General features: G+C 41.9%; 1 protein-coding gene across 5 annotated transcripts; it reads left to right on the forward strand.

Moving 5' to 3' along the window:
* The first annotated feature begins 32,311 nt into the window (after positions 1-32,311).
* On the forward strand, positions 32,312-97,889 carry St6gal2 (ST6 beta-galactoside alpha-2,6-sialyltransferase 2). Of its 5 annotated transcripts, none has more exons than XM_075980256.1 (6): positions 32,312-32,429; positions 65,782-66,768; positions 73,910-74,007; positions 77,782-77,883; positions 79,351-79,525; positions 93,249-97,889. In XM_075980256.1, exons 2-6 carry the CDS (start codon positions 65,844-65,846, stop codon positions 93,518-93,520), a joined length of 1,572 nt encoding a protein of 523 aa, XP_075836371.1. In that variant the 5' UTR covers positions 32,312-32,429; positions 65,782-65,843; the 3' UTR covers positions 93,521-97,889. The 5 variants fall into 5 exon arrangements, with proteins under 5 accessions (XP_075836371.1, XP_075836375.1, XP_075836372.1 ...); XM_075980260.1 differs by having other exon boundaries at positions 79,351-79,529; positions 93,249-93,487; XM_075980257.1 differs by lacking the exon at positions 32,312-32,429 and adding an exon at positions 32,693-32,826.
* Positions 97,890-144,179: the final 46,290 nt, after the last annotated feature.

The following is a 144,179-nucleotide window of genomic DNA, read 5'->3' on the forward strand; positions in this document are numbered from 1 at the left end:
AAGCTTTAGAAAGCAGGCTTCGGTTACTTCAGGTGCTTTCGTCACAAGCTGTCTCTTAAAAACGTTGTAGAATTTGACTCTAGTTTCCTGTCATCAAAGTGTCTCTGCATTTTAATCAGAATGTTAATATAATTTATATTGAAATCAATTAGTCATGAGTTTGGTGTTGAACTAAATATTTTCCCTATTTTCTGCTGTCCACACCTGTGTTTTGTTACTCTGCCCATTTTCCTTACTTCCTTCCAATGTTTTTTGTGTCCTTTGTCATTGAAAAAGAAACTACCTTAACTTATATTCAATCAAGGAAGCTGTTCAAAAGTAATACTGAAGGGCACAGAGATGATCTGGGACATCACAATGCATTTGCTTAAGGGCATCGTTTTTCCTGAGAGCATGGGCATTAACTGAAAGGGCATGGGGAGTCACAGGCAATGCCTATGTCTTGGCATGCTACCTTGTATATAGATTGCAGCTCAGGAGCAGTGTAAGAACTGCCTTTTGTGGAGGTTATTAATGAGCCTTTAGTGCTGCAGAAATATTCAGGTTTGTGTTCCAGGCACATATAGAATAGGGTGTAAACATATTGCTCACTTCGATCATAAAACAAGAATGGGGAATTGTTAAGGGTCACTTCTGAAAGAAGCCAGGGCCTGGACAAGGCTTTGAAATGTAGGACTCTGTCCACTCCATCTCAGTGGTCACACAAGCTGTTAAAGGCAGTCTGTCACCCAGGATCTTAGAGTCACTACTGAGCATTCTGTTGGCTGTATGACAAATAAACCAGTATAAGAAATGAACTGTGTTGTGGGAAGCCCCTGACACCTGGAAATGCTTGTTACCACAGCATGGCATGATTCATTCTGTATGACAGACCAAACAAATTTATCAGCTGAAATAAACACAGAATCTCAGTATCTTCTTAACTGTGGTTGGGTTTCATTTTTGCTGACATTCACTTTATAGTTTATGCTTTTATCCTTAATTTTATTGAACTGACTTCAGAAATTATCATTTTGATGGGCAGAATCAGGCATTTTTAATTTACCCTTGTTATCTTTTTACTCCTATTTTATAATTACAATGTTTTCAGTATTAAATCTAAAATTGTCAAATCTTAGAAAAACACGAACAAATCTATCAAAAGGGAAGTTACGGAAAATGTTATTTAAACATGTAAAATATTCTTTACATATTTTTACATTTCCTAAAATGTAAGAAGCTTACTAAGATGTTTTGTTGATGAGAGCACATAAATACTGACTTAATTAAAGGGTAGAAATTGGAATCCATCTTTTCTGTATTTTTATGTATGATCCGTAAATGATGGAAGAGAAACCCATCCTGTACCAGACATAACATCTGTCAAGTTTCTAACACGTCCCAAAGTCAATGAAAATAACTTGCCTAGAATCATAAGACTATGAACTTCCTTCACCACTTCAACATTTACATATGAAAAATTAATTTACTTGACATTTGTTCTCTGCCAGGTATCAAGGATGCTACGGCAAGCTTAAATTCTTGATCCGCATGCTTTCTTAGACAGTATTAGACAATAATATTGTATAGTAGAAAGCACGGGATGGGGTAGCTTTAGCAATCTAGAACATTCAGTATCTTCAATTATGCATTTCTACTCCATACCATCCGCACCTCAGTTCACAGATGCTCTTACTTCTTCTCAGTCCATTCACACCCTTCCTTCCAACAGCTGAGTGTCTTTCTCTTCTTCTTATACCTCCACTCACCATCATGGCTTCTAGTTTGTCATAATTTTTCTTTCCATAAGATGACTCCTTCCTTTAGGCTCCTAGTCTACTTCTTGAGATTTCTGAAAGTATCTTACTTCAGAGCCCAGTTCCAGCTCCTTTCCATATTTCTTGTCTGAAATTAACCTTGATTCTTCCTACCAGAGCTTGGCAAAACCTAATTAAGAATCAGGTAGCCACCAAACTTGCATGAGTTGTAGGCTGGGACCACTGCCTTCAAATTAATACAGGAATAGGGATATGTCTCTTGAAGAAGCAGTAGACATGGTTCTATTGCTGTGACAAGATATCATGATTATGGCAACTTTTAAGAAGAAAAACATTTAATTGAGACTTGTTTACAGTTCAGAGGTTTAGTCCATTATTACCATGACAAGAAGCATGGTAGCCTGCAGGCAAACATGGTGCTGGAGAAGAAGCTGAGAGAAGTCAAGAGAAGCCTCCTGACCCACAGGCATCAGGAGATTGTGTTCCACACTAGGCATAGCTTGAGCATATATTACTTCAAAACCAACCTTCACAGTGACACACTTCTTCCAACAAGGCCACACCTCCTAATAGTGCTACTCCCTATGGACCAAGTATTCACTGGGGAAGGGGACATTCCTATCCAAACCAACACAGTTCCTGATCTTCTGTCCAACCAGACTTACACGAAGAAAACACATAATCAGAGCTACTTAGAACTGCAAGTTTTCATCTACATATGAAATTCAAAATAAAAGCGAAAGATCTTTAAGGCAGACTAAACTAAAACAAATTTAGATGAAAAACTAAATTTAGAGATTAGTGCAATACGGTGTGAAGGCAGGACAACTTTCTTCCAATAGAGAAATAAGGGGGGGGGTCTGATAAGTTACTCAGTGTCTTTTAAACATAAAACACAAGGTTAGACAATCTCTTTTATGAAAACAAACATCAGAAAGCCACAAAGTGATCTATTCTTACCGTATTTATAAAGTTCATATTGCTATAGCAACTACTGCCTTCACAATCCAGCTTTCAAAACATTTGATCAAGATACCATTAAGCAGTAAATCTGCAGAGAAATACAGAAACCTGAGAAAATGAGGATCAATTCTAGTCTACCCGCTGCTTCCTCCACGGAGCTACTGCAGAGCCTGGCAGCACATCCAGAACCCTTTCTCCTGTCCACACTGACCTTCAGACCATGAACTCCATGACCTTGAACTCCATACTTGCAAGTAGATAATGGACGTCTGTTGACCCATGGCTAATGTCCACCGTAGCATTCATGTCCACTCCCTCCAGCAGAGGTTGACTTCCTGATAACAGTGTGCATCTCCTGAGCACTTTGCCTACTCACGGTGGCAGCAACACAGTTTCAGAACCATTACCGCTGGCTTCAGAGAGAACCACTGTTACTTATCCAGTGTGTCTGTGATTTTTATATCACAGCGCTCCCCAGAGTGGATTATGTTCGCTCAGTTTTTTATCTGTGTCCACCATTAACAGGCAAGTTCTAGAATGATGGTGGGTTTTCAGGAAGGAGAGGAGTTGGGTTTCCAGTTTTGTTTCCACTGTACCTAAGCAAAGCTGCTTGTATTAAAGTTTTATTTTGTTTTGCTTTTTATCCATTGGTGTTTAGCTTGTTTAGTTTTCCAGAGAAAAAACTGTGAAAGACCCTCGACGAGGACCTTTTGTCGGGAGGAGACCTCCCCAATGCCAAGAAACAGGCCGGATGCAAATTGCAAGAGGTTTATTGAGTAGACACAGGTACCTGCAGGCGGCAAGATCTCTCGGAAGACTTGCGCACCTGCCAACTGGAGGGCGGGCTTTTTATAGGGAAGAGCAAAAAGCAAGTTTACAGAAGCAAAAGCGTGGTTTTCGGAATGAGGCGGGGGGCATGAATGGTTTCCTGTCTCAGCATGGATATCTGGCAACAGTCATCCTGCTCCTATCTTATAGATATCCTGTTTTGCAGTCAACCTACTTTGTTGATGTCCTATCTTATTGATATCCTGCCTTGCAGTCTTCCTATCTCATAGACATCCTGCTCTCTCAGGCACATGGGATGTTCTTATGAAAGCAAACAGGACGTTCCCCCGGGAGCATGCTAGCTGAGGGTTTTGAGGAGGGGGTCTGTAGGGTCTTTCAGCTGTACGTGAATCTGCAATGATCTGGCCTCGGTGGAAACAGGGACAATTTCCTATAGAGATTGAGGGTTAATGTCAGGCTGCAAAACAGGGATCTAGGTGACTGTTACTCCCTCTACTCTAGTCAGGTAAAACAGCCCCAGACAATAGCAAACGTGCAGATGAGGCTGGACTGTGTTGTACTCTCAGAGGGCGGACTGGCTGTGGCCTGCAGCCATCACATACTTACCTAGAAGTCAACATTTCTGAGATAGAGAAATTAGCAACATTTAACGAAACCAAGTCTAAGCAGCACCTCGTGACAGCCAGGGTCTAGCCTCCTAATGATTCTCAACCCTTGTGCGATTCCTTGCTTCACAGAGGAAGAGAATTACAGATTGGAGTGAAAAGCTATGGAAGGCGGAGGTGAATGTGGATGAGAGCTCTCAGGTGTAGAAGGAAAGGAAACTTCCTCCAGGCTCACAAAGACAAAGAACACTGATTGCCAAGAGTGACGAGCAAGAGCCGTTCAGGAAGCCAGAAACTGAGGATTAAGCACCTGTTTCTAAAGGTAAGTTAGTGAGCTGCCTGAGGGTACTGGTGCCCGTGAGGAGCCCAGAACTGCTCTGCTTCCGGACTTACATATTTTGTAGATCTTGGGTCCTCAGAAAGGTTCAATGTCACAGGATGTGAGTACATTTCACAACAATGACCCACAACAATCAAGTCAACTTAGGATTTGTCAAAAATGAAAAGTTTGATTTTTCTTCTAGCCCTTGGAATTTGTCGCTGAAAGATCATCTGCTTTAGTTAAACTGCGTGGATCGAGTTGAGCCATGGCTTGGGAATTTTATCCATTGTCCAAGCAGAGTGCAATGTAGTTTACATTTTTTTTTAGAGATTAGATTAAAACTGCTCTATATCAGAAAGTGGGAAATACAGCTTTCCCCAAGTCATCAGCTATTTTTATTTAAACACTTTTGAATGGTGTTTTAAATTCTGCTTTTCATGTTCTCACTAACAACAGATTGTATTTTAAATGTGACACTGGTCTACAACATTCATGCAATTTATGAAGCTCTCCACTGGGCTAACTTTGGAGGTCAATTTCTACCCTAACCCAGAGAATCTACCAAACTAAAACATGAATATCTTTTTCAAACACACAGACACATGCGAACACACACATACACGTACATGTGTACACGCACATGCATGCAAACACACATATACACCGTATATGTGTGCACACATACGTATACACACATGCGCACAAACACACATATGTGCACACACACACACACAAGCATACATGCACGTACAACCCGCACCTCCATGAGGATTCTTCCCTGCCTTCTCCTTCCTCAGAAGCACATGCATCCTGTACTGGGGGCATTGTAACTACTTTCTGCTGCTTCAGAGGTTTCCTGACCCCGAAACCTTCCCTGGAAACTTTAGGAAACTCTTACTATACAGGGTCTTATTCCTTTATTTTTTTTCCTGAGCTTTGTTTGTTGTTGTTGTTGCTGCTGCAGCAGCTGTTATTAGTTTGTTTTTGTTTTTTTTTTTTCTAAGTCCAATCTCTCTTGTTTTAATAGCAATTTACCATTTGGACTATTCTGAAGCCTCTCCAGCCAGACTACACAAGTGGCATTCTTATAACACTCACCCACACAGTCCATATGTCATATTCTGGGTAGACAAGATGTTAAATAAAGCTTTAATGGATGCAGCAAGACTACATCCAGCCAGAAATCGTGATGTATGAGTTAACTGTTTAACCATAACTTTGCCTCACTCTGTCAAGAAAAGGAAAAATGAAAGAATTGGCCCTTTGGGTTTTCCTCCACTTTTTTCCCTTTCACCATTGTGGATACAGGTTCAAAATCTCAACTATGTTACCCCATTTTTGTCTTTTACTTATTCAGTTTAGCCATTTACTTGTCTCTTTGTTTGGGTCTCCTTTTATAACTGCACCTCATACCTTAACGTAATAAAAGCAAGTCTGGAATGAAGCTAAGACACATGAAACTCCACTGAGTGGAGAAGATGCCCTAGCCCTGTGACTCCGAGGAAGTAATCATGCCATGATGAATACAGTGGTTTGTTTCATAGACGAAGGATGGGACTTTATTCTGTACCACAAAGAAAAACTATGGAAAAAATATTTTAGTTCTTTAACTCCCAGAATATTTCCTAATCACTCTCAGTGCTTACAAAAGTAACAATGGGCACTCATCCTGTCAAATAATGCCAAGCATCTGGTAAAAACCAGAAAAGTAGCCAGTCAGTTCACCTGCCTCTGAAATGCGTGCAGCGAGAAGCCCAGATCTTTGCAAGCATCAGACCCAGCCCTGTGATGTTCTTCCAGGCTTCAGTTCTTAGAAAGCTATCGTGTGTGCAGAAAAATCACAGCCTCTTATGGTTTGAGTGACACAAAGATAGAGGGAAATTGCAAAGTGTAGATGTTCTGGGTCTGGCACGCCACTGGGCAGAGAAAATGGGGAGTAGAGAGCTTTTTCTGCAAGGCACCATTCCTACAAGTAGAGTTAGGTGTGCTGCCAAGTGGGGAGGGGGCACTCTGGGTCAAGGGCCCTATCACTTCATATGCATTGCTTTCTTGAATATTCAAAACACTACCAAAATGTGGTTTATTTGGGTATTGTTAACACAACTAATGTTACCATTACAGTAGCTATGACTTCTAGAACAATGGCTATAAATCGCCACAAGTACTTTTCCTTTAGCCACTTGCTCCTGATAATTACCTGTGTATTAATACTTGTTGTACTTTGAGTAAGAAATACCCTTCACAGGTATCCAGATGGTGGTGCCAGTTTGAGAAATTCTGGAAACTCTAGGAAGAGATTCTTTAATACAGAAAGTGGGTCAGTGTGTGTCTCTTTGAAGGTTAACCTCCTCCCTTTCTCTCTTCTCCGTGGCTGTGCTGAAGAGAAGACTCCTCTCCCTCATGTTCTTGATGTCATATATACCGTCATAATGCATGGGGCCAACTAGTCATGGGTTGAGCCAGAAGAACCCTCTTCCTCATGCTTCTGACATTCTAAGTCCTGTCCTCATCATGGGGCTGACCAAGCGTGGATAGAGCTGGGATTATGTCCTATACATCCACTCTGTCAGCTGTTTTGCCATAGAGACACAAAATAACTACTATTGTCCTGTTTTGGAGATAGGAAGAGTCGTGAACCCTCCGATGGCAGACTCTGAGTACAAAGTGTTCCTGAAGAGTGTTCTCTGAATGTCCTTGGGGCTACCCTTCACGGGATGCTATCTGTATAAGGACACACTGTCAAGTATTTTGCCTGGATCACAGTTCTGCCTTGCATTATCTATGTATTCTTCTAATGGAATTCAAAGGAGTTAATTAATTTTCACGCAGTCCAACAGTGCTCCGTGGAGAAGACTGATTCCATGCTATAAGACTGAAGGTCTGAGTTAAATGCTGCAGCAGACACGATCTGCATGCATAGCATCATCTGGGGTAGGTGCCAGGGGTGTCCAAGTGAATCAGCAGGCTCTGGATCACAGAATCCGTGAGGGTTTCTTGGAGAAGACACATATAAATAGAAAAGGATGCCTAAGGAAGCCGTTTTAATTAAATAGGTTAGATGATTCAGAAAGTCCCTCAGAGAGGATCTGGTACATCACCTACTACGTGACAGGTGAGCAGGCAGGTGATATTTCAACCCCCAAAGATGAGGCACCCTTTCCAAGACTGAGACTATGATATTCTGTTTAGAGTAACACCTATCCAAGGATGTCACAGTGACTTTGCAAGAGAATTCATTCACAGGAAAACAATGTCTCATCATAGAGCAAATGATTTGTATGAGCTTACATCATTTCACGCTCTGGTGGGTACCATCTTCCTTCACCAGCTTTCCAGCTAAGCCACCCTTAATGTCGACTGAACTCTCACACTCACTAGGCACGAACTGATTGAAGTCAGACGCTTCTTTTAAGCTGAGCTTCTTCTAAGTCCTTTCCTTTTCTCTTTTAAATCGTATGCATGGAGTCATCTGTCTCTGTGAGAAGAAAGAAGTCAGAGGTCAGTTTGCAAGAGTCTTTCTAGCACATTAGTCTTGGGATTGAATTCAGGTTGTGAGGTTTGGTGGCAAGTGCCTTAACCTGCTGATCCTTAACCTTGTGAGCGGTCTCATCAGCTCTGTAATTCTTTTCCTTTTGTGTCCCTCTAGGTACCGTTGGATTGACAGCTCAGAGACACATATCCATGTCCCTCAACCTCTGCAGCCTCAGCATGTGGCAGCCAGGAAGCATGTGGCTTTTTGCAGCCCTTGGAAGCTAAATCTGCTCTCAATCCTGTAACTAGCTAATGGGAGTCAGGAGTGGGATTTCATTCCCTTGCTTTCTCCACTAGCTTCTTTTCAACACAACACAAAACTAAGTACAGGTGGCTTACTTAGCCTGGTGGCCTATGGGCACACAGATAACATGTCAATGAACTAGGACCAGATTAATGTTTTCTGAGTCCAGATTTTATGCTTTCCTTTACAGTAAATCAACTAACAAACTTTGCAATAAACAAACAAGCAAAAATAAAGCCATCTACCAAAATGACACTTATGAAGAAAATAACATTTAGTCCTGTTGGAAGAAATAGGGTACTCAGCCAGGTGGTGGTGGCACACATCTTTAATCCCAGTACTCGGGAGGCAGAGATAGGTGGATCTCTGTGAGTTTGAGTCCAGCCTGAAAGTTCCAGGACAGGCTCCAAAACTACAGAGAAACCCTGTCTCAAAAAGCCAAAGAGAAAAGAAAAAGAAAGAAAAAAAGAAAGAAGGCACAATCAGTGGCCTCAGTTCTTGCTCTGAGAACCTCCAGATGAGGGAAATTAAGGGGTTATAACTTTATTGGACAGCTGCCCCTGAAAGCAAAGGGGGGGGGGTCCAAGCCCACTCAAACATCTCCAGTTGGGAGTTAGATATAGTTAGTCTTCTCCTTGAGCTAGCCAAACTCTCCTCTTTCCCAAAATCTTTATAGGGGAAACTTCAAGTTTTATCATTAATTGAAAGTAAGTTTTCAAAAACCTAGACTATGTGGGCAGTGAAATTATCTTGTTACGACGTGCCATGGTGACTCAAGACAATTTGTATTTGTCCCAAAACTATAGACTAAAAAACTCTAAGAGTGAGTCTTACTGTTAACTGTGCAATTTAGTTAATAAGACTGGTCCATATTTGTTTATCAAATGTAATAAATGTGCTGTGCTAATGTACAAGGTCAATAACAGGAGACTCCCAGAAGGGAAAAGGAACATGAAGCATATTTGTACTTTTTGCTCAACGATTCTGTAGAACTGAAACTGCTGTGAAGGATAAAGTCTACGGATTGAAATTGATTAGAAAGGGAAACAAAGATAACAACAAATCTCCAGCTTGCAGTCTCCTTGCTACCAGGATGCCACGCCTCACCATCTAGAACTGGAGGCTTTAATGTCTTCTCGGATGTAATGTCCCCTCCTCCCATGTGTCTCTGTCCCATTATCTCTACCCAAACTTTATCACTGTCGAACAAAAAAAGCATTCTTTCAACTTAAAGGCGCTATAGTCCGCAGAGCTCACATTTCTGTCTACCCACACCATCTTATACTCGCATTTTAACTGCCTGCATCTGTCATCACAGTTTAATGTATTCAGGGACAGAAATGAAGATAAACTTCACATTCCACTAAGAAAGCTAAAATGTCTCTGTTCCAGTGGCTCTAGGAAGATAAAGTATCAAAGAATAGCCAGTTAGAAGCAGGCCCTTGTAAGGGTGTCTCCCTGTATCTCATCAGCCAGAGCTTGTTGTCTTTTAAGTCCTAGCCATTGCTCTTCGCGTTCTTTCCATGGCTTCTACATATCCACAAACCTTTAATGTGATAGCCCTGCATCCTTTCAGCTGTGTTCTCTCACTCCTTTTTCTTCTCATTCTGTTATTAGCAATGCTCATGAAATTGAAAATGGCACGGAAAAATCAACAAACGACAGGGATATTTGAAACAGTTTCTCACTGTGTAGCTCCGGCTTCCTCAAATTTGAAGTGTTCCCAGCTCAACCTCCTTCGTGCTCATATTACAAGCATGTACCACCATGCTAGGTTCAACTCAGATATTTTAAGTGTTATCAGGGTGTTCTCCAATATTTATCCTCTGATATCTTGCTACAAAGTCTTTCTTCAAGCAGAAGATCTGATTTTATATGTTGAGTGAAAACTGCCATTTATTATGCTGCCCCATCCTTTTCGGATTTACACAAAGTGAAAATGACTTTCGAGTGTTTATAACGCCCTCAGGGGCTCACAATGCACACCAATCTGAGAGCTCCAATTCATCTGGCCTCCTTCAATGGGGGATGGGTGGTTTCGTTAGCTCACCATCATGACTGAGCAAGGAGGCTACAGCAAAAGAAAGAATGTTAATTAGAACCATCAAACCTGAAAAAAAAAACCATCTTCTTATCCCACCTGCAAATAAAAGTCAGGATCATGTGGGGGAGGTAAGACCCAGAGCCGCCCCATCCAGCTAACTGTTCTGACACTTGACATCTGAGTCTTCAGCGTGTGATTATCCTGCCTCTAACTCACCTGCTAAAGCCTGAGAAGCACCAGCAATTACAGACAAGCTGAATCAGAGGCTTTGCTGTGTGGCTTAAACAATAAATGGGTTGATTATGCCACATAATGAGCAATCCATGAGCCAGGCAGTTGGGAAGAGTGCTAACAACTTTTCCAAGAACCCTCTTCCTGCCTGTTTTTGCTATGTGGTTAGTTTTTAACCTCAAGCTTATCAACCCATGACTTCAAGAAGAAAAGAGCAAGTTTTCAGCACCCCATCTTCACACGGTAGCATCATCCGAGACCCAGGGATATGATCCTTTTTTGTACTTATTTCTTATTGATTTATGATTATTGTGTGTATATGCACATGTGTGTGTGCATGCATGTGGGCATGCCACTGTGTGTGTGTGTGTGTTTACACATCTGTGTGCAGGAACATGTGCACCATGGGTGTATGTGAAGATCAAAAGGCAACTTGCAGGCACTGGGTCCCTTCTTTTGTCATAGGGATTTTGGAAATCCCAGATCACCATGCCGGGGCAGCAAGTGGCCATCCACCAAGCCATCTTTGCCATACTAACATGCGTAAAGTTGCCTGGTAACAAAATCAGTGTCTCATAAATGACAACTATTCACTCCATCATTAATGTGTCTGTGTGTGTGTATTCATATGTACCATTTTTTAGGGATAGAGGAGATCTTTTTAGAAGCCATGTTTTGGCCTCTAAATATACATCACCCCTACTTCTACCCATCAACAGTTTATTCTATTCAGATGTTTGGCACATACTTAAAATCGGGCTTTTCATTTTCTTGTTGCTGTTTTAGCGTTTCTTTGAATATTTTGGATAGCAATCTTATCTTTTCACATCTTCACAGCGTCCTTCACAGAGCTAGGTCTTTGTTTTAAAAAATAACAATTCAACCTGTTTTACTTTATTTTTTCTTATGGATCATGCTTTTGCTATGGTGGCTCAAGGTATCACTTAACTCAAGGCCATCTGGATTTCCTTATGTTACATTTTTATCTTATGCCTTTGAATTGTACGGTTACAGTCATCCCTCAATCTCTTACCAGAGATTATCATAGAAATAAACAAAAGCATATTTGAATTCCTATAAAAAAAATCTCTGGAGGTTAAGAACAGAGTTGCCATAATCTGATTCAACTATTGCTTTTCGAAATTCTTCCAACATTTAAATTATTTGTTTTGTTAGGATTTCTTAAAGAAACAGAAATTAAAAAGACAAACATATGAGATAATTTGTTATAAGTAATTGCTGCACAAGATCAAAGAGACAGGAGAGTACAAAATATCCGGCACCTTAGAAACAGAAAAGAATGACTTGTTTCCCACCTGAAGGATGGGAAACTCACTCTGGTTCGGGGATCCCTGTCTTTTTGTTCTATGTAGTCCTTCAGTGATTTATGAGGCTGACTAACATTACACCAGGCACTATGCTTTTCCTACAGCCTCGGATTTTAGCATTAGTTCCAGGCAAGCAAAGTCTACATTGACAGCATTCTTTCTCCATCACAGGTCTACCCCGTCAGCATGGCATCCATTTACATGCGCTTATATAAAATCTCCACATAAAGACACAATGAGACCTTACTTCAGTCTATACTGACAATAACCAAGGGTGCCCTGAATCCTTTTCCACGGACACAATGAAGAGTCCTTAGACAATGTGTCCTAGTTCAGCACCTGTGACTCCGACGGAAAGATCTAGCCTGGGAGAAGAGTAAAGGTGCAGAGCTCTGTAGGAATGCTTGTGGGAGCCACCAGCAAACTCCTTCCTAACAGTCATTATGAAAGGTATGTCTTCTGGATCCTCTCAGGGGATGAGCTGTGGCAATCCATAACGTTCCAGTTTCAGCCTTTGAAGACCTCCTCCATACAGTCAAGACAGACGTGGTTAATTCCAGGTGGTCACTTGGGGTCATCTTATATCCATATATCAGCCAACTGACCTAATAAACTATTATGGCCCTTAATAATTTCCTATGTCTCTCAATACTGCATGCAGTTTTATGATCAGTGAGCTCCTCTAATAAAGTTCACCCATGCTGTGGGAACTTCTTCAGCCAATAGCCTTTGAGATGCTGGACCACCACTTTGGGCATGGTCTTGGGGGTACTATAAAAAGAGATGTAGAAACATGTGCTATCTTTCTTGGTGTCTGAATTTGGTTCATGTTCCCCACTCATGATGTTGATCTGTGAGTCTACTCCTAAACAAAAAGGTATTTATTATTCTCCATTCTGAGCTAGTGTGGGACTACTTTATCATGATCTTTTACACACCTGATCTGATGTTGCATTGCCCCTACTATTAGGTCATACTTTTGCTACCATTCCCTGTGTAGTTCAGGCTTCTGTCTTTATCAGTCAGAAAACAAGAATGGTTTATTAGGACTGTAGCTGATACCATGATTCCATTTTTTTTTTCTTAGCCATAGAGAGCGACTTGGATTTTAAGTAATGAGATAGAATCATGAAATGAGAAGTATCAAGCCTGTCTTGCATGGTAAATGCCTGAGGAGAGGTTATCATAGTTTGTTAGGGGCTCAATACCACAGGGCTTGGAAGGCAGGTATCCTGTAAGGGATATGTTGCAGTCTCTGGAGCAGAGTTGCTACTTCTGAACATGGGAGGCTCTTTCCTTCTGGGTGAGACTTCATCAGTCAAAGAATGCTCTTCTGAACTTAGGAGTTCAGTATTCTTCCCACATCCCATCAGAGTTTGCCCACGCATCTCCATCTCAATTTATATAATATCATCTGCTGGTTTCTCAGTCAATGTAACTTTACTTCCATCACACACACACAGACACACACACGCAGAGACACACACCCCCACACCCACTGAAGCTGACTGTTCATGGCCTGTTGTAATTCACAAATCTGCATCTGCTTCTCAGGAACATCAACTCTGTGGTTTTTAGAGATGCTCGTGTCCTCAGAACGCGTGTCACCATTTAGATGGTGTTACAGCTGGGAAGCTGAATCCCCAAACTTACCCTTCTCTAGCTTCATTCTGTCCAGCAGTCGCAGAAACAGTCACCCCAATTTATTATGTGTATTCGTTTTCCAAATATGTTTGAAAATATCACAAAGGTGGTCACCCATTCCTTGTTTTTCATGGAGTAATTAGAAATATTCAGTGTAGATATCTTGTGTCTCTCCCTTGGCAGATACACTATGGACCATCAGGGCTGTCCTTGACACTGAAAATAGAGTCATTGGCATGATGTAATCTAAACAAACTATAAAGCCAGCTCCCAAACAGATTTAGAAGATTCACAGCTAAAATACCCTTCTTCTAGAGCCATTCTTTCTGCCAAAATGTTATGAGTCAAGGATCTTCAGAGAAAGAGAGCCTGTACAGCACACACACATATACAATTATACACACATCAGTATGTGTGTATAATATATCTTTGTATAATATACATATTATACACACACCTTCCTGCCTTTTTCTTTAACTATGTAATATAAAATACATTTCTATAATATGTATGACATACACAACCACACAGACACATATATATATATATACATTTATGCACACACACACATGCATACACCAAAAGAGTACATCATCTCTACTCCACAGATTAGAAGAGAATTGCTTTTCTCCTTGGTTTTACTGTTCATTAACATCTTCTATCCTCTTTTATATGAGGCTAATTAACATTTCAATTTACAGTAAGTAAAATAAATGCAACTAAAAGTTAATTCCACAGCTATATTAACCACATTCTATGAGCTCAGTAGCCACCTAGGATGAGTACCTAATATGTCAACTGACAGAGAGAATTCCTGCTCTACAGAAAGCCCTGGTTCATGCCATATGGGGAATAACAAACTCAGTGAGTTCCAGTACCTCCACGCCAGAGAATGAAGACGTGGAGATCATTAAGGCACAATTCTGACCTTCCATAAATTTCTATGCAGTTGAAGGGCACGGAAATGGATAATTATACTAGAAAGTGACACTGACAATCATAGCACACTCATTATGCAAATATTAAAAGAAAACAATTGTTCTGTGCTGTGTTAAGATGGCAATGGGAACCAGGCCTGTGTACACGCAGAACAATGTGCCACTGAACTACCTCCCTGCCTCTCCTTTTTTGTTTTTGTCACCTTTCCCTTAAAGCATTTGTGACCCATTTACTCCAGAAATATTAAAATAATACTTCCATATTATTTCAAGGATAGAGTTTTTATAAGCATAAGGACCACAGGGCACTGGGGATAAATGGTGTGCCTTTGAAAGTCATAAATTGCCCCATGGTTGCTTCCTATAAATTGTGAACCCATACTCTATAGTAGGTTCAGGAAGTCTCAAATTAATCTTCAGGAATTGAGAAGTATGAATTCTGATCACAGCTTCCCTCCTGACTGGTCCTGATTTGGAAGAACAAGGAGGTTTGGCCCTTGCTTGTAAAATTTACTAAACACAGACATTTACAACCGAAATCTCAATTCTTAGTCCCCCAAGAAGACTAGAACACTACATAAACACCAGCAGAATAGGTGAGCTACCCGTGCAGTCAGAGACCTACCTGGAAGCTGTGAAAAAATAAACACACGCGATTTTTAGGATTTCAATCACTGAAAAGCCCTCCTGATACTTTCTATGTTTTTTGTCTTATTATTTTTATGTGTCTTCATATCCTTTACTTATATTTCTTCAATCCCCACGTGCCTTACCTTGGTAAGAAGTATTTTTGTTGAGGCCAGTCCCTGACAATTATTATAGAACAGTTTGGCATGCTTGGCATTGGAGCAGGACAGCCTAGGGAGGGCCTATGGAGGTGATGGATACAAAAGTTCCTTGTCTATCTGTCTAGACAAGTCATGAAACACAGATTCCACAAGCAGATCATATTGATTTCAACAGTGAGGCATCAACTAAGGAAACACTGTTCTGCTGTGGGATAATGTTCTTGTACCTTGGAAAGATTTGTCACTTGTATTGGTTTAGTAAAACGCTGATTGGCCATTAGCCAGGCAGGAAGTATAGGTATGGTGACCAAACTAGGAGAATTATGGGAAGAGGAAAGGCTCAGTCTGCAGTTACCACCCAGATGCAGAGGAAGCAAGGTGAAAATGCTGCACTGAGAAAAGGTACCAAGCCACATGGCTAAACATCGACAAGAATTACAGTTTAATTTAAGATGTGAGAGCTAGTTAGTAATAAGCCTGAGTTAATAGGCCAAACAGTCTATAATTAATATAAGCCTCTGTGTGTTTCTTTGGGGGGACTGAATGGCTGGGGGACAACATGGGACAGAAACTTCCATCCATATTGTTCTTCCCTCTTGCTGGGGCTGTGGACCCAGAGCCTACATCTGGAATGGTAACAAAGAGATATTTCCTAAATTACATAGTTTTTTCCTTGTGCATTCCAAGCTCTCTTGCTCTATGTCAAGACTCCCTGAAAACGGAGGTTCAGATGAGATATGTGGTTTTAGAGGGCTCCTTAGCCACAGCATCTTTCTGATTGGTCTGATTAGAGCTGGGTTGGGGTTGGATATGTCGAGACCCTCTGATCTCTGCAGCAGAACTGACTCTAGCTTGTAAAGATCTGTCTCCTGCCTTTGCAAGATGCTGTAACATTTAGATGAATATGGAAGCTTGTCTTCTTTAAGACAAATTCTGGAAAGGAGAAACAGAAATAAAGTAGGAAAAGTCATTTCCTCTTCTGATAGAGTCTTAGTTGTACTAGTGTTCGGATTTTTGGAAATATAGCTTTAAGGATAAATGATGCTAAAGCAGATTTAATTGTGGTCCCTAAGATTTATGTCTATATCCTCATCTCTGCAACCTAAGGAATTGACCTCATTTGGGGCAAGAATGTCTGCTGATGTAAGGACCTTAGGATAAATCATCCTCAGCAGGTAAACACATGAGAAGTCTGTCTATATGAAGCATGTGGAAGAAAGTCACAGACACAGAGGAGAAATGTAAAGATGAAGGCCAAGAGAAGAGAGACCCAATACAATTCTAAGCAATACCTAGAACTGCCCGGTCCTAAGAGACAAGCAAGGATTCTCCCTTAGAGTCTCAGGGATGACAGTCTTACCAACATGCCTTGGGTCCTTGTTCTTTAAAACTGAAGAAAAATAAACTTCTAGTGGTTAAAACTATCAAATCTGCTGTAATTTGCTGTAGTAGCTATAACAAACAAACTCAAATACTATGTTAAACATGATCATTTCCTTTGAATTCAAAACCTGGGTCCCAGGATGTAAGTACCAAGCATCAGTTTCCTCTCTATGCATAGATAGGTATCAATTTTGTTTTAACATTGAAAGAATATTGGACAAAATGTCTGGTGTTTATCCAAAAATAATTTTCTTTCAAGCTAATCCAGATTTTGGGGGCAGTCCTGGCCTAGATTCACAGACTTTGAATTCTTGTTCTTAAGTTAAAAGCAATGCCATTTTTGACTGCCACAAGAGGTAACCGAGAGGGGATAAAAAGGAGTAAAGGGGAGTCTTTCTCTTCAAATGAGTTTTAGACTTTTATGTAGGTTGGATGTTTCTAACCATGGGAATATTTTGACATTTGACACCTGGACCATTTAAAAGGACTTTTCCTGTCTGGTTCTATATTCTCACTTTTTAAGCCAAGACAAAACATACAGGAAGGGTGAAATTGCTATTATCTTTCAGGAAATAGGAGACACAGTCTTCTCCATGCATTTAAATTGGCTTCTCCATATTTTTACACGTTTGTAATAAGGAGCAGAAATGATACCTCTCTGTTACAATCATCATAAGGTCCCAAACAAGAAAAGCGCTTTTCGTGACCACGGATAAAATTACACAATTCTACTTGTGACTCATTCTTACAATGCCCTAGTATGGTAGTTAAAAACATTACTTCTGAACTCTTGATAGCTGGAGACCTGGTGTCAAACAGGTTTCCTTCAAAACAGCCAAAACCTCTGGGAGGAGACCTCTGCTCCACAGATGCGCATATCAGGAGTCCAGGTCCTAAGCGTTAACCCACACATGCTCCTCACCTGCTAACCAAATTTTCAGGCTCCACTTCTCCTGAATTGAACACAGAAGTGAATGGGTAGCAGAAGATCTGTAGGTGGGAACAGCTGCAGAACACCTGTGACACGGGTGACATTCCCTTCCCAGCCTGTAATATGTAGTAGCCTCTCTTGGGGTCTTAGTCTCCTGTATTCTCATTTCTCTCTTAGAGTTCACCTCAGCCCGGGGTAGTAACACCATATTTGCTAGGATACCAGCATGGATTTGCCAAAGACATTTTAAAGGGCTGGAACGTACGGTTTCTGGAGAACACACAGTGATGTTCTTAATGACAATGAGAGTATGAGAAAGGTTGATGGATGTCTTACTTAGGCTTTTTATTGCCAGGGTCGTGGCAACTCATTTGAAGAGAAACATTTCATTAGGATGGCTCATTTATAGGTTCACTTGTTTAGTCCATTATCATCATGGCAGGGAGAGTGGTGGCATGTAGGCAGACACGGTGCTGGAGACATGGCTGAGAGTCAAGCAGGCAACAGGAAGTGGACTGAGACATTGGGCAAAATCCTGAGCATAAAAAACTTCAAAGTTGGTCCCCCACAATGATGCATTTCCTCCAACAAAGCCATACCCACTCCAACAAAGCCACAGCTCTTAATAGTGCCCTTCCTATAAGATTTTGGGGGCCAAATACATTCAAACTACCACAGTGGGCATGCTCATCAAGACACAAGGAAGACACGCATTTCTCTGAAAGTGTGTCTTACAAAATTTGGAGAAGACAGACCCATAGTGGAGGGCAGGCCGACTCTAACCAAAAGAGGCACATTTTCACCTCTTTTATTCTGGACATCAAAATGTGGCCATAAAGCATTTAGGTGCTTTCTAGGTGGCACCTTGGCTAGTGACAATGCTGCTGCTTTGGGTATTGTTTGCGACTCCCTCAGGCTTGCCATTGGCACACACCTGGCTTAACCACAAATGTCATTATTTTATCTCTGTGCCTGGGGGCATTTTCTGGTCATTGCAGTTTTCTCAGCCAGCCCTGGGAACCCCTTGAACAGTAACCAAGAGGAACTAAAGCATAAATAGCACAAATTCTTCAAAATCGCAGCTAGTCTAGGTTAGCCACCGCTTCACAATACTCTCCTGCAGAAAGTACTTGGAGCCTTCCTATCACCTGTACCTTCTTGGTGATTTTTGTGATCAACTCCAAATAAACACATACTTGTCTCACAGTCTGCTTCTGTGGAAGCCAAACTAAGCACAGTTACTTGTGACCAGAGACTCTCGGCTTAAATGCCTTCTTTGTGTATCCAAAGGCTTATCCTGTCAGAGAGTTAGCTCATCTTTTCTAAAAAGGATCAGACGCGATACACATACGGTTCAGATCCATATTTTCTGTCTTGGTTTATGATGTAATTGTTAATCTAAAAATATTTCTAGGTCAACCATTTTTAACACAGAAACAAGAGTGTTCCAGGGTGCCAAAGTGGAATCAGTAGAAGCCTGGAGCTGCATAGAAATGCGCATACTCAAGGAGAAATAATGGGTGCTTCTGCCTTCTCCCTAAATATCAATAGAGCCAGATGGAGAATGTATGTTTTCACCAGTCCCCTCCATATCAGCAAGATAATGTCAATAAAGTCACATCAAAACACTGGATTTTCTGTAAGATCTTTAATCATCTACTCAGAATGCTAAGGGGTGTGTGTGTGTTGTTGTCATTGTTGTTGTTTGTTTTAGCCTTGTCATACAAAACACAAACCCTTTTATAAACTAAAGGAGAAAGGATACCAGTACCAAGATCATCCGATAGCAGGCTTGCCTGACAGTCTTTCTAAGAGGACTTGACTGGGGGATGGAGAGATGGCTTGTTTTTTTTTTAAAGTACTTGCCACAAAAGTATGAGAACTCAAGTTGTACCCCATGTTCTTGCCATAGTGGCACACACCACACTGGTAATAGCAGCCCTGAAGATGCAGAGACAGGATCATGCTGACCATGTACTCTAGCCAATCAGCAAGACCAAGTTCAGTAACAGACCATGTCTTAAAAAAAATAAGGTGAAGATATAGATGTATAAAGAAAAAGAGAAATCCCAATGTTAGCTTCTGTTCTCTATGAGTACATGCATATAACAAATTATAGACCTTCTGCATGTACACACACAAAAGAATATATTCTATATATACATATATACAAATATACACACATTCATATATATATAGGTGTGTATGTATAGAATAGGAGCAATCCAATGTTAGCTTATGTCCTCTACAAGTACATTATATATATATATATATATATATGTATATGTATACATATACATATATATATAACAAATTGTACACCTTTGTGCATGTGCACATGCAAACACACACACACAATCCCCCACTAACCAAAACCAAAAATATTAAATAGAAATTTTTAAGCAACATACCTAAGTGAAAACAAGAGATGATATAAAGCAATCATAAAATTGAGAAAGTTGGAACTAAATGAATATAACATCTACTCAAAATGAAAGAGTCAATGAAAAGATCAACTGTCGAAAGTAGAGAAATAAAGAAATAAGCATTTACTTAACCAAAGGTTACTGATCTTTGTGTATTAATTTTGAATCCTACTACCTTAGAGAACTACCAACTAAGAAGTTTCCTGGAGGATTTTTTGAGAATTTTTATGCATAAAATCATATCATCACCAAGTAAAAATACCTTGCCTTCTTCTCTTTCTATTTGTATCCCTTGATCTTCTTCAGCTGTCTTATTTCTCTAGCTGAGATTTTAAGAAATTTATTAAATAAGTATGTAGAGAGTAAATGACCTTGCTTTGTTCCTAATTTTAGCTGGAACTGCTTTGAGTTTCTTCCCATCTAAATGGAAAAAGGTTTCCACTTCTGACCAAGAAGATATCTGCAATTCACACACACACACTTTCAAAGGAAAAATCTTTTTATTTCAGTGAAACTTCACTGGATATATTAGCCACACTTCAGGGTAGGTCCCCTTTCCAACAATAGATGGCCAAAAAAAAAAAGTGAATTCAATGGTATTTTGTAGATTTTTTTCTTATTGTTTTGTTCAGTAATTTTTGTGTCTTACTGATCTTTTCTTTTTATAGTATGTCTTTCAGTTTTGTGTTTTTATGGAGTTTATTTTCTTTTTGTGACTTTGTGAATATGTATGATTTCCTTGTGTTGTGGGTTTTGTTTGTTGTTATAGGGTTGTTTCTGTTTTCTTTTGTTTTGTTTTGTTTTTTGCCTGTTTTCTAATGAGAGAGAGAAAGAAGAAGGGGTATGGCATTGAGTGGGTATGTAGGTTGAAAGAATGTGGGAGGATTTGGGAGAGGGAAAAGTATGATCAAAATATGTTGTATAAAAATACATTTTTCTAGTAGGAAAAAAACTAATTTGAAATTAAGAGTCCTTTAACATGTTTCTTAAATATCAAAATATGTTCAAATATTCACATAACTGAAATTATAATTATATATTTTATGTATATTTATAATTATATTCTATCATATATTTTATAGGCTATAATTATAATTTTCTTTTAAATGAAAGCTTTTAACTACTAAAATTAAAAAAATACCTATTTTTCAGATAATCCAGTTTGTGTCAAGTTGCCAAAAACTAGTCAGGACAGGGACTCATTTAAAGTACTTAAATTTTATTCCTAAAGTAAAAGAGAGTTTCTGAGAGAAGAGTAAAGATTGACAAACTGGTGTGTTTATATGTTGCAGAAACTCCTTCAGCCTATAGCCTTTAAGATATGGGCCCACTTTGGGCGAGTTCTTATAACATTTATATAAGATGTAGTTGTAACTATGCATAGAAACACCTAACTACATCATGTTTCTGCAATATTATTTTTAGGAGACCAATCTGGTCATCATAAAGATTGGAAGAAAAATTAATGGTAAAGAGATAGATATAAAGTTATTTCTATGTAAGATAAAAATCCCTTGCAAAATGTAGGAGAAGGCCAGTGTTTTGTTTTTGTTTTGTTTTGTTTTGCTTTGTTTTGTTTTTTTAAGTCGTGTGAATTTAGGACTTGAAAAATACAACGGGTATTAGGGAGGAAGGATTATGCCTGTCCTTTGGATCTTCGTTTCCCAGTATACCTTGGTGGAAACAATGTAGTCAGCCAAGCTCCCATGATTTACCTCTAGGATCCTTCTCACACATGTACACTAAGAAAGAAAACTTAAACCCCAGTTGCTACCCTGATCCAGTTAAAGGGATCACTCTTTAGCTGTGCCTTTGTTAAACGCTGCTTATGTCCATGCCTGCCTCCCTGTTCTGTTCAAAGGCAACCATGCAGAGCACTAATGGACTCTTAGAGTGTGCTAAGGGCCCAAACTTGTCACTTCCAGGCTCTAGTCAGATCTCCTTTTTCCATTCAAGCCTCTCGAAATCACATGCATTGCTTCTGCTAAACATACCCGGCACTATTTCTAAGATGAATACACAGAGTAACAGCTAGAGCACACCTCCCCTCAGGACTATGACCCTGTCCAATTAAAGAATTTCTCAGTGTCAGGGCAAAGACTTTGATCCCAGTTAAAACTCAACGGAATTCTAAGGGTCGCAGCAGGCACATGTCCATGTGGCTCGGGGAGAGATCACTGGACAGTCTAGACAAGTGGATATCATCCTAGGGAATCTTGGCTGGTGCCCTCCTGATGGGTCTTCTAGAGAACAAGTTCTCACTGAGAGGACCTTCCCTCTGTGTTATTGGTTACATAAAACATTACTGCAGAGACAACCAAGGAAGAAAGGCAAATTTGAACAGCCGAGTCAGTTTAAGCAAGCCACTCTGTGTCTGACTGGAAAGTTGAGAACCAGTGCTCTGGTGGGGGGGGGTCTTCTGCTGCCCATTTGAGAAGATGCAGCTCAGGCCAACACCATTGCACTGTGCCTTCTGTAAATATGGTCCTACGTGGGGAATTTTTAAACAGCAAGTCATGGATGTGTCATTCTCTCATTGTTTCTCGGTGATGCAATAAGTAGGAGCCTTCTTCACAATCCATGTAAATGAGAAAATAAAATAGGAGCTCAAATTGCTAGCCTTGTCAGAACAAATTATCCTGTGTGTTTAATCAATGTTGCCGCCATAAGCTACAGTTGAGCCAAAAGACTCAAAGAGATTAAATCTGTCCCAGACACATGATAATGGGTATTAGTACCCTTCATGCAAGTCACTCAAAAATTTAAATATTACCCCAGGTGTGCCGTATAGATACCACTTCCACTGGTGCTGCCTGTTGGCTCGTTTCTGTTTTGTTTTGAGATAGGCGCTCACTCTAGAGCCCCAGCTCCCCTGCTATCTGTGAAAATTGCTCTATCTTAGCTAGGATTACAGGAGTAAGCCACACTGGGATTTATTTATAAAGTTTGAAATGTTCGGAAGAAAGGCATAACTTTCTGAGCTATGCTGTTCCATATGTAATTTAGCATCAGTCTCAATCACGAAGGAGCAGTCCCGGGAAGATGCATTGATTTTTAAGTCATTACCCGAGACCTGGAACTGTGCAAAGAAGATGGTGAGCTAGAGGAGAAACGTATCAGGCAACTTAGCACTTCTCTTTCCAAAATCTGTAGGGCTTTTTTTTTTAATTGGTCCAAAGTTTCCACTTCGTGTTCATGCCTCTGAAGTCTTAAATTAGTGCCATTATTATCCATTAGTTTCTATAATGAAGGCTATTTTGTATCATTTCTCTCTGTGACTGAACAAAATTCAAATTGCTGTAGGATTTAGACTTCTGAAATGGCATGGTGTTTTCAGTTCCACGGTAATCAGGTGCCAGAATGGACCACTTCAACTCAGAATGATTAGTGTTTAGTGAGGGGTGGCGGAGAAATTGCTGGACTAATCAAGGGGAAATTAACCAGCAGTCAAGGTGGGTTTTAATTAATTACAACGCTTGCTCGCTGAATAAATGCCTTGAGAAAATAATCAAAGGAGCGGCACATATAGGGTGCTTATTCCCTTAAGATAATGTTTCAAAGGGAAATGTCTCCATTGGTCTTCAGACCATGCCCAGACGGTCCCAAGATGTATTTCTGTTATTTTTTTTTATTAGCATCCTCTCTGTTGTGTGGAAAAACACAAAAACCATCAGACAAAAACAACAAAAGTCTAGATTTTAGAGGGGATTGCCACATGCAGGAAAGTAAACGACCACCCTGGGTGTGTTGTCGAGGCTTAAAACTGACAGACAGGTGGAAGAGTTTCAGAGTGGAGGCAATGGGGGCTGATGACAGCCTGGTGGCCTGGAAGCTGTAGGGTGATGTCTAGAAGTGAGTGTCCTGTGTAACTCCTAAGGAGCATGTGTCTGCCTGTTTCTTACAAGGATTCAATGAAAGGGAATGAAAGCAAGTCCAGGGATGCCCTTTCTGTGACTCCAGATGTTACCCCTGAATAGGCTACAGAACTGACCACTGGCAAGCAATGGCTGGAACGGGTTAGTGATGGAACCTACCCTGTTCTATATAGTAAATCCCAGCACACATCCCTCCCACCTGCTCACTGGATTTTGGTATCTGCAATCTGGGCTTTCTCCCATCCTTCTAAGAACAGTGTCTCTTTATTGACGGTAACAATATTCTGCACTGGAGTGGGTGTTTTGACATCAACATCTTATTAAAAACTCTGAACCGCCCTAAGAAATGATGTTATTATTCTTACTTTACAAATGGGGAAATTGCTTCAGAGTTAAATGTCTTGTCTAGTTACTTGAACTATGTGAACCATGGAAACTCACATTTTATCCTGAGGTCTTTCAGAAAAAAAAAATTCCCCCAAGCATGTTGTGAATAGAGTAGAAAAAAACTTTTTATCTCCCCTAGGGAATAATACAAGCTACACCAAATGAAAGAAGAAACAATGTAGACAAAGAGGAAACAATGTATTGGAAGAAGAAAAAATGTGTCGAAAGAAGAAACAATGTATCAAAAGAAGGGTGGTGATGGACACCTTTAATCCCAGCACTCTGGAGGCTGAGATAGGTGGATCTCTGTGAGTTGGAGGCCAACCTGGTCTGCAGAGCGAGTTCCAGGACAGCCAGAGCTGTTTCATAGAGAAACCCTGTCTCAGTTTGGATGCTTATCTTACTAGAACTGGATGGAGGTGGGGGTTCCTTGGACTTTCCACAGGGCAGGGAACCCTGATTGCTCTTCGGGCTGTGGAGGGAGGGGGACTTGATTGGGGGAGGGGGAGGGAAATGGGAGGCTGTGGCGGGGAAGAGACAGAAATCTTTAATAAATAAATAAATTTTAAAAAAAAGAAAACAGAAAGTTGGTGACGATGTAATTGAATGAGGGGGCCATGTTATAACCTCACTAAGCAGCAGAACTTGCCAACCTTGTTCACGTGATTCCACCTCCTAAATGCTGGAATTAAAGGCATGCACCACCACCAAAAAAAAAAATCAAAGAAATAAAAATAATTTAAAAAAATTAGAGAGAGTGGACTGAAGAAGAAGCAACCTCAAAGTTAGCCCACATAAACTACCATTTCCCTGGGAACTGCACTTCACCGTGGTGAAAAGGGACAGAGGTTCTAGTCATCGAGTAAGCAAGTTAACATTACCCACTGTTGGGAGAAATATGAACAACAGCCTTCTCAATGTGCTGAGAGGAAAATGATTCTCTGGAGTGTTTCTGGCCCCAAAGTCTACTCTGTAGGCAAACAGGCTCAAACTGGGAATCGCTTAGAAAATGGTTTGAATTTTTTAAATATTCCAAGATCAGGTAAAACAGGTACACTGAGGAAAAGTCCCACATGAGAGGGAATAAAGAGACAGGAAATCGAGACATGAGAAGGTCTCCAGGGATGAATGCTTGAGAGATGGATGCTCTAATGACCTTGTCTGAACATTGTTTATCTAGTACTGGATTATCATGCTGAGCTTCATAGATATGGACAATTATTGCATATTTCTGTCTATTTATGGTGAGTGTGGTGGGGGGAGGAACTCTATCCTTAAGAACTACTAAAGAGTCTTTGGGGCAAAGGATCTTGATGCATACAGTTTATTTCCAACTGGACCAAGGAAAACTCTAAATAGAGAGGAGGTCTAAGTATGACAAACCACATGTATGGAGGCATCAATATTTCAGGAAATCTGGGTTACATTTTTCTATTAACATAATTTTATACGGGTAAAAAATAGCTTGCTAAATAACTACAGGAGTTAGCATTTTAAAAGCCCTGCAGCTTTAATAAACAGGGACCATTATTACTGTCATGCAATTAAGAAGTGACATGGCCATCTCTCTTTGGCCCTGGAGCCTGTACTTGTCCCTCATCTTTCACATCCTCACTTCATCTTTCAAACTGTTCAAAATCCAGTGAGATAATTCATGGGAAGGTATATATGAAGTATGAAATGCCAAGCCTTTGTGAGTGATGGGGAGCTCATGAGTGATCTCAGCTATTTCTGCTAAATGATTAGATGACCTTCATCCAGACCATGGAGTGGGTTGTCAAAGCTCAGAAAGTAGAACTGAGGGGTCAAGGACAGAGGCAAGTCATGTCTTCCAGTTTTCAGCTCTATCTTCTGGCCTTGGAACTGCAGAAGAGTTTAGCCTCTTTCTTTCTGACATGTTTCTCCATGCCTGTTTGGCGATGCTCCCTTACGCTGAGTTGTGACTCCACAGCTCTGCCGGTGGCTCGCTTCTGCAAGGTGAGAGCTGACTGGATGCTGGCAAGCCTAAAGGCCACCAGTAGCATCTGTGCATCATCATTCCCACAGCTGATGTTGCAGATGGCATCTCTCTTATGTCTGATGCCAAACTTATTTTCCTTCCCATCTGAAATACAGAAGGGAAGGTGGGGAGGGAGCCTCAGGTAGCCTAAGGACTTGGTACACCAAAATAGAGCCTCTAAGACTGTTTCTTCATAATGGGGATCTCTATTTGCTTAGCAATATTTCTAATACTTTTAAATTTTATTTATTTTTTGAAATTAAAATATGATTACAGTCTTTTCCCCTTCCCTTTTTTCCCTCCAACATTTCTTATATACCTACCCCTTTTCTCTCTGAGATTCATGACCTTATATCTTTTTTATTGTTCTTACTCACACATATGTGCATATGTATATGTATGAGTGTTTAAAAAATAACAAGAGCCGGGTGGTGGTGGGGCACACCTTTAATCCCAGCACTTGGGAGCCAGGGGCAGGCGGATCTCTGTGAGTTTGAGGCCAGCCTGGTCTACAGAGCGAGTGCCAGGACAGGATCCAACGCTACGGAGAAAGTTCTGTCTCAAAAAACCAAAAAAGTCCGGTTTTATCCCCTGCTTTTTCAGACCCGGGCCAGCTGGCCTTAGTGGGTTCCCCATAGAACATCCCCATTGTCTCAGTGTGTGGGTGCACCCCTCGCGGTCCTGAGTTCCTTGCTCGTGCTCTCTCTCCTTCTGCTCCTGATTTGGACCTTGACATTTCAGTCCGGTGCTCCAATGTGGGTCTCTGTCTCTGTCTCTTTTCATCGCCTGATGAAGGTTAATATTCAGGAGGATGCCTATATGTTTGTCTTTGGATTCACCTTCTTATTTAGCTTCTCTAGGATCACTAATTATAGGCTCAATGTCCTTTATTTGTGGCTAGAAACCAAATGTAAGTGAGTACATCCCATGTTCCTCTTTTTGGGTCTGGCTTACCTCACTCAGGATAGTGTTTTCTATTTCCATCCATTTGTATGCAAAGTTCAAGAAGTCCTTGTTTTTTACTGCTGAGTAGCTCTAATATGAAAAAGCAGAGGATAAAACCGGACTTGCTGAACATAGCAGAAAATGAGGACTACTGAGAACTCAAGAACAATGGCAATGGGTTTTTGATCCTACTGCACGTACTGGCTTTGTGGAAGCCCAGGCAGTTTGGATGCTCACCTTACTAGACCTGGATGGAGATGGGTGGTCCTTGGACTTCCCACAGGTCAGGGAACCCTGATTGCTCTTCGAGCTGATGAGGGAGGGGGAGGGAAATGGGAGGCGGTGGCAGGGAGGACGCAGAAATATTTAATAAATAAATAAATTAAATAAAAAAAGGAAAAGATCAAGAAAAAAAAAGAAAAACCAAAAAAAAACAAAAACCAAGAGCAAGCTCCAAAACTACAGAGAAACCCTGTCTTGAAAAATAAAAAAAATTAATAACAATGTATGTAAAAGCACACATTTTTTGGCTGTATTCCTAAATAGATAGCTACAACCTGCTCAGTTTATACAGTGTTGCATGTGTTTGTGTTTGTGTGTGTGTGTGTGTGTGTGCGCGCGCGTGCGTGTGCATGTGTGTGTGATTTCATGGTTGACCACTTGTTACTGAATAATCAATCTGGACATTCTCCCTTGGGAAAGCCTGTTCCTCCTGATATCAGCATTCCTTAGTTGCCTGTCATTCTTTGTCTAGATTGGAGACTACATGAGATTTTACCATTTCATGTTCACATGTGTACTGGTGGTTCTTTAGGTAGCCACGCTGGTAAGACTTCATGGGTATAGCTTCTCTAATATTTCTGAGAGAGACAGTCTTACAGCAAACTTCCTGTGCCTCTAGATCTCACAATCTTTCTGCCCACCTCTTCTGCAATGATTCTGAGTCTGAGGTACAAGAACTGTATTGTAGATGTATCTGTTGAGGTTGGGTACCCTATGGTCTCTTTTTCTCTACATATTTATATGATGCCGTTTTCTAAAATGGTGTTTTTCTTTGATGAAGGCTGAGTCCTATATTTATCTGTTAGTATAAGGATAAGTATTTAGAGTGTAATTAAAGGGATTGCGGTGATTTAGTAAAGTGACAATTGTAGGCTACTTCCAAGATTCATAATATCATTGCTTCTGGCAGTTGGCTAGATTTCCAGTACTAGGTGTGATTTCAGTCTAAGTGGTCTTAATTTTTCTTTTCGTTTTCTCCTTCCTTCCTTCATTCATTCATTCTTTTCTTCCTCTTCTTCCTCCTCCTCCTCTTCTCCTTTTCTTCCTCCTCCTCCTCCTCCTTCTTCTTCTTTCTTCTTCTTCTTCTTCCACACTGAGCAAAGACATTGCAAAAGGTACTAGAAGATGAAAAGGCCTTGCATGCTCATGGATTGGTAGAATTAATATCATGAAAATGGCCGCCTTACCAAAAGCAATCTACTGATTCAGTAGAAGCCCAATCAAAATCCCAATGCAATTCTTCACAGAAATTGGAGACATTGTCTTAAATTTCAAGCAAAAGACAAGAGACCATGAATAGGCAAACGATCTGAAACAATAAGAAGCTGCTGGAGGCATTATCATTCCAGATTCCAAGTTATACTACAGAGCTCCAGTAATACAAACAGCATCGTAGTGGCATAGAAACAGACTCATTGGTCAATGAGTAGGAATTAAAGGCTCATATCTAAGCCCAAACTCACACAGCCACTTGGTTTTAAACAAAGAGTTCAACAATGCATACTGGAGGAAAGGCAGCACCTTCCACAAATGGTACCAGTCAAGCAAAATGGCTATCTGTAGAAGAATAAAACAAGAACCTACTCTCACAAATCTCAACCTCACGGGGTATCAGTACCAGACACACTGCATCTGATAAGGAAGAAATAGGAAAACTACTTGAACTCACTAGCACAGGAAAGGACTTTCTCAACAGGACTCGATAGTGTAAGTATTAACATCAGTAACTGAGAAATGGAACCAAACAGAACTGAAATGCTTCTGTCCAGCAAAGAATAGCATTTTCCTAGAGAAGCAGCATCCTAACAAAGAGGAAAAAGTTGTTACCAACTATGCAATTTACAAACACTATCCGGAACATATAAAGAACTGTAAAACTGAAAAATCAAGAAAGCAAAGAACCTAATCAAAAATTGGACAGAGAACAAAGCTGGGCTTTCTCAAAAGATGAAATACAAATGACTGAGAAATAGTTTCTTTTTTAAGTGTTCAATGTGTTTAGCCATGAGATAATTGCAAATAAAAACTACGTTTGATTTCATCTTATTCCATTCAGAATGACTAAGGTTAAAAAAAATGATAAGATGCTGGTGTGGATATAAACAGCCTAGATATCCATCCAAGCGGTGAATGGATCATTAAATGTGGAACATTTACACAATGGACTATTACTCAGCTGTTAAGAAAAAAGAAGTTATGAATTCAAAAGGTAGTGGATGGAGCTCACACAATCATCCTGCGTGAGGAAATATAGACATAAAAAATCTGAATTGTGGATGCTAGCTTTAAATCTTTAGATATATATACTTCATTTGAAATATCCATAGAGGTCAGAGAATTAGTAAAGGGTCTTGGGATTTAGGGGAAAATATTGAAGGAAAAGAAGAAAGAACATGTTGCTATAAGAAAAGGAATCAGAATAAAGGAACAGGAAGGGTTAAATGGGGTGGGAGATGGGAGGATAGTGGAGAGAAGGGAATGGGGGAGGGATAATTAACCCTAAGAACCTCATGAAAACCCATCACTGCAAAGTCCTCCTGTAATTTAAACACACACTTATCTAAAAAAGAGCTTGAAGAGAGTGACCCTATAATGGGGCCACAATTCCCCTCCTAGACTCCACCAACTAATAAGGAAAAACTCCAACGCCAAGAATGGGTTTCCTCTTTAGGAGTTCTTGCTTACTTAGTGAAGTCCCATAGACCCTTAATGTTACAGTTTGTTTTCCCCTCCACTGCTCTTGGTTCCAGTCCAGAACTTGATGCTAAGCCCCTATTGATGAAGACACCACCTACCTGAATCACAAAACATGTACAAATCAAGCCGGTACTGAACTGTGCTTCAAGAGCATAGCAGGAGTACCGGGCAAGTGGGGGTTAGGACAAAGATAATGGAGGAACCCTGAATTTAACAGAGAACAGAGATGCAAGTTAGTATAAACATATACAGTAAGTTGATTTTAAAATAATTCCAGGCTGAAACTGGAATATTATAGAATCAGCAGAGTTCTGCAGTTGACCAAAAAAAAAAAAAAAGTCTTCTCCTGTTTGGGGTTCCTTTGAGCAGAGCAACATGTGAAAATATTTCATTCATTCACCATTACCCTCCGACTGAAGCCAGCATCAACATACAGCCTTCTTCATACAGACTGCCTTTATGAATTGCTTGGGAAGCTACAGGTTTTCGGATATGCCCCCATCATTTTCAACGAACCATCAATAATAAACTAAACCCACTTCAATTTCTACAACAGAAACTTGCATATTTATTGCAAGCTGGGTAGTTTGTCTACAGGCACAAAGTTCCTTGTTTTCTGGGCAGCATATTTAGCATTTTGTTTTGTTTTTTAAAAAGGTAGTCACAGAGCCTCAACTTTGGCAGCATTTCTGTGAAAACAGCAACATAGATGTGGGTAAAACCTAATGGCAGTCTGAAAGGAATATGATAAGTTTTTTTTTAATTTTGCACCAAAACATTTTAATAATGCTACTATCATTTTTTATTACTTGAATTGACTTGCTGTTGGCTTTAAGCACTAGCACATAATACACATCTTGATGGTACTTCCATGTGTCCCCATTACATAGAAGACAGCTTAGAGCCACAGTTTACATCACCCTGGTGTCCCGAAGAGTCCATTGTGGCGACTAGTGGGGGAGGATCAGAGCACAAAATTAGCTACATCATATGATCATATGTATTTCATTTGTATAAGATGCGGTTATTTATCTGAGTGACACATCGTCCCTTCAGGCAGTTCCTAGAAATTCTATACGTCAGGAAAAGTTAATAACTGCGGAAACCCAAGTAAACATCTCCCCACTACACTTGATCCCACACAGTGCGTTTTACCCTGGGGGTTTTAGTTCAATTGCTGTGATTTTTTTTTTGTCTGTAAACTTTTGGATTGAGTTTTGCTCATCGGTCGTGGTGTCTACTCCCAAACACATGGTTGGCACTAAAGAAATCGACGAGAGAAACTTTAAAACAATTCATTCAGTGGGGGAAAAAAAAAATGTCTCCAAAATGCTCATCCCTGCAAGGACCCAGAGTTTGGGAGCATGGGATTGATCTGACTGACCTCAGTCCAGCCATGGACAATCAGCAATGAGTCTTGTTCTCCCAGGACCCCTTGCACTTGCCCTTTTCTAACTCTGCGAGAGAACTCACAGGGAAACACCCACAACCAAGGGGGCCAAAGTTCACAGAAATATGTTTACCCGCAACCCGGGACAGCTGTGGCTGGCTTTGGAGACGAGGAGGGCCTCAGTGACAAATGGACATTCCGCACGTGAGCAGACCGACACACCCGGTCTGCGGCTCCCGCAGCCCAGCTCTAGGTCACCCCTGCGCCCCATGGGCAGTCCCGAGAGTCTGAGAGGCGAGAACTTGGCCACCCCTCCAAGAGTTGGACCGGCTTGTGTTGGTGGACAAGTGGGGAGCTCTGAATGAAAGGCGACCGGTTCCCAATTCCGTCCTGCACAGCAGGGTGCCTCTCTGTAGAGGCAAGAGTGAAAAGGCAGGCGGCTTGAGCCGGCCTGAGACTGAACAAAGGGAGCCAGCGGCCCAAAGGATGCTATGCTCCCCGTGCCCCACCCAGCGGGCCAGGGCGCTGCCTCGCGTGCAGGTAGCCGGTTTTTCGCTCTGCAGAAAGCTGTGTTCGAGGCCAGCACACAAAGACTCACTTCCTTGGGGCCAGCCTCCCAGACTGCCCTGCCCACTCGTGGCCAGTAGCATTCCTGCGGTCACCACCTGGACCCTTGCGCCCCCGGGTGCCAGGTACTGGGGAGCAGAGGCCGTGCGGGGAGCCCTCGGAGCCGCTTGCCTGGTGGAGGCGGTGGCTGGGATTAGCACGCCTTTTTAGGCAGCCGCGCCGCCCCACACAGCAGAGTCTGCAATCGCTGTGCGAGAGGCAGGCTCTGCGTCGCTGGAGCGTCCCCGCCTGCTCGGGCCGGGCAAGCTGCTGGCTGGGGTTGCGCGCGGGAGGCCGAGCAACTTCCCGGCGCCCAGCCGCTAGGTGAGCCCAGACAGAAGACCGGAACCGGGAGGGCTGGGGTGCAAGGGGCTCCGGGGCGGGACAGCCTCCGATCGCGGGCCCACGGGGCCATCAGCAACCGTGCCACAGCAGCGCGGGTTGGAACAATGAGGCGCGCGGCGCGGGGCTGAGCTCAGCCACGCATTGGCTGGGAGGCCGAGCTGTGGCGGGCGGCGACGCGATCGCGCGCTGCCGGATAGGGGACCACGCCAGCACGGGGTCGCCTGAGCCCCCAGCGAGGCCGCGCTTCCCTGGGCGTCCCTGTGAGTGTGGGAGCGCGTTGTGCGCGCGCCCGCCAGTCCGCCCGCGTGGCTGCCGGGGAATAAAATGTGACACGCACGAGTCTGACTTCGGCGCAGAGCACAGGCGTGGGGACAAGGTGAGTGAGTAGCTCACGAGTGTGCAGGATCTGCGACCCGCCAGTGTCCTGTTGAAATCTTGCTGGTGCGCTGAGCTACTACTCAGAGTTAGATGAGCTCAGCTACCAGAAGCCAGCGCTGTGCGGGGAGAACAGGGCACTCCGAAGAGGGTGAGCAAAAGAAGGCTTGCGCTTTGGGGACAGGTGGACACAGTCCACTCTGGACATCTGAAATTGTGCATTGGTTTGATTTGATGTGATTTGGCTGTGAAAGAAAGTGGAGACTTTTATCAAATTCCCTGACATCTTCTTACAAATTAGTGCACTTACAGCTTAGAGAGCATCCTGATTTTTTTTTCTTCTTCTTCTGTGTGGCTATAATGTTTAGGTGCAGAGGGATCTTCGGGAGCCCCCTCCCCCGCCAAAGTCAGTGTTAATTCCTTGTGCTCTTAGCTGGCGAAAACTCCGTGTTTGGGTTGTTTTACTTCCCACCATGTAGGGAGGTTATGTGATGAATTCTTCTTAAGAAGAAATGTGACATCTGTCTCCTTTGGACCTGATAGCACTGGTGCTGTGGGACCAGTGAAGGTAAACGCATGGTTCGACGCAAATGAGGCTTTCCAAAGAGAGCTGAATAGTGTGTTTGGAAAAGCTGTGCTTTCCAGGAATTTAAATGAGACTTTTGTGATTGCCTTTCAGCGTCTCCCCCTGTGTTTCTTGGGGCAGAACTTCCGAAGCAGTGTGGGAATCCAAAAGCACTGTGGGGTGAGAAGCTATGTGTACATGGATTTTGGTAAACTTTAGGGGAGACGGTGGGAGGTGGGTCCTGCTGAAAATTTGATGGTCGTATTTGGTAGAAATCATTGTCGTTTGGATTACTGAGCATTCTGTGGTCCTCCGGCAGACTGCCTTTCTGGGTGAGGAGACTCCTAGGGTGACTTAAATACTGCACTTTCTGCACACAAAAAGAAAAAAGAACAAGCAGAAGTTAGCTTTTCAATCTTTATTTTTCATGAAAGTTACTTTAAGTTATAGTTGACTTAAAATTTCTGATCAGTACTTTTACCATTTTGAAATACAGTGTATGTCTCGGGGAGAATTTTAGTAGCAGAGTGTTGGGGTGGTAAATTTGGGGTAACTTCCTTTCAAAGGAAAAGCAACGTGTGGCCATTTAGCTACTTTTTCCATTACTATTTTTCTGGAACTGCCAACCAATTTTCTCCCCTATTTTGTTCTAATATCAGAAAAACTGTCAGCAGTGGTAGTTGGATATTGCAACTGAAAAAAGAAAATAAAAATAATAGATGATTGGGTTCTGAATTTTACAAGTTTGGGGTGGGGAAGGGCTCATACATGCAGAAGTTCTAGATATGCTTCGCAGGGCCAATAGAAATTGGAGCAGGCTGCATCCCTTTTTGCTCATTCAAATTGATGCTTCCTTGGTTTTGAACTAAATCTTCTTAGAGATTTTGGCATGGGTCCTCTCCTGACAGAGCTACGAGCTCCATGGTTTAGGATGCTGGAGGTGTGCACAATTTAGAATTAAGGTAAGGATGAAGACACACACCTGGAGGACCTGGGCAGAGAGACTTTAATATCTGGAAATGTGTGAATGATGGATTCTGCAGAAAGGGACAGTCATCTGTGCTTGGTTCTGACTATGAAAACTAAGAGGGGATGGATGTGAGTTTCTGAGTGCAGCCGAGGCAGCTGCCAGGACAGATCAGATAGAGTCCTGGTTGCTGAGGTAGCTTATACATATGTCCTTGGATCTAGGGCTCCTCCTCTTCTTCCTCCTCCTCCACCCTCTTCTTGATCCTCCTTCTTCTGAGATGATTTTCTTCCTGAGCAGATCTCTTGCTTATATATGCTAACGGAACTCTTATCCTCTAGTGCAGAATGTATCTACTTATTTCTTTATAAGCCATGGCACACTAGGCCCGGAGTAGCCCCTGCTTAGATAAATATGTCTCAGAGCAACTTGCAGACATTTATCCCTTGGGAAATTCTTAATTAATCTGCAACTCTGCTGCCTGGTTTCTGATACTCTGAATAAAAATATCTTGTGCATCGTAATAGGATGCCTTGTCTTAAACATGGATTTCTCTTTAAGCATGCTATATTATGGTACTCCCTATCTCTTCCTCCTTTGGAGTATTCTGGAGTACGACCTTAAATTTTAATTGCTTAAATTAATGTTTTATTCAACTTGCTCAAATGTATAAGCAAAACAGAGTTCTTTTGGTGTTAAGTTTTAATTGTTTTAAGCCCTAAAACTGGAAACTCATGCTTTACCAAAGATGAGAATCACGTAAGTATAAAAGAAACAGTTGCATGGAATCGGGCACTGATTTTGGAATCAGACGAGAGCAGGTGCCCATTTACACAGACATTTTCACTGTTTTTAGCACTAACTATTGCTATCAGTGCCAAGGACTAAATGGGCTATGGATGATAACCAGCTACTCTTAGCAAATTAACATACCTTCAGTTTCATAAAACTGTTGTTCCTTTTTTTGGAAAGCCCATCATGTCCCCCTTTTGAGAGATTTGTTTATCACGTTAAGTGTAGAAACTACAGCGTGGGGGGATGGATTTATTAGGTCTCTTATCAAATCTGAAGTTTATTATGATCTGAAATGCCCAGAACCCCCTGAGTGGCTAGGGAACAGCTGCAGTGTGGAATATGTGCCTGGAACTTACTCAGTGTGCATGTGGCATACATTAAAAGAGGCACTAGACTGTCCTTGGAGCTTGCGGGGCTCAAGATCTGGTCCAGCACTGCCAAGGACCCTAGCCTGGCCACAGGATAAAAGCTGGGTCTCAGCAGTGTCAGCCATCATGTGCATTCCACAGCCCCCCAAAACCAAGGGCTTCCTGGTGTGCAAGGATGGGGGGCAGAGGGTGGCTTTGTGATAGGAAATGACACCTGAGGCGTGTCCCCCCACTCTTGAGCATGCTGTCTCTACACATCTGTGCTAAGCCTGTCCTGCCTCCTGCTGTCTCCTCTGTTCCTCCTTAGGAAAGGAAAGAATCCCAAATTCAAGGTAAGATTTGGTTCTAGAGAGATGGAAGAGTCTGCTGAAGACTGGGTTTACAATTCTTGCAATGGGATTTCCTGAAAAAGAAACTGATCAAGAAGTCTGGTGGTTGTGACTTATTCTGGGGGAAGTCTCCCTGCACCAGAGTTCAGTTCCCAGGGCTGGTAAGGAAAAACAGGGACCAAATCTACTCCAAGCTGACTTCTGGTTCTGGATTCTTAAGATCAATAATTTAATGTTCTGATGTACTTAAAATTGATTTGCCCTGCTGTCCCTGGAGAAGGTAGCAATTCAAAGAATAATAATAGCAACTGATTTGCAGGTACTGTGCACCACACCCTGCCATTTGCTTTGCATAGATTATTTGAGTACACTTTAGCCATAAGCCTAGGAAGTATTATTACCCTATTTTAACAGTGAGAACACTGAGTCTCAGAGAAGTGAAATGTCCTGGCAAAGCTGGGGCGTTTGCCTAGAGCTGATGTTGTTGGGCTGAACTCTGCTCTACAGAGAAGCATCACCTTGTCTGGCCAGAGATTGCTGAGACCGACCATAAGCTACCACCTCCTCCAGTGCTTGAGCTGCTGGGTGGGGCAGATACACCAGTGTGAAGGGGAAGGCAGGAGCCCTCAGAGACCCTGCAAGAAGAAAGAAATTTTTGAGCATTTTTAAATGGACTATGGCATTTTAAGAACCCAGACAAGCAGGATTAGAATGAAACCCTGCCTTACATGAAGGTCACCACGTTGAGCGGAAATTTCAAAGAAAGATTTGGGCTGAGATTGGAGAAAAGGGTGCTGCTGCTTTGACTTATTTAGAAGTATATTGGTGAAAGCTCAGAGGGTTCACCATGTGCAGAAGCTGCCATCTTGATGATTGGCCTCTGCTTTCCTCAACTTCATTGTTCACACATTGAGTTCCTTTCAGTGCTGCTTCTAGTCTGAGCCCGCGAGCAAAATACTTTATTAAATTTCAAACAATTGGTTTTGCCTAATTGAATTATACAGATTTTTTGAAGTCAAGATTCTTGCTGTGGTTTCTAAAATGACTTGACTTTAAATTAAACTCTGAAAAGGTGAACCTCTTAGGCAACCCGATTACTTTATTGTTTAGGGATAAAGCTGAGAAGCAACTTCCTTGAAAGCAAGGTAGTTAGGATGATTTTTATGAATGACAGTATATGGCTGGAGGTGAAAACTTAGTTAGCATGGGATTTGCTCATGTTGCTTCTCTCAAGTGAAAAATCAATCTGTAATGTGTGATTAAATGAATGAATTCATTTTTGCTATTGAGGAGGGAGCCAACTATGTAAACTACGTTTTAAATTTCAAAAATCTTATTAGCTTTGCCATGTGAAGCTGGGCATGATGATAAACACTTGAAATTCCAAGCCAACCTGGGCTACCTAACGTCCTACTGGGGAAAGGGTGGAAAAGAAGAAAGAGAAAAGTTTTTATATGAGAAAAAGTGGACTGCCTTTAAATAGACATATATTTTCACACACACACACACGCACACAGGAAAACATGAGGAATAAGTTCTTGATTCCTATCTTAAACTGACAATTAGGAGCCAGGCGGTGGTGGCGCACGCCTTTAATTTCAGCACTTGGGAGGCAGAGGCAGGCAGATCTCTGTGAGTTTGAGGCCAGCCTGGTCTACAAGAGCTAGTTCCAGGACAGTAACCAAAAGCTACGGAGAAACCCTGTCTCGAAAATCAAAAAAAAAAAAAAACCTCTGACAATTAGGAATGAGAACTGAATCAGGGTATTTGGCCTGGGATTTTACCATGGTTAAACAACTAATCAGGACTAAAATGCAGCCCTTCTTGCTGAGAAAATATTCTTTTTCTGGTATAAATTATCTCAGACCTTACATGTGGCTTATGGGAACTTACCCAAATGGGAAGGGTTTAGAGAACCTTCAATTTCTTATCAGTAGAACCTATGTGGAAGCAAATGTATTAATTTATGTTTCTGTGTATTTGTGGGGCACATGTCTGTAGTATCCTTAACAGCCATCAGCATCTTTGGTGGTTTTTCCAACTGCTCTTGGCTGAAGAGACTAACTCTGAAGAGGCCCTGGGCAGGGCACCCAGTGGAGTGTCCTCAGACTGAAGACGTGACCACTGTCCCTTAGAAGCAATTTCCCCAGGTGACAGACTGAGCCACTTGTTTCAGATCAATGTGAAGTTGGGAAAACAATGTAGGTGACTCAGCCTCTCTGCCAGGGAATACAATGCTGTTTGAAGTCATCCTGAATTGATGTCTTTTATCTCCCTGTAGCTGATAGCAGGTTAAAGAATTTAAAACACTAAGCCCAAGGCTTTTGTTCTTAATATACTATACTTCCCAATTCTCAAAGGAATTTTTTTTGAGTATAATTTGTGAGTAAATGGCACGCGGGTCAGGGTTAACGTTTTTTAAAACTCTGTCTATCTGTAATACGAATGTGATTATTTGTGGGTATATAATTTCCATTCCTCAAAGGGAACCCCCACTTGACTCATGTATAATTAACAGTTGTTCTGCTTTCGTTTAGAAAATAAGTAGAGAGGAGATTTGAACTCATTGAGTCATTTGCCCAGCCTAATAAGGTTGGCCCTCTGCATCCATGGATCCTACACAAACAATTTGGACCAACTGCAGTCAGTGTGGAATCACTTCATAAAACTGCATCTATTCTGAACGTATCTGGGCTTCTTGGCATCATTTATAAATGACTCGCAATAACACAACATGCATCTTCTGGAGTGAGTGGCCGTGTGTAGTGTCTGTGCATGTGTTGCCCTTTGATATGTGGCACCTGGGTACCCGGGTGGTCTTAAATCAGTGGTTCTCAACCTTCCTAATGCTGTTACCTTTAATACAGTTCCTCATGCTGTAGTGACCCCAGCCATAAAACTATTCTCATTGCTGCTTCCTAACTGTAGTTTTGCTACTGCTATGAACTGTAATAATGTAAATACCTGTGTTTCCTGATGGTCTTAGGTGACCCCTGCAAAAGGGCCATTTGACCCCAAAGAAGTCATGATCCACATGTTGAGAACAACTGTCTGAGAGCAGATCCTGCAGTTCCTACATCATAATAACAGTAGCGATGCCTTTAAAGAAACTATTTTATTAATCATTTGAGGTGAGGGAGTTTCAAACACTCAGTCGTATGGAGAGCAGATACCCACTTGGAGTCCTGTAAACAACGTGACCTATGTGCTTCATTCTACTCTTTGAACCCTGGAGTTAAAACATACGACACTATATTAAAATTACACCCTAGCAATACATCGTCTGATAGAAGAGAAGCTTTAGTACACATTACATAATATTCCTCTCTTCGAGCAGTTAAAACAAACCTCCCCCAAGGTGTTTGTGCTGTTTCTAGATGGTGTGCTTAACCCAGCTGTTATGTAGAACTGATTGCGCTTAACTGTTGTATTGGTGAGCGGTGTGCCTGTTGTGTTAGCAAGATTGACATATTTTATTCCAAATCTCCATGTATAGATTCAGTCGAACTGAATAGAGTCAGTTCGACTGAATCTACATGGTACTTAGCATGATAGATGCTGAATAGGGCATGATATTGAAACTTATAAAAGAGTCACCCTCTGAGTGATTTGCACAGTGTTCCAGGAAATAACCCACGTGGTGCCCGAGAAGTAACCCTTAGGTGCTGGCTCTGTGGATGCTGCAAAGGACAGCCAGGTCCTGTGCCAAGTGCCAGGTTTCTGCTTCATCCAGACAGCAAGCTCTCTTTGAGAAGCCATTGGTAAGAGGGGTCTTCCTTGCCAAGCTAGATGGCATACCTATAGTGATTAATTTGCTTCTTCAGGTCCACATTCCCCATGAATCCAGGTCTTCTTCCCTCCCAAATAGCAATTTAAATTGTATATAGGATAAGAGGTGGGTATGCATCAATACTTCAGGAAACTCATGCACATTTTTAGTTATTTGCTTAAAATTTTTTAGTATTGCAAGTACATAAGGTTTGGCAGTTTCAGTAAAGCATTTAAACACACCTTTTGTAGGACCCAAGACCTTGGTCGGTATGTAGTGCTCACAGCCTTTCTATAACAGGCATAATATTTGCAAAAATCTACATACATTATCCATGTGTCCTTTAAATCATTTCAGATGACATGCACATAATAAAGATAGTTATAATGCATATATTAAGGCAAACAAGAAAACCTATTGTGTTCAATATATCTGCAGCCTTTGGTGGGGGAGAGTAAGGGATCTTTTTTATGCACAGTTTCTCGCATATGCAGATCTAGAGACGTTGGCTCAAAAGGGCCCTAGAGTCCTTGGCCCAAGAGGGCGCGTTGCACTGTCTGGCTTTTCTCAGAGCTATAAAGTATCGCTACATTAGGAAAAATTAAATATTTTTCCAGTGCCACCTGTGCCGGAATTATAAATACACCATTTTGTGACTGTTCACGAGCAGGATATGTTTGTAGAAAACATAGAGAAACAGATGCTGTCAGGTCATCAAGCCTTCTTTTGTCCTCTCTCTATCACTGTCCCCAATGTCTCTGATGGGTTTCTATTCCTGATTACATTAGATTTAATCAAAACTAACTTATTTTCTTATAGAATTAAAGTAAAGTAGGAATAGAAGTATTTGGTTGAACATTTCTGAAGTTGTTCGTCATGGAAACTTTTGTACAGAGAGCTAACCACTCTAGAATTGTTTCTGCCGCAAGAGCTTAGTTTTGTCATTGGGTCAACACCCTAGGATTTTCCTTTTTGTTGACTGCAGACATGTCTCAGAAGTAATTTTTAGAGAATTCTAAAAGCTACCCTGTTGTGTTTCAAATCATGAAGACAAAGTGCAGAGCAAAAACACAGTCCATGAAATGTTTACTTCCAACTGAATTTATGTCATATGAATTGTAAATTTGGGGTAATTTAATATTGGCAAATGGATATCGATACGTAGATAGTTATAAGGGCGATTTTGCACAACCTAGATTTCTTAGGAAATATGGTAGAAAAAGTAGCGCAGCTGGAGGAGTCAAGTGGGACCAATTCTTTGGCACTATTACCTTCTTAAAGAGGTGTGCCTTACAATGTGGAAATAAGGAGAGATTTTGAAACTCTGGTCTAGACAGTTCCATGATATTACCTACCTTGTACTAGAATGTGAGGAGCAAGAGAGACCTTTCTACTTTTCGGAAAAGGAAAAGGCAGTTTTCTCCCAAAGGTAGAAAGACGCCTGGAAATTTTGTAGCAAGGGAAAGATGGAATGTGTGACTGGAGAGATGGCTCAGTGGCAGAGAACACTTGCTGCCCTCGCAGTTTCCCTGAGTTTGGTTACTAGCACCAATACTGTAAGTAAGGCCCCCAGCCACCTGTAACTCCAGCCCCAGAAAACCCAGTGTACTCTTGTGGCCTCTTTAGGCATTTGCACACATGTAGTGCGCATGTAAACACTTAGGCACACACATGCACATGAAGAAAAATAGAAAATTGTGAAAACACAGAAAGCAAATGTAATTTAGGCGGTAAGAATAACAGGCAGACTGTTTAATAAAGGTGAGGGTACTTAGATTATGTTGTATGAGCTCGGTATTCTCCTAAAGCCCAAGCTGGCTCACATCCAAAGCCAGCTGCAGGTGCTGATGTTGAGCCAGACCCAAGGCAGAAAACCCTGCATGCAGGGAGGCTCTGTGGCCACCTCCTGAGGAGGATGCTGTGTCTGCTACTTGCTTCCAGCAACTTTAGCTTCACCACAGCATGCCCTGGGCAAGAACTATTTGGGGCCTACAGAATAAGTGGTTTTGCCCCCTGTGTTAGCCAAGCCCCTTTCCTATTCTAGACAGTGGCTTTTAAGGTTTCGGGAGGGTGACTGTCTCAGGGTCTCATATCCTTTAAGGAAAACATCAAACATAAATGCTCCCCTATTTACAAATTATGAATCTATGCTGCTTCTCATTCTCTCCAATCTTTTAAGAATGCTTGTCCATCTATTTTTTATTTCTGCATGCTTATAGGGCACACTGGGGTTATGCTGATACACGTATGCATTTAAACATTTATCTCTTTTGTTTGCTTAGTGTCCCCTCCCCCCCCCCCCCCCGTTTTACATCTGTCTATATTCTGTTCTGGCCGAATTACCTTATCATGTGACTTCCTGTCTTCCTTAGATATCCCAGCTGTTTTCCATGACATGTAAGTTCAGACCTCTGATCTTGAGTATCAGTGTAAAGTGATTCAGGATTGGGTCAGTTCATGGTCTCATTCTGGTTTCAGGCTATTTTCTCTACTTTTTAATTCTCAATAACCCTGGTCATTTCATATTTCCTCTCCCTAATCCCAACACCCAGCAGTTTTTCCCAACACACACACACACACACACACACACAGAGAGAGAGAGAGAGAGAGAGAGAGAGAGAGAGAGAGAGAGAGAGGTGCAAAGAGAATGAGAGAGAGAGAGAGTTAGAGAGAGGGTTAGTTTATCGTTTTTCTGTTGATACATTTACCACTTACAAGTGCTTCCGCCCCCCCTCCCTTTCTTGGCCAGAAGTAAGAATCTGTGTCCCAGCTACATAGCCCATGGTGTACATGATACTCAACTCAATAGGTGCTTCATGAACGCTGCTTGAATGAGTAGTTCTAAGAATCATACGACACTGAAATAAGGGCTCCTAAAATGCGAGGTCTAAAAATGGAAGGGACTCGGCAATATACATTGCTCCTCTTATTTCAAGTCAAATCTCCATGGATGTTGTTCCCCACTTAAACAGAGTAAAAGCGATGGGCCCAAGACCAGATGGATCCTTTTGAATATCGGTTATCTTGTGCTTGGAGTTTCTGTTAATCATTTTGGAGAGCCACGTTCATTGGCAATGTTGTGAAATCAGCATTAAACCATTCAACCTTAAAATTTTTGTGACAATTGAGAACCTCAAAGAGAAACCTGAAATGCGCATTCATTTCTGTAATTGTTACAAATAAGGTTGAACAGCTTTGTTTCTTTCTTCAGCAGCCCATTCAGAACTGAAGGACAGGAGAAACCGGCAAATAATTAGGACATAAATTGGGTAGGGATCTGTCTGTGGAGGATTTATGAAGGCACATCGTCGGGGATTCATAAATGCTGTATTAAATCCTAACAATTAGGATGGCACACAGTACCAACACCTGGCAAAGATAATAAGGCAGCATTAGTGCAAATGGGCTCAGCAGTGTTTTGTTAGTAGGCTGCGTGTTTAATTCTTCCTGCCCAAGTACCATCCACGAAGAGGTATTAGAATATGGGAATATTGCTTTCAGATTCCTGAAGGATTATATACGTGCAGGACCTTGACCCTGAGTTCAGTCTAACCCCAACTACAGGTCAGAAATCTGACACATCTTTAGCCTACAGCCTGTGGATGTGCTGTGATGTCCCCTCACACACACACACACACACACACACAGAGAGAGAGAGAGAGAGAGAGATCCAAATGCACAGCTCTGATCTTATTCTGCCAATGCTTCCTGCTGGAGCCAGTTATGGTGATGAGAGTCTAAGTCAAGGGTCAGTGTATACCAGCACCGGTCACTGGACACCACCATGGCCCATCAGAGTCTGTCAGGAGCTCTCTGTGTATCTTCAGCGTATCTTCCTGGACTCCCACATCTGTGAGTCCTAAGCGCTCTACCTTCCCTTCCCTCGGATCTGTGTAGTTTTATTTTGGCTTTTGAAATCTTGCTGTCTCCCTAAAGGTTAAGTTGAAACTGGGAGCTTGCCTGAGGCATGTGACTTAATTAAAAGGGTTATGTCATTCCCTCTCGGGCAACAGCAGATGTTTACCAGTGCTGGAAGTTGGAGACACTGAATGATTGTGAGTGGAAAATGGTGTGTTTACTAAATCACACAGGTGGAAACGGAAACAAAGAAGAGTGTGCCTGGAGCATTTATATAAATTGGTCCACGGTCCATTGATGATGGGCTAGATGCTGGACCATTACGAGGGACTAGGACTTGCTAGGAGTAAAGAGGAGACCTGAAGTGGACTCATCACGCTGTGGAAATCATTTTACTGGCATTCATAATCACTTTAAGTGAGTGTTAATGGCTTTGTGTGGGTTAGCTATTAACCGTTATCCTGCAGGCTGTCGCAGCCTGGCACTGCTGCTGCCTGATGGCCCCATCAGCACCTAAGCTGTGCCCTGTCTTCACAGCACAGCGCAGCACAGATTCAACTGGTCTTGAATTCACACACCAAGAAAATGATGTTTTTAAATTAAGAAAGCCAGGTCTACGATGAGGCGCCTAGGTGGGTCTCAGAGCATCTGTGTGTTGCTGTTGTTCACAGTAATATGCAAAATGCGAAAGTCTGGGAAAATCATTTCATGTTTTGTAATAATCGTAGATCTCTGCATACCCCAAGCCCTCTTCATTTTCCTTCTGAGTCATGCTAGGCCTGCTTAGCGGGCCTGCATCGCCAGCTGGTTTCTGTGTACTTTTAATTATGTTGTTGTCCTTAACAAGGATTCGGTAATAAGATGTGGTTAGAAAAGTCTTCTGCTTTTCTTCTGGAATACTGATGCCAGCCAAGGAAGATCCATTCTGCACTGAAACCAACTCATCAGTCAGAAAACATTGCTGGAAAATTCATGAGCGTGGACACTGACAGTGCCTTCAAAAGGATGCTGGGCATGGGCAGAGGAGGATACTGGCCTTGGCATCTCTCTCTACCGACAGACTGGTGGACGCTGTGCCCGCCTATTTGCTGGATTTTCTCTTTTTACATTTTCACACTGCCTTATAATCCCTGGCCAGTGAAAATGAATATAGTGCGGGGGTTTCCTAGAAAATTGGCAAAATAGGTTGATTAGCGAGAAGTCTTGCCATTGTTTGTGCTCACGATTGTCTGTGGTAATTGGAAATTTCAGCATTTTGGGTTCTGTTAGTAAATTTGCTATTAACCATTTATTTCACACACCGCAATAATGACTTTTGTTTGTTTGAGGGAATGGCATAAAAGCCTTTTCTTTGGAAGCTTAGGGTGACATGTACTATGGAAGTTAATATCAGTGTTTGTCTGTCTGTCTGTCTGTCTGTCTGTCTCTCTCTCTCTCTCTCTCTCTCTCTCTCTCTCTGTGTGTGTGTGTGTGTGTGTGTGTGTGTGTGTGTGTGTGCGCGCGTGTGTATGTATGTATATCTGTGCCCTCCTCCATCTGTTTCCTCACACTTCTACCCAGAGTAATGTCTGTACAGAAGAGCCCTGAGCAAAGTGTAGGGACTCCCAGGTGACGGCTGTGTAGAGTTGGCCTGGTCCCTCTTGCCACTGGACTGGAGAGGGGCTCCCAGTAGCCACAGCAGTTAATTGTGCCTTTTTAGTCACATCAGGTATAGTGGAATGGCACTCCCATAGTGGCTGTCCTTGTTACATTCTTCACAAATGACTTGCCTGTCCCAGCTCTGAGGTTAGGAGCCTCTGGGCCAAGGTGGTCTGTTCCATCCTCCTCCCAGCCCGGAAGAGACCCTTACCTGAGCAGGTGTGATGGAGCACATCAGAAGCCCCTACACTCTTTCAACTTAGTACCAACTTATAGAAAGTAATGCACTCCAATAAGTAAAGTACTTAGTGCGTAGCTTGGTTTGTGTTTGGAGTTTTTCTTCTTTAAATCATCTGCTGATTCATACTCTCCAGACATACGCGATGCCTTTGGGCGTCACTTGGGAGCAGGGAAGCCCATCTGAAGGTTGGAAAATTCCTCGTTCAGAACAGAGATAACAGGCTGACTGGGTGAATGGTGTTTCCTTAGACTGGGTTTCCCCCAGAAGTCTGCAGTCACTTTTCCCGGTCCCCTGGAATGTCATGCTGGCCTACTGTCTTTCTCCCGTTCTTCCAGCAGCTCTGCAGTGATGACGGCATGCTCCAGGAAGCATGGTCAGCAAGGTTATTGTTGCTCTGGGACCTGCACATAGATATGTAGTTTATTATGGCCAGTTCTAAAAATTTATGACCTATGAAAAGTTTATTTTTCAGAGTGTAGCCAAGGTCAGAGTGAGGCTTTTCATCAGAAACCGCTGTCACTGAGTTCTACCACCTGTCAGAACGTTTGGCAAGCTGTAGAGGGCAGCCAGGGAAGGGACCCAGGCTCTACTCACCAAGCTCAGGCTCAAACCCTAGAGGAAAATTGAGAATCGCTCTTCCCCACCACCATCCATTTTGTTGTTGTTGCTCCTCTCCCCCCACCCCACCTTCGTCTTTTAAAATAAAGAAAACAAAACAAACAAAATAAAGAATTAAGTACATCTTAAGCTTCAGGTTCTACCTCTCTACTAAAGGCTCTTTCGTGACAAGCAGTATTTTGAAGGGCTATCCAGAAGACTTGCACAGGACTCAAGGTCAGTATCCTTGCTCCCATTCAGAACACAGCAAGCTAGTCAAAGGAGGTGGAGTTGACTGCTATCTAGCCCGTATAACTTTAGCAGCCTGGGATAAGCCACGTGGCATTTTTGTTTCACATTAACTTTTTGGATAATGCCTTGTTCTGAGAAGGGACGTTTGGTTGATGTCACTTAAAAGCCAGATGGCGGTTTGGGGGGAGAAAGAGCAGTAGAGCTTTGGGGTGGAAATCCTCGGTCTTGCTCCCTCCAGCTCATGGTTTTAATCCTTTACCTCCAGAGCACATCTGGTCCTCCCTGGAAAGAGTCCTTTGAAACTCAATGCCTCTCAGCAGCCAAGGGCATTTTCCCTGCCCCTCTTTCCTGTTTGTACAGTGCTCTAAACCATCAGACCTGCCAGGAGCTACAGCCTCTTGTCAGAGTAGTCATTAAATATGAGATGAGCCAGAGAGAGGCTTGTAGGCTATGCAACACTTGTTGTCTTTTTGTTTTCATTAAGGATATGAGAGGTGACTTTGCCCTACCTTTTACTGAAGTTTTAGTTGGGTTGATGTGTCTCCTCCACAACAGTTAGGTGTATTTAGCGTGCAGCGAGTGGATGGCAGAAGCTCCATTGAAAGATGCTCAGAAAAGACGGGTGGGTGAAGGGAATGAGTCATCAGTCTCCAGGACTCCATCTCCAGCTCCGCTGCTGACCTTGGAGCAAAGGTGGAAGTTTTGGACCCTGAGGAGCCGTTTACTGGAAACTGGGTAGATGTGTGCCAGTGCAGGGTAACTTTAGAGTCAGCCTGCTTGGGACTTCATGCTGCTATTTACAAAGCTGACTGTGGGATGCTGATCAGAATTAAAACGAAGTTTTGTTTGTTTGTTTGTTGTTGTTGTTGTTGTTGTTAAAAGCAGGAAATACGTGCTCTGAAGGGAAGGTAGGACTCCATGCTTGTGCTGTACTCTTTAGTCGGGAGAAGAGTGGGAGGAGGGGGAGGGAAATGGGAGGCTGGGAGGAGGTGGAAATTTGTTTTTTTCTTTCTTTATTGTCCTTTTATCAATAAAAAAAAAAAAAGAAACCCGAAAGGACAGGAGGGGTTCTATCATTGGGACTTTTTGGAGTGCAACTGTTTTGTTTTGCTTTGGAAGCAGCACGTGGTTCCAGCAGATAGGCTGACCTCTTTGACAGGTGAATTCCTCTCTTGCCTTAAGGCAGCCTGTTCACCTTGTGTTCTTGCTCAGGCTTGTTGAGCTCCGTGCATTTGTGACTGATCTAGTCCTGTGCTTGAGGGATATCAAGGATGCTGTTGTGCAAATAGGGGCAATGCATGTTGGGTACAGAGTTGACGTGTTACTAGTGTCTGTTCTGCTCGTTTAATCGGCTGCTTCTACTTAACAAACTTTTCAGACAGTAGCGGAAAGGCATTAGCTAGTGTGAGCCTTCCAAGCCTGACTACCTGCCCTGAAGACATCTCATGTATTTTCAGACAATGTTATTTCTTCTTACTATATCTAATATCTACAGCAATGGACTTTTGCAGGTCTCTCCTGTGTTCTGCTTGGTGACATCACATGGCTAGTTTAAAATTATTTATCTGAAGGGGAATAAACACCTACGGACACAGGCTAACAGCCAGGTGTCTTTCCCCGCTCTGCTTCTAGGAGAGTCAGCTGTAAAACATTAGCAAACTGCAGAGTCGCAATCACAAATCCCTTTTGGAAGAGTCATTCCATGCTGTGGCTACTGTGGCTGTTCTTCCAGAAGCCATTAGAGAAGGCAAAAAGGAAAAGGAGAATGGGGTGGTCATTCCCTGAGCAACAATAGCTGGTGAGACATTAATGGCCTTTTATCTGAAATCTGATTAACATCCTCTTCCAGATGAGACTACCCTAGTCTTGCAGTTGGAGAAGCTTCTCTGGGGCTTCTTAATCTTCCCAAGTTGATAAACTTAATAAACAAAAAAGATAAAACAAAACCCAGCTTAGAAATGTTCCTAAATCCAGGTATTTGTGACTCAGCTGCTGATTATCCTTGCCTTAGTCAATGGGAGTAAGAATGTATTGGGTTTCGTTGTGTGTAGTGTGGTACTGGAGATGGAACCCAGGGTCGTACATGTAATAGGCAAGTGATTAATCCCTAATCTATAGCCTCACCACAGGGGTGGAGCTGCTTGTGAGGTGCTGTGTGTGGAGGAAGGCGTCTAAGAAGGCCAGGAAAGGCCTTAAGAAAACTGAGCTTGCAACAAGCCAGGACATATGTGCCCGGGATCCTGTGTGGTCTCCAAAGTTGAAATAAGAGGCTGTTTTGGTAGAGGTTGTAGGAGGTAGAGTTGGCAGATTATGGTCAGACAGATATCTAAGGGTAATTTTCTAATTCCAATCAGTTTGTTGAATATTGTGTTAGAAACTTCCCAAGAGTGCCAAACCACCGAAGCACACCTGGAATGCATCTTCTTCTGGATTTCACACATATGCTCCAGTGTGAAGATTTCCTAAGACAGCTCCTGGGCCATGGTCCAGTGAGTCATGGATCGAACCCGGGATGGTGCATTTTGAACACACCTTCTTCGAGATTTCAAAGGATCAGCAGGCACCGAACATTGGGAACTGCTGTTTTACAGCTTCTTGGGTATCCACAAGGAAAGAAAAGACACACCCTCGATTGCCGTGATCTTCCCAGCTCCTTTTCACTTTATAACCAGTCTATATGGATCTCCACAGTTGCCATGAGAGATTGCAAGCAGTTAGTTATTCTTAATCTACAGTTGAGGGAACTCATCTTCAGAGGGCACAAGCTAACGAAGCAGCACCAGGTCTCCCCATTAGCTGTTGTCAGACCCAGACTTCTGGGTATTTTGCCAATGTGCTTTTCTTGGGTGCACACAGTCTCACGGTAGCTCCTGCCAGCATGCTGTGAGGCTGTCACTTCATGGTGGCCTGCTTCAGTACCCGTCTCAGAACCATGGTGCTTTCAGCTGTGGGGAGGATGCCCTGTGCTTGCCAAATAATTGTGAGTTCCTTTGGAATAATCCCTCAAGATTCACAGTGAGCAATCTCACTTTTGAGATTCCTTGGTCTCAGTTCACACAGCAACCGATCCTAAGCCACAGTTACAAACTTTGCAACATTCCCACCCACAGGATCTACATTATATGAGAGGGAACCCTTTGAAGTTAGAGCACCGGGGGACAGCCATAACCATTTGAGTTTGTGTAAAATACACACTAAGGTTGCTGCCCCGTCCTGAATATAACTAGTGACACATTCCTTAGAGCATATCTTTGCCAATAAGTGACATATGTGTGTGCCCTGGATCAGAATCCATGATCCCATCAATCAATACCATTGGATGATGAGCTCATTCACCAGCTGTAAGTACATCTCTCTCTTTTCATTGCATGGTGCCAGAATAAAACTGAGAACAAGACAATGAACGTGACGCCAGGTACCTGTGCATCCTATCTTCATCCAGCTAGCTGAGTGACCCTGTGTAACTTGCTCCATTTGTCTACTTCTTTTAGAAGGAAACGTTGAAGTTTTTGTAAGGTATGCTCCAGAGACTATAACTCCACTGATAGCATGGTCTTCGGTCTAGGACAAAATATTTGCATGTAAGTCACAGACTCATGGTTCTGCCCTTGTGTTCATTTATTTGGGGCCTGAGACAATGGCAATGGATTTTGCCTATCAAATTCTTTGGATTTAAATAGCTCAGTGATTTGGTTGGCTCAATACTTGGCCACATTGCTTGTTTGCATGGCTGTCTGTGTCTGGGGGAACCTGCTCCACATCTTGCTTCAGATTTGTTCCTGGGTTAGCAAGAGGCTTCCATTCATCTCACTGTGTTTCTCCATTGATTCTACTTTAGATCTGATACTTTATCTCATTGAAGAACTGGGACTCAAACTTTTGTTCTGACAAGAGAGTCAACCACGCTGGCAAGTACTTGCTATAGTAAAAACCCACAGTAGCCATACATGACGTAATTTGAGCATTACATTCTGAAAGAATCAGAACATTTTAGGGAGTATATTTTTTTCTTTGGAAGGAAAGCAGTAACCTTACATTGTTCAGAAATGAGTTGTAGATACAGATTTTTTCCACCTCATCTGACATCTTAAGTGAAATTTGACTGATGAATTCACTGTTTCTTTGATAGACATCATAAACATTTTTCCTTTTTCAAAAAGCAATCTAGGGAGTGTGTATTTTTAGTGTGGTTAAGGCTGTGTTAAATTGGTGTAAAATAGTTGCCGCAAACATTTGTAGAGGAAATGAAAAAAAAAAGCTTTTATTCAAATAGTGCCAAGAGCCGAAATAAAATGAACAAAGACAAACTGGGATGAAAGGCAACATGTAAAAAACGGGGCTGCTTTAAGGGCGCACGGCAGTGGCTTTAGTACTTCATTTAAGCTGTGTGTCACATACGGAATAATCTCTAGCAGTTTTATATCTGAATATAAGTGACTTACAAGGGATATTTGTTGAGTGAAAAAATAATTTCTGCTGCAAGAAAAAAAATGTAGTTTACTCGACATGGATGTTAGTTTCAGATACAATAATTGCATGTCATTTATATACTTACCCAGGAGCATGACATATCGACATCAGCTCTTTCACTCATTTACGGAAGGCTTTCATGTCATAAAGACATCATTGCTGCTTATCTTCACTAATTCTGGGACCGTCGAAGACTATTCTCTTTCATTTGTCTGAAGTGATTGGGCCAAGTCATGCTTCAGATTTCAGATGACTTTGATTTGAAATTTTTTAAAATGTGAGTAATGAGGTGTCTTGGGGAAGGGACCGATGTTTAAGCATGGAATTGTTTTATGTCATGTGTGTACCTTCTAGACAGAATGAAGGCAATTTCACTTCAGATTTCAAGTGTGCTTTCATTTTGTGTAAAGCCACACACAGGAGTCAAAAATGGAGTTTTCTATTTGTGGCCCAGTGTTGGCCCTCAAAGGTTCAACTCTTGGAGCATTTTGAATTTTAGATACATAATCATGTATCTATAGATGGGCTTTCACCTCAAGGGGCCGGTGGGCAATTTCTGTTTAAGCTGTGGCAGTCTTATTACTTTCTCTTCTTTTCTAGTTCTATATATCATAAGTTAGACTTCTAGAAGTCAGCGCTACATTGTTTCAAAGGAGTTTTAACAACATCAATTGTGGGGAAGAGTCTTTACTGAGCTTCAGGTGGGACCCTGCAGTCTGCTGTGTTCGGTATGCTCTCAAGTGGCATAGCAGCCTTGACATTACCAAAAGCTGGCAGTATTCATCACAGAAGTCAGCATAGCCAATTCACTGTGTTTATGGGATTGGTAAGAGGTGGCTGGATCCTTCTAAAGGGCATGTTTAAAAAGCTAGAACTTTCCCAAATTATAGTGCACATTGGCCAGGCTCTTAGCTGCTTTAGCTTTTCATTGTTGAGGTTCTTCCACTTGAAATGCATTCGAGAATCTTCACTCCTCGTGATCCATTCCTTCCCAGGTTAAATAGTTCAGTCTCCCTCAGGCCTTCCTAGGATACTCACTTAGAATTATTATGTCTCCAAATCTCACCTAAAACCTCTTTCCTTTTCAACCTCCTTGTTGTAGGCACTAAGGATGTGTGCTTCACAAGAGAGTCTACAGCCCACTAGAAAGGCCAGCGACACACATAAGTTTCTGGTCAATGTCAAACATCGAAACAAAGCCACCTAACCTGGGCAGAGAGGACACAGGAAAATTAGGAAAGCATTTCCAATTCAGTAAAACCAAAAGGAAGCTAGAGCAATCTGGAGAAGAATCGGTTAGGCAGAGGAAAGGGGCTATGCAAACACCACGTGGCAACATGAGTAGAGCGTGTTCAAGAAGTATTTTATGGGTGAGGGTTATAGGACCTCAATGATTGCCAACACCTGCAGGTGCTCAAGACCCTTACATAAAATGGTGTGGCATCTATAAAGTTTATCTGTACACACTCTTCTCTACTTTAATTATCTCTGAATGATTTATAGTACCAAATACAATATAGGTTCCAGATAAATACTTGCTGTACTCTATTGATTAGGGGGAAATGACAAGAAGAAAAAGGGGGGGCTTGTATGCGCTCAGTACCAACACAATTATTTTCCTAAATTATTTTCGATCTGCAGTTGACTTTTTTTTGTTATAAATCCTAAAGCCCTGGCTATAAAGAGCCAGTTGTATTTATCTTTTCAGCATTGTAAAATAGGTGCTTGGATGTCTGAGAAGGAAGAAATGAACAAAGCAGTAGGTGGGTGTGTAATGGACATCTGGGCTCATATGTACTCTTTCACACTTACACACAAACACCTGGGGCAAACGGGACCAGAGTGCAGGAAAGGAAAGACCTGGCCCACCACCACGGGCTTCTCCATCCACAGTAGTGCTGACTCTTATCCAGAGGCCCCTTAAACCAATGTCATCAAGGTTTCTGTAAGGACAGAACAACTTCAGAGTTCAAAAGTTAAAACTTACTGTGAAATGTTTTGAAAGTCCAACTTTACATACTAAATACTCAACTTTACTTTATATTTCATTCCAAAATATTTGGGCATATGTTCTAGAATGTAAAATCAATGTTCCTGTGTTCTCTACCTGAAAAGATGTGGCTGACTTATCCCATGACTTTTATGGATAGAGTCTTATTAGGGACCATGTGTTAGCGCCTTCACAACTTGACAATTCTTCTAATAGGTTTTTTAAAAAAAATAATTTATTTTTTCTATGTGCATTAGTGCTTTGCCTGCATTTACGTCTATGTGAGGGTGTTGGTTATCCTGGAGCTGAGTTACAGACAATTGTGAGCTGCCATGTAGGTGCTGGGAGTTGAATCTGGGTCCTCTGAAAGAGCAGTCAGTGCTCTTAACCACTGAGCCATCTCTCCAGTCCCATCCCCCAAACCAAATTTCAGTAGTGCTAATCCCACCTCACCACACCCTTTTTAAGGAAGCATACAAAAAACCACCGTCTCTACTGACATTTTTACCTGGCTGTGATTTCCACTGGGACTTTCTTAAACACATACAAGAATCATGTTTACCTTTAAACACACTTTGTGAGACAAAAAATTGACTAGGATCATTGTGACGTACTCACCAAATCTACGTTTTGACAGTGACCCATATAATAAAAAGTGGATGAATTGGTAGAATTGTCCTAATTTAAATCTTTTTCCCCAATACATCTTTTTCTTTTGGCTGTTTAGCAGCACTGTGACGCAGACCTCACCCTTTCTCTGATAAGCTGTGTCATGCAGCCTTTTTTCCTGCATATCTTGACCAGCCCATATGAACAACAGTTTGGGCTACACAGCCTTTGACAGAGTCTCACACCAGGATCATGGGTTCGCAATGGACTGAGGACACCCTTTATTCAGGAAGAACTGATGGTGGAGGAAGGAAAAACTGGAGCACCAGGAAAAGGCTCCATTATCCCTGGAAGTTGGAAGTCAAGATAGTGCTGCTACATAGCAGAGCCGTCAATTTTATATTCTTGGTGTTTGTGTAAGAACCAGGGATACTTCTCTTTCTGTAAAGAATAACGTAGGGGGTTGCTGGGAAGTTCACTGAGTCTTTAGATAGCTTCTGGTAAGATAGTCATTTTCACAATATTGATTCTTCCAATCCACACAGGAGGCCCTTTCATTTTCTAGTGTCTTTCTCGATTTCTTTCTTTATCTGGGTTTTCATCGGAGAGCTCATAACTTTGTTGGCGAGGTTTATCCCAAGTCCCTTTCTGGAATCTGTTGTGAATATGATTGCTCCTCAATGTCATTCTCAGTATGTTAAACTTTGGTGTGTAGGGAGGTTGCTGATTTTACATGCTCATTTTGTAGCTTGTTACTTTGATGAAAGTGTCTATCAGCTGTAAGAGTCTGGATAAGTCTTCATAGTATCTTGTATAGGGAATTGTATCACCCACAATTAAGGGGCCTTGACTTCTTTTTGCTTTATTGGTATCCCTTTCATACCCCTCTAGTCTTATTGCTTGAGGACTAACTATATTGGAATAGGCATCGAGTGACTATTGCCTTGTTCCTGATTGTAGTAGAAATGCTTTGGGTTTTTCCTCACTTTGTGTAATTTTGGCTGTACGTTTTTCAAATAAAAACTTCACTTTGTTAAGATATATCCTTTTTCTCCCTGGTCTCTTTGCTCTTTTGTCATAAAGAGATGCTGGATTTTGTCGAAAGAATAGTTTGATGTATTGAGAAGATCATATAATTTCTGCCCTTAAGCCCATTTGTATTATGTATTACATTTATTGATTTCCATATGGCTTAGTTTCTATCCTTATTGCAATGATAAAATAACTTAATAAGACAACCTAAAAGAGAAAGGATTTCTTTTAGCTCCCAGTTTGAGCTACTGTTCATTATGTCATGGAAAAAGAGGGCAGCAGGAAGTTGAAGCACCTGGGCACATTGCATCCACAGGAAGGCTGCCTGTCTCTCTCTCCCCAATGATGAGATTACATGTCAAAATGATGAATGCCCATGATCAACTCACTCTTTCCACTACCTTTCATGATTCCACTCTCAGGGAATGGCCTTCTCTGCAGTTAAAATGGGCCTTCCCGCATCAATGATCATAGTCAAGATAATCTTCTGCAAGCATGACCAGAAACTAAATAACCCCTTAGGGATGTGTGTGGAAGTCTGTGTCCCAGGTGCCTTGACAGTTCACAGCTAGAATTACAATGTGTATTGAACCATCCTTGTATCTCTGCAATGAAGCCAGGTTGGCCATGGTAAAGGAGCTTTCTCATATGTTCTTAAATTAGTGAACTATTTTATTGTTTGTGCATCTATGTTCATAAGAAAGATTTGTCTATTGTGCATGTGTGTGTATATTTACAATGTCTATTTTTGGGTATGTAGGACAACCTTGAATGGTATTTCTCAGGAGTCATCCACTTTGCTCTTTACAATAGGACTTCTCAACTGTCCTAGATTTTGCTGTCTTTCTCTGCCTCCCCACTGATGGGATTACAAAAGCACACCAAAATGCCTAGTTTTTTTACTTTAGGTTCAAACATCTTAATTCGTGTCCTCTCAAGCATAAGTACTTTATTGATTGACCTATTTTCCCAGCCCCTAATTTTCTTCATGTGTCATGTGTTGTATATTTTATCTTTATCAGCTTTGGGTATCATGGAAATACTGGCTTCATAGAAAGAGTTTTGTAGCAGTCTTTCTTTAAAAGAAATGTTTCATTGAGTGGCTTGAGATAGAGTGAGGTTACTTCCTTCCGCGATTCTGTTGGAATTCAACAGTGAATTCATCTGGTCTTGGGCTTCTTTTAGTTGAGAGATGTTTTATCATTGCTCTAATCCTGTTGCTTATTATAAATTTATTTAAATTGTTTATCTCATCTTGGCTTAATTATGGTATATCTTAAGAGTCTAGAGTATATCCACTTCTTTCAGACTTTCCAATTTAATATTTTTGTGGTACGTGGTTTTGCTTAAAATTTTTAGCCTCTATATTATGCATATGGCTGCTTTGCCTGCCTGTATGTCTGTACCACATTTGTGGCTGGTGTCCACTGAAGGCCAGAAGAAGGCATCAGATCCCCTGGAACTGGAGTTACTCAATGACTGTGAGCCATCATGGGTTCTTGGAATTGAACATAGACTCATAAAGAGCAGTCAGCTCTCTTAACTGCTGAGCTATCTCTCCAGCACACCCCATAAATATTTTTAAGGATGTTGCATTGATTTAATTAGTATTAGTAGTGGTGTGCCCCTTTGAAACTTTAATTGCTTTTAGTCTTATCTCTTGTTCTTTCATTCAGTCTGGCCAAGGATTTGCTTTTTTTTTAAAAAAATAGCTATGTTTATGCTTTGTATTTTGTTGTTGCTGCAATTGTAATTGTTTGCATTTTGCTTCAATACATTCTGCCCTAAACTATATTTATTTCTGTATACTGCTTAAGATCTGACTTGTTTTTCTGAGACCCAATGTGCATCATTTTTGTATTTATTTGAGACCTCACTGGATTTTAGTGTAGGTACTTGAGCAGTAAGCTCTCATTTTAGGATTGCTCTCACTACAGTACATAGGTTTCTCCAGTGTTTCAATAATCTTTATATCATTCTTGAAGTTAATTTTTCTTGATTTATTCAATGGTCTGTTCTTCATTCAACAGTATGCTGCTAAATCTCCTTGAGTTTGTATATGCTCTGTAGTTTATCTTGCTGTTGATAGCTAGCATTCCATTGTGGTCAGGTAAAATACAACTTTCTTGTCTTTACTAAGGCTTGCTTTGTGTCACATTATAAGAGCAATTTCAGAAGAATTCTGAAGGCTGCTGGGAAGAATTGTGTTCTGTACTGTTTGTGTGTGTCTAACAGACTGTGGATGTCTGTTAGATCCATTTGTTGGCATTTAACTTAAATGTTTCTCATTTATTTTTTCCTCAGAATGACCTATCAATTACTCAGATTATAGTATCAAAGTCACTGCAACTTTTTATTTGTAATCTTTGCTATTTTACTATCCCTCATTTGCGTCACTATTGCTCCAGCATGGCTTCATCCTTCCTGTAGCCTCATCGATGTGCTCATCTTCCTCTTCAGTCTGATAGAATCTTTGCAGCGTCTTCTATGGAGATGGCTTGACTGTCATTAATTCTTTTAGCCTATTCTTATTGTGGGAAGCCTTTTTTTTCTTCTCCCATTATGATGGCTAATTTCACTAGGTATACTATACATATAAGTCCTTCTGGGTTTTAAAGTTTCTTTAGAGAGACCAGCTATTATTCTGATGTGGTTGCCTTTATATGCCACTTTTTGCTCTCTTGTAGATTTAAATATGTTTTCTTTGCTTTTTATATTAATCTCTTAACTATACATTTTATGGTCTTATCTGCTTATCTTTCTAAATGCCTCCTGTACTTAGGTGGGTATCTTTCCATATACTTTGGCAATTTTCTGCTATGGGTTTTTTGAAAATATTTTCCCTGTCTTTGCCATGAAGTCCCGCTCCTTTTTCTTTGTTCATGATGCATAGATATGGTCTTTCCATCATATCCCTTAGATCTTCAATGTTCTTTTTATATGTTTTAATTACTTTACATTTATCATTGGTTAAATGTTCCAATTACTTTTCTGTTTTTTAAGGCTTGATATTTGGAACACCTTCTGAATTATTCTATTTTTCAGGGACATTTTTATTTGACATATTGAAGTTTTCATTTCTAGTATTTCAAGTTGTTTTTTTTTTCATTCTTTGAACCTCTTTATTAAATTTCACTTTCCTGTCCTGTATTGAATTCCTTATTTCCAATGTTTGTGTTGGGATTCACTCTGGAGTTTATTTTTGTTCTGTTAGGATTTCTTTGAAAATATCTATAATAATTCCTTTGTATCCTTTGTCTGGGGTTTCATTTTATTCACTCAGATTAAATTGTTAATTTGGAGAGGTATTGTATTGAGTTAGTTTATCATATTTCTGTGGTTTGCATTGGGACTTATGCATCTGGGGGCTATTTATTTATTTATTTTAATTGAAGACACCCCTATTCTTTTGATGCATATATTCACAATGTTCAAGATGGACCAGGAATAGGATTCAATTGTCATTTCCTACTGTAGACAGATGTTCAGGGTACAAGGTTAACACCCAAAACTCCTGTGAGAGTAAAATAATAATGTCTTAAATCTTTTTTCAAAGGGTAGAGCCACTTTGGAAATGTAGCAATCATCAAACAACTAACAGTATCTCCTTAAACATCAAATCTCCTTAAATGTTTTCTGAAATTGTTTAAGGGAGGAGTTATGTTGTATGACTTTATTGTGTTTCTTGGGATTTTGCATTGGGACTTAAGCATTAAGAAAATTCAAGAGCAATAGGACTGAATACACTGGTGTGTTACCACAGTGGAGTAACTGTGTTCAACAATAACTTCCTATTCACTTTGTGAAGAACAAACTAGAAGAAGGGAGCTAAACATTCCAAGGAAAGAAATGATAAAAGGGATAAAAATGGGAATTACCATACTCTGATGTATACACACTGTGCTGAAATATCATCCTGTACCCCGTAAGTATATATAATTATTATCTAAAGATTCAAAAAGAGGTGGTGAAAGTAAAAAAAATATATAACTCTGGGGCTCGGATTCTCTTCATTTTCTATACAAAGATGAAACTTAAAGTGCAGAAACTCACCCAAGTTCATGTGGGGGTAAGAGCTGTGGAATTAAACCTGTTCCACGGTGAGCCCTCTGCTCTTCATTTCCCTAAAAAATTATTACATTTTTCATGTGTTTAAATCAGGATATACATGTGTGTGTCTCTTTTCAACTGATAACATTGTCTCATCGAAGTTTTGACTAAATCTGGAATCTAGTGTAAAATACGCATTTTCTGTTTCATATTACTCTCTTAGCAGGAAGTCTTACCTAAAGGGCTTTAGAAATAAATACAAGAAAGTAATAGCAATTGGTGGTATTTCTGTCTTGATTTTTACAATTATTATGGTTGTTGCTATTATTTAAGATTATTATATACTTTACGTGTGAGAAAGCAGACACTAATAAAGAAGTTTATGAATTCAAATTTAATTATGGTAATATTTTCTATTCCGGGTCTTTAAATGCTTTTCCATGGTACACTCCTCCTCTTACTTATTAAAGTCTCTTTGCTCCCCTTAGAGGTGTTTAGTCGATGGATCTCTATGATGTGTTTTACTCTGTTACATAAATGGCCACTCTGTGTGTCTGCTTTACCAGCCTCTGACATCCTCCAGGTCATATTTGATATTTACTCATGGAGACAGCACTAATATGTTTAGTTTGTCTTCTATTTTTACTCTTCATGTAGGTCTTTACCCACAAACCCTCTTTCAGAGGGAGGAGCAAATGTCACGTGGAGCCTCTGAAATCTGCTCCAAGTTCCCTGAAGCCCCCTTTCTTCTTTGGTTCTTCAAAGGGGCCTCATTTTCTGGCCTTAAGGGACATGGGTCTTTGACTCTGCAGAATTCTTCCCGTTCCTGCTTTTACTATGAAGTAGGTTGTTCAAGGACAAAGCGCCATGTGACACATACCCACTCTTACCTTCAGCCTAATGAATATGTATTGAATGATAGCAGAATGAACTATAAGAAGCTGATTAGCACAGTGAATCCATTAGCAGATACTTATCAGTCCTTGCAGGGCAGGTTTACGTTCATGACTGAAGCAGCACGGATAGGGCTTTATTTAGGGAGGATTTATTCTGGACTTATTAGTTGTAGTCAACTTAGGTCACTTAAGGAGAGGGGTGATGCCTAATGGTAAACGCTCAAATGAACACAAGGGACCCAGTGTCCAAAACAATAGATACCAAACTTCTTAGGCCACTCTTTCTGTTTGTACAAACTATGGAATCTACATTTAAAAAATAGGAACTGAGCTCTGTTAGAGGGAGGCCCCTTGTTAGTTCCTGGCTGCTCGGCCCCTAAATAACCACACAGAAACTATATTATTTAAATCACTGTTTGGCCCATTAGCTTTAGCTTCTTATTGGCTAACTCTTACATATTAATTTTACCCATCTCCATTCATCTGCGTATTGCCACGAGGTCATGACCTACCAGCAAGGTTTTAGCACGTCTGTCTCTGGCGGCAGCTCCATGGCTTTTCCTTGACTCTGTTTCCTTTCTCCCAGCATTCAGTTTAGTTTTCCCCACCTATCTCTGTTCCCCTATAGCTCTGCTTTAGGCCCAAAGCAGTTCCTTTATTAACCAATGATATTCACAGCATACAGAGGGGAATCCCACATCAGGGCTCCCAGTGTGGACCAGACTCTGTGCTGAGCATGTCACTTTATTCATTCACTTTATAAGGCATGTACCACAGTCTAACCATTTAACAACCTAACCATAAGCAACCTACTACATACTATGACCTAGCAATTCAATAGCTTCATAGTATGATCTTATAGACAGAGAACAGCCTAATCATTCAATGATATTACCATAGAGTAGCCTAGACATACAAAAGACCTAACCATTTAACAACATTCAACAGCCTAACCATATAGCAACCTACTACATACTATAGCCTAGCCATTCAATAGCTTAATGGAATGACCTTATAGACAGAGACTAGCCTAACCATTCAATGATATAACCAAATAACAGCCTAGATATGCAAAATACCTAACCATATAACATCTTAACCATATGTTTTCCTGGTAACCATAAGTTTTCCTGGAGCTGCCTAGACCCTTTGCATAGGCTGAGAAGCACACACTGACACAATCATCCTCTTAAACAGCTAGGAACCTCTGGGGGGGGGGCAATTACAAGGCAAAGAATTTCCTCCATTTGCTATATTTTACTATTCCCAATCATTTATTTGAAAGAGAAGGTGAAGAAGGTCCCATAAGCCTCCCACTTCTTCTCTGAGTGTTAAAAACTGAGTAAGATGTTGCTGCCACCTATAGGAGGCTTGCAGTCATCTCCACTGTAGCTTGTTCCCATATCTGATGATTAACCATTGCCTTGGCACCTTCATACATCACTGCCTAACCCAATCACCATCAGAGATGTTTTCTCTGGCAGCTGATGCAGAGAACCACAGCCAAATACTAGGCACAGAGAGAGCCCAAATTGGAGCTCTCCATTGGGACCCTCCCCTTGGAGCTTAGAGAACCCTGAGGAAGAGGGGAAAGGAAGAATGGTAGGAGCCAGAGGGGTCTAGGGCACCAAGAGAATGTGGTCTACAGAATCAGCTAAGCCGGGCTCAGAGACTGAAGCAGCAATTATGGAGCCTGCATGGTTCTGCCTCAAGTTCTTGACATATATGGTTGTTAGATTGGTGGATTTTGTTGTGTGGAATTCCTAAGAGTGGAAGTGGGGGCGCCTCTGACTCTTTTGCCTTCTCTTAAGACCCCTTTCCTCCTGCTGGGTTGTCTCGCCCAGCCTTTATATAACGGTTTATGCCTAGTTCAACTGATACCTTAGGAAGCCTGCTCTTTTCTGAAGGGAAAAGAGGAATGGATCTAGGTGTAGGAATGGATCTGGAGGAGTGAATGGAGGGGAAAAGGTGGTTGGGATGTGTTGAAAATAAAAAGGGAGGAACAAAAATAAAGGAGGGAAAGAGGGAGGAGGAAGGAAACACGCAAGCCAACTCACACCTTTGCCAAGGGGGTCCATTCCCCTTTCCCCTTCCTGACATAAGAAGGCCTGTATTTCCACATCCATCTGGACACAAACCATGACCAGACCCTGTCGCAGGAAAGAGACCTATCACTCTATCAAGGGGGACTGCCCTTCCCAAGACAAAGATTTGATGTTCTCCTTAGAAAGGGGCTAGTGTCCCATCACCAAAAAGCTCCCCTGACTTTCCCTTCTTTTCTTCTGAACATTGGCCTAAAATTGGGCTGAGATTCTTAGCCTTCTGTACTTAGCTATGTACAGACTTTCTTATGTTTACAAAGTGAAGAAAAGAAAGGGGGCATTTATAAAGAGGCCCATGAGGTTAGGAGGTGATAGATTTCCCGCCAGAGAACTGTTCCTTCCTCTCGTGTGTGACATCTTCTCAGATGTCACAAGAGCTAATTTTAAAGAAAAACATTGCGATGATCATTAAAATGCAGGTGTCTCTCCATAGCTCACAAGTTAAATCTTTATTATTTCAGTGTTAGATAAATAGTTAGATTGGAAATTGGTGCCCACAACTCCTTTGTACAAATAAAAAATGCAAGTGGTTCTGAGACTCACAGAAAACCTGGCCATTGGGGTCACAGCAAACATATCAAAGCATATTAAATACCACCACCATCAACAACAAACTTGAACCCCCAAAACTGATGATAAACCTTGTCAACCTCAGGGCTGTAGAGCGACATCCTTAAAGAGGCCTAGGATTAAACTTTTTGCTCTTGTGCAAAATAGGAACTTAGCTGGTTGACATCATGCCGTACTGTACCATTTGAAGAAGTGTTTACATTTCATAATGTAATCTGACAACGTGTGATAAATTGTGCCTTTGAGAAACTATCATTTCTTTCAGAACACTTTGAAGGAGAATTTCAACATTCCTCTGTATAATTATGATTATCGCTAAGACAACTGGGCTCTTTGGTTGGGTGGGGGAATCCATATCTAAGCTGAGGAAACCCACAAACCTTTCTAGATAAGCAAGAAAATTAGAATAATTTCAGGGATGGATAGGTTCCCTATGAAAAAATACAGAATTTATCTGGAGGTTTGTCTAGACAAGAAACTGAAGTAGAAGAAAGGGTGGGTATAGGACAGAGGTAGAGCCAATAACAGAGAAGGTCCTCTAGGAACCAAATCCTTCCTGCTGCTACGTAATAACTGAGAGTGTCTGTGGAAGGGAGAGGAAGCCACACTGGTCCAGGATGCTGACAATCTTGCCACAGCTGTTCTCAGGGGGAAAGTGGCAGGGACTTGACAGCCCCAGTCACTTAACCCTCATTGACAATATACACATGAAGGTCTGATTAGGGAGCACTTTCCCCTGGCATCTGGGGGCAGATGATTTGCCTGATGGGGCCTCTTATCCGTCTCTGGTGGCATTTATATCACACCAGCTAATGATGACATATAGCAGTGAGGGTAACAGGTAACTCTGCTTAAGTGATGTCATTATAATATTTCAGATGTACTGTAATAGGGAAAGGCTGCTTTCTATTGCATAATAAAAGCCTCCATTTCACATGGAAGAGGGTTGTATGCTTTAACCTTGATGCCTCTTGCCTTTATGTCCTAGATCTATTAGAAACATGCACTACCGAGAATAAGCAGAAGGAATTCTGTGTATTTAGCTAGCCAAGAATCTGCCGCTGTTTTGAGATTTAATCATTTTGGAGAGCGGTCTCTTAATTAACAACAGCAGGCTTGCCACCACCAAAGTTGCAGTGAAGGTTTTTGGATTATTAAAAGTTGAAGCCTGCTCACGAGTGGAGGCAGCTAATCTCCTCCTCCTCTCTGTAATTACTGTGTCAGGAAGCACGTGCATCTCACCTGATGGAGAATTGCTGTTCCTTGCCTTGAGATTCTTTCATTTTGTGCAGCTCTGAGGATCTTCAGTTTCTCCTGCCTAGCACACGGGGCAGGAAAGAACAAACGGCCACGGGGCCTTGGGTACCCGGCAGGACCTTCTCTTCCAAGTGTCCCCAGACATCTTCTCATTATTTTCCCTCCCTACTGTGCCAGCCATCATTTCCCTTGGCAGAAAAGGCTTCCCATCTCTCTTTCAAGGAAAACGGCATTTTTGTATTATGATGCAGCTAGTCTGTAATCTTGGGAATCATACTGTCTAATTCAGCAGCTTCACCTTTGTATTTGACTTCCCCGCAGCTTCCTGCAGCCACTAAACTATAAAGCAACATGAATTCATGTAGTATGGGGGCCATGGCCCCTGCGGCCAGAGGTTTCTGTCTCCTTTCCAACAGCTCAAAGCTGATTTTCTTATTTTATACCCCCGACTCTGCACACACCTCATCTTTATCTGTAGGTTATAAAAACATTCTTACGGGCTAACGCTGCAATGATGTTATTATCTTTCTCATGTTACCCAACCAAATGCTGCTGCTCAGAGTGGCGAAACCATTCCCAGTCAGAGTCAGGAAGGCAGGCTTTCAATTTCACACCTTCAGCCGTGGGATGAGGTGAACGCTGGAGGACTCCTCTCCTCTTTGTCGTAGGATCCTTTCTGAAACTCTACTTCAAATTTTCAAATATCCTGTGTTAGGACTATGCTCATTATACTAATGAAGTGAGTCACGGGTCCTACAAACCTTTAGGGTGGGGACTTCAGAAAGGCTAACAATGTGAAATTTCTGGGTGGGAACTTGGCGTTAGCCTCTAGCAAAAAAAGGAAAGCTGTGGACTGAGTTTAGTCTCAAGACTGCCAGGCATAATCATATAACACAACCTCCATAAAATGCTGGCACTGAGGTTTAGCAGAGCTCTCTGACTGGTAAAGATTTGATATATCAGGAGTGTTTCATGTATCCACCACCTTGTGGGCATTGTGTATATAAAACTAAAATAATTAACTATGCCATTTTGCTTGGGTTTGTTGACCATTCTAGAAAATTATCAAACCTAATGAGCATTGTGGGGACGATAGCTGAACCATCAGAGGTGTGGCCAGTTGACTCCACCTGCAGCTGGCCTCCAAAGTGAGGGAAGTCTTCTGGATATGAACGCCAACTTATAGAGTAAGCACCAACTCCAGGTAGCAAGTGATGGAATGACATTTCAATGCCCACAGTTTTAATGGAAATAGAATAACTATTGCTAAGCGTAATGTTCTGATTTCCACTGGATCCTTAAAATACTAGAAAAAGCTCCTAGACCTTTTTGTTTGACATTATAACTTGAAGCAGGGATGGACTGTGTCCTGAATAGACAGGTTAGTCAGGTAACATAGAAGATGGTGCTCAAATCATGGCCCCAGACAGCACTGTAGGAGACTATCCATTATCACTTCCTAGTGAGATGTGTGAACCCATAAGGAGTAAGCACTTAGAAGTTTTGACAGTAATTGTCATGGCCGTCACATTCTGCTACACAAGAAAACACCAAAGTAGAGCAGCGAGTGGCAATTTGGGCAATAATGATCCTTTCCCACAGGTAGACAACAAGCTATATTTAGAAAATATAACTTTCCTTGGTATGGTTTCAAAGTTTAGCAAGGCCTAAAATCAAGATGGGTTTGTACACAACATTGCTTTCTATAACATGTTTTTGAGCATGTTGTTTACATCTCTGGACCTGTTTCTACTTTTCAAAAATTTAAGTATATAGTACTTTATCTGTATGTATGTTTTCATGCCAGAAGAGGGCATCAGAACCCACTGTAGATGGTTGTGGGCCACCCTGTGGTTGCCTTGAACTCAGGATCTCTGGAAAAGCAGCCAGTGCTCTTAACCCCTGAGTCGTGTCTCCAGCCCCCCACTTCTAATTCTTGGAAATGGATATAACAGTTCTTTCTGTCTTATTCAAAACTGAAAATATCTAAGGAGATAATCCAGGGCCTGGAGCACAGCCTGGCAACTGCTGGTGTTTCCTCTAGGTTAACCTTGTGTCCCTGCTGGTCCAGTCTTGGTTGCAGAAGAGCAGGGCAATTCTTGAGGGCACTCAAGTCAGAAGGTGCCCTGTAAGGTGTTTACCTACAGCCACCGTCACCCCATTGCTTTATTTAGAACCACCAGTGGTGGACTTCTGGCATGTTCCAGGTAGATCATGAAGAACTTAGAAATGCCTACTGTAGTAGAAGCCTACAAAATATCTGAGATGAGACGTTGATGATGCTAGCAGACAAGAGCAGGCAAACTACACTCTTCAACTTTGCTTCCCCTAACTAGATGCAGAAGGAAGGTTCCCCACAAGAGTGCACAGGCATGAATGGCAGACACGTCCAGAGCCCCTTAGGAAAGATTTTTCTCTCCCAAGGCTCTGCTGAGATGGCGTGACCTTTCAATGGTTAAGTGTGAAGGTAGGAGAGAAGTTAATTCTGTAGTGCTGGATATTCTGTCTTCTGATGCCCCTTTCAGCTGCTTTTTCATAAATGCTGCCCCAGCAGCGTCTGAGCAGGCTTCCCATGCTAACTGTGGCTCCTGTCTTTTTCAGGTTCTGCCCACCTCGCCGTGCGTTAGAAACCTAAGGTGAAGTGCTGGCCTCAGAGGTCTGCAATGAAACCACACTTGAAGCAATGGCGACAACGAATGCTCTTTGGAATATTTGTCTGGGGGCTCCTCTTTTTGGCGGTTTTCATCTACTTTACCAACAGTAACCCTGCTGCGCCTGTACCCAGTTCCTTATCCTTCCTGGAGAACCATGGGCTCCTACCTGTGCAGGGCAAGCAGCGGGCCATCATGGGCGCTTTGCAGGAGCCTTCCTTGCTCAGGAATTTGGAGGCAAGCAAAGAGCTGCTGGGCAGTCACCCTGCCAGCCCCTTCCACAGCGGGCCTGTGGACCCACAGAAATGGGACCAAGATGGCTTTGACGATGGGGATGAGTTTTTTTCATCCCAGGTCGGGAGGAAGTCGCAAAGTGCTTTCTACCGGGAAGAAGAGGAAGATGGCTACTTTTTTGCTGCTGGTCAGCCAGGGTGGCACCGCCACACGCAGGGCGCCCTGGGGCAGCCCTCCCCGGAGGAGCCGTCGAGGCGGGCAGGACCTGCCCAGCACAAGCGAGAGAAGCTTCACCGTGCAAGACGGAGCCGCGTGCCCGAGGAGGCCTTCTACGGGGACATGCTGTCAGCCTCCATGTCCAGAGCCTTCCTGTACCGGCTCTGGAAGGGGACCGTGTCCTCCAAGATGCTGAACCCGCGCCTGCAGAAGGCCATGCGCTACTACATGTCCTTCAACAAGCACGGCGTGCACTTCCGCAGGCGACGTGAAACCAGGCGCACAGGGCCGGAGCTGCTGTGCGAGCTGCGCAGGCGCGTGCGCGTGCGCACGCTGGACGGCAAGGAGCCACCCTTCTCAGCGCTGGGCTGGCGGCCGCTGGTACCTGGGGTGCCATTGAGCCAGCTCCACCCGGGCGGCCTGCGCAGCTGCGCAGTTGTCATGTCCGCCGGTGCCATCCTGAACTCCTCCCTGGGGGAGGAAATCGGTGGGTCCCTCGGGGGCTGTGGTTCTTTGCACTTAGAGTTCCAGGCTGGGGCTGTGCCCAAGATGCTGGACAAACTTCATCCCTCATAGAAACTGTAGTCTATGTGAGCAGAAGGCAACAGGGGGCCAGGGCATCAGGTGGGAATATGGGAGAGGAGGAGGAGGTCAAGGATGCTGGAGGTTGCTTTTATGGGCACCAGCCTTAAAGTGGTGTAGTTCCTGCCATAGGTAGACAGACATGGGCTCACCAACAGAAAATCAGTTCTTGGTGGATAGCATTCATTCCCCCACCATTCTTTGCCAGAGAAAGTACCTACCCATCTGCCTTGCCCCTTCCCCAGCTCTTCTCTCCCTGGCAGTTTTAGATCCTGCCCTCTAGGACCCCTCTAATCCAGTTGATTGCATTGCTGTCTCCCCTTAAGGGCAAGCAGTTTGGCCCTTAAGATCACTGATTTTCCAAGTGTGTTTATCCCCTAGTGGGTTCTTTACTGGGCACAGACAACAAATGTGGCTCAAACATAGCCTCAGCCTCAAGTCTGGACACAAAAGCTCTCACTGCAGATGTGGCAGGTCCTAAAGGCACTAGCATGAAGTGACATTCAGGAACGCATTGCTTCTTCATGACAGAGAAGCAATTCACTGTTGCCCTTATTCTTCTGAACAGAGCCTTTAGTTCTGTGTCCTTAAAGAGTGATGGTGTCCTGCAGCCAACTCAGAAAGGCACACTCAGAAACCCCCTCAGCTCATCTGTTTTTTGGGGAATGAGACTGAATGGGAGATTTTTTTAACTTAAAAACCCAGAACAACAAATATGGCCTTGTGGTGTGCGGTCCCCGTGTCTCCATGCTGACATTAAATCAGGCTCATAATAGCACTATCCCTGTGTCACATAAGCTTGTAGCAAAACCCAGAACAGATCGGCCTGCAATTTATTAAGAACGAACAGTGGTTTAAAGGTCCCCAGGGTAAAATAACACCACAGCTCTTTCTCATTTCCAAGGACCAATATTAATAATGCAGAAGAGGAATTTAAGTATTATGCTTTGAAGCAGGCGGTAACTTATTTCTGGTTTTGTTTAGTTTTAAACACCTCTGCATCGTAAATATAGAGTGTTCGAACGGCTCTTGCATACCAAAAAGAAATCTTACCTTTTTTTTCTCATGCATAAAGGATCATGACTGGAGCCTTTCAATCTCTACTCAAAAGGTGGAAGAGGATGTGAAAGTCACTTTGAGAGCCATATTTCTGGGGGAACATGAAAGACCACTGTTACATATTTGTTCGTTTCTAGTACCCAAATTTAATTTCAACTGTATGACTTCAGGATCAGAATTGTAAAGTCAGAAATGAAGAACAGGCTTAAGGAATTTGTGGGGTTATTTGCTACTTCGGCTGGTTAGTTGGTTCGGTCTTGTTTTGTCTAGGTTCAGATTTTATACCCGGGATTTTTGAGTCTTAGAAACATAGTGTTGCTCAGTTTGTAGAAACAAAAAAGCTGGGTTTTTTTTGTAAGCTGGTGTGCTGGACCAATTTTGTACATGCCAAGGGCTGGGTTCTTTCCTCCCTGCTCACCTGCCATTGCCATTGCAAACCCCTATGGTCACTAGTGAGTCTCAGAGCAAAAACAGTCTCATGTTGTAGACTTTCTATCTCTTCATGTACCTTGGGGTATTGGAGCATGCTGCAGATAACATCAGGTTGCCCCCTCTGGAATGGAATGCTAAGTGAAGATCTAATGAGTTTCCCAAAGATGACGTGGTGAAAAATTTACAGCATGCCCAAGGCAGTCATATGCCATAGCCCAACCTTAGCTCTGCCCAGAAGGCTCTCCAGCTAAGGTCTTACTGTTCCCTGGTTTTCCAGGGTAGACACAGTTAAGACAGTTTGCTACTTGGCTACCCTTTGGTTCCACCAGGTGTTTGTTTTGTGGGCATTGAGTCCTTCTCCCAAGGCCCCATTCCTATGGAACTGTTGTTTGGGTTTAAAGAGGTATACCGATTATAAAGACTTTTACTCTGAATGCGTGACTTGAGCTGTTTTGGAAACATGAGATATACCTTCCAGTTATGAGACAGTTTCTTGTCATCCAGACAACAAATGACAATAATTTGCTGGTCATTCCTGACAGTTCTGTGGAAATCCACTAGAGAAAATAAAAATCCACTGTGGGGAGACATCGCAGTCTTGATGTGGAAGACCAGGGTCAGTGTTATTGAACAACTGAATAGTGTCACGTAGATGGGAAAATGGGAGGTAGGGGTGGAGTATGTTGGGTGCAGAACCCACAGTAATACCTGGAGCAGGTCTTGGATTTGGCAAGTCCTTTGACCTTACGTTTAAAAAGCCAAGATCATGTAGTCACTAAGCCATTAGATGTTTGCTGGTCACTGTTTCTCAAGCAGATCCTGTGCTAAGCACAAAGATGAATAAGAACAGAGAAGATTTCAAATTCTGTACAATTCTAGAGAGAACCAGACCATGAACAGAGAATTCTAGCATCCTGTGAATGGGACAAAGGCAAAGAGACGTAGAGATAAGCAAGATAGAATTGATGGCAAAACACTAACCCACTCTTATTGGCGGGCAGAGAGGAGGTCAGGAAAGACTGCTCTGCAGAAGCCGGTCCAGGCCAAGGGTCCAGTATAGGGCATGAGACTAGCAAAACTTCAGTGAGTACAAGGGCCAGGAGTAGGCAGGAAAGAAGCTAGCAAGGAAGGGAGGAGGGCAACGCATGGATAATCTGATGCTTACTGTCAGGCTCCATTTACCAATTGCAGTAGTATTGCCAGCTGAGAGTGTTTGCTGTAAACAGAGACCTGTTCTAGCACATTTTGACTGCCGTAAAATCAACAGCCCTGAGTGGTACATACATTTCCATTTCTAGATAGGACACAGGCATCCAGAATCCACTGGACTGAGTATCGATTGAAGTTGCAGCCTGGGTCTCTAGGAATTGAGGGCAATGAGGGCTGAAGCACGGAAACCTAAGCATGGATGTTTTATTTTAGAGACATCACACATGAGCCTGGGTTTGGGGGCATGAGAGAAGTCAAGTGGAACAGGCAGGTCAGAGAGGAGAGGGACAAGACAGTGGGAATTGATAGAGATAATGGATGGTTTGGTCCTGTCCCTTCAGGCCATTGGCTGGTGTCTTGGAGGCTGCATGCTGTGACTGATTAGTTTTTTATTTTTGGGTCAGCACAAGTTAGGAGGGGGAAGAGGGGAGGATGCAGGGCCTGAGTCAGGGCTAGGTGGTGATGCTAAGACTTCTAGCATGCCTGGGTGCTCCTTGATGGGCCCTGTGGGAAGATCAGCACAGCTCTGCTCTGGCCCACTAATGCCTTCTGTAGAAGTGAAGCTTGACCTCATCCACCTTGTGCTCACTGTCTGATCTGCTCCCTTCCTCTGCATATGAGTGAACAGTGTAGCTTCTGACGATGCATTACCATGCAGGCAGGTGTGTATTTATCGAGTGAATATGGATGGTTTGAACTTGTTGTTCCCGGTCCTGCTCATTGACCCCTTCCACCAGGTTCAGCAGACTCCATCACTCTGCCACCTGTACCCTGGTAACCTTGTGACTCTTGAAACCAGCATACTCTTTCCAGAAACATTCATGGTCTTCTGCCTTGTGACATTGTAAAATACTCACTGGTCCACCTAGGGAAACAAACATTCAAATGCCTGGAGATTTATGAGGGTGATTTGATTAACTTGGAATTATAGTCAATTTACTAGAAACACATCCACTACTTAGGACCCTGGGTATGCTCATCAGATCATGACACAGAGACTATGTCACAGGGATGGACAGCATGGCTTCCAAAGAACTGTGGTGGTGGAGACAGTGTCACACTGGTTCTCCAGTCTTGCCCCCAAATCCTTCTGAGTCCATAGTATATCAACTGCCTGGAGTCTTCCTCTTCACTCTTGATTTTTTTGATGGGTTGGCCTGAATGACCACTTCAAATTTGTGGTTCATCTATGGTTTCCAGGACTCTTTCAGGGCTCTGGAAGGTAAACTCAGTTTTTGTTTATACCCCCAAGTCTTTTTCTGTTTCAAAATTGTACTGTTAAAACAAAAGCAGCAGAGGACAATACTGATGGCCTCTGAGCACACGCCTGGGGTAGGGTGTGCAAAACACTGGTCACCATGGTATCTTCACCACTAAGTGGAACAGTACAACCGAACAGTGTCTTGTTCGCTGTGAACGGCTGGGGGACTGCGTTCAAAACGAATGCCTTCATGAGGGCTCGGCCCTTTGAGTGCAGGTGTTTTTCAGATCCCATGGGACAAAGTAGGAAATGGGAGATGGCACTTGTGCTGATCAATGGGAAGGCCCTGCGGGATTGAGCTGAAGGATGAACTAGCCACTCATGCCGTGAAATACAGCTTTTATTTGAAAAATAGAATAACTGACAGACAGACTTTAATTATTCAGATCTGGACGCTTGGCAAATTTCTTCTCGGGAAGGAATTAAATGAGACTGTCACTCTGAGACAGACAGGGTTTTTTGCAGTGATAAAAAAAAATGAAGCTTTCAACAAGGAACTTGGAAGCTTCCCACACTTGAAGACTTATGAAATCCATGGTATATTAACCAATATGGCCTGTGGATAATTTATAGTGGAACATAACAGTATTCAGAATCACTCTCCAACTTGTTTCCAGAGAGTTTTTAAATTAACACTGAGCAAAATTTTACATAGATAGACCCCCATTTTAAGAGCAAGACGGAATAGATTATAAAATAAAATTGCAAGCTGGTTGGACTCCTTTTATATAGCCATTCATTTTAATTTTAAAAAACATTTTATTTTGGAAGACTTATTATTTCAGACACAAATGTATTACTTTCTACAAGGAAGATAAGCTGAACGGTGGGCACAGACAGCAGACTGCAGAGGAACCCTGCTTTGCATTTCATAAACATACATTGTCAGCAATTTATTTGGAACAAAACAAAAACCAAAAAACCCTCATTGACATGATTTTGAGATACAACAATACAAGCAGCTCTTAACAAACTACCACCTACCAAGTATGGGTAAACTATCGAAGAATATCCAGTTCTCTGGAAGAAGTTATAAAGTCTAATCTTTTTAAAAAGATCTTTTGGCTGTTTGTGTGTGTGTGTATGTGTGCATGTGTGTGTGTATGTGTAAAAATTCCTGATAACAAGATTAAAATATGAACTGTCTGTTCTGTATAATACAATTTTTATAGCTTAAAATTTTCGACTTTTATTATACAATATATAATTAAAATATAAGTAAAGCAGTCCATTGCAAAAATGCAAAGCAGTACTTAACCTGTGAGAGTCTTCAAGGGTTTTTGCACTATCACCGCAGATCTTAGATTCCTTGAAATCTACAGATTTGTAAGGTTTATTTTTTTTCTTAAGAGCCATATAGTAATTATTTCAGGCTCTGTGGGCCACGGAGTCTCTGTTTTTAAGGTCAGTTGTACAAGGCTAGACCTTGCACAAATTAAGTGTGTCTGTTGTACAGCTTCAGTCACTAAAGCAGAGGCAGACCACATTTGGCCTACGGATCATAGTTTATCAATTCCTCTATACTTTTCTTCTAAAGAATACTGTATGGGTTTTTGTTTTGTTTTGTTTTGTTTGATGGCATGGCCAAAACATACCACTTATGTATTCACTGTGCTCAGAATTTCTCAATGAAAGTAGATACCTCTTAAAACCATTGTTTTAGTGGGCCATGCCCAATGGCTTTTAATCGTTAATGAGTACGGTGAAGACTCTGAGAAAAGAATAGCAGAGTCCTCTTTTATAAGGCAGGTTGTCACAAGGACCTTATGTAGAATATGGTCACTGTAAATGCGGTATCTCTGTGTCCTTGTGACTCCCAGCCCTGTCAGAAAGCTGTGAGTTTGCCCTTATTTATACTGCCAGCCACCATGCCTGCTGCAGAGTAAACTTGAATGTGCATGGAATTCTTTTTGTTTGCTTGTTGGTATTGTTTTAATGTGCTTGTCTATGTGTCTGTGTGTGTGTGCGTGCAGTATTCACAGAGGACAGAAGGGGCTGCAAGATCCCCTAGAGCTGCAGTTGCAGGGGGTTGTGAGCCACCATGGAGGTGCTGAGACTTGATCTCAGATCCTCTGCAAGAGCAGCTGGTGCTCCTAACTGCTGAACCATCTCTGCAGCCCCCATGCACAGGCTTCTAAAAGCTAAAGGTGATCGTAGAAATTCTCTTACTATTTGCACCAAACCTTGGGCTGCTGGTGACACTGGTAGTTTCTCTAAATTCAGGGACTCCCTGACATCCACAGTGGGAGATGAGGCTTCATGGAAACCAGGACTGTTTTTCTTTTAAACCTCAACCTTCACTAAAAGCTAGTAAAGCAGAACCAGAGGCTGTAGTTTTGGGTATGTGAGAGAAGGCAGCAAGATTAGATGCAGTTCTTACCATGGGTGACCTAGTGATTTCAATTCTACAGGCTAGGAAACTCCAGGTGAGCTGTCTCCAGGCTCCCAGTGTCTTTACCTTTTCCTCTAGATCCAGCTCCCACATGTTTTGAAACTTTAAGGGGAATAATTATACAAAGCATGACATTTGCACACAGTCTCTCTCTCTCTCTCTCTCTCTCTCTCTCTCTCTCTCTCTCTCTCTCTCTCTCTCTCTCTCTCTCTCTCTGTGTGTGTGTGTGTGTGTGTGTAACAAGCATCCAAATGTAACTTAGACAAAATAGGGGTTACCTGTAATCAGTTGACTTTGTGTATGTTTAGGTATATATACATAGTAATTTATCAAGAAACAAGAGAACACATCCCAAGAAATGTATCATTAGATGGCTTTGTCAGTAGTGAAAATCATAGAGTATACTTAGAAAAAAAAAAGGTTTCTAGTTACTAGGCAGTACAATTTGGGGATATAGATATATAGATCGAGATATATGAACTTGTATTGACTGGTGTGTCCTAGTGCCATGTGACTCTTCGTATTCCATGTCATCCTAAATCAGCAGAAAATTATCTAAAACTCTGTGTGTATGTATATATTAACTTTATTAGTGGTTTCTAAGTTTCAGATATTGCAAGATTTGTTTTAATGCTTTTTTTCCTAGATTATGTGATTTCACAGAGAAAAAAAATGTCACTTATGTGCCCTTAGATTCTCATGATGCAGTTTTGAGATTTAATTCTGCCCCTACACGTGGCTATGAGAAAGATGTCGGAAATAAAACCACAATGCGCATCATTAACTCCCAGGTAAGATGGATGGAGTGGTTGCCCTGGTACATTCTGTAGGCAGGTCCTTCAACTAGACGAGCGGACAGAACTGTGACTAGCCATAACCACAGGATCCTGTTATTTCTGTGGATCTTTTAATCATGAAGAATTTGTGAAGAAAAATAAAAAAATAGGAAATTTAGATGTGATTTGACTAGAAAGAGATGAGGAAGACCCAATGAAAACTCAGAGTAAGCACAGAGAAATGATTTTTATTTGTGTGTATATGTTTTTGTTATATACACACAAATAAAATGGTCAATAGTTCTCAACCTTCTCAGTCTTCCTAAAGCTGTGATCCTTTAATACAGTTCCTTATGCTGTGGTGACCCCCAGCCATAAAATTACTTTCTTTGCTACATCATAACTGTAACTTTTCTATTGTTAGGAATGTTGAATTTGTAGTGAGGGTTGTAAAAGATGTCGTGACCCACAGATTGAGAATCACTGCCATAGAGTATTACTCAGTTTGTGAACTGCAAAATGCTATTAATTACAGAAGAAATCATGGCAGTAAAGCTAAAGGGAACAGAAACACATGAAATATGAGAGCTTTTAGGATATCTTTGAAACTTCTATCTGTGACTTGGAAATTTGAAAAATGAAAACAAATTGCTTAATGGGACATGGAATATCTCTTTTCTCCATGTTCTTAATAAGAATGTCTTCCAAATTTATGGAAAAATTATTCTCAGAACAAACCACAATTTCTAATTTCTAAAATGTGTAGAAAAATGAGATGATCCATGATTCATGATGAACCCCTTGCGGAACAAGCTATTAACACTGCATCGTTTGCTGCACCAGGCAGCTGGCAGCGAAGTAAAAACAATTACCATATTTTCTTAATTCATAGATGTCACTACATTTTATTTAGTAATTTCTCAGAAAGTGATAAGCCCAACCAAATTAAAATACATGTATCCTGTAAGATACATCCTCATTTCAGAAGCATTAAAATGTGATGAAAAAAATGCACTTTCATAATGGTGAAAATGTTTAATTGATCGAGAATTTTATACACGCATGAAATGTGCTTAGATCATGCCCACCTTCCACTTCCCTCTCCCCCAATTCTTCCCTTATCACCCCCAATTTCCTCCCCATTTCATGCATTATCTTCTTTTTTGTTTTATGAACCACAGATGCCACTCAGTGTAGCCTGTATGTGCATGGATGCAGGGCCATCTCCTGGAATCTTAGTAGTCATTCAGAAGCTATATCCTTGACAACAGCTGGTTCTCCCTTCCCAGAAACCATCAGTTGCTAATAGCTCCTCAGCTAGGGGTGGGGCTTCATGTCAAGCACCCTTCTCTATGCTTGAATTTTGTCTGCTTTAATTTTATGCATGATGTCACAGCTACTGTCTGTTCAAATGAGCAACTGTGCTGTTGTATCTGGGATACACCATCTCAGGGGTAGACATCCGCTGTGTCTGGCTCTTCACTCTTTTCACCCCTTCCTCCACAATGATCCCTGAACCTTGGGGAGATGGGGTGTGCTACTTGTCTCATTTAGTGCTGGGCATTCCGAAGTCTGGTATTCTCTGTGTCTTGAGCAGTCAGAGTTCTCAGTGTTAATCACCATCTACTGCGAAAAGAAGTTTCTCTAATCAAGATTGAAAGATGAATGAATCTCTGGGTATAACAGCAACTCATTAGGAGACAGATTGATGCTATTTGGCAGAATAGTAGTAGATTCTACCTATTATAAATTCATGACTCCATTAACAGTACCAGGCACAAGTTCCATTTTATGGAGTGGGCCTGGAATCCAGGGAGAAAGTGCTTTGTTATTCCCATAATTTTCATGCCACTATTGCATGAGTAGGTACATCGTGCTGGGCCAGTCATTATATAGCTCACAGGGTTCACATCTGGGAGAGACTGACGATAACGTCTCACCTGCGGTAGCACACCTAGCACCCCAGCGCACTATGAAAGATACTCAGTAGGCTTGAAACCTCCAGTGAGTGCCAGATTGATTTCTTTGTATCTTAGACTAAAGTAGGTGGTGTCTGCAGTGGTGGGGTCTTAACATCCGTGTCTAGAGAGTAACGAAGTACAGTGGCTATAAATTACATTGTTTGACGGTCTCTGGAGCCACACTGATCAAAAAAAAAAAAAATCCCAAAGAGGCACGAATCTGGGGCACTGGCCTTCTGTTTTGATAGCTTGTGGTGTCTGGAAGAAGCGTTGCCCCCCTCTTTAAGCTCTTTTTACATGTGTATGTCTGTATTTTAGGAAACTTCTGCAGTAATGGGCTTCCTTCCATAAGACTTCTCCACCTAGGTATCCCTACACACACTTTGTTCTGTACCCTGCCTTCCTATCCCTCACTCCACTCAACCGCTCTTGCCCCATTGTCTCCCTTCTCTCCCTTCCTGCCATCTGTGTTCTGTCACCCATCTCCCATGATCTCTCACTGGGCTTCTGACTTCTTCAGTACCCCAGTTTCAAAATGCACATACAAAGATTCAAAGCTAGAATGCAGATGTGAAAGAGAACCTGCAATGGTTGCTTTCCTGGGTCCCAGTGCCTCACTCAGAATGATTATTTTTAGCCATTTGCCTACAAACTTCAGTTTTCTTAACAGCTGAATAATAAACCATTGAGTGTGTGTACTGTATGTTCATTATTCATTCACCAGTTGATGGGCACCTAGGCTGTTTCATTTTCCTGCCTTGTGAGCCCAGCAGTGATGAGTATGGCTGACCATGTATCTCTGTCGTAGGATACAGAGCCCTAGGATATATGCCCAAGTGCATTATATGGGTTCAAGACTAGATCTATATCTAGCCTGATGTGGAACCTCCATATTGATTTTCATCGTGACTATACCTGTTTACAATCCCATCAACAGTTGATAAGATTCCCCAACTGCCCACACCTATAGTTGTGTTTGTTGTCTTTTTAAAATGCTATTTGAGTTGTTCTGACCAGGGTAAATTAAAATCTCAAAATAATTTTAACTTTCATTTCTCTTATATAGCTGAGAATGTGGGACAATTTTAAAAACTGTTCTCAGTCATATGCATTTCTTTTGTGAATGCCACTTAGTTCCATGCCTCAAGTTTTAATCAGATTGTTGTTTTCATAGTATAGTGTTTTTCAGTTCTCCATATGTTCTAGACACCGCCCTTCTGTCAGGTGTATAGCTGGTAAAGATTTCTCCCATTCTTTGGACTGATGTTTCACTCAAGCGATGGTGTCATTGGCTATACAGAGGCTTTTCAGTTTTATGAGGTCCCATTTGTCAGTGGTTGGTCTTAATGCCTTGGGCTTGATAGCTTTTTAAAAAGATGGATGGCAGGTGAAATTGACGTATCCATTCAGCATCCGTCAGGCCCTGGGAGGAGGGACAACAGCCGACACCTCTGAGCTCAGTTCTGGCTGCTCCTTACCTACACCCACCCGAGTCACACATCAGAGGTGATGAGGAGCTGGGAGGCTGCACTCGCTGGGATTTCTTCTTGCAAGGGTTGGCATCCAGAGCACTAGATTTGGCACAGTCCTGATAAAAATTAAGGACTTCGTGGCTTCGCTTTTGTTTTATTTAAAAAAAAAAACAAATGCCTTTAAATGTACATTAAGTGTTTTGTCACATGATACCAGCCTTTCTCCCTCTCCCAAAGGAAAATAGAAAACCTGAGCCTTGCTTTCATTCTGCTTTTCAATTGTGACTTGTTTTAAAACATGATTTTGAAGAACAAACACTAATAATAAAGAGCTTTTTCCCCGCATGTGCTTACAGATTCTTGCCAACCCCAGCCATCACTTCATTGACAGTTCTTTATATAAAGATGTTATCCTGGTGGCCTGGGACCCAGCTCCTTATTCTGCTAATCTGAACCTGGTAAGTATTTTGTTGATGCCCTGGACCATGGGTCGGACCGTGCCCGATGAGTTACCCAGAGGCGCAGGTCAGTAATGGGCGCTAACTCACACGTCTGTCATAGCCCTCTTGGTACCACTTAGAGTAGCAGAGCTTCCTGCTGCTCTGGTGCTGTATCTCTGAGAAACAGAGGAAGTACAGCATATATAAAGGCTGAGAAAGTTGTATTACACCAAAAATTAGACTGCGCACACTGGCGTGTGTTCCAAGGTGATAGGATGGCAATAACGGCTTTGGAAATAAACTCAGTGGTGTGCTGCAGGAAAAAAAATCTAAATTGTACATTGTTGTTTAAATGAAGACTGTCTCTGAATTTCCTAAGGATGATCCTCTTTGGCTCTTTCTGAATGTGTTAAATTTTATGGAATAGCCATCAAATACAAGCAAGATACAATTTTTACTTCATCGCAAACTGTTACCTTCCTAAGGAAGAAACTAGCTGTGTTGGATGGAACTTCACCTGAAAAGCCAGTGAGCTCTTTTTCACAGGACTTGGTAAAATGGGTGATAGTCATGCTACTTTGAGAGGCTATTGGCTAAAGGAGCAAGCATCCATGACTTGGTTTACTAATACCAGGGAGTGTATGTTGCGGGAGCTCCTTCCTCTCCTTCAGCCAATAGCTGCTGAGATACCAGCCCATTGGGGTGTGGTCTCTCTCCCTTTAAAAAAGCAGCCACTTCCCTCTCCTCTTGCTTTGGCTTCCGGCTCCACTTCCGGCTATTAGGCTCCTTTCCTGATTGTGCAGAGGGCTGTTGTCTGGGACAGTGATCTGTAAGTTTTCCCCTTTAAATAAATAACCATTCTATTAATCATAATTCCAAACTGGTGTGGGATTGTTTGTGATTTACGCCTTCAAGTGTAGAGCCTTCTTAAAATGAGTGTGGGTGAAATTGGGAAAATCTGCTTTCAAGCCCATTGCTTGAATACCAAGAGACCAGCATACTACAGTGTGAGCCAAACCTTGCTGTGGTTCTCTGTGTAACGCTGGAGTAGAACACAACATGCCTACTGCCTCCCCTGCTGTGACTGCTTCCATGCTGACCATGGAAAACCCTGGCCCAGATCCTCTCGGGTTCACTGTCAGACCTTTAATAGCAAATGCCTGCCACCTCTTATCTAACCCCAGGTCTCATTGTAGCCTGAATAAATCATCATTGGAAGAGACTGGAGGGAGGAAAGGGAAGGGAGAAATTATATCATTATAACATCAAAAATAAAAGAAATAATGAAAAGATAAAGCATTATTCCTGCTAGGGCCAGAACTATGGTGTCTCTTTGTACTTCCCTGAGTAACTGGATCCTTCCCCTCTCTCCAGCTCCAGGCTGGCCCATGGTCCTCTAGGTTTCCCCCAGACATACGTGGCGCTGTTTTCTTTTCACGACGTGATCTTCTGTACCCAATTTGGGTTGCTTTTGTTTCGTTTTAGTGGTATCAGAAGCCAGATTACAACCTTTTCACGCCATATATCCAGCATCGCCGGAGACACCCAGCTCAGCCATTTTACATTCTTCACCCCAAATTCATATGGCAGCTTTGGGACATTATCCAGGAGAACACGAGGGAGAAGATCCAGCCCAACCCACCATCTTCTGGGTTCATTGGTAGGTGTGTCTAGAAGTTGTTAATTAATTGTGTGCGGCGTGTACTATGTTTTTCAGCCTGGTTTGATACCCACAGTCTTTGGTTTTGCCCTGTTTCCTCATCTGTGTTGAAGCTCTTCACCCCATTTCTTTTTTATTACCTATGTAGAGCATGTGAAGGCGTGTCTCTAATGCCCTGGGAAATATGAGAGCCTGTAACTGAACCAAAGGTATTGGGTGTGTTGACGCCCTAAGTTTAAGCAGTTTCTCGTATTTCTTGGGCTGCTCAGGGGGTCTCCATCAGTAGAGGGGAGAGTTGTGGAGACAACATTGGCTTCATTTAAATTAAGGACACAGTATCCTCAATTGAGGCTTGAAGCTTTTGGAGTGGCTATATCATCATAGTGATATGAAATATTTTGTAGAAAATCCCAGGAAAACCTTAGTGTAACTGCTTTGAAAGCAATGCCTCTGACAATTTTATTTGAAATCCTCGATTCTTTTGTTTTATGTATTTTATTTTATTTAAATAACATTTTTTAATTATTTTACATACTGACCACAGTATGTGGTCACCCTCCTCTGTCTCCATGCAGAAAGGGGCAGGTTTCCCATGGTCTTGAACGACACCTGGCACATCAAGTTGAGGCAGGACTGAGCTCCTCCCCTTGAGTCAAGGCTGGGCAAGGTAATCTAGCATGGGGAACAGATTTCTCAAAGTGCCAGGAAGGTCCTGACCTCATTGCTAGGAGCCTTACAGAGAGACCAAGCTACACATGTCTCACACACATGCAGAGGGCCTAGGTTGGTCCCATGGAGGCTCCCTAACTGTTGGTCCAGAGTCCATGAGCTCCCATGAGCTCAGATCAGCTGTCTCTGTGAGTTTCTCATCATGACCCCATCCCACCCCCTGGCTTGTACAATCCCAGTTTTTCAAAGTCCTTTTGATTTAGGAGAGGAAATTTTGTGCAGTTTTCAGCCAAGAGTGAATGTGCTAGAATAGTGGTTAGAAAGCATACGGGGGCCGGGCGGTGGTGGCGCACGCCTTTAATCCCAGCACTCGGGAGGCAGAGGCAGGCGGATCTCTGTGAGTTCGAGACCAGCCTGGTCTACAAGAGCTGGTTCCAGGACAGGCTCCAAAACCACAGAGAAACCCTGTCTCGAAAAAAAAAAAAAACCAAATAAATAAATAAATAAATAAGAAAGCATATGGGGACACGGCCAAGTTTAATGAAGTTTGTTTTCATGCCACCACCATATCAGGCAAGAATGCTAATGCAGAATTGAGGGTAGAGTCAAACATGACTATTAGAGATTTGAAATTTGAAAGGTTCAGCTAGATGGTATAGACGTGGAAGGTAATTCCCAGACTGAAAAAGAGCTCAGGCCACATGGGCAGCTCTTTTCCTGGCTGTTCATTGTGGATGTGGAGTTCTTTGTTTCTGTCTGTGCAGGAGGTGAGCTACAATTCATTGCCAGTGAAACCGAGGAGACCAGGAAGGCCTATGTTTGTGTTTGTATTCTTCTCTACAACTTGCAGGCTTTCGAAAGGGTGAGGCAGGGTAGATAGCTGGCCAGCTGCGAGTGTTACTTTATAGGGCTGTCTTTGTTCTAGCATCTGCTAGTCACAGGACTATTTACATTTCCATTAATTCCAATTAAATAGCATATAACATCTGTTTCCCAGGCGACCGGTCCTATTTTAAGTGCTCCGTTGTGACAGCCTCCTGGTGGGTACCATATTCAATAGCACTAACAGGGAGTCCTTCCAATGTCACAGGGCCCTGTAGGAAAGTGCTGCTGAGTTTTGCCAATGAAAAGAAACTGTAATGCAGCAAATTGATAAGAAAACATTGGGTTTCCCCCCCGAGGCAGTCTGTGCTGTGTGGGTGGAGATCAGGCTGTAGTGGAGGCCATCTGCTTCATTAGACTCACTTTCTGCCTCTGAGCCTCGCCGTGGGGAAGGGTGTGAATCTCACCACTGTGGGCAGGGGAAGCAACTGGGGAAGTAACAGTTACCAGTGCCCTCCGGGCATCCCCATACTCTTGTAGCCTTTATGCGTCCTCTTTGATCTGGATGAGATGGAGTCGATCTGTTTGGTTATTGGATATGCTCAGATAGTTGTGGGATGATGTCAACCGCATGGCAGTCTCTCTCCCACGAGAACGTCGGTGAAATCAATGAGATGGGCTGTTTTGTTTTGTTGCTGTGACCAGAAGTATGCTCCAAATGCCTTTTTCCTGCTCTAAAGTCCTGCCGAAGAGTTGACTTGGTTCCTCAGCATCCGTTATCGCAAGCTCTAGCATCAGCTCCCATTTCAGAGGGGCAAGGAGGGTTAGACTGTTTCATTAGACGCTTGTCCCTGTGGCTGGGAGCTGGTCAGCATGGGGATCTTACCCAGAGAGAGCCCAAAGCAGGGTCTTCCTCACCTTGCACTACATTTCTGTCCAATACTCTGCGGAGTGAAGCAGAGGGAATAACTCTCTTCACTCACTGCTCTCCATTTATAAGGACTGGTTTCATGGGTGATTGCTCATGCAACAGACACAGCCTGCGTTTTCTTACCCATGCTGAGGAGTTTGCACAAATGAAATAGAGAGATCTCATCCATCTGGGGTCCACACCCTCGGATTCAAAGAGCCACTCACTGAAAACACTTTTTAAAATTGCAAATTTTCTGAATGTGCAGACCTCTTCTCTCGTCTTTATTCCCCAAATAATAACAACTATTTATATAACATGCATATTGTTTTAGGTATTGTAAACCATCTAGAGATAACATAAAGCACACAGGAAGATGTACAAAGGTATATGGAATGCTGTAACATCTTCTGAGTGTCTAGAACACCTGTGGATTTGGATATCTGCATGGGGCCCTAAGTTCAGTTCCCCAGATACTGAGGAATGACAGGATTTGGTAATTGAACAAGCTCTTAAAGTTTAGCATGCCCCACATGACCTGTGAGTTTTCTATATTAGCAACCCATTTCCTGCGAAGCAACACTCAACAACTGAAAAGAACGATCAGTGTTGTATAACCTTACAGACCTGTGCAAGTCAGGAAGGGGACAGATTGGTTGGATGATTCTGTCTCACAGTCTCTCCAGAGCTTGTAATCACCCATTTCTACTAAGCTATCAAACTAGCTATATTCTTTCTGTTATGCAAGTCAGTAGCCTTGCTGTGGGAGGGGGGCAGAGGCATGACTGCAGGTAGGAACCAGTGAGACCCAGTTTGAAGGCTAGCTGCAGCAGCCTTTTGAAACAAAGAGTCTGAGTAAGTGGAGGCCGTTGGAATTTCCATTTCTTACAGTCTCAAAGAGCACTGATGCTGCTTCTGGGGTATTCAGAGCCCTCCACTCTCAGCCTCATAGAAATAATCCAAGTGGCAGGAAACTGTAAAGTCTTCCTTCCGTTGATTCTATCAATAGTTGTTGGACTTGAATGCCATGAGAGGACTCAGAATTTCAACCTGCTCTCTTGCTTATAGCTTCATTATGGCCATGATTAAACACAAGTGAAATAATTTTTAATTTACATTTACTTTAAATAATACACGAATCAATAAAATATAATACGAATCTTTATCTTTCGAAAGGGTGTAGCATTAAATCTTACATTCTGACCCTATTAGATGTAGATTGCCTTTGTATTCTTGTGTTCCTTTCTTTAGCTCAGAAGCAGAAAATTCAATCATAAACAGCCGTGTATTTCACTGTTTGTATTGGTGTCTATTTCTTGTTCATAGTGTGCCTTTGAAGTCGATTTGTTTGGATCTCGCTCTTCTCACTTGCACCCCCAGGTTATCATGTCCCCGTTTCTGTCCATGGCTTTCATACACACCGTTCCATGTGTCTATAAAATAGATAGGATCCACAAATGATAGAAGATGTGTTTATCCAGGATCCTCCAGAAGAACCCAGTAGAATACCTGTCCATTACAAACGGGAGTCTGCTAGGCTGATTTACACAACAGGGGGCAAGTAGTGAACACAGCAAAGTGTTAGAGGGAAGAGATGTCCGGAAGATCTGCTCCAGTCTAGGCTCCCTGGTGAGTTCAGAGCTGTGATGTCACTGGGACTGGACCCCAGCGAGGGATTAAGTCATTTATTTCCCCATGCTTTAGAATCTGCCCATTCTCATAATCAGCTTCTCTTGTAGAATCGGTTTGGAACAAAAGCGCTTCATTTACAACTGAGCACATTATATTGTTGCAGATAGTGGGGCCTCTTTAGTTACTTAAGGAAACACTCTACAACTTTCTACAGCCTCTCCATACTTCGGTGTTGGGAAATTATCTCTTTCAGAGGTCTGCAGCTCCTGTATGTAGAGTTTATCAAAGCTAAGGATTTATTATCCCTTTAAAACATAATAACAATAATGGGGCTAGAGGGATGGCTCAGCAGTTAAGAGTACCTACTACTCTTGCAGAGGACCTGGGCTCCATTCTCAGTGCCCTCACGACAGCTCACAACCATCTGTAACTCCAGTTCCAGGAGATCTGTTGCTTTCTTCTGGCTTTCACCGGCTTCTGCGTGCCTGTAGAGCACATACACTCACACAGGCAAACACAGGTACATTGAAATAAAAATAATAAATCTTTAAATAGTAATAATAAATAAAGTAGAAGACATGTAAAGAATTATAATGATTAAATACATATTCATATTAAATTAATTAAACTCTATTCATTAATATTAATAAGATACTTATTAAACGTTTTATGTTTATAATGTTGTTATCCCTCTAACGTTACAGGTGAGTACTTTAAAATCATGTTTTCTGCATTTTAAGAATCAAACCCATGTTACAAATTAACAACCCTGCCTGTCAAAATATTTTGAAGAATCATTATTAAAAATATGAATATTTATTGCATTTAAACATTAAAAATTAATTCAATTACATATTAATAACTGAAAGTTATCTTTCAAAACATTTCTACATAATTCTGGATCTATTTTGACTTGTTGTCATGGTCATTACTTTAAAATAAGTGAAAAATTTGACTTCTAAAATTGTGTGTGTGTGTGTGTGTGTGTGTGTGTGTGTGTGTATGCATGCGTGTGTGCACTCACATATCCCACACCATACATGGAGAGAACAAAGGACAATTGACATGAGTTGGTTTAGTCCTTCTAGCATATGGGTCCTGGGACTCAAACTTATCAGGTTTTCTGCCAGGTGCTTTCATCCACTAAATTGTCTCACTGACCCCAAAATATACTTTTTTTCCCAAAAATCTATTTCATGAGTATGTAAGTCAAAAGAAGTCTGGAGATATTATTTGTTCTCACAAAGATATGAAAGCCCAACACTTTCACCAAGCCTTAATGAAAATAGTGCTTACTGGTTTCTTTAGCTTTGCTTGATAGCAGTTTGGGGTGAAGGTCTTGATGTGTGATCCAGGCTGACCTCAAACATGGAAATGCTCCTGCTTCGGCCTCCTGAAAGTTGAAATTACAGGTAAAATTGGCAGCCTTTTAAAAGGAAGGAAGGAAGGAAGGAAGGAAGGAAGGAAGGAAGGAAGGAAGGAAGGAAGGGGAAGGGAAGGGAGGGAAGGAAGGGAATTTCCTGTAACTTGATAGATTCTATAAAAGGAAGTAAATAACATTATTAACTAAATGTTTAAGCATTTGGAAGACACCAACTCATTCTCCTCACCCTTCCTGTCAGCACCTTTCTGATTTTATTTTGCACCAGTTCACGCCTCTCCCACATCAGGGCTCAGTGTGGCAAGTGCGCCTCCAGTGGACTCCCACAACCCCAGTTCCCCTTCAACACTTGCTGGGAAGAATGAGCATAAGCAGGTGGGACTAGGTCTCTGAACTTCTGGATCATCCATCAGTGTAATGTATAGCTCCTGCAGGATAGTTACCTCCTCCTCCTCCTGGGTCACTTTGTGATCCAAACCTTGAATTCCGCAGAGATCAGAATAAAATCAGGGCCCTAATTTAGTAGCCCTAAGCTCCAATTTTTTACACATGACACAAACTCTTTGTAATGAAGTTTTTATGTGGCTAAGCAATCCTTAGCTATAAGTCTGCTGTGCCTCATCTAACGTTTTGCTCCAGGTGAAACAATACCTCACTCCCAACTAGAAATAGACTGCTCCCTCATTAAAAGCCTAATCAAGCTGAAATCACCTTTCATTTCCTCTATGGTCAAAAGGCCGTGGAGTTAGTTGCATACCGTAGTTGTTGCCTGGGGGTTGTTGTTGTTGTTGTTGAGTATTTTTATTGTTTCAGACTGCTTGATATCATGGAGCCAATTATGTCAATGAGTCATTGCTCCAATCATGTACTATTACATATTACAAATTTATTCTGTATGTGACAGAAATTTCTCCTTTTTTAAGGTACTTCCTTAAGTCCCAAGCCTTATGTTAGGTGACCATCCTAAGCATACATAATTCATTTCCAATAGTCACCTGGTTGTATTTCTAATCGGAGTCTGCATCTGTCATAAAGTACATTAGAAGACACCCTGGAGACATATTGTAAGTCTGAACTCCCCAGGGAATCATACAGGACCCTTAAACCTGCTGAGCCATACAATACTATAAATTAAGCTGATGCCCTAGGATCATTTAGATGACCCCAAAGGACCCATTTCTTTGGGCAGTGTTTTAATCTATTCCCATTTCTCTCTTTCATCCCTGGTTAGATACTAGTGGTTGTGTCTTGGAACTTGCTGCAGTGAGGTCATTAATTCTGCTGCAGCCTGAGTAGGGAATTCTTTCCTTGAACTCCTACAGCTTCTCTTTTGCCCATATGTGATTAAGTACTTTTATAAAGGGTGGATATACTCAATGGTAGTCATAGAACCTGGCTCACTGATGGTAGTATACAGAAAGTGCCCATGCAATCCAGAAAAAGCCAACCTCCCAGATCTTAGCGGGCAACTTATGGCCAGGAATCTAGCACACTAGACACTGAGCTGGTTTGTAATGTCCTACTGTCAATTTATTATTATTATTATTGGTGGTGGTGGTGGCGTTGGTGTTGTTGTTATGTAAACCACCAACATTCCATCTATTTTTCAAAGGCAACCTCTACTGGTGATATTGAAAGTAATACTTCTAAAATTTATAGTAATAACCTACGGGTAATTTTTTCCATTGTGTAAACCACTACCACTCCGTCCATTTACCAAAGGCTGCCTCTATTGTAAGTACTACTTCTAAATTCACAGAGGCAAGCACTATAATTTCAGGTCATTTAATACATACACAAAAAATTACGTGCTTGAAAATAAGTCATAACGTCCCTTTTTTCCATTTTCTATTGCATTTTAGGATCTAGTTTTCCAATATACTGTTCAAAATGAGAACATTAAAGCAAAATAACAAACCAATTAAGTCCTTATTATGATAGTACAAAATGTATCATAACTTTTTTGCATTTTCCTATAAATAATGAATCAAAGGACATAATATAAAAGAATTAAAATTGGCTTTCAAGTATTATTATTGCACATGTTTTATTCTTCAATGTGTTAGATGTGTCTTAAATTATTCTCTTATTATGTACATATGTATTTCCAACAACTTTGAACCACAGATATTTTCTGTAAATTCACTTTACAAGTCACTTATTCTCTTGAAGCAGTAAGAGGTCTACCTGTTCAGTGCTCCATCTTATGACCGAATGTACAGAAGGACTCAGCGCAGCTACAAGAGTTCCATTCGCCTGCCATGGTTCAGTGCCCCAAGTCTTTCCCCCTCACCACCGCCCATCCAGACTGTGTCTTCCTTGTTTTGTGGGTCATTCTGGAAAATTCCTAACTGACTCCACATGGCCAAGTGTTTTTTAAAAAGTGACTTAAACTGATTTTTGCTGTTACTTATAAATTTGCAGTTTTATACCAATAGCTCATTTTTCTATTTGATGGAAAGATGTTTACCCCAAGAACTTGACAATATTAAATATTCTGCCAAGTGAAAGCGGCGTAACTTTTTTTTGAATCAAATTCTGATTATGCTGTTACCTGAGTTCCAGAGTGTACTGTACATGCCTGCATGCATGCACGCCCATAGGGCTGCCTGACTTCCATCATATATCACATATATATTCATGGCCATAGCACTTTTTGACTCCCACAGTGTGTCACGTGTATGTATGCATGCCCAGGAGGCCAGGAGGCTCCCCTGACTCCCACTGTGTATCATAAATGGGTGTACACCCGTGGGGCTTTTTAGATAACACCCCATTCATTCAGAACTTGATATATTATGAACAAAGGGTCAACTTTGCCTTTGGTTCTGCTTTTAAAGCAAATAATTATTCATCTGCTTATCATGCTGAGTCATCTAACATGGCACTTTATTAAGACCAATGGAAATGCTTTCTAATTGCTTTGATAATTTCATTGCCATGTCCAATATTTAAAAAAAAATACAGTTTGGAAATGGATGCCTCTTGAGTCATAACTTCCGAGAACATACTGAGAATTGTTTATTCAAATGAATTCCTTCTAAGGTGTTTTCTGGGAAAAAAAACTTGCCTGTATAAAAAGATATGAGTTGAACTTTGTTTAAAGATTTTAAGTAGCTGATTACATTCCCATTTGATTATCTTGGGAAATATATCAAAAACACTTCGGTACTTATCTGGCTTTCAGAAGTCCAGCTCCAAGTTGAAAACAGTAAGACTTCTGTTAGTTACAAAAGCAATTAAAACTTGGTAGTTGATAAACAGGACTATTTAACAGTACATTCTTTAAGTAATTTTTCAAAGTTAGTAGCTACAGAATTGTATGGCAGCTAAACTAGGGAACCTGGGTTTTGGTTTTGATTTTGGTTTGCTTTTTCTTTTGAATTTTGTTTTATTTTGGTTGCTTGTTTGTTTGTTTTACAACACAGGGTTTCTTTGTGATTTTCATGGTACCTACCTTTATAAAGTTGGGTATTAATTGAGGTGATATCCAACTGCACTCAAGGAATCTGTCCTTCTGTTGTGCTCTTCTTCTCTACAATCCCTATTCCTACATGCCCTGTCCCTACACACATGGAGAGCTGTCAGCATCTTCTGTCATCAATGTCTCATTAGGTCCTTTTGCAAACTATAAAGAACTAAAAACTAAAAAGAAGGTTTCTGTTTATTCCTGTGTACTAGTAACTTCGGGATATGGTATATAAATTTAAATTTGTTCTAATGATTTCTATATTTATTTTATGGCAGAGTCTAGATATAAATTTATGTATTAACAATAGCCTTGAAAAAAGACAAAAGTATGTATGTGAAAAATAATTATTGTGGTGACTTCTAAAAGATTAAATTATTAAGGAATAATCTTTTTAGACCATCAGGTCTCCCAGCCTACCTTTTATGTGTACCTGGTAAAAGATTAGTTATTTCTTTCTCTTTGAAGGTACTTCCACACCAGTTATGATATCCATACTTCAGCTGGCTGCCACATGCATACTGTGAGCAAATAATTACTTGAATTATTTGAATTGAGTAGCATTCTGGCTACTAGGTTCATGTCCCAGGAAGCCACAAGTTCACGTGAGAATGCAGAATGAAATGGGAAAGATTTGTCGCTAAGTCTCTGTCTAGAGGCAGAATTTGGAAGGCATTGTGCAGGTAACTCAGGACAAATATCTGCACTGGCATAGCCTCCACCAACCATGAGTTTAGGCAGTTTTGAAAACACTGACCAGTTTTTCTGTTTCAGTGAGTCTTGACATTGTTTTAATATATAAAAAATTATAGACGAAAATACTAAAACTGTACAACCTATACTATATTGAAAGCATAACTTTTTGCTTAGGCTTAGGGAAAAATATATATTCCATATTTAACAGAGATAGGAATTTAGATGTAGCATCTAACTATCAACAAAAGTAAAGTTTTTTCCAAAATACTCTAACAAAAGTAGTCTGTTTGATCTCTTCTTTCTGATTAAAATAACAGCAGGAGCATCCACAGAAAGTGCCTATAGTCTCCCTGCGTGGGTGGGCTATCTGTTCAGTTCTAGTCTGGCTGCCAGCACGCAGGTTGTAGCCTTTTTACTGAGAGGTCAGAGAACCTTCACGGCCATTCTTCAAACAGTTGTGTCTTAGACCAGCTTGAGCCTTAAGGCATGACCAGTAGACCACTGTCCAGGGAGCATCCGTCACTCACTCCAGCTTGACTAGTGCTCAGGTCTGACATAGGCTCAGCATCATTTCTTTAATAGTCCATCCTTGTTGTATTTTACAAAAGCTCTGGTCCATGGCTAGCCAGAATGTTTTCTTTTAAATGGGCATTTACTACAGTTAGCCTAGGAACGCCTGTTAAAGACTCAAAGTTTGCCCACACACAAACCAATGAAATCCCTGTTTCTGGGCATGGGAATGAGTTCCAATAACAGCCATCTGATTAGTTGCTTGAATAGTTCTTTTTTGTTGTTGTTTTTGTCAAGTTTGAGAGCTGCTATTTTCCTAGGAAGCCCAGGGCCAGCTGTGTGATCAGTATGTTCTTCTTAGTATAGCATCACCTTTGGAAAGCTCTCTGGTTCAAGGACAAAAGATGTGGAGATGAAGAAATGGCTCGTGGTTAAGAATGTGAACTGCTCCTCCAGAGGGCCCAGCTTTGATTCCCAGCACTCACATCAGGAGACTTCTAACCACCTGTAACTCCAGCTTCAAGGAATCCAGTACCTCTAACCTCTTCAAACACCTGCCCTTAAGTGCAAAAATCTAGAGAGAGAGAGAGAGAGAGAGAGAGAGAGAGAGAGAGAGAGAGAGAGAGATTTAAAATAAGAAAAGAACCAAAGATATAAATGTCACAGTTCAGATATAGAGAACAGGTAACTGCCCTTATGGATTCAGTTGCGTTACTGATGCATAGAAACAGGTTTTAAAAAATGACCTACAGTACACATGGGAGACAGTTGAAGGGGAGGGGAGAGGAAGGCGGGAGGAGCAGAGAAAAATCAAATCAGTAAAGAAAGAAACAGTCTAGACGTGAAGCCATTGAAGAGACTCTTAAAACTTGTGATCGGGAAGCTGGAGTGAAGCTCTTCACAGCTGATGGCTTCTGGCTGGGCTGTGGGTAGGGAAGGACTCTGTTTTCTTTAAAGGGCTGGCCACCAACAGTTTGACCATGCTCCAGTGAGTATAAGGGCAACACAAACTAGACTTGGTATTTTTCTCCTTGTCCTTTTATTTTGGAGTGAGTCATAAGCATCTGGGAGGACTGGGAAGTGAATGTGATTGGGGTGCATTATGTGAAATTTCCAATTAATAAATAAGGCACTCATTAAAAAAAATAAACTATAGTATAGTGACTAGCCTTTGTATAAATGAAACTTTTAAAGACACAAGAATGTCCCTTGGTATCTGTGGGAGAGTTTATAGGAAACTATGGGCACCAAAGCACAGGAATTCAAGTCTTGGATATAAAATAGTATATTATTTCCATGAAATCTGTACTTCTCCCCATGTATTTTAATCACCTCTAGATTTCTTATAACTCCTAATGTAATGGAAATGATATGTAAATGGCCCCTATTCTGTATTCTCTAGGCAATAATAACAAGAAAACAGCTCTGTATATGTTCAACACAGACTTGGTTCTTTCTGAATATTTCCAGTTGAATCCATATATATGGAACCCAGGAATAGGAAGCCTCAAAGGCTGTCAATCACTGATGAGAAGACACAGGAGCACAGCATGCATAAGCTTGGGTGGTTGAAAGTAACTGATGGAAAGGTAAAAATCACAGCTAGACCAAAGAACGCACGTCACTCCAGCTCCATAGACTGTGGAGCTAGGAAGAGTCCACCTGCTGATATCAGACAAACCACAGAGATGCCAACTTGACAAGGATCAAAGATTCAATCCTCTTTATGTGGATGGCTTTCTCGGCCACCAAACCAGTGTCTGCAGTGGTTCCTACTGCACCACTGGGTCATAGCACCTGACAGAAACAAGGGAGGAAGAACTTATTGTGTCTCACAGTTTCAGTGGGGATTTTACATTTCATAATGGGAAAGGCATCATGGGCAAGACAGTTTAGATTTAAAGAAGACAACCCCTTATTGGTGATTTTACCCAAGGAGAGTAAATGCTCACAGAACCGTTACTGCCACACAGACGGAGAGACTAATGTGGCATGTATTGAATGCCCTGATGGATAGGTACACAGCAGTCATGTAGCAGGTGCCAACTCCTCATTCTCTGTTGGCCTTACCAACATCAGTTCGTTGAGGATGGTCCAGGGCATGGATGGCATCTGGCTAGTGTGTGCACTATGGTGGAAAAGAGAGCTCTGATAGACCGGGGAAGGAAAGGAGAGAACTAACCAGTGGTGCAGAGTTTTGACATCATTCTGGAGAAAAACTTCTCTTCATAGAGTCTCTGGGTCAGGTATCACAGTACCCGCCACGGTCTAGGGTTCTCAGCACAGAGAGGCAGGGTAGTCTCTCGAACAACCCTTTGTTCTCCTCTATGCCTTGCCTTCCAGGAAACCATTTCAGCTTCAACTTCTAGATCCTGCTTGGCCAAAAGGGGTTCCTTCACTTCTCTCCCCAGCAGAGCTCATGCAGAATTTTGTTCATTTGGGATTAGTTTTGTTTTCTGGTACTGGGGACAAACTCAGGCTTTTCCCATGCTAGACAAACATGCCGTATTTCTAGCCCTGGTTTTAGACTTTTGTGGTCCCAACATGGTTTAATTTCTTGGAAAATATGACAGTCCTCTGCAGGACAAGTTAGAGGTAACAGAAACAGCATGACTTTATATTTTGTTCACAATAAGTAAGGACATCACTTTCAGATAATGGATTAAGTACACTTATTTTTTTTTAAAAGTTAACCAGACTTAGATTCACACACCTTTAGTGCCAGAATTTCAGCAGTCCATGGAGGAGGATCTCCAGGTCAGGGCCCACCTGGGCCACATAGTGAGGCCTTGCCTCAAAAATAGCTTTATGATGGTGGAGCAGAGGGAGGGAAAAGAAAAGGAGAGCTAGCCTGAGTGAAGAGCAACATCATTTAATGATGAGATTTTGTAGTTGTTTACTGGAAACACTTAGAATCGAAGACAGGTTAATAGTGATAGCCTTCATGAGGATCGTAATTTTTTGTCATTGTGGCAACCCAGCCTGTATTCTAACACACTGTACACTGAGAGTACAAGATTGTGTCTAAATCCTGGACTCAAGCAATCCTCCTGTCCCAGAGTAGCCCAGGCTACAAGGGTACCCCATGACATGTGACTGGGAAATATAATTTTGTTAACAATTTGACATTCTTAAATTTAATTTCTTAAAATCTACATCTTAACTCCATTGTATAGAGCTGTTACGCTGTAGGATTCCACTTTAGAAAGGTCAGAAGGAGAAGGATGGTTTCTATTTAATGTATAATAAACTTTCATAATCAGATTTTTATAGCGTTTGCTTCTTCAGAACATAACAGTCCATTGGGGATATGCTTGTTGCCCGTAGCACAAGAGAGTTATAGATCACACACTGGAGCAAGGTCCCCTTATGTTCAGTTTTTTCTCTGCATGTCAGTTTTAGGTCTGCAGTAATAACTGAATAAGCGAATGGATACGTGCAGGATTGTATCTATATACTCGTCCCCCGTGAACCGCCCTTCACAACGGAAGCTGGAACACTGCGAACGTAAAGCATATGTCTCTCCCCGCAGTCCTCCCCGGAAGCCGCCACAACTCCATGCCCCCTCCCCAGGAAAAGTCCCCCCTTTCTTGGAGTCGCCCACTCACGGTGTTTCCCTCTCCTTCCTCATCAGGCATCCTCATCATGATGTCCATGTGCAGGGAGGTGCACGTGTACGAATACATCCCATCCGTCCGGCAGACGGAGCTCTGCCACTACCATGAGCTGTACTACGACGCAGCCTGCACCTTGGGGGCGTACCACCCGCTGCTCTACGAGAAGCTCCTGGTGCAACGCCTGAACGTGGGCACCCAAGCGGATTTGCACCGCAAGGGCAAGGTGGTACTGCCAGGCTTCCGGGCCCTGCGGTGCCCAGACACCAGCCCCAACAATACATACTCTTAAAATAGAACTCTTGGGAACTGATGTGCAATAAGGTACTACTGCTGTCCTCAGAGTCACAGAATACTTGAAGATAGATTTAGGCAATGTGCTGTCTTTAACTTAGTGGCCATGAGAATGCTTTCTGGTCAAAGCCATTGGGTAACTATTACTGCTAGGAATACAGAAATGGGCCTTTAAAATTATCCAAGAAAGAAGCAAACACAGGATACACAGAAAGAAATCAGATGCGTACCCATGGGCACGATACCTCTAAACATGTTAACCTCTACAGCAGGGACACTCTATCACAGGTGGTTCCAGCCACAAGTTAGGGAGATACTACTGATAATACCGGTTCCATCAAGAAATAGCCAAGTCGAGGTCCCGTCAGCCACTTGTCCATGAATTCCTCGCAAAGCAGCCTGGATTCTATGACGGCTGTCTGAATTCACACCCAGGCCTGTTTAAAATCCTTCCGTGCATCTTGTCAGCCACACGGTTTTCAACTACAGCCTTGAAGCTCTGCTTCCCAGTGCTCTCTGGATGTTATGGCTGAGAACCTGGCCACACTTAGTAAAGTACCACTCATTCATCCCAAGAAGCCAAGCCAAACCCCGGCTGCTAGGAAAAAGCAGTGTCTTTGTCCCCCTCCACCTGCAGCATCCCTTCCCTGGTCAGCAACAGCAGTCCAGGTGGTGCCTGCAGGGTTGTGACTGGCCAGGTGTCCGTCCCCTGGCTATTGCACTTTACGCACCTGGCCTGCCGAGGCACTCTGTAGCTGTCACATAGCCAGTGACACACAGGGTCACTACAGGTCAGCCAGGAGACACCCTTGTTCCTGCAGACTGTAAAGAGTGGGTTTGGAGCCCGTATTCTGAACCGCAGAGGTACACTCCCGTCGTTTCTGTGTGCAATTACCGCAGGCTTTCTCAGCTGTTCAAAACTTGCGCCTTGCGCCTACGCACTCTGAATGTCCCCCAGTTCTACTGACAAACGGCTAGGAGTCCATCCTTGTTTTCCTGGGGATGTTTTATGTTAACGATGTGATAGAGCCTCAGAATGGCTTTTAACAAGGTGACTGTGTATCTGGCAGAGGGACAGGCAGGAGAAAGTATTCTTCCCAGTGCGTAACTGTACTGCGATTTTTAACCTAAGCTTCTATCACTAATACATCCTTTTGTGTGGGTTTTTTGTTTGTTTGTTTGTTTTTCAATGAAGGTAGCGAGACAGAAGAATTTTAGAGTTCTGTAATTAAACAGGCTGTTGTTTCAATATCAAATCAAAGCAACTCTCAGTGGTATAGTTAAGACTTTTTGGCAATGACAGTAGTTTAATTAAATGCAAACCCCTTGCAAAATGTGTGGCTATCAAAGTTTTGTAGAGAAAGAAAAAAATTGTTTCCCAATGAGTTTGTTGTGGAATGCTCTAAGGACTGCTTCCTAAGGAAGCACTAGTTTTCTGAGCCCACTAGCTTCTGTTTGGTTATTCTCCCCAGCAGAACAGAAGCAGGCTACAGACATCCCTAGTGGCTTGCTCCGGCGGTTAATTGAGTAGAGTCGGGGTTTCAGTTATGACTGCATCTGCTGAGAGCCCATTCTGAGTTCCACAACGGAGCATCATCTTCTCATCCTGGTTCAGCCGTGCAGTCTCACGGAAGCTTGGCCCTGTCCCCATACTGACCTGACTAATCCTGACTGTAACTCTGTAGGAGGAAGGGCCGGTGTGGGATGCGTATTTACTTCTGGAGGCCTTGGATATTTCTGGCTCTTCCAGGCTTTGCCATTATAAATGCTCACAATCGTTGAATTTCCTTGTGTAGTCCTGAAGGGGATTCACTTACAGGCATACTTATTATCCCAGACAATCCCCATTGGTGGCGTGAGAATTTGGTTAGAGAATAACTTATTGAGGTCAGTGTAAATATTCAAGTTCAAAAGCCCCACAAAACACTTCGAAGGTTGTTAAACAGCATTCTGTTGTCTCGCACGTACTTTTAAAAGGCGGCTCTCAGTTTTACAGGGGTTACAGGGAGACCGCAGAGCATAAAGGAAATTTAATTAAAGTTTTTGAATTTATTATGGCCCTAAAGACTCTTGGGACTCAGAGTCTGTTAAACATTCAGAAAATGTGGTGCCCATATTAGCATACTGTTGGCTAGGCACTCCTGTACTTAAACGTTTAAGTAGCTTAGCCTCCTGCAAATATCACACAGTGATGGCGAATGCGACGGCCGCTTCTTGTATTAGCTAAGTGGGTCCTAAGTGGCAGTGTTTTGCCAGACATTGATGAACTCCTTCCACAGCACATTTACTAACCTGCAGTGAACCCCACAGCAGCTGTGGAACAGCCACACTCACCGGCCTTTCACCTCATCTCTGGCCCTGGCTCTTCCAAAAATGGCCCACCTCTTCCATGAAGGGACCCTGGTTAGAACCCCATGGTGCCACCAGAAGCCACCAGGTGCTGCTTTCTCCACCCTCAAGTCTGAGAGATTTCACATTCCTTTATGTTGCAAGAAATACCAACACTTTGTTTCTTATTGTCGTTGTCGTCCCCGTTGAAAAGACACGAGTGATGTCCAGGAAAAACAGTTCAGTCACTTCCAGATTCTCTCTAATTTGTGTCTCACTGCTCACAAGAGGCAAGAGATAATGTATAATGAGGATGCTGAACCACAGACAACTCCACGAAATATCAGGACTGGGCCCATGTCACTGACCATGCTCACCACATCCTTAACCTAGTTCTTTGTATGCAGGACTCTGAAAGGAGAAGTGATGATCAAATAAGAAGTTGCATGCAGACATCTAAGGTGTGCTTCAATAGGCAAGTTAGGAGCGTGAGACTATCTGCATTGCTGTGTCTTTTCCTACCTGATCTCTGAGCTCACGCTGCTTTGCTTCAGGAATGGGACTTTGCTTGTGTCTTGACCTCATGGTCTCTCAGCCAGTCAACCTGGACTCTCTGGTCGTCCTCTGTCATTGGAACCATAACATCTGAGCAAAAGCAGTGCTACGGTGTCGTTACTGTTTTCAGAACTAAATGTCAAAAGGCCTGGCTTACTCTGTCATGTCATATTTATGAGCTAGTTCATGTGCTAGAGCAGAGCCAGACCATGTTGCCAGCTGACCATACTCATATTTTCTGAATTAAGGGGGCACACCTTGGGTGTCTCAAGTGGCATCGTCTCCCATAAGTTATGCTATGATAAAAAATTGTGTGTACCAGTGACTTAATTAAATTGTGTCCGATTTTCTTAGGACACATGGTATATACACTAGTCTCCCGACATAGCCCATCTCATTGTCTGTTTCAGTTTCTGGTTTTCTGATAGTTCGAATGCTACTCCCTGGCTCTGTGTAGACATGACTGACTGGCTTAGGTAAAATATGCCTGCATTTCAACATGCTTTTTCTATCTGGACATTTGCATTGTGAGATCATTCTACATTTTTGTCACTCGGGCTTTGTTTAGACACTCAGTGAGTGAGCATGTCTCTAGCGGCTCAAGAAAATAAAATGCGACTTCTGGTTCTTGTTTTGTTAGATGAATGAAGCCTTCAATAGCAAAAGAAACTCAAAATGTTCTCTCCAGGATTAGGGTAGTGATGTGTGCAGAGTAAAGGCTGCTGATAGAGTTCTTAACCTAAGAGTGTGCATGTAGATAGTTATATAACTGTATATATACTTATCTACATACATGGTAGGTTTTTGTATTGTCTTTTTCATTCACCTTTATGATAAGAACTTTACAATAAATTTTATTTTAATTTTTAAAACACTAATTTTTAAGAGAAGGAAGCAAATATTTTATGTCCTTCTGCTAAAAATAAACCAGTCTTCTGCCCTCACCCCCCCACACACACACACACTGCCGTTCTCCATGTCATGGCCACTTTAACAAACAATGAATAACCATTGAAAGGTACAGTTCATAGAACCATTACCCAAGTGTTGTCTTTAGTCAGAAACCTCATAACTCTGAATTTTTAAAGACTCTGTTGACTGCCCATGGCTTTTTACAAGATTAAGGGAAGAAACAGAAACATTTGTTGATTCTCTGGAAAACAGATTTCAACAAAGCAAGCGCAACAGTAGTGTTTAAACCTAAGTTTACAACACCTGCCCTGTTTTGCTCTAGATAAATCCTTACGGAATCTTTCTGCTGGAAACCAGTGAACTTTTTTAAAGGCTTTGGGAATTCTTTTGTATGATAATTTTTAAAACAAAACGTGTTCTCTTCAAACTAATTAATGGCTTGAGGTTTTCCAAGAAACGCATTTTAGAAGTGTTTGTACACATTTTAACACTTGGATATTTTCTATTTTGGTTTTGTATATTTTTATGTGTACACAGTGTACAGACTTGTAAATAAAACATGTTTCCATTTATCTTGAAGTGTCTCTGTCTTAATCTGGAAACATTGCACACACAAATGAGTGAGCAGCCATGCAGTCCTTCGGGAGATGTGTAAGGCATTGAGGCCCACTGGGCCTGGAAGGGGAAGAGCAGAACCAGTGAGCACAGACCTCCCAAGTGTGCACAGGGATGCAGCGTGGTCAGAAGCCAGAGGCAGATCACATTCACATCATGTTTTCTACCTGGTAAATTGTCACATGCAGAAAAATGGCAGAGGTAAGAATCGAGTAGAAACACGGGTTTTAGGCTAATATACCTTTTATACCATTAGAAACAAGTGTTTTTGATCTATTTTATTATGCTTCCCACTAAACAGGCTTTAATTTTCAAACTAGCTTTGGTCTTCACAACTACCATGGAAAGGAAAAATCACCTGATTCGGTCCTGAGAAGCCATCCAGGGTCATCCATTCGTAGTTTTCCAGCCAGAACATGAAGGAACCCTCGAGTCACAGCAGTGCTAGCATTTGCTGTGAAGACAGATGTGGGCAGTTGGGGAACGCAGGAAGCCTCGGTCCCTGGGGGCAGCTGTAATGACTTGCAGAAGACCCCTCTTTTTACACCAGTGACCAATTATTTTCCCTCATAAAATGATTGTTTTCCTCCAAGATTATTAGAACTGGCCTTCTTTGCTAGGTGGGAGGTTGCTGCTACATGCCCAGGGGCAGCTGGTGGTTTAGTGACAAGCACATGCATAGGAGATTGGTGGTTAGAAAGAAAATGGCTCCCAAAGAGAGTGGCACTAATAGGAGGTGTGGCCTTGGAGTAAATGTGGTCTTGTTAGAGAAGCATGTCACCGTGGAGGTGGGCTTGGCGGTCTCATATATGCTCAAGTCATGCCCAATGAGATAGTTCACTTCCTGTTGCCTTCAGATCAAGATATTGGACCCTCAGCTCCAGCACAGTGTCTGCCTGCACAACACCATGTCCCACCATAATGATAATGGACTAAACCTCTGAAATTATAAGCCACCCCCTTAAATATTTTCCTTTATAAATGTTGCCATGCTCATGATGTCTCCTCACAGCAATAGAAACCTTAACTAAGACAGAGATCCTGTGCTTTGAGATATCAGTGCTGGTGGAAGAATCTGGAAAGAAAGGAATTGGTTTAGATAGGTCAGAGATGAAGAAGGAAACAGAGATTTCCTAAACTAACCAGTGGATAGTAATTACTCAGTTTACTCACTAGGAACTGCACTTGGACTTAGTATTTGGATTTTTTTTCCAGTCTAGAGCTATGGGATGCAGTCCTCTCTGGCAACCCTGGGCAGAGTTACAGCCACAGTTTTAGTGCCCTCTGATCAACCAGGGGAAGGGCTCACACTTCAGCCCCTGCGGCATACTTTGCTGCTGAGCCGGGCTATACAGGCTAGGAATTCTCAGCATTTATTATAAAGGAAGAGTGAGTGGAAACAACTAGGATCAGGGAACGGGAAGTAAAACGTAAGTGCTGGGCTCTCTGATGTCACTTTCAAACCCAAGTCATTAGCTCAGACACAGAACTAGCGCCTCACTAACCAAGCTGAATGCAATGAAGTGCTGCACCAATAATCCCAGTGCACAGAACTTGATGGGGATGCCCACTTCCCTAGGCTGATTCTCCTGCCCCTCCATTCACTCTCATGCCACTGGCTGAGCTGAGTCCTGAGAATGGAGGTCTTGTAGCCCGTTCAACCTAAATATCATTTTCTGGCTCATTATAGAACATAGCTGCTGATCCCGATCTGATTGTAAATACAGTCTTCCAGGAACTCTGGACCAGAAGGTGTGGGTACAGGTCTCACAAAAACATTTTCCAAGGCAGATTCTGTTACCTCCAGGAAAGGTGAGGTCTAAGAGGTTAAGCCATCTGCCTACCATCACACAGCTGGGAAATGGCTTGGAGGCTTACAAGCCTACAGTCTTCGTCTGATTTCAGAGTGCATGCTGGGAACTATGACGCCAGTCATTTAAAGCAGCCTCCACCCCATCCTCCCCACCTTACTCCCCACCCTTCTAACCCCGCCCCCAAGCTACTGCCCTAATCCTTGACAGTCCCACTGCCCAGCAAACCAAAGGCTCATTTTTGCAGGGACTCTATTAACTCCACACAATGACATTTCAATTCATTGAAAGATCAGATATAGAATTCTATGAACTGTATAGTCACTGTGTAGGGGGCTGTACCTTCTAGATATGTTTAAATACACACTAATGTTCAAACCATGAGAAAACAGCCTGCTGATGCATTTCGGAGACCATATCTCTATCATTAAGCAAGATGTGATAACTTTGCATATTGGGAAGAAGTTGTGTTTTAAAATTTATGGATAATCAGACTTTTCCAGTCCTCTGACTCCCCAGAGCTTTGACATGGATCTGAACTACATGTACCAGACAAGAACACATCTTACTCTCTTATAAGAAGCTGAACTCTCATTTCTATAGCCTAGTAAAAAGTAACTCCATGTGTAGCTGACAGAAGGCCACCTTTAAGTGACACTCCATAGCTCTTTCCCTCTATCCTAACTGAATTCTAACATACTCAGGGAAACACGTCAAGCTACCTTGAAGATTGAGGTTCCAGCTTAGACACTCAGATCAGAAAGGTCAATGTATGGCAGAAATCAACAATACTGGGAAATGCAGTACCTTCTGTCCTCATTGACTTCATTAGAATCCTGAGGGTAGAGGAGAAACATGGTAACACAAGGGATTGAAACAGCAACCCATGTTGAGGCTGCATGTTTAGAAAGAGGCTGGTGAAGACATTAGAACCTGAAATGGAGAAGCTTGGAGCTCCAGAAGAACCAAGAGATAGACAGTCTTCTGATGGAGTTCACAGACATCCTAGCTCAGTACAATGAGAGCCAATGTCAGTTAATAACGTGTATGAGAACCACTACCAAGCAGATCTGCCACTGAAGAAGATCCTGCAAGGATTAGAAATGCTTTTCTTTTACCAACAAATCCATACATACACCCAGAATTTTCATGCAGCCTTGGAGTTAAAAACAACAGCTCTATGCATCCAGAGAGGGGTCACCCAGATTGAGGCCAGTCTCTAGAGAATGGGCCTTAGCCTGGTACCCAGAGCTGACCGATATTTACAGCTGCTTACACTTGAGCCCACACATTGTTCAACCAGGACAGGATAGTCTCTAAGTCTGAATGCATGTGATAACTTGGATGGGAACTGTCAGCAGAGTTTTCCTTGTATAGGGTACCCCTTTGCCTTTGGTGAGCCACTACCTTGTCTTGTCCTTGGTCTGAGCTTTAAGTCCATGTTCTAATGAATAAGGTTCACCTTGGTTTCCTTTGTTTCTCTTGGTCCATACACTTCTATACTGTTTTCTGGACTCAAGAATCAGGCTATGATAAGTAACTTTAAAATATCTCTAAGAAGTAGATCAACCTTATTTTTCTAAAATTTATTTCCTATGTTGGATCTCCCTTACAAGACAAGACAAAAAACTATCAAGTTTTCCAACACATGGTTAAAGTCTACCATATTCCAAGCTTCCTTTAGCAGTGCTTATATGGAATTTGGAACAACATTGAGATTAACATTGTCCCTGCACAAAGGTAGCATTAAAATTACAGTAAGATTTCATTTTCTGTAGCAAAGGATGTTAAGTGAAATAAGCCAGGTCGAGAAACAGATGCCAATTGCTTTTCTTATAGGTAGAAGCTGAAGTACCTAGTACCTTGATCTAGGTAGAGAGTAGAAGAGAAGTGGAAAAGGCTGGGAAGGGACAAGGCATGAGGACCACCCTATAGGTATAGAGAATAATAGTGTGTGTGCTCTGCACTCACTGTAGGGAGGCTAGAGCTCAAAAGTCACTGCAATTGCTTGAAGAATACCAGCACATGAGCAGAATAGATGGGGGTAGAAATGTCAGTGATCTGGTAATGCAAAGGCTCCATCTGCCTGCTACACACACCTTCAGAGGCAGGGAGTGGAAGAGAAAGAACTGCGTGGCATCACACACCAGCTCACAGAAGGCAGAATTCATCCTGAAGAACCACCTTCCTGGACATCTGATTTGGGGACTGCAAACTGGTGGCCTTCTCCTCACAGACGGATTGTGCAGCAAGGGGACACGGCTAATTTTAAATGCCTGGTCACCCAGATGCTTTTCTGTCCTTCAAACCTCAAGAAAAAAAAGAATGATGATTATTTCTGGGAAAGGCCACAGTTTCTCCAGGTTTTCTTCTCAGTTCTCAATATGCAATTCCTGACACAGTACGTCATCAACTGGCTAGAGAGAGTGGCTACCCAGAGAGCAAGGACAAGCAGGTATTTAGTTGAATTCAATTGAATATGGAGTCAGGCAGGCTAAGGAGAAAGATGTTCTTTTTATTTGGGGTGGGGGTTGGATTCCTAGTTGCCCTCATAGAGAGAACTGCTTTAATGCATTTTTGCGATTTCAAATACAGTCCATAGTGTATTCCACTTATGTTCATCCGTCCCCTCTCTCCTTCCTTCCTAAACTTGCCATTGTCCCCTCTTCCTTTTAGGTCCCTTTTCCACGTTTATGGCCTCTGTCTTTTGTCTTGAGATCCTCTGATTCTTACCCAGGACTGTCGGTGTGGCCAGGGATTTGGATGTTTTTGATTTTATTTTGATGGTTAATCAAAGCATACTTGTCATGAGCTACCAACGCTCCATCTCTGCGTACCAATATTAATCATCCATTGAAAAATATAGGGAAATACAATAAGAGAAAACCAGCAGTGTCGGTGTAGCTCACTGGTCAGTTGTTTGCCTGGCATGTGGAGGCTTGGGAATTATATGCCAGCATAACAAAAGGATATAAATGAATTAACAAAAACACCAAAATTACCATATTTGTTAGAAAATTGCATAGAGCTGTTAGCAGACTTGTGGATCCTTGGCGTGGAACCCACCGTCGTAATCAACAGCCTAAAAAGCCAAGAACTGAAACAATAGGACTCCGGTTACTATTAAAATGAATGACATCTGAGTCACAGCTGACCTGGGTGGAGATGGGACATACGGAACAGCCCAGACAGACATTGGTAGATAGCTAGCTAGACCTTATAAACTACTATCTAGCCAGAGGCTTTCTGTCAAGTACATAGGCATAGCATTGCCGTCTCCTACCCGAGTCAGTCCAGGGCCAGGAAGATGGCTCAATGGTAGAAACATCTGTTCCCAAGCCCAATGGTCTGAGTTCAGTCACTGGGATCCCACACAATGTGAGGAGAGAACCGATTCCTGCAACTTGTCCTCTGACCTCCACAGGCGCATGCGGTGTGCACCCTACTCCCCTACACCCCCCCCCCCCCGCGGCACACACATACAGTGTAATTTTAGAGTATTTAAAAGTAATCAGCCAAAATGAGTCCATCTAATGGGCTTATTAAAAGACTTTAAACTGAGGCCAACCAGTGGTGGGGTACACATTTAATCCCAGCACTTGGGAGGCAGAGGCAGGCAGATTTCTGTGAGTTCGAGTCAGCCTGGTCTACAAGAGCTAGTTCCAGGACTGGCTCCAAAGCTACATTTGAAACCCTGCCTCAAAAAGCAAAAACAAAAATAAACAAACAAAAAAGACTTAAAATGAAATCTTTCCAGTAAAACAAATGACCAACAAAAAAATGCTGAAAACAGGTATTGGGGATAGTCTCCCCAGCTGACAGTGTCAGGGAAATCAGACAACAATGGATTTCAAGGCTGATGTGAACCTGAAACTCTGATATGGCTCGGATCAAGCACAGGGGTAATACATTGAAACACTGTACTGGGCACAGAAGACTGAAGTAAAATCAGATAAGATGAAATGTCATCCAAACAAAATGTTTCATACAGAAAAATCAGAATGTGGAAGCCACTACAAAATAGGAGGGAGTATTTGCTGACTTTGAATCCCCTTTGGCTAGGTATCCAGAATACAAGAGCAACTCCAATGTCCTAATGGCCAGAAAGGAAAGCAAGGATAGTTAGATTTTTAAAAATGAACATATTTTAAATCTTCCAATTTTGTTTATTTATTTATTTGCTTATTTATTTTATACCTGATCATAGTTTTCCCTCCCTCCTCTCCTCCCAGTCTCTCCTCCCATTCCCCCTGTGTTCCCATCCCACCCCCAATCCACTACTCAGTTTCTGTTTCGGAAAGGGCAAGTCTCCCATGAGTATCAACAAAACATGAGACATATCAAGTTTTGTAAGATGAAGCACCATTCCTCAGGTGACTCATGAAAATCTCTTCTATTTCCCCTTACCAGAGAGATCTGGATGTCCCCCACTCATCATGAACCCATTTTATTATCTAGTTTCTCATGGGTCCTTGGATTGCAGCATGGTTATTCTTTACTTTACAGCTAATATCCATTTATTAGTTAGCACATACCATGTTTGTCTTTCTCGGTCTGGTTTACCTCACTCGGGATCATTTTTTCTAGTTCCATCCATTTGCCTTCAAATTTCCTGGTCTTCTCGTTTTTAACAGCTAAGTAATACTGCATTGTGCAATCGCACCGAATAATCTATTTTTAAAATGGGGTACAGATTTAAACCGAGAATTCTCAATAGAAGAATTTCAAATGACCAAGAAACACTTAAAGAGCATCCTTAGCCATCAGGAAGATGTAAGTCAAAACGACTCTGAGATTCCATCTTACACCTGTCAGAATGTCTAAGATCAGAAACACCATTGACAGCTCAATGCTGGAGAGGATGTAGAGCAAGGGGGCATTCCTTCTTTGCTGGTGGGAGTGCAAATTTGTACAGTCACTTCAGAAGACAGTGTGGTGGTTTCTCAGAAAACTGGGGATCACCCTGCCACAAGACCCAGCTATACCATTCTGGAACATAAACCGAAAGGATGTTCTACCATACCAAAGAGACACCTGCTCAACTATGTTCACAGAAGCTTTATTTGCAATAGCCAGACCTTAAAACAGCCTAGATGTTCCTCAGCTGAGAAATGAATAAAGAAAATGTGGTCCATTTACACAATGGAGTACTACTCAGCGGTTAAAAACAAGAATGGTTAGATTTTTAGAAATGGCAATAGACCTAATAGGCATTTCTGAAGGGAGGCATTCCAATGGCCAACAGGCATGTGAAAATCATCTCGGCATTATTAGAATAAGAGCAGGCACATCCAAAGCATAGTGAGATGAAACCTTATCAAAGTTGAATGTCTATTATGGAAAAGAATATCACTGCTGGTAACAGTGAGGCAAAAAAGAGCCCTGTGCTCTGTTGCTGGGAAGGCGAATTAATTCATCCATTACGGAAAATAATGTGTGAGTTTCTAAAACAAGCACAGAATGACCGTGTAATCAGATTTATATACAAGGGCCATGAAGTCAGCATGCCAAAGAGACCGCTACACACTCTGATGCCTCCCATAGCACTACTCACAGTAGCCAGGGAATAACCTAAATGCCCATCAACAAATGCGTGAATGAAGAAAATAGAATATCTATAGTGTGTGTGTGTGTGTGTGTGTGTGTGTGTGTGTGGTGTGTGTGCATATACATGCAATGTAATTACTATTCGTGGGAAAGTCCTGTCGTTTGGAACAACATGTCTGAAGCTAGAAGACATCATACTGACTGTTGTGTAGCTGTCTCCTTCAAATCAAAACCTTCATCCTGCAGGGAAGCTTGCTAAGACACAGGACACCAGAAAGGATGAAAAACAATGTGATTCACTAAGCCCATCCCTCCCCAAGTGTATATACTTGATCTAGTGTAGATTAAGTCCCATTCTCTCAAGGATCACGTGTGAATTCCAGGCTGCAGAAGTAATGAACAGTTTCGAAGCCTTGTTTAAATGGGGGAAAGTTTCAAATGGGTATTTCTATAAATAAGATGTACAAACTGAGCACCACTACCAGAGGGGAGGTGACCTCTACTCACCCTTGTGACTTCTCATGTAAATATAAATCCATCTGACTACTGTGGAGACTCCTCACGAAGTTAAAAGATCAATATGGTTCAGCAATACCACCTCTGAAGAAACACCCTCAATAGCAAAGTCTATTTATAGTAGAGATATGACCATTTTCAACTTTATTGCTGAACTTTCCATGATAGACAGCTTATAAGATTGGAGTAGGTGGATATCAGCAGATGGATTGATACAGACAGAGAGAGAGGGAAGAGGGAAAGAGGGAGGGGAGAGGGAGATGGATGGAGGAACAAATGACAATGGAGCCTCATAAAACTAAAAAACTTCTGTACTACAAAGGAAACAAGCAAGTGAAGAGGAATCCCACAGAATGGGAATCTTTGCTATCCATCTACCTAGGAGAGGATTAAGAAGAAAATAAAAAAATAAAGAGACTAATATATAAAATATGCAAAAATCCCAAAACAAAGAATTAAGAAAGCAAACAATCTAATAAAAAAATGAGGCTTTGGATATGAACAGAGAATTTCAAAACGAAGGGGTAAAAATGCCCTGAGAAATATCATTAAAAGTGTACAACATCCTTAACAACTAGGAAAATGGAAAACTATATTGTAGTTTCACTTCACTCAGCTTAAAATGACCAAGGTCAAGAAAACAACCTACAAGAAATGATGGTGAGGATACAGGGAAAGAAGGACCCTAATTTGCATAGCTGCAGCGACACCCACAACCTGAAATCTACCACATGCCCAATTGTTAAAATGATGTGTCCTCACAGACGCAGCATATATGAAGTCCTCCCTGCTGGCCAGTGTCTTACCACAGCACATCACATGTGTTTATGTGATGACCAAGAGGATACAGTTTGGGTTTTACATTTTGGCGTATGAGAAAATAGATTTAAAAAAAGAAAAGCCCTAAATCAAGCCCAGCAGCTGAATCCACAGCCCTTAGCCTCTTCCTGTGTTTCTGTTATGTATGACTGTTAAGGCAGCTTACTGAAAGTCACATTATCCATCAGACATACTAAGTAGACGTCTTTAATGATATTATGAGCTCAAAAGTAATCAGAATTCAAAAACTATCTATACTGGGGAGATGGTGCCATCCTTAAATGCTTGTCAGACAGCATGAGGCTCTGAGTATGGATTCCCAGTTCCCCATGTAAAAGCCAGATACGGACCTGCGCCTTCAACCCCAGTACTGAGGAAGCAGAAAGAAGAGGATCCCTGGGACATGTTAGCCAGCCAGTCTAGCCAAGTCAGTGAGTCACCACAAGGTTCAGTGAGAAATTGTGTCTCAAAAAATAAGATGGAGAGTAATAAGGCAGAATTCCTGCATACACTCATGCATGTATATCTGCACATGTATTAACACACACTCTCTCTCCTTTTCTACAAGATAAATAAATAAAAATCCTGAAAGAAATGGATGTAACTGTGAAGTCCGGATGAACATCATGCAGCTATTTTCACATAATATAATCACACATATGAGGAGAAACCAAGACTGCAGGGAGCTCTTATATTTGACCAAGGTCAATGCATTGAGACAGGATTTGAGCCCAAATCTTTTTTTTTTGTTGTTGTTCTTGAATATTTTTTTTTAAAAAAAGTAGGGTACATAGGGAAGGGGAGGTAGAAGTGGGAAGAGTTCATGAGGGAGGTAAATATGACCAAAACAATTATGCAAAACTATATATACAAGAACCAATAAGATGTTCAACAAGCAAACAAAAAATTTACATATACAATACGTTAAAATCAGACTAAAGCTCTAATTATATTTTATAATGTTTACAACTATGTTTATGAAGAATATTATTGAGCCCAAATCTTTACACTCAAGGCCTATAGTGGTTTTGGGTTTTATTTTTGTTTTGCTTTGTTGTTGTTTGTTTGTTTGTTTGTTGTCTTAACCTTCTGCCTAAGAAAGAAAATTGAAGACAGGTGTAAGTCCTGGGAAGACTTGGCTATTTCAAGAGCATCTACAGTGAATTGATAGAATTTCCAAGGAAGTTTCCATGTGGTCTAGCTCCTCTGTGCTCTAAATTTGGTGAAACATCTGAGATAATAGAACTAAACATTACAGGAATCTCTTGCAGCTATGAAAGGCATGTTTACAAATGCACAAGAATGACAGTGTACACTAAAGCTACGGAAAACCAGGATAGAAAACACTGATTTAGTCTTCTTCTTCACCCCACCACACATCTATGCATTATTTATTTTAAAAAATTTACATTTAGTCTACCATATGTATGGGTTTACTATACATGAGTCAATCACAGATCAAAAGTCTTAAAAATTGTCTATACTGAAAAATTTGCCAACATTTTATTATTATCTCCTAAATAATTCAGTATGGGAACAATTTACTTGGCATCTTGTAAGTAACTCAGACATAAGTTAAAGCACATGGGAGGGTTGTTCAGGTTCCCTGCAAATACCACATCACCTTATAAAAGTCTGAAACATCACGCAATTCTGACCTCAGGGGTCCTGAACCTTATCCTTCATGGACTCTGAAGGATGACTGAATGTACATGTTGAATTATTCATGTCTGTAGGACTTAAAGTCTTTTAAAAGTACAAAAGAATTATCAGAATGGTTATTATTTATACCACACACCTCTGAAAGACCAACATATATGAACAAAGAAAGCAAATTTTAAAAATATTTTGGAAACTTCATGTCCTGATGATGGAGCACAGTGGGTCTTGATCAGAGGAGAAAAATCTCCACACGCTTTTGTTTGTTGTTTTTAGTTCATTGTGTGACGAGGCTGGTTCTATCAGTGCCCCAAATGTCAACAGCAACCCATGCTGTCAGAAGCCCTGTGCCCAACATCATCACGGTATCGCGGACACCTTGTAATCACACTGTGAAGTAGAAAGCCAGCATCCAGTCTCTGTCTCCCAAACTACTCCACAAGCTTTGACCATAGCCACATGTGTTGATTTTCCTCATGGATAAAACGGAGACAACAGCCGCTCCCACCAAAGTCTATTATGATGATTATGGATTTAGACAGTGCAGATGAATCATTTAACATTGTGTGATGCCTGGTGAATAGGAATTGTCAGCGCTCTTGTCACTATTATATTTTGATCTCTTCAGTCTAATATATCTACTTAATTAATAGAAAGAAACTCGAATAGAGGTTAGATGGCCATGTCTTCAAGAGCATTTGTCTCGTTAATGTTTAAAAACAACGGAAATTGTCTGGTGGCTCGTTTTCCAGACTCCCTAAACAGACCTGAGGAATCGTCTTCAGTGAAATGAAAGAAAAAAAATGACAGGTCAGTATGTGCCCTGCCTGACACTTCTTCTTTCCCCTCCTTGTCCCCATTTATGTTTCTACAGTTACTTCCAAGAGGTCTAGGACTGACTGCCCCCAGTGAAGGAGTTAAGAATACCTCAGCGACTCTTGTCAAGATCTGTACAAACTCCCCAGGGGAAAATATAACCAAAAACAAATGGTGTGACCATTCGCTTTTCACTCTATTTGCGCTTCCCTGCTCTATCAGATACTGTTTATTGCTTCAAAGCAAACTGTCAAGGGTGAAAACGGGACTCTCTCTCACACTGCTGCTGTTTGTTTGGGAAATCTACCTACTGGGCCTTCTTGAGCATCCTAACTGGTCTTGGTCTCATTCACACCTCCTGGCAGGAAGTGCTACCTGCTGAGTGGTTTCTCTCACTTCCCTGAAGGGCTTCTACAAGGTGGGCAGCCTCTTCCTAAGTGGTGTCTAGACAGAGTCCTGAGCGGACACAAGCCAGGCTCCAATGCTCTCACACGTCTTACAGGTTCAAAGTGAGGGAGGGGAACAAGGGCACCTCATGGATGGGTGGGGACAAAGTGACACTTGTCAAAGGACATGCACCCAGAATTGGGGGAGTAATGTGGCAATTGGACAGTTGACTCTTGGCCCCCACTTATTCAGCTACAAGCCTGCATCCATACCTAAACTACTACATTTTCCCATAAAATTTTCTTTACAGGAAACTACTATTACTTTGGGTTTTCTGGTGCTATGATGCAGTATCACAGACTAGATAGCTTATATAGAAAGAAAGAAAAAAAAGGAAAGAAAAGAAGGAAGGAAAAAAATTATTTTCGTAGTAGTGGAGACTGAGAAATCTAAGCCCAACATGCTGGGGTTTGACAGGGCCTTCCAGTGGTTAGGAAACACACAATGAGTGAGCAGCGCAGAGAGGCGTGGAGTCTGAGAGAACTCACTTCTATGACCCACCACAGGCACATCGCTTCCACACAAATGTGATGGAATGGGAGGGTTGAGTGGGCATTACCTAGTCAATCTCTGAAAGAGCCACGTGAGTTAAACGGCTTCATGAGTTTTGGAAAGGAAGTCCAAACAATAGCCCAGGGCCACAGGAAAAGCACAGAGTAGGCTGTGGCAGCCTATCAGCAGCTAGCGACAGTAAAAAGAACCTCCTACTTGGTTCTTTGCGCCACAGAGGTGAAGCCTTCCATCTCATTTCCGCAGGATCCTCACCCCAACAGCATGGCTTCCTAAAGGCTGCTGGGAGGGGGTAGGGGAAGCTCTGAACAGATGCGTGATTTTCAACTCTCCCTAGCAAGCCTTCAAGGTCCACCTGCTCCATTGCCTCAGCAGAGAGAGCTCATGGAACGTTGTCAGGAATCCCAAGAGGCATAACGGCGATAGGGATATGCTTGTGAATCTTGTGAATCGTGAATCTGCCAGCCTAGGGTCACGGGGATCGGCTTCCCCGCAATCTTCACTTGCCGTTTCTCCTGGCAGTCTGTGCAAGCCAGTGTTCCTTACCCTCCAGCTTGTGGAGTAGCTGTTTCGCATATGAATGCTAATGGGTACAATTTGGGTAACGCAATATTTTTCCTCAGACAGAGCCAGATTCGAAGGGAAAATGAGGTACTAACCATCCATGGAATGCTGCGCAAAGCTAAAAATTCTTAACTGCAGTTGTTTGAACGTACATTCGATAGAAGGCCAGGTTCGGGATGACCGGCTGCTCAATGGCAGGCCCCAGCGGAATGAAGATTGTGGAGTTTAATGGCTGTTTATTACTTTTATTACTGCTGCAGAATCTGGGGAAAAATCGTTGCTTTGAGCCCTCTGCTTACTGGATGTGTAGGGAACAAGAAGCTGTAAGAGCTGCCTTGAAGATACGCTTCATTCCCCACAGCTAAACAGTGAAGATGTAGAAGGACTGACCCAGAGTGGAATTCTGAAAGTGACTGAATTATGACACAGACAGACATCACAGCCTTACCAGGTCTTGTAGGTAGCATGAGGAGGTCAGTAAGGAAAGGAGTGCTCACTGCGCTTGGAGTGGGGTTGTTAGGAAAGAGCTCTGTGTTGCTGAGGAAGTTGAGTTGCACACCCTAGCAATCCTCTCTCATGTTAAACAGCTTCGTCAGGCTGGACAGATGAGTCTACTCTTCCTTCAAGATCATGTGATAGCCACAACCACATAGGCACTTGGCGGGGTTGTTTCATGTCAAACCGGCCATGCAACTCCCCTTGCTTCCTAAGTCTATGGTTAAAGTTCAATAACAGTTATGGGTCCACTGTGGCCCACAGAGGCATCGCATAAAATGTAATTTCAAAGGAGGCCCTATACACATAAAGAAAACCAAGGTTTAAGAGTAAACATTGAGGGTAAGAACATACGTGAAAATGGATTCTGGAGGCAACACATTTGACCATACTATTCAAACCTGTGCTGCTAACCTAGCTACACGTCAGGCTGCCAGACTTCAGTGAGTCCATAGTTAGAGAAGGTTCTACAGCTAATCCATCTGACTGGGCAAGATGCTCTTCACAAGAAGCTTATCTTCCTGCATATCCCTTGTGGTCTGAAGTATTTTCTAAGAGGAGGTCATGTGTAGGTTTTCTTTCTTTTTTTTTTTTAACAAACTCATCCTCTCTTTCTGGAGGAAATAAACAAAACCTGGTCATTTCTACATGGTCCCAACTGTGCATTAAGAAATCACATGTTCTTTAAGTCACTCAGCTACAAAGTTGGGTGTGGGAAACCACTGCCCATCTTCAAGTCAAACTGTCACATGATAAAACAGGCTCCAGCAAGACTTAAGAATACAGGGTTAAATACTAAGTACTCCAATTTCTGTTTATCTCTTTCCCCTACCTAATGTCTCTCCTTCAATACAGATTGGGGACCTAATAGGGATCCCCAAGGATCAAGTGACTGAGGTCTTAAAAATTATCATGGACCTTGTTTGCAGATATAAACAGTTGTATTTGAAAGTGTCATTTCTGAATCTGCCAGCCAAAAGGTGAGCAGCCTCTGGGGAAGAGGGGAGGGAAGGCTTTCCAGAACGGTTCACTGTGGCTGCAAGGAGAGACACCAACAGCACAATTGGCTCCGGGAATTAAGCCTTGAGTGGCTCTTCCTGAAGTCACAGAGTGGGAAAGCATTGGTTTCTTAGGGCTTTTACAACAGTTGGTAGCTGGGGTGTTTCTGAAATGGCAGCATAGCATGGTTGGACCAGGCACTCCCTCGGCTGCCTTCCTGAAAGCTTGCACAGTAAAACTGTGAGCAACAATGGAAGTCTGATGGTGATCAACCAGCGAAACCTATCTGGCTGTTAATCAAGGAGCCCACCATAGTGCAGGGCGACACCCTTCACCTTATTCTTCACCACAGCCTATTGGACCCCAGATGATATGAGGAAGTTGAAAGATGGTTTGATTCTGCTGAACCATCACTTCAAGTATGGTTTTGCAGCCCTGCCTGTGATGTAATAGTCCCTCCCTATGAAGGTTATGCTCCAGTACCCCAAAGGACGCCTAGTACCACAGGACGTTCTCAGCCCTCTGTGTAGGATTTCTTCCTATACATCCACAAACAAAACATGTTACTTGTCCATCCCCACTGATCACTAGGCATGTACCATGACTTTGGCTTTTTCATAGCCATGATAATACGATGAATTTCTTTTCCGTCACAGTTTTACAAACAGCAAATTCATCCGTATTGTTTATGGCCGCAACCTTAGCATTTCAGCTTTTCTTCCTTTCTGTAGTTTGTTCTCTTGATAGAAACATCTTATCATTTCCCCTGGATGCAAACAACTTGCCATTGACTATCTGAACACAGGTGCTGTGGCACCATACCACACACTCTGATAACAAACATATCTCCTAATGGCCAGGCTCCACACACAGTGTGAATACGCTGGATGCGATGGGGTGGCACTGCGAGCCCTTGTCATCACACTCAGCATGACATGCAAATTAAGTTATGAATTATTTATTTCTGTTAATTTCCTTTTAATATTTTTAAGTCACGGTTGACCAGAAGTCACTACAATTGCAGAAAGAAATAAACCATGCTTCTGCCAGTGCCTTAATTCAGGAAATTTTAGAAAGTTCCATGCCCTGTGACACTGTTCCGAACCAAGCCAACGTCCACTGTGCTCATTCTTTGTGAAGGCCAGCCGTGAAACCTACGTCCACAAGTCCTTGGGTATTGGAACACACTATCACTACAAGTTACAACCTGAGCCAGCTGTGCACAAGGGCATATGGTCTGATGAACAGGTCATAGATGTTATAATGTTGCCCATAGCTAGTACCCATGGTCAGAGCCTTTTTCCATAAGCTGATAGAAAATTTCTGCCCTGCCCTTCCTGCCTCTCTGAACTTGACTGTTGTCTTACGTTTTCTTTTTTATGGCTGTGATTTAAAAAAAAGAAAGAAACATCATGAACAAAGGCAACCAGGGAGAAAAGACTTTGTTTCAGCTCACAGTTGCACAAGACAGGAATTCAAAGCTGGAACCTGGAGGTAGGAACGGAAGGAGAGCCATGGCAGAGCGCTGCTTGCTGTCTTGTTCCTCATGGCTTGCTCATCCTGTTTTTATATAGTACCCAGGACTATAAGCCCAGAGATGGCCGTGCCCATAGTGAGTTAGGCCTTCCCACATGGCTCGTCAATCAAGAAAATGCACCACAGGTTAAGAAAATTCTTCCAATGTGGGTCTCTGTCTCTGTCTCCTTTCATCGCCTGATGAAGGTTAATATTCAGGAGGATGCCTATGTGTTTGTCTTTGGATTCACCTTCTTATTTAGCTTCTCTAGGAACATGAATTATAAGCTCAATGTCCTTTATTTATGGCTAGAAACCAAATATGAGTGAGTACATCCCATGTTCCTCTTTTTGGGTCTGGCTTACCTCACTCAGGATAGTGTTTTCTATTTCCATCCATTTGTATCGCAGTGGGTTTTTGATCCGACTGCATGTACTGGCTTTAGGGGAGCCTAGGCAGTATGGATGCTCACCTTAGGAGACCTGGATAGAGGTGGGCGGTCCTTGGGCTTCCCACAGGTCAGGGAACCCTGATTGCTCTTGGAGCAGATAAGGGAGGGTGACTTGATCGGGGGAGGGGGAGGGAAATGGGAGGCGGTGGCGGGGAGGATGCAGAAATCCTTAATAAATAAATAAATTAAAAAATAAAATAAAATAAAAACTAGACAAAAAAAAGAAAAAAAAAAGAAAATTCTTCCATAATGACTCTAGCTTGTGGTAAGTTGATATAAAATTAGACAGTAGAGGTAGCTTGGTCAGTCACTCATTAATGTCAACTGAACACAAATAATACAAATATTTTTCAAGACATTTAATTTCCAAAATTCTGTCTTTGGTGATTAAAGCCATTTTGCTTTGAATGTTGTCGAAAAGTTGCTGTCCTGTGGAGGCCACGTTCTGCTGGCTCATGTTCTCTCATCGTCTTGGTGGGGTTGTGCTTGTCATGTTGGCATTTGTTTTTGTTTGTGTGTGTGTGTACATATATTTAATTCATATATGCATATATGAATGCCGATGCATGATTAGGCTCATTGAGTTAAGATGTCCTGCCCCCCGTGGGTGGCCCCATTCTCTAGACTGGGATCCTGGACTGTAAAGGGAGAACGGAAACTGCAGTAGCAATGCACTCATTGCTTTCTGCTTTATAATTGTGAATGAGATGTGACCGACTACTTCACCCTCTTGTTGCTCCTCTGATACGATGGACTGGACCTCAAACTGTGAACTAAAAATAAACTCATCCTTCCTTAAGGTATTTTTCTTTCAGTGTATTTTATCGCAGCAACACAGACTCCAACTAATATAACTTCTCCCTAGGATGCAGTGCCTCACAAAGTCTGAATTAATTGTTTCAGTCTTGGAATAAAGTCATGCCTGGCAAAGAGGATGCTGGATTTTAGAAAGCATTTGACAATAAACATTCCAAGCAGGAAAGAAATGTTTGTGTTCTCATCTCCTGAATTAAGGGTGGGGTTATGGTGTTGTTAGAGTCTCGGAGTTCTGATTGTCCTATTTTTCTTTGTAGGGTAGAGATAGGGAAGAGAAATTTAACTCCATTCAAAGACTCTCAAATACTTTCAGGTGTGATGGGGTGCTCAGTTCTATGGTCAGGCAAACTTGGAGAACTCAACTGTCATTCTCTCCCTAGGGAAAGTACCAGAAACATAGCATTTAAGGTCCTTTGGTCCTTGGCCCCACATGCTGTCTGTGGGAGCTCCAGGGGATGCTGGTGGTGCTGACACAGTGGCAGATGCTTGCTACTTCAGTTTTTTCCCTGCTTCTTACCAATACCCCAAGCTAGCAGAGATAAATCAAAATGTCAAGGCTTGATCCTGTGTGCACATCCCATTAACACCTCCATCATTCTTGATAAGCATTTAATTGAACAAAATGAATGTTTTACTACTGAATCATGGCAGATTGTACACTTGGGGACTCCCGTAAGATATTAGAGGAGGCAAAGAACATAAAAAAAAAAAGATGTGTTGCATTCTAGTGTGAAAGATTTGTAGTCATTCCATCATGTAATATTAGAATCTAGAAGGAATATCTAACCCAAATGCATATTTTAGCAAATTGTCTGAGCCTTATGTTCTAAACACCATAAAATAATTTCTCAATAGCCTTTCTATACTGCAGAGTGACTTCAAGGCCAGCCTAGGCAACTTAGGAAGACCCTATTTCATATAAAATAGTAACAAAAGGTCTGGAGATGTGGCTTAGTAGTAGAGTGATTGCCTAACATGTGTGAGACCCTAGATCCAATTCTATATGCCTTCACTCCTCCCCTCAAGAAAAAAATAGCAATGATACATTAAAGAAGGGGGGAAATTTTGAAGGAAGGCAAAAAAAGAATTTGCTTAAGCAATTTGGAGATGTGCTTTGATTGCTACAGAGTTGTGGAGATGAGGTTGTTGGGCAAGAGTTTCTGTCAAACATCCTGTCTGAATATGGCATTATTGGTGGGTGTAAAACTGTGTTCCACAGGTCTGTGTGCGCAAGTGATGTGTGCACACTGTGGTGTACATGTAAAATGAGAGCAAATTTCCTTTAAGCTTTGTAAAAAAAAAAAATCCTTGAGAAAAATACTTGTCTCAATTTTGCAAGCCCTTCCTATTTTTACTTCCCAGCTCCAATGCTGTCTGGGTCAGGAAGGGTTTCATCTCACTATCATTAGCTTTCACATGTGAGCAGAGTTACATCAAGAAATGCTCCAGGCATCTACTCTTGTGAGATAATCTTCTTGTACACTGTGAAAATGTGTCTTTGCCAAGGCACCTTCTAATTGATTTAATAAAGATATGAATGGCCAATAGCTAAGCAGGAGAAAATAGGCAGGACTTCTGGGAAGAGAGAGGAACTGAGGAAGAATCCAGGTGCATATGAGACACCAGCGAGATGCAGAACAAGGCAGATGTAAGAATGGGAGAGTGGTAAAGGCCACAGGACAGAATATAGGTTAAGAGACACAGGCTAATTTGAGTTATAAGAGCTAGTTATATGGGCTGGAGAGATGGCTCAGTGGTTGAGAGCATTGCCTGCTCTTCCAAAGGTCCTGAGTTCAATTCCCAGCAACCACATGGTGGCTCACAACCATCTGTAAAGAGGTCTGGCTCCCTCTTCTGGCCTTCAGGCATACAGACAGAATATTGTATACATAATAAATAAATTAATTAATTAAAAAAAAGAGCTAGTTGGGAATCAGACTAAGCTGAAGACCAAGTTTCATAATTAATATTAAGTCTCCATATCATTATTTGTGAGCAATGGTCCCACAAAGGGAAGTACAACTACAATCTGCTGCTTGCCTGAAAGCATTCCATTAATACAATAGACATTGAAAGCAATATCCTCTCCACCACTGTGTGTGTGTGTGTGTGTGTGTGTGTGTGTGTGTGTGTGTGTGTGTGTGAGAGAGAGAGAGAGAGAGAGAGAGAGAGAGAGAGAGGTGTTTCATCACTGGGTCATGATGGCAAACCAGGAAGAAGTGCACATGCTCCTTAGGTTGTCAACCCTTAGAAAGCATCACTCACACCTCATGGAGGAGATACAAATTACTCGAGAACATAGTTTCAAGCCAGGTCCAGAAGTTGTATGCTTTGTAAACTGAACCCACATGGACAGAGTCAGTACACTCAATATAGAGTAAGGAAATTAATCTGTATTTAGGGAGTAAAAATATGAGCTGGCACAGAGACTGGTAGCTTCACAAGAAGCCTCCTGCTCTGCATTCCTTGCTATGGGAGTGAAGCCATTGAGAAATTACTCGTTAGACGTTAACAGAAGGTGTTGTATTATATTTTGCCAAATTAAAGCCTATTTATGTTTCAAAATGTCCTGAACTTGAACTTGAGCTTCTTGTAGTTGAACTTGAACCTTCAACTGGCTAGCAACTTGTTCTGCATTCTTCTGAACTCCCCCTTGCTGCAGCTTCTGTAAGATCCCTTCTGCTTCGGCAAGGATGGACTTGTACTTTTCACACTCTAGCTGCAGCAGTGTGTGCATTTCATCAGCTTCTTTCAACCTGTGCTCTAAAACCTTGACCATCTCCGCATCCAAAGTTCCAGCCACACATGCTATTGTCTTCTTTTCAAAGCCACATAACCATTCACTGTACTCAAATTAGAAGGAGCAAACACCATTGGAAATAATCTTTGGCCCGTATCTCAACAGCTTCCACATGTTGTTGTCTTTCATTGTTTTTCGTCCTCTGATGTTCAGCAGCATTCTTCAAAGAATCTAACCCATTGCGAAGATCAGCTAATTCTTTTTCTTTTTCTGAAATTACCTAAATCAGAGGGATAAAGGGATATGACTGGTAATGATGGGCACTGATTACTGGCCTGGATCGTATACATCTCTCTTGTGTGATGTTCTGGGTCCACTCCTCTTTTCTCGTTATATAAGAATGACCCAAGAAACTCTGGACTGAAGATGATAGACCCTCTGTCCTCTGTGCTCCATGAATGGGTGCATGAGGCCAACTTCCTCTCCCTTATGAACGAACTGCTTAGATATGTACCACGAGAAAGAAAAAAAACGAAGCCATTTTGTCTTTGAAGGCTGGTTTTTGTCAACTTGGCACAAGCTCAGATCATCTGAACAAAAGGAAGCTCAATGGAGAAATGAGATTGGCTGTCATATAAATCTGTGGGGCATTTTCTTGACTAATGATTGATATGGGAGAGCTCACCTCACTGTGAGTTCCATTCTTAGTTAGATGGTCCTTGATGGGGAAAGAACTATCCAGCTAAGTAACCCATGATGAGCAAACTAGAAAGCATCACTCTCACTCCTCCATGGTCTTTGTACCAGTACTTGTTTCCGGGTTCCTGCCTGAACTTCCTTCAAGGCTGGACTGTGACATGGAAATATAAGGCAAATAAACCCTTGCCTCCCTAAGTTGCTTTTTGTTAGAGCATTTTGTCACAGCAATAGGAATCAAAGTAAAACAGAGGGTGATTTGTCAACGCAACTAAGATTACACTAAAAAAATATAGTTTCCTCATCTGTTTTTTTCATGCCCTAAGCTTCTAATCAGCACTAAAATTATGAACACACAACTAATTTCAGCAACATTTATGATGGCCTCCCCCAACTCCCACCAAATAACCCCATGTGTTCCACTGCCTCCATTGTTCTTTTGGAGACACACCCTTGGGGTCACTGTCTCTGGGAATTTAGGCAAAGTTGTTACATCCCAAATCGTTTCAAGCTTTATGTGGTAATGTGGGAGTAATGAGAAAATACCACACAGGGCTTCCTGAGGAATGAATAAGAATACCTATATTGATCATAATATCTGATACAGACATATATAAGAATAGCAACTCCCCGGTGTGATTCAATAGCTGAGACCTAAGAGTTCACTTGACAGAAGCCAGATTCACACTGAAAGGAGATAAGGAGATATGATATCTATTGATGCTGACAACTCTATGGTCATAGAAGTAATATGCCTCTTTAACAAAAAGCTGTAGGTTGTATGTGGGCCCATATTTCGATATGACACAAAAGCCATTAGCCTGGTCCGACCTGACCACGTAGCTCTGCAGACAAGCTGTCTCTGCCCTTAACAAAGGCCAGGATGCCTGCTCCTAGCTTCTTTTGTTAAGATGTGGATTACCTGAGAAGAGATGTTTGACTGAAGCTGATGACTTAAGAGCTCAGATATTTGGTGCTTCTTTCCTTTGTAATTTGGAAGGATGTCTTATAGAGATGCTAATTCAGGGCCTACCTGACTGCTAGATGCGGATGTGATTTGGGCCCAGGCACTTGGCTGCCTAAGGAATGGCGTAATGTGTTTTCCCCCTTCCCCGCTCAATTTGGTGTGGGTATATAAAAGGTTTGGACAATAAACGGCAAAGCTGGCCATTTTCCATGATGACGGTGTAAGCTGTGTCGGTTCTTTTCCTCGCGACTCCATTCCAGCCGGTTTGAGGAATTAGGGAATTTATGTTGGACCCTCACGGGCCACGACATAATTGGCGCCCGATAACGTGGGGCTAACCACTGAACCCCAAGATTAAAGACAACTGGAGCTGACTACGGAACCCCAACACGAAGGCCGGAGGAAGAAGTAAGAAAAAGGAACACGGTGCTGAACTCTGAACTCCATGACCCCAGAGAAGAGACAACAAGAGAGAGACGGTGAATGCTGTCTACTGAACCCCAAGAGAAACTGGAGAATGGACAGAGGAAAACGTGAGGCTTATCGGCGCTCCCCAAAAAGCAAGAAAGAGGTGACCAGACGTGAGGAACCCGCGAGAAAAAAATCGGTGGATGCGTGAGTAGTGAGCACTCAGAACTAGAGATGTAGAATAGAGAAATAAATGTAGAACAGCGGGACAAAATTTAAATCGGGAGTAAAAATTTGTAAATGAGTTAGGTGTGGGATAAGGAAAAATTATTCAGTTATATATTTTTTGGTAACTAAGTTAAAGTGGAGCAGAACAATGGCAGAGTTATTGAGAATCTGTAAGTGTGATAGACCCAGAATTGTAACTTTTATTGATGGCTAAATGAGTAGGAAAGGTAAAGGAAAAACGACTTTTGGCCCAAGAATCACGAAGTTACCGCTGAGATTGAGGTGCCACGTGTTCACAGTAGCCAGTTAATCTAACCCACCTGTAAGTAAAAGGCAAGGAGGAGCAAAAGTAAGTTTAGAGAGCAAATTTAATCTCACACAGTCTATAGAACAGAGGAGAGGATTCAGAAATTCTTAATTTTATGATTTACAAGTTAAAAAAAAATAGTTAAAAATCTGCCCACCAGAGCTCAGAAAGGCAGTCTAACAAAGTGAGCCTGTGTCCTACCCCCTGCCATGCAGCGCAGCTTCAACTGAAAGAAAAAAGCCAGGTTTAAATTAAGGTAGCCTCTGAGATAAGCAGGTTAAAATGCTTTTTCATTTCACAATTTTGCCTTTTTGTCAAAAGTCTGCTGTTTGTAGGCAAATAAATTTGTATCCAAGGTGGATTGATTTCAGTATTATGGCTGTAGTAAAGTTTAAAGTCAGAGATTGTGATACATTCAGAAATTCCTTGATTGTACAGGATTTTAAGATTGTTCAGGCTAGCCTGAGTTTTTGTCTTTTCTCACAAGGTTGAGGATTGTTTTTTCAAAGTCTGAAGAATTTGGTTACAAGTTTAATGGTCATTTGCATTAGATTTATAGATTGCTTTCAGTAACATTGTCAATTTTGCTATGTTGGTGCTATCTTTACAAGAGAATAGGAGATCTTTACATTTTCTAATGGCTTAAATCTCTTCCTTCAGAGATTTAAAGTTCTTGTTGTACAGGTTTTCAATTTGTATAGTCAGAGTTACTCAAAGATATTAATGGTATTTGTGGCTATCTCATGATATGTGTAGAGGAGATACATTTGAGTTGTTTCCAGATTCTGTGTATGATAAAGTAATTCTGTGAACATGGTTAAGCACGTGTCCTTGTTGTATGGTTGGTTGAGCATCTTTTGTCTATAGGCCCAGAGGAAGTATAGCTGAGTTTTAAAGTAGTTTGATGCCTAATTTTCTGAGAATTCAACAGCAGTGGACGAGTTTTTCTTAAACATAAGTTGTGAGTAGTGAATTTTTGATCTTGGTCATGTTACAGAGATAAGATGGAGTCTCAGAGTTGTTTAGATTTACAGTTTTCCAATGGTTATTGATGTTATATTTGAGCAGTTTTTGAATGTCTTTCAGTCATTTTAAGTTCATCTGTTGAGTTTTCAGTTTAGGTCTGTTGCAATATTTTTAGTGGATTAATTGTTCTTTTGGTGACTAATTTCCAGAGTTCTTTGAAGTGGATTAGTGATTGGTGAGGATATTTTCCAGTTGTATAGGCAATTACATCTTGTTGATTATATCCATTGCTATACAGAAACTTCTCAGTTCAAGAGATCTTATTGTATATCAGTGTATGCCACTGAGATTGTGTTAGAGTTGTGCCAATGCATTTAAGTGTTAATTCTAAAATTTTTTTCTCATATGAGGTTAAGTATTGTTGGTTTTATGTGGAGGTCTTAAAAATAAAAGAGAGGAGAAGATAGATTTGGTTCGTCTGATGCATTTTGGGTACAGACCATAGGTCCTCAGAGACCAGAACTCACTTTATAAATGGAAAAAGATTTTCTGGCCTCCTGGACACTGGTGCGGATACTTCCATCATAACCGCCAGTCAGTGGCCTTCTAAGTGGCCAAAAACGGAGACTATTTCACAGTTACAGGGAATTGGTCAGACTAGAAATCCTGAGCAAAGTAGCAATGAACTGTGTTGGAAAGATGAGGAAGGACATGAAGGAACCTTTAAGCCGTATATTATTCCCCATTTACCTGTGAACTTATGGGGCAGAGATATCATGTCCAGAATGGGAGTATATTTATATTCTCCCAGCACAGCTGTTACTAATCAGATGTTTCAACAAGGATTATTACCTAATCAAGGTCTAGGAAGAGAGAATAAGGGAAAGATTGATCCTGTCGTATCAGACAGTAGACCTTCTAGAGCAGGATTAGGGTATTTTTAGGAGAGGTCACTGAAAGACCTGCACTCCATGCAGACCCTATAATATGGAAAAGTGATGACCCTGTATGGGTGAGTCAGTGGCCTCTAACACAAGAAAAATTGCAAGCTGCCCAGCGGTTAGTGCAGGAACAGCTGGATAGTGGACATATTTCACCATCTAATTCTCCATGGGACTCTCCAATTTTTGTTATTAAAAAGAAATCGGGAAAGTGGAGATTAATTCAGGATTTAAGAGAGGTTAATGCAACCATGCAGCCAATGGGAGCATTGCAACCAGGATTGTCGTCCCCGGCAGCCATTCCAAAAGGCACACATAAGATTATCTTAGACTTGAAAGATTGTTTTTATACAATTCCTTTAGCGCCACAAGATTGTCAAAGATTTGCTTTTAGCATTCCTTCAGTTAATTTCAAAGAGCCAATGAGGAGGTATCAATGGAATGTCTTACCCCAGGGTATGTTAAATAGTGCTACATTATGCCAAAAATTCGTAGCCCAAGCTATACAGGAAGTTAGAAATCAATTTCCGCAGGTGTACGCAATTCATTACACAGACGACATCTTGTTGGCTCATAGAAATGAAAATACTTTACTAGAGATATATGGATTACAGCAGTGTCTAAGCCAAGCAGGTTTGGTTATCGCTCCTGAGAAAGTACAGAGGCACCCGCCTTTTCAATATCTAGGTCATATGTTATACCCCAAAGAAATTAAGCCTCAAAAGATAGAAATCAGGAAGGATGACTTAAAGACTCTTAATGACTTTCAAAGGCTATTAGGAAATATACAATGGCTAAGACCTTATTTGAGGTTTCCTACAGGAGACCTTGAGCCTTTAAGTGAGATACTTAAAGGAGACAGTGATCCAAATTCTAGCAGGCAGCTTTCAGAAGCTGCCAGACAGACTCTCTCACAGATAGAGCGGGCTATACAGGAACAGCAGGTGTGCTATATTGATTACAGCAAGACATGGCAAGCGTGTATTTTACCTACAAGGCTGACTCCTACAACAGTCTTATGGCAGAATGGACCACTCTTATGGCTGCATCTGCCTGTATCACCAGCAAAAGTATTAAATCCTTATTTTGAAGCAGTAGCATGCTTAGCACAGAAGAGCAGAATGGAATCTAGAAAATACTTTGGCAAAGAACCAGCTGTAATCAATGTTCCTTACACTAAGCAGCAAATTGAATGGTTATTTCAAAATAGTGATTCATGGGCAATTGCGTTTGCTCAATTTCAAGGTCAGATTAATAATATTTTCCCAGCTGACCAGTTATTGCAGTTTGCGCAACAGCATTCATTCATTTTTCCTAAAATAGTAGCAAAGAATCCCTTAAAGGATGCTTTGTTTGTTGATTTTTACTGATGGCTCATCTAATGGAAAAGCTGCTTATGTTGTCAATGGCAAAGGACATGTGGTACAGACAGAACCAGCTTCAGCTCAAATAGTTGAACTGCGGGCTGTAGCTCTGGTATTTAAGAATTTTGATAAGGCCTTTAATTTATATACTGATAGCCGGTATATTTATGAAGCATTAGGAATCCTCAACAGTGTCATATATAGCAACTAGCAATGAACAAGTTAAAATATTGTTTCAGCAGATTCAGAATGCCATACAATGTAGAAAGTTACCAGGTTTTGTGGGACATATCAGAGCACATTCAAGTCTTCCTGGTCCGTTAGCTGAAGGTAATGCTCTAGCTGACGAACTTACAAAAGTAATTGCTGTATCTCAAGTTGAACTTGCACAGCAGTCACATGCTTTGCATCATCAAAACAGCTTAAGTTTAAGAAAACAGTTTAAGCTGACCAGAGAAGCTGCTCGACAAATTGTTAAACAATGTGAAAGATGCCCACAATATCTACCTGTGCCTCATTTGGGGGTAAATCCTCGAGGGCTCCTTCCAAATCATATATGGCAAATGGATGTAACTCACATTACTGAGTTTGGAAAATTGAGATATGTGCATGTGACAATTGATACTTACTCAGGATTCATAATGGCCACAGCACAAACTGGAGAAGCTTCCAAGCATGTAATAACTCATTGCTTAAAATGCTTTTCATGCATGGGAACCCCAAAGGTAATAAAGACGGACAATGGATCCGGATATGTTAACAAAGCTTTTCAAAGATTCTGTACTCAATGGAATATTGTTCATAAGACTGGTATTCCATATAATTCTCAAGGACAAGGAATTGTGGAGCAGGCACACAGCTCCTTGAAAACACAACTCCAAAAAATAAAGACAGGGGAGTTGTATCCTCAGACGCCACACAATGCCTTAAATCATGCATTGTTTATGCTAAACTTTCTAAATACAGATGTCCATGAGCTATCAGCTGCGGACAGATTGTGGCATAATGGTACAAAAACCACATTTGCTAAAGCCAAATGGAAAGATCCTTGCAATGGGACTTGGAAGGGACCCGACCCCATTTTAATTTGGGGTCGAGGGCATGTCTGTGTTTTCTCACAGGATGAAAACCAAGCGAGATGGCTTCCAGAACGTCTAATTCGATGCATTCAGCAGAAGGACAACGGACCTAAGGACAGCGTAGCTGACAACCGTGCAGCAGAAGGAACAGAAGGAAATCAGCTCCAGGAGGAATCCAGTAACCCAGCCCACAGAGAGGAGCCTGATCCGGACCTGCAACTCACAGCGCTACAAAGAGACTTCGCACAAAGAGATCCTGCTGAGACGATCTGACTGCTGTGTCTGCTGCTGGCGGTGGTGTGAAACTTGTTGCTTCAGAACTAAGATTCAAACTGAACATTTGAGTGTTCTTGGTTTATGGGACAAAACTCATTTTCAATAAAGTATTAAACCTAAGAACTAAGACCTAAGCTTTCCCCTCAGGGAAAGAAAGATGCAAAATAAAGTATGTCAAAAATCCCCCTTCACTTAACAAGGGGACAGACTGAGGTTTTAACAGCTACACAAAGACTGAAAATGAGATTTAATAACAGTGAATGGTATTATGCTCTTAACGGTAATGACCTGATATTTACAGCTGCATATAAGGTGATGGGAAAAATCTGGTAATGACCAATGGTGCTAAATACATCGGTAATGACCGAAAGGAATATGAATTTATGGTAAAGAAAATGAATAATTGGAGAGCTGGTACTGACCGGCTAAACATGAAATTATAAATAATTAGAGCTGGTACTGACCGGCTAAACATGAAGTTACGAATAATTTGGAGAGCTGGTACTGACCGGCTAAATATGAAATTATCAATAATTGAGAAAGCTGGTATTGACCGGCCAAACACAAAATTATAAAAATTGGAAGAGCTGGTTTTGACCGGCTAAACATGAAAATACGGTATTAGAAATTTAAAGATCGGTATTGACCGATGATGTGTCTAAAGATCGGTATTGACCGATGATGTGGAAAAATCATGATTGTAAGTTGCTGCGATTGACAGTTGGCTGAAAGAGAGGTTGTGACGATGAATGTTGAGAGTTGATACGCATGCTGAGAAAGTAAACTCTGAGTGATGTTCTGTACCAGCGGAAGAAACATTTTCAACTCAGGTGATTCTACTCTCCTTTAAGATAGGAGAATATAGTCTTTGGGAGCATAATTATACATAAAGCATTATGGTGCATCCTGACAAGAAATGGCTGATACACAGGGCCTAAAAAGTATATTTCTCTCCACTAAACTCTTCTCTTTACAGAGGTCGGCAGTCAATGACGGGTTTGAAGCTTCTTCTCCCCAGATGCCTAAGACAGGGGCTTGCATAAAAGATGCCTGTTCCAACGACGGGAAAATTTGGGTAAATGAAGAGGACTTTGCCCAAGTCAGGCGCGACGTATCTGTCCTGTTGCAGAAGCACAGGAGTTATTAAAATTAATAAGAGAGAGTGGATTGTGGGCCCATATTTCGATATGACACAAAAGCCATTAGCCTGGTCCGACCTGACCACATAGCTCTGCAGACAAGCTGTCTCTGCCCTTAACAAAGGCCAGGATGCCTGCTCCTAGCTTCTTTTGTTAAGATGTGGATTACCTGAGAAGAGATGTTTGACTGAAGCTGATGACTTAAGAGCTCAGATATTTGGTGCTTCTTTCCTTTGTAATTTGGAAGGATGTCTTATAGAGATGCTAATTCAGGGCCTACCTGACTGCTAGATGCGGATGTGATTTGGGCCCAGGCACTTGGCTGCCTAAGGAATGGCGTAATGTGTTTTCCCCCTTCCCCGCTCAATTTGGTGTGGGTATATAAAAGGTTTGGACAATAAACGGCAAAGCTGGCCATTTTCCATGATGACGGTGTAAGCTGTGTCGGTTCTTTTCCTCGCGACTCCGTTCCAGCCGGTTTGAGGAATTAGGGAATTTATGTTGGACCCTCACGGGTCACGACAGTTGTAGAGAAATGACCAAATGGAAAATTGGTTTGAACTTTTAGGAACATCTACTCTAAAGGAACTGAGAGGAACCTAGGGGAACTAATGATGGCAAGATTGCTTGGGAATGGTTCATCTATGCAAACTCCTCTCCTGCTGGGTCTCTCCCCCTGCCAGAAACAGGCTGTTCTCCTCATCCAGCTGCTGACCAGAATATGATTTATTCCATCTTCCCAGGAGAAAATCCATTCCCTGCCTTTAATCAGAAAAGGAGAAAGTGGAGCCCTTGCCTTGCCTGTGTTGATTTAGGTGCTCGGTAAATGCTCACATTAATATTGCTGGTGTTATCTAAGAGAGACAGGCCTACATTCACTTGAAAAGCCCCTGAGACTGAATTCTAATGGAATAAGTATTTCTAAAAAGGAAAATAAGGGGTGGAGGTATTTGAGTTGTTGAAATTCTAAATGGGAGAGAGTTTGAGGCTGAGAACAAATTATGAGGTTGGACATGTAGTTCCCACGCACCTAAGCCGGGATACTGTAGGAGACCCAAGATTCCTAAACTAATATTCTAATTTTTCCAGTGACTGTCACAAAGAGGAGAGAGCTTTGGAGTCATTAAGCCATGAGGGAGTAGACCTCATGGATGGAACTGACCCAAGAGAGATGACTTATAGAAGAGAATCAAGAGAGTCAGCTCATGGCTTCCATCATGTGAGAACCCAATGTAAATACCTATGAATGAGGAAACGGACCAGCACCAGTGCATTAGCTTTTGTCATTGGGTAAGAATATCTATCATAGGCAAAGCTAACTGTTTGCCTGAGGCTCTGATTCTTTATTATAATGTTAAAATCCTTGTGTGCCCTTTCCATGTGTTGTATCTCAATCTTCTCGATGTTGACTTTCACACCAAGGTTCTCACTGACTTCCACCACTCTGTCTACCATGGTCTGCAGTTCATTTGGGCTTTCATCAAATAGTGCTGTATCATCGGAGAAGTGCAAGTTATTGATCCGCACACCACCTATCTGCATGCCTCTCCTCATCCTCCAGGGCTGTTGCTATTATTAATTCCAGGATTATATTAAAGAGCAGTGGTGAGAGGACGCATCCCTGCAACACTCCTACGATTGTCTTAAACTGATCACTTAGTTCTCGACAGATTTTGACTAATGCAAAGGTATCTTTAAAGGCATTTTCTGGTATTCTTATGATTTTCTCTGGGTACCTGTAGAATCTCATTGTTTCCAAAAGTCTTTTCCTCCAATTGCTATCAAATGCCTTCCTGAAGTCGATGTAACAGACATACAAATCTTTTCCAAATTCCTATTTTTCTGCCAGTCCACTTTGTCTACCCAGGAGGAAACCTCAGTTCAAAAGAGGGAACTATTTCAGATGTCAAGAGGTAGATAGGTATAGCAAGGAATACATTCTAGGCACTAGGAAAGGTTTGGTCAGCAAGAGACATAACGGCAACAACAAAATTACAAGTCTATGAGACACTTGTCTTGAGCTGCCTTCTTTACAACTCCAAAACCTAGACAATGAAACGCTCCTCAGAACAGTGGCTGAATGTGTTTGAGATGGCGTGTCTCAGGAGGAGTCTAGGCATCTCACAAAAAGACAGGCTGTGCAACAATGACATTAAGAAACATCTCCATCTACAGAAGGAAGTAAACTACAGGTCACAGCAATGGCGCTTGAGATTCTTCTTCGTCCACGTTATGAGATACCAGAAGAGAGCACTGCTTGGAAAAGTACATGGAATAAGGCAAAGAGGAAGGCCTATGGACAGACAGCATAAAGGAAGACTGTGGAACCTTGGGTATGACAATAACATAAGTATCTAGGACTTCCCAGGACAGGAACAACTGGAGAACCACCATAAACAGGCTGCCCATGCATACTTAAGCATTGCCAGGGCATAAATGATGAAGAATACCTGAGACATAATTTATAAGGACTAATTATGTTATCCCATAGTTTCAGAGGTATCAGTTCCTAGTCAGTGGGCTCTACTGCTTTTAGGCCTATGTTGGGGGCATCATAATCATGGGAGTGTGTGGCCAAGAAGCCTTCTCACCTTCTACATTTGGGGAAGTGCAGGGTAGAAGTTACAAGGTTGGGTGAGAATATAGGCAGTCAATGGCAACACATGCCATTTAAAACAGCAATTTTAAGTGTCAAATTGGCACACTCTAGAAGCACTTTGGACTTTTAATTGTGGAATTGTTTAGATCAAGCTAGCCTAATGGGTATGTCTGTGGGGATTCTTTCGATTGTTATTTGATGTGAGTAGACCCACCACAGTGTGTGTGGCACTATGACCTAGGCAGGGATTCCTGGACTGTACAGGACAGGAGAAAGATAGATGGGAGCCAACAAGCTAGCAAGAAGCAGGCAGCATTTGTGCCTTTGTTTCTGTATGCTCTTGACTGTGGATGTGATACACCTAGCTATACCTGCCTTTGCATATTTGCTGCAATGACAGGTTGCAACCTGGGACTGACTGCAAATAAATCTTTACCTTCCCTGTGTGGCTTTTGGTCAGGGTGTTTTATCACAGCAATACAAAATGAAACCAGGACACCCATCCAAGACACAAACCAGTGACCTACTTCCTCCTAGACTCCACCTCCAATATCCCTGTCAGCTTGGACATTAATGACATCGATGCCTTTATGATCCAATCGCATCTCAAAAGCATCACATCTGAACCTTTGGAAACATTTTGTATTTAAGCTATTGTACCAGACACTGAATCATCAGTCCCTAATCCTTGGTTTTCCAGTCCCCAGAAGTGTGAGACTTGCATGTCTAATGTTTGTAAGCGGCTGGGTTGATGCCATCTTCTTATAGCAGAACGAGGCGACTAGGACAATATTTCAGTTCGTTTCAGTTTTCTCTCTTCTTCTGTGCAGCCCTGTCGGCAAATGATCTTAACAAACCTGAGTTCTGAGGGTTTTATTGCTGTGAGCATTTCATGAATTTTGTATCTTCATGCCCGGGTACACACACAGCAAACACTGAGTGCCTAGTGGCATCTCTCGGGTTGCAAGTGGGTCTTAAATGAGAATCTCATGTCCTTGTATAATTGCCCAAAACCTTCCTGCAGGAAAAACTGAGCATCCTTTATCTTGGTAGTTTTGCTGTGTGTCGTTCATTAATCACTATGGCTTGGGAATGGATAATTACAGACAGGTTTTGCATTCAGATGAGTACTGGCTGCATATATGTAGAACCCCAAGAAATGATACAGTTGAAAACAATTACTGAGGTCTTGTTTGCAGTTACGAAGTGGGTACCAACTAAGACCACTGGCCACTTTTTTTCCCCTTAAAAATGGCTCTATGTTTTTCAGCTGACTTCAAACTCCTAATGTTATACTTGTTCCGATTTTTGTTTTTAGTTGGACTAGCTAGGGTTTACAATATACATTCTTGGACGGTCTGAATTAACCTTCAAATATTGCATTGTTGCTTTCCATGCTGGGGATGACTGGCAATGGCCTCTTTTCTGAGATTAGTTGGCAGAACAATAGTAACTGACAAAGTGCACACTTAGTTTTGTGTTATAGAAAGAGTCCTAATTCTTCCCTATGTAATATAATAATAATTCATTAGCAGACTAGCTGCGTGCAAGGCATCTTGGGGCTTGATGTAAAAGGAAAATAAAATTTGCCTTATTAATTAACAAAATGAAGAGACAGGATATCCTAAAGAAGCTGTTCACATCATCCTGATCCTTAAGTTAATAGGAATGCTGTTTTGTTTTTCTCTAGAGAAGATCTATGGGGCTGGCAATGTAGTAGATCACCTCAGTCCCTCAATATTCCTCATCAGGATGTTCTACTGTGGAAAAGAAGACAGCGGCAAGCCATTACATTGCTGCCCTCGCTCTGGGCTCTCCCAAGGCAAAGGTTGATTCATCTTTTCTCACATCAGCTTAGTGATTCCTGAGCACTCACCCACAATCTCTTTCATAAGAGAAAAACTAGAGAGTAGGGCTCATTTTCATGCCAGAAGAAAGTCCAAGTTGTATTAGAAGAAATGACCATAAACAGCCTGAACTGGTCAGTGTTGAAAAAGCTGCTGCCACACCCACTCACAGCAAGTATGGTACACTGGGCCATTGCTAAACTATCCTAGCAAACCTGACTGACCTTCCACCAAGCTCTCATCTGTTTACTGGCCCAATACTCTTTATTCTGGTGCTATGTTTGAGTCCCTGTGCACACATTGGGCCACAGGCATAATCTCAGAGCTCATTAGGCATGTTCTGCCCAGATACAACCTTCTCCACCATCTGTCCACCTCTGCCATGGGTCTGGTTATAAGTTCTACCTTTATTACCCTCAGGGAATTATTTTTTAGGTAACTTGTCCTTTTTATTATCCTCTGAGTCTACTTAACAGGTGTTTTTTAAATAGTCCCATTGTAAGAATAGTTGTGTATATTAACAACCGGTCTCATAGCTTCAAATTCTAGCAAAGCCACTATTATTGTTGTTATAAAAATCATCATCATCATCATTACTGGTATTATTTTACTTTGAAGCAAAGTCATGAATGAAGGTTTTCCAGATTTTCATTTCCTTAAAATATGATTACATGTTTTTTCCTCCTTCCCTTTCTCCCCTCCCACCCTTTATACCTTGCATTTTTGTCGAAACAGATTCCAGACTTTTAGGCCTAATTCATTCTTCATTACTTGTGGATTCAACGGAGATCACAAGTTCAACATTGCCATAAAGGAACTTGCAATCTTTCCCCAAAACCTCCCACAGACCTCACCTAAATAGCTACACTTACGGTTTTTCCATTTGCCCAGTAAGAGAGAAAGTCTCCTTTGACTCTCTTTTCTTTCCATTCCCTCATTCAATCTATTCACACGTGGTATTGGTCTTCACATGTATTAAATCCTGAATGCCACCACTAGCCTAAGCCACCACGGGTCTCTTCTGAGGAGTACTGAATGAGCTTTCTAGCTAGTCTGCGTCTTCTCCTCTTTGCATTCTTTGTGTTTAACAACTTAGAAATAGTTGTTCAATGTTGGCACAGGAGAGGAATTCAGGCAATGCTTACTGATTTAACAAAGAACAGAGGAAATCCTTCATCATTTTGCTAGCTATATTTGCTTCAGATGGCTTTAGTATGGTGACCATATCAGCAGGTAGCTTTACTCCTAAAATTTAACATATAGTTGAACAAAGAAAGTTACATTGTGCCTGATATTTCAGTTCTGAAGTCTCATTCATTAGCACACCAATTAACTGGATCTATAATGCTTTTTTTCTAGTCTGTTTTCTGGTGATATCACAGAATACTTAAGGCTAGTCATTTATAATGAAGAGAGATTCTTATCTGCTTCATTGTTTTGTAAGTCAAGAGCATGGTACCATCATCTCCATTAGTTCTGGTGAGAAACTCACGGTAAAAACTGGAAAGAAATGAATGAGAGACACATGACAAGAAAGAGCTGACCCACTCTGTAATGACCGGCTCTCAGGTCATTGCAACCCAGGAAGCCTATGCCAGTCTTGTGTGAAAGATACAAGTCTCTGTGTTAAAGGTGCCAAGTCTTCGGTCTGATGCTTTGGCAGCCACATCTCAACCGAGTTTGGATAGGGATGAACAACTTCCAGTTCAAAGCAGCGCCTTCCTTAGATAATGGGTGGGTCACCCTCCATAAGGAGATAGTGCTCAGTAGTGGCCAGCCCATCTCCCAGTCCTCACTCACCCACTCTGCCCCAAACATTGCCCTGCTCCAATAGGGTTTGGTGAGTTTCCACCCTGCTGCTGTCCGAGGGGCAGATTGGCCACACCCAGGTCTCTCGGTCTGTCTTCCAACTCATCAAACCACCATCTCCACACACCTCTGTCCTAGGAATCTTAGGTCCCTGTCTTAGTCACTGTTCCATCACTGTGAATAGACACCATAAACCAAGGCAACTCTCATAAAGAAGCTTAGTTGAGGGCTTGCTTACAGTTTCAGAGGATTAGTTCATGATCATTACAGTGGGAAGCAAACAGGCATGGTGCTGGAGCAGTAGCTGAGAGCTTTGCATATCGATCTACTGTGAATAGGCCAACAGAAAGGAGAGGAGGAGAAAGACTGGGCTTGGAATGGGCTTCTGAAATCCCAAAACCACCCCCATGACACACCTCTTCCAACATTCAGAGGCCATAACTCCTAACAAACAGTTTAAGTAGGGATGGACTAAGTATGCAAAACATGAACCTATGGAGGCCATTCTCATTTAAACCACCATATTCCACTCATATATGGGCTTATACCATATAATAATGCAAGACATGTTTAGTTCAACTTCAAAAGTCCCCACAGGAGACCCTCTAGGAGAGATCAGAGAGATAGCACATCAAATCCTGATCGAGTTACAAGGTGGGTTCTTGCTGTTACCTCGTATTGAAAAGGGATGGTTTTAAAGAGTTTGAGTGCTATTGAAAGTGAGAAGCTAATATGTATACATGTACATTTAATTTTGGTATTTATAGTTTATAGAAATAAAGCATTGCTGCCTTATTTAAAGACACAAAAGGAAAGGAAATCATTGACCAACATCCCAGAAGCCAATTTACAAGATTCAAAAAATATTGTTTTCAAGTGAATTATCACAGTTTAATAAGTATTTGATTCTTCTAATGAAATACATGCTTTTTCCCCCTTTTTCAAGACAAGATTTCTTTGTGTACAATCCTGACTATCCTGGAACTCATTCTGTAGACCAGGCTGGCCTCGAACCCACAGAAATCCACCTGCCCTGCCTCCTGAGTTTTGGGATTAAAGGTATGTACCATCATTGGGCTGCTAAAATACATACTTTAAAGTCTACTGTGTTCCTTTGTTTTCATGAAACTTATTGAACTAAAGAAAAAAATACAGAAATTCTCCTTATCACCAGAGAATAGACGTAGATGGTGGATGGGTAATAGTCCTGGGAATTTTATGTGTGATGTGTCTTTTTCATATATATGAAATATAGATGCATATAGATATGTATATATAAGTGAAATACAAATGAAATATATATGTCAAATGTTGAACTTCAAGTCTTAATTTAAGCAGATTAAGAACTAATAATAGTAAATGTTAGAACATGCTCCAAAAATGGAGTCCTGTGAGGCGAATTCTCAGAGCTTGTAAAAAAAAACTCCAAGAAAACAAGATAAGAGTCTTGTGACCTCATTTTCTTCAAATGACAGAATTTCTCTGGGAGTATGTTTATGTGCTCCTCCCAGGTGTAGTGGATAGGAGTGAGTTTGCTTGAGATTGTTCATTACACCTGGCTGTTGGTATTTACTCATATGCCTGTATGGAAAGGCATGTTTTGCCACATGCAGCTTGTCTACCACGTGTGACTTGCCCCCACATGTATCTGGCCATTGTAATTGCGTGCTTTACTCCCATGACTCCTCTTAACTCTCACAGTATAAACTGTCTGACACTCTGAATGAAGTTGGCTATTGAAGGAGACTTTAGTCTGCCTCATTTTTAGAATTCTCTCTTCCACGTCCCACTGCCTCTAGAGTGATGGAGGTGGGTGGTCCTTGGACTTCCCACAGGGCAGGGAACCCTGATTGCTCTTTGGGCTGATGAGGGAGTGGGAGCTGACCGGGGGAGGGGGAGGGAAATGGGAGGCAGTGGCGGGGAGGAGGCAGAAATCTTTAATATATAATTAATAAATAAAAAATAGAGTGATAAACAGTAACAAATCTTACACTTTAGTGAAATTATTAAATTCAATAAAGTTTATTGGACACAAAAACCACCATACTGTGGCCCTTCATCTGACACCTGAGAAAGCTACAGAGTACTTAACAGGTGGCTAACCTATACACTGTGTAAGTGTATAGGTTACACTAGGCAAAAGAATAATTTGTGTCCTAGGGAGGATGGAGGCAGATAGTGTGGGATTTCATATAGGACTAAGAGCCAACCATTTGAAATTTAAAGCTCATGTTGACTTTTCTGTTATTTGGGTTCTTTGGGATTTTGTTGTTTGTTTTGTGCGGTTTTTGTTGTTGTTGTTGTTGTTGTTGGATAAGGTCTCACTTTGTTTCTCAAGTCTTGAACCTATGATATTCCTGCCACGGGCCTCTCATGATGGGATTATAGCTATGAGTCACCTTGCCTGGCTTCATGCTTATGAGTTCTTTATTTATGGAATTTGATATTTGATATTTTTCAGACCATAGATGAACACAGATAATTGAAACTATAAAATTCAAAATTATAAATAAGGAGGAACATTGTAATAGATGTCTTCCCACCATCATCTCTCCCTCTCCCTCTTCCCCCTCTCTCACTCCTTTCTCACTCTGTCCCTCCTCCCTCCCCCTTCCTCCTTCTCTCTTCTCCTTTCTCCCTCTCCTACCATCTTCCTTTCTTCTCCTTCTCTCTCCTCCCTCTCACTCTATCCCTTTTCTCTCCCCTTACCCTCCATCTCCCTTCTTCTCTCTCTCTTCCTCTCTCTTCCATCTCTCTTTCCCTCTCACTGTTTCTTTTGGGATACAGGGTCTCTGTGTTTGCTCCCTGCTACCTCAGTCTCCTGAATAGCTGTAAGTCGAACCCATGCAATTCAATACCGTGACAATTGACGTGATGTCTGAGAAAGCTAAGTTCTTCAACGGGTGTGTAATCTCTCCAGTATAGATACACTAGATGCCACCAACACATGGAGGAATGAATGGCTACATCACTCTATACTTTTATAAAAACCATACATTCCCTGAAAGTCAGTGTCATGGTGACATAATATTGTCGTTAAAGAAAAACCATTTGTCTTCCCTCTTAGATTCACTAGCTGAGAGCCTGTAAAGTGACAAAGGGTGAGTAAACAGGAGAAAGGGACACTGTTGTTATTAATATTTCATACAGAATAGGACCTTAGTTAATATTTATATGGCAGGAATCACGGAAAATTAGAGGAACTCAAAGAAGGATCATATCTCGTTTTGACAAAGAAAAGGAGGTTGAACTTGTTGATAGGTATTGCTAAGCCATGAGGAAGTGGCTAGGAGTCCCACGGGGAGGCCATCCAAGGGTTGTTGTGGAACAGTCTGTGCAGACTGAGCAATGGCTCGGCTTCCACCTGTGATCAGAACGGCTTCTTCTCTTTTCGCTAAGGGTGGCACAGTTACTGTGCTCAAAATCAGAAGCTGATCATCTGCATCTGTGATGCTCCATTGCCATGTTGTCAGAGACATCCTTGGCCATGTTGGCATATCCTGCGGAGGTCTGTCTTGACTCCTCTCAACGTGAATATCAAAGAATTCAGAGGGAAGGGCACTGATGTGTGCAAATTACTCTGAAACGGATTTTAAAACTAAGGTGGTTTAATAAACAGATGGAGAGCTGATGAATAATACATGACTTTAAAATAACTGTTATGAAATGTTAATGGCAGTATCTAGGTAATGGCTATATGGATATTTAATGTAAAAGTATTTCATGTTTGCCGAATATTTGCAAATTATTGTGATAAAGGGCTTGGAAACGTGCTATGTTTTCTGCAAAACTGGGTGGGGTGTTGGGTTAACCCCTCCTTAGGGCATTCCACACTGTTCCCATGGCTTCTCCATCAATTCACATACCCCCTCCTCCCAAGAATTCTGTCTTTTTCTAGAGGCATACAAGTCCTCCCAGACTTCCACCCAGGCTCCTACATCAGAATTCCTGTCCACACCGTAACCTGTGGCCTTGGGAATCCACTCCAGTGAGGCTGGCACCAGGCTTCTCTGGTCCCTAGAAGCCTCTGAGAAGTTTTCTGGGGCTTAAAGAGGATGCAGCTCAGTGGGAAATGTTTACCTAGCATGTGCAAGACCCTGGGCTCAGACTTCAGCACTGAAAACAAAAACAGGGAAGGTCACATCTCTGACTAGGAAACATGGCTGAATGTCATCCTTCATTCCTGACCATTATACACTTTCTCTGCTATTTCCACGAAGTCAGGCTCTGCATCAGGCCTTCACTTCCCGCTATTCTTTCTCCCTCAGCAGAGCTTACTAAACAACTGTGCTCTGCCTATGCTTGTCCTCACCTGCTGCCCTCCCACCCCCATTGCCTATAAATTGTACTCTTTTTGCTTTCATGTCACACATATGTGTATATACATGTCTGTGCATACATATACATGTGTATTTAAACCTAGACTCTGTATCCAGTTGAAAATATATAATTTTGTCTTTCTTCTCTTCACTTTACATTTACTTGCCTCCATTGACCCTTTTGATCCCAATCCTAACCACATAATCCCCTTTTAATTTCAACACACACACACACACACACGAGGAAACATGGATATTTGTCTTCCTGAATCTGACTTTCTTTTCTTACCATGACAATCTCCAGTTCTATCTATTGCCCTTAAAATGACAAATGTCGTTCTCCCTCATGGCTGACTAGACTCCATTGTGGAGATGTATCACATTTTCCTCACCCATCCTTATTCTGATGGGCACCTAGGCTGGCTGCATATCTTGTTAGCTATGAGCAGAGCAGTGGTTAAAATAAATCTGTAAGTATCTGTGTGCTTTTCTGATTATTTTTGACACACACCCAGAGCTGTATAGTTAGGAACAGGGTACTTAAAGATTTTAGTTTGTTTGCTTGTTTGTTTATTTGGTTGATTGGTTTGTTGACTGTATTTTTTGTTTGGTTGGTTGATTGGTTGGTTGTGTTTCTTGTTTGTTTGTTTGATTGGTTTTTTTGTTGGTTGGTGTTTTGAACAACAATGTTTTCCATACTGCCTGCACAAGCTTACATTCCCATCAGCAATATGATCATTCCCCACAGAGCTACTGGTATTTGCTTTCATTCAGTTTCCTTTCTTACATATATTTATTTTATGTGTATGCATATAAATAAATGCATACACATACAGGAGCCTGTAGAGGCCAAAAGAGGCATTGGATCAGTGGAACTGGAATCAGCATTGGGACCTGAACCTGATTTCTTGATTACAGCAAATCTGTCAAGGGTAAAATGGAACCTTAATGTGACACACAATGCTTTGTCTTCTTTCCCAAATGGCAAAGGGTACTAAACATCTTTTTTATATATTTACTTGGCCATCTTATTTTTTCTTCTGCCAACTTTCTATTCTATTCATTTGCACATTAATTAATGGGATTAATTGAGTGTATAGTGTTCAGTTTTTGGAGTTTTTTATAGATTCTGGGGAGATGCAGCTGGCAACTGCTCATTCTGTTGGCAATCTCTTTGCTCTGCAGATAGTTGTGTGCAGAAAATTCTTGGCTTCCTGCAGTTCTACCTGTCCATTCTCATCATCATTGGATGTGCTGGAAGATTCTATCCAGACATTTCTGTCTATATTTATACCTTGGACTGCTATCTCTAGTGGTACCCTGATGTGGGATTCCCCTCCCACATCATATGAATATCATTGTTTAATAAACTGTGAATATCATTGGTTAATAAAGAAACTGCTTTGGGCCTATAGCAGAGCTATAGGGGAACAGAGCTAGGTGGGGAAAACTAAACTTAATGCTGGGAGGAAGAAGGACAGAGTAAGGGAGAAGCCATGTAGCTCCTGCTAGAGACAGACACACTGAAAGTTTGCTGGTAGGCCACGACCTCGTGGTGATGCACAGATTAATAAAGATGGGTTAAATTAAGATGTAAACGTTAGCCAATAAGAAGCTAGAACTAATGGGCCAAGCAGTGATTTAAATAATATAGTTTCTGTTTGATTATTTCGGGACTGGGCGGCTGGGAAACAAACAAGCAGCCTCCTTCAACAGTCTCCAACAGCAGTTTCAAGGGCAGGTTTTACTGAGTCCCAACATCGAATAACGGGAAATTGATAAGAGCCAAGAGCATGATAGCAACACGGATATCCTCAACAAGAGAGCTGACTATTAGAATCTAGAAAAACTCCCCCACCCACTCAAGAAAGCAAATTTTATTTGTATATTCATTCATTTCCTCAGACATCCATTTACCAGGTAGCAGAAATGCAAGATTTCCATTGTCATCAACAATAAACACACGCTAAATTTAAGGGCAGACTAGTGATGAAAAGGGCAAAACCAGAAAGCATCCCTGCCCACAGCATCCTTTTCCCTAGGAGGCCAGAGGTTCTGTCACTAACAGTGATTTATCTGAATGTCCTGAATAGTTTTAGGTCAATTTGACACAAGCTTCTTCTTCTGAGAGGAGGAAAGCTCAATTAAGAAAACGCCTCCATGAAATCGTGCTGTAGGCAAGCCTGCAGAGCATTTTCCTAATTAGTGACCAATGGTGGAGGGCCCAGCTCATTGTGGGTGGTGCAATGCCTGGGCTGATCGTCCTGGGTCTTATAAGAAAGCAGACTGAACAAGATGAGGAGCAGACCATCAAGTAGAAGTTCTCCATGTCCTCTGTGTCACCTCCCGCCTCCAGATACGTGGCCTGCTGGAGTTCCTGGCCTGACTTCCATTGATGGTGAACAGCAATATGGAAGTATAAGTCAAAGAAACGCTTTTCTCCTCAAGCTACTTTCTGCTATGGTGTTACATCACAACAATAGTAACCCTAACTAAGATACCTTGATAATAGCGAACAGGAGGTCCAGAGGAGACCATCTACCCTGTGTGTGAACTGCTATGTATACTTAGACCTAAGCTACATTCTTCTCCGTCAAAGGAGGGCCACCCCACTTGATAACCAAAGGAGGGTCTACCTCACCTGGTGACCACAGGAGAATCTACCGCACTCACCTGGTGACTGGAGGAGTATCTACCTCACTTGCTGAATAAAGGAGAGTCTACCTTACCTATTGACCAAAGGAGGGTCTACCTCACCTGGTGACCACAGGAGAGTCACCTCACCTGGTGACCTCACCCTGTTGACCAAATCTCTGATTAGATTATGGAATGCCATGTCTTGGACTCTGTTTCTCCACTTGTACCATGGAAATGTCTTACTATGCTCATCCCTCTGCTTGCCCTTGACCAGAGTTATGCAGGCACAGTACAAATACTTCTGCTTTTTCCTTTTAGGGAAGCCTTAATAGCTCATGATTCCACTAGATACTACCAGGTATCCTGCTGGGAAACAATCTTTGTACATGATAAATGTGCATTGCCCTCATTGTTAGTTTAAAAAGCTGGTTGGCTGGTAGCTGGGCAGGAAGAGATTGGATGAAACAGCCTGACCCAGAGAATTCTGAAAGGAAAAGGGCAGAGTCAGGAGATGCCAGCCAGATGCAGAGGGAGCAGAAAATGAACGTGCCATGTTAATAAAGGTACCGCCACATGGCAGAGTGTAAATAAGAACTATGTGTTAACTTAAAATGTAAGAGCTAGTTAGTAAAAAGCCTGAGCTATTGGCTGAGTATTTATAATTAAACAACTTCAGCCTCTGAGTTGTTTATTTGGGACTGGGTGGTCAGGACAGGAAACTTCCACTTCCACTGTCCATTTTGCTGTGGTTTCTATAGGGATTATTTTACACCAACAAAACACCAGCATCACAGAGTTGCTTGTTTTCATTAATACAACTATGAAGACTGGTGAATAATTTCTGTCATACTAATACAGATATGCTTCACTAATACAGAACTTATGGCTGCCCAGTTGAGACTCACTGTGTTGCTCTGTGTTTTGGGATGGGGGGGCATGGCAGTGACAAATAGCACAAAATGTGCAAATGGTATACAAATGAATCAAACAGTGCATCAGGAATAGCAGCATGTTCATGCCAGGACCTGGGCAACAGGCACAGGGCTTACACTTGCTTTACAAGGCTGCACAGCAACATATAATATACTAAGCATTAGAAACGTACTCTCAATTCTGAAGACCTATCATCTAAGATTAGAATTGCTGCAGGTACACTGTCTTCTCCTTGCATCCTTAAGTGATGCTTGTCCTCAGCAGGTATACGGTCTTCTCCTTGCATGTTCTGCCATGTTTGCCCCTGTTTTAGTTGCTGCTTCCTGTAAGGACACTGGTAACATTGAATTAGAGCACACAGTGGTGACTTCATTTAATGTTATCTCTTTAACTGGTTACACCAGCAGCTAAGTGATCATCCCGCTTGCTGAAGCATCTTTCTGGGTGTGGATGATGATACAGACATCGCCTACCATTGTAGCTGTAGGTCATAGTGCCTTAATTTATACTGAAAACTCAACGGTAAGATTCAATTCACTCTCTAACCTCCAACACCAGAAGAATGGAAAGAAGGGAGGGATGGACAAACAAGCAATTGGAAGCTGTCCACAGTACCCACTAAGACATCTCCAGGTGGTTGAATCTGGCAGGGATTAGAGTAGACTGGGCCTTCTTGAGCTCTCTCCCATCTCAACAACATGTAAACGAGCCCTGAGCAATCCCGAGGAATCAGGTGCAACAGCTTTTAGCAAAAATCATTTGGGCACAGTTAGGATCCAATTAGTATCTAGAGCAATTTACAAGAAGAAAATTGGCACTTATGAATTAGTACATTGCAGCATCCCATGCTGCTATTTTAAGACCATGGAAAATTTAAATTATGGTGAAGAGAGAAGAAATGGGGTGGGGGGGAGTGGGAAGAGTCATCTAAACAGTCTCAGCAGACTGCCCATGTGACCAGTGATTTCCAACATCTGCACACTGTAGACAGAAAAAGAACTGCCTCAATCTGTTCTCAATCCTGCAATGAAGAACAGGGGAAAAGAAATTTTAGTTGTTATTTTCATTTTCCATGTAGCTCATCCCATGGACTAATTACATCAGGCAGATCCCAGATCTGTTACATGGCTTCTGTAGTCTGAGAACTCTATGGAAGACACAGGGAGTCAGAGCTTGAGTGTTACCCTGGTCATTAGCTTGAAGTGACCTTGAGAAAGCCATACTTTCTGCTGGGTCTGGCTTTGCTATTAATTGAAGATGACAGTTTAATTTATCTTGCAGGAGAGGCGAAAGGAAAGAAGCACACGAAATATCCTGGTGCCATTGCCTACGACATCTATGACATTGGAGGCAATGAGAGTCGTGTGTTATTGGGGCATGCACGACTTTTTTTAACAAGGGAGATTGTTCACAATTGAAATGTAGTATATTATTGTCAAGGACTTTAGAGCATTGTGGCATTTACTTGATACCACATACTGTCATCTGATTTGGTTTAGATGAACTACATAGAAAATACATTCATGATAATGGGGTCTAGAGGTGTCAGACTGCAGATGTCACACTCAAATTTACTATTCGCCATAATTTAATACGGTATCACATGTAACGAGTGTGGAGAGCTGAGCATAAAGAATTGAGCAAGCATGCATGCATTCATGTCTGTCTGTTCCAAACTATGCTTGTAATATAACCAGCTGTTCTAAGTCCCTGCAATGGGGTTTCAGAAATCAGTGAATATTAAAGAGATGAAAAGAAAGAGATTCAAGGATAGGTTTTCCGATTTCCTCCTTCTATGGTCAGCTCAGGTTGGACCATGACCCTGGCCTGGGTCACAGCATCTCTCAGGTGGCCCCTGTGATCATTAGTATTAAATGTCAACTTGAAACACCTAGATTCACATGGAACGAGCACCCCCAAAGAGGGACTGCTTACATTTGGTTGGCCCGTTTGGGGGACACTGAGGAACAACTCAGGACTTAGGAGAATGTCACAGTTTGGAGAGACAAGAGACGGACAGGTAGTTAAGAAAAAAAAAAAACCGACAGGACAAGTACCAAAGAAGCTTTCCTTGTTTCATTTCTCTTGCTGTGATGAAACATCAGGACCCAATGAAGCTCAAAGAAGCAAACACTTACCTTAGCTCCCAATTCCAGCTTTCAGTCCTTCATAGCAAGGACATCAAGGCAGCGGGAACTTAAAACAGCTGGTCATATTACGCCCAAAGTTTGGAATAGACGGAAATAAATGTGTGCATGCTAGCTCACTCCATGGCTTATGCTCTCCTCCCCTTCTCTTATACAATTCAGGAATCGATGCCTAGGCAGTGGTACCACCTACACTGGGTTAGGTCTTCCCATATCAATTAGCTTAACTAAGAAAATCCTCCACATTCATACCCATAGGTCAACCCAAGGTAAGCAATCCCTCTTTGGGGTACTCGTTCCGTGTGATTAGAGGTGTGTCACGTTGACAATGTCACAGGGGCCACCTGAGAGATACTCTGACCCAGGCCAGAGTCATGGTCTAACCTGAGGTCACCATAGAAGGAGGAAGTCAGACAAGCCTATCCTTGAGTCTCTTGCTTTAGTACCCACCAACTTCCACTAAACCAAGTCAGGGAGATGCTAGAGGTAAGAGGACCCAGGACCTTGTGGTACCAAGGGCAAGTCAGCCTTCTGGATCAAGAGAGATATGGGCAAGGAGGAGGTCTTCAGTTCACACAAGCTTCTAACAGGTCACTATGTGGTCCCAAGGTAAACTCTGGAGTTGACTGCCAAGCACTAACCCTATAGTCACTTACGAGAACTGTGAGCTATGCAGGCTCTACTAGTTTGCTTTCTGTTGTTGTCATAAAACACTGACCAACACAACTTGGGGAAGGAAAGCGTTTATTTTAGCTTATACTTCTCCTTCATGGTCCTTCACTGAGAGGACGCAGGGCAGAAGCTCACACAGGAAACTCGAGGCAGGAAGTCAATCCCAGAGCATGGAGGAACACTACTTACCAGCTTGCCTCTCATGGCTGCTTCTTTATGCAACGCATGACTACCTACACAGGGGTGCCACCACCCCCAGTAGTCTGGACTTTCCAATAGCAATCATTAATCCACAGGCCAGTCTCATGGTGACAATTTCTCAACTGAAGTTTCCATTTCCCTGATGACCCAAAATTATATCAAGTTGATAAAAAAAATAATAAAATAAACACAGAAACATAACCATCACACAAGTTTTCTGCAAGTTGCCTATAGCACTTGTAGTGTTAGTTTCTCGTCTCAGCACAGTGGGTCAAATACCTGAAAAAAAGAAGACTGATGGAGGAATCGTAGTTCATACAACGCCGTAGTCAACACCTTGGGCTAATGCATTTTGTTCTTGGTAAACATCAGGTGGTCTTCACTTTGGTGGACACTTAGTAGATGGCTGAGTGTCCTGTGGCTCAGTTGAGCCAGTTTTCTAGCTCTCTACCATTGAAAGAAGGATGTGTGTAGAAGGAGGCTGCTTGTTTGTTTCCCAGGGCCCAGGCTCCTTAAATAATCACACGGAAACTGTATTAAGTAAATCACTGCTTATCCCATTAGCTCTAGCTTCTTAATGGCTAACTCTTACATCTTAATTTAACCCGTCTCCATTAATCTGTGCATCACCATAAGATCATGGCCTACCAGCAAAGTTTCAGCCTGTCTGTCTCCGGCAGCAGCTCCATGGCTTCTCCTGACTTCACCTTCTTTTTCCAAGCATTCAGTTTAGTTTTCCCCACCTAGTTCTACTCTGCCCTATCAACAGGCCAAGGAAGTTTATTAACTAATGGTATGCACAGCATATACACTGCAACAGATATGATCCACTTGTGAATCCTCAGACCCACCTCATACCTGCTGAATGATCATCTCTCTGCATTTTAAAAAGACCAGCGGGTGAACAAGTGGATATTAATATTGTGACATTCTGTGCCACATCATAGTTTATGATCGAAATGACAGCTCTGATTCTGGTTTCCCTTGTCACAGTTGGGCCAAGGCA

The sequence above is a fragment of the Microtus pennsylvanicus genome, chromosome 7, assembly GCF_037038515.1.
Source record: "Microtus pennsylvanicus isolate mMicPen1 chromosome 7, mMicPen1.hap1, whole genome shotgun sequence".
Classification (NCBI taxonomy): Eukaryota; Metazoa; Chordata; class Mammalia; order Rodentia; family Cricetidae; genus Microtus; species Microtus pennsylvanicus.

What these genes read in the sequence shown, in the direction of transcription:
- St6gal2 (XM_075980256.1), top strand. Translation starts at nt 65,844, where the DNA reads ATGAAACCACACTTGAAGCAATGGCGACAACGAATGCTCTTTGGAATA. An exon ending in TGCGCATCATTAACTCCCAG is followed by an intron (nt 74,008 to 77,781) that starts GTAAGATGGATG and finishes ATGTGCTTACAG; the next exon opens with ATTCTTGCCAACCCCAGCCA. An exon ending in ATTCTGCTAATCTGAACCTG is followed by an intron (nt 77,884 to 79,350) that starts GTAAGTATTTTG and finishes GTTTCGTTTTAG; the next exon opens with TGGTATCAGAAGCCAGATTA.